The 144,179-nt window shown below is 31.2% G+C and overlaps 12 protein-coding genes across 14 annotated transcripts in view; 7 read left to right on the plus strand and 5 right to left on the minus strand.

Annotated features, from left to right (window-relative positions):
* Positions 1-2,651: 2,651 nt before the first annotated feature.
* Positions 2,652-15,338, plus strand: Bma-kcc-1 (uncharacterized protein; the record flags this gene model as incomplete). The annotated part of the gene is made up of 28 exons (XM_001898826.2): positions 2,652-2,740; positions 7,040-7,144; positions 7,585-7,670; positions 7,780-7,949; positions 8,089-8,232; positions 8,551-8,736; positions 8,919-8,973; positions 9,044-9,153; positions 9,231-9,316; positions 9,574-9,672; positions 9,802-9,914; positions 10,034-10,195; positions 10,318-10,447; positions 10,605-10,723; positions 11,013-11,109; positions 11,256-11,432; positions 11,815-11,934; positions 12,060-12,164; positions 12,305-12,479; positions 12,643-12,723; positions 12,909-13,047; positions 13,193-13,359; positions 13,578-13,697; positions 14,031-14,153; positions 14,224-14,420; positions 14,612-14,705; positions 14,926-15,034; positions 15,235-15,338. 28 exons carry the CDS (start codon positions 2,652-2,654, stop codon positions 15,336-15,338), a joined length of 3,462 nt encoding a protein of 1,153 aa, XP_001898861.2.
* Positions 15,339-16,214: 876 nt separating this feature from the next.
* Positions 16,215-21,430, minus strand: Bma-sel-5 (uncharacterized protein; the record flags this gene model as incomplete). Of its 2 annotated transcripts, none has more annotated exons than XM_001898825.2 (17): positions 16,215-16,318; positions 16,529-16,554; positions 16,844-16,928; positions 17,110-17,260; positions 17,355-17,469; positions 17,852-17,924; positions 18,204-18,264; positions 18,361-18,588; positions 18,832-18,935; positions 19,196-19,348; positions 19,433-19,547; positions 19,774-19,854; positions 19,957-20,102; positions 20,238-20,343; positions 20,720-20,841; positions 20,909-21,001; positions 21,361-21,430. In XM_001898825.2, 17 exons carry the CDS (start codon positions 21,428-21,430, stop codon positions 16,215-16,217), a joined length of 1,833 nt encoding a protein of 610 aa, XP_001898860.1. The 2 variants fall into 2 exon arrangements, with proteins under 2 accessions (XP_001898860.1, XP_042930071.1); XM_043074137.1 differs by having other exon boundaries at positions 16,523-16,554.
* Positions 21,431-23,819: 2,389 nt separating this feature from the next.
* On the plus strand, positions 23,820-24,996 carry Bm9197 (Uncharacterized protein; the record flags this gene model as incomplete). Its single annotated transcript, XM_043074138.1, has 4 exons — positions 23,820-23,883; positions 24,063-24,177; positions 24,465-24,633; positions 24,925-24,996. 4 exons carry the CDS (start codon positions 23,820-23,822, stop codon positions 24,994-24,996), a joined length of 420 nt encoding a protein of 139 aa, XP_042930072.1.
* Positions 24,997-25,912: 916 nt separating this feature from the next.
* Bma-maph-9 (Uncharacterized protein) lies at positions 25,913-29,461 on the plus strand (the record flags this gene model as incomplete). Its single annotated transcript, XM_043074139.1, has 11 exons — positions 25,913-26,015; positions 26,210-26,349; positions 26,466-26,611; positions 26,819-27,023; positions 27,112-27,206; positions 27,387-27,468; positions 27,566-27,643; positions 27,742-27,906; positions 28,399-28,544; positions 28,972-29,116; positions 29,231-29,461. The coding sequence occupies 11 exons, from the start codon at positions 25,913-25,915 to the stop codon at positions 29,459-29,461; spliced, it is 1,536 nt and encodes a 511-aa protein (XP_042930073.1).
* Positions 29,462-34,959: 5,498 nt separating this feature from the next.
* Positions 34,960-36,264, plus strand: Bm9195 (Uncharacterized protein; the record flags this gene model as incomplete). Its single annotated transcript, XM_001898822.1, has 3 exons — positions 34,960-34,992; positions 35,595-35,719; positions 36,156-36,264. The coding sequence occupies 3 exons, from the start codon at positions 34,960-34,962 to the stop codon at positions 36,262-36,264; spliced, it is 267 nt and encodes an 88-aa protein (XP_001898857.1).
* Positions 36,265-43,852: 7,588 nt separating this feature from the next.
* Positions 43,853-70,135, plus strand: Bma-itr-1 (Uncharacterized protein; the record flags this gene model as incomplete). The annotated part of the gene is made up of 64 exons (XM_043074140.1): positions 43,853-44,040; positions 44,375-44,445; positions 44,788-44,996; positions 45,349-45,507; positions 45,658-45,758; positions 46,079-46,190; positions 46,366-46,518; positions 46,620-46,773; positions 46,966-47,075; positions 47,378-47,487; positions 47,602-47,790; positions 47,949-48,090; positions 48,586-48,725; positions 49,181-49,384; positions 49,630-49,762; positions 49,857-49,972; positions 50,132-50,251; positions 50,450-50,599; positions 50,752-50,938; positions 51,041-51,155; positions 51,655-51,854; positions 51,920-52,022; positions 52,443-52,654; positions 53,296-53,492; positions 53,588-53,732; positions 54,363-54,455; positions 54,647-54,772; positions 54,869-55,018; positions 55,315-55,515; positions 55,709-55,848; positions 56,301-56,415; positions 57,184-57,330; positions 57,690-57,818; positions 58,057-58,183; positions 58,354-58,556; positions 58,747-58,895; positions 59,197-59,311; positions 60,452-60,545; positions 60,714-60,800; positions 61,489-61,586; positions 61,754-61,895; positions 62,085-62,111; positions 62,353-62,521; positions 62,823-62,913; positions 62,990-63,080; positions 63,189-63,295; positions 63,476-63,583; positions 63,709-63,819; positions 64,148-64,225; positions 64,466-64,582; positions 64,687-64,830; positions 65,427-65,552; positions 65,692-65,758; positions 65,832-65,957; positions 66,368-66,449; positions 66,610-66,733; positions 67,172-67,336; positions 67,556-67,703; positions 67,799-67,969; positions 68,184-68,302; positions 68,757-68,938; positions 69,125-69,269; positions 69,405-69,566; positions 70,079-70,135. The coding sequence occupies 64 exons, from the start codon at positions 43,853-43,855 to the stop codon at positions 70,133-70,135; spliced, it is 8,553 nt and encodes a 2,850-aa protein (XP_042930074.1).
* Positions 70,136-71,413: 1,278 nt separating this feature from the next.
* On the plus strand, positions 71,414-74,572 carry Bm4803 (Uncharacterized protein; the record flags this gene model as incomplete). 2 transcript variants are annotated; one of them, XM_001898820.1, is made up of 10 exons in its annotated part: positions 71,414-71,491; positions 71,734-71,826; positions 72,043-72,154; positions 72,274-72,478; positions 72,672-72,753; positions 72,860-73,027; positions 73,294-73,428; positions 73,746-73,883; positions 74,161-74,250; positions 74,486-74,572. In XM_001898820.1, 10 exons carry the CDS (start codon positions 71,414-71,416, stop codon positions 74,570-74,572), a joined length of 1,188 nt encoding a protein of 395 aa, XP_001898855.1. The 2 variants fall into 2 exon arrangements, with proteins under 2 accessions (XP_001898855.1, XP_042930075.1); XM_043074141.1 differs by lacking the exon at positions 71,414-71,491 and having other exon boundaries at positions 71,752-71,826.
* A 656-nt stretch (positions 74,573-75,228) lies between these two features.
* Bm1128 (Uncharacterized protein) lies at positions 75,229-75,475 on the plus strand (the record flags this gene model as incomplete). The annotated part of the gene is made up of 2 exons (XM_043074142.1): positions 75,229-75,336; positions 75,470-75,475. The coding sequence occupies 2 exons, from the start codon at positions 75,229-75,231 to the stop codon at positions 75,473-75,475; spliced, it is 114 nt and encodes a 37-aa protein (XP_042930076.1).
* A 1,840-nt stretch (positions 75,476-77,315) lies between these two features.
* Bm5053 (Uncharacterized protein) lies at positions 77,316-81,473 on the minus strand (the record flags this gene model as incomplete). Its single annotated transcript, XM_001898819.2, has 12 exons — positions 77,316-77,536; positions 77,747-77,899; positions 78,356-78,519; positions 78,691-78,759; positions 78,934-79,150; positions 79,313-79,392; positions 79,555-79,663; positions 79,925-80,030; positions 80,265-80,419; positions 80,614-80,739; positions 80,810-80,980; positions 81,257-81,473. The coding sequence occupies 12 exons, from the start codon at positions 81,471-81,473 to the stop codon at positions 77,316-77,318; spliced, it is 1,788 nt and encodes a 595-aa protein (XP_001898854.1).
* Positions 81,474-88,313: 6,840 nt separating this feature from the next.
* Positions 88,314-92,034, minus strand: Bm8520 (Uncharacterized protein; the record flags this gene model as incomplete). The annotated part of the gene is made up of 9 exons (XM_043074143.1): positions 88,314-88,502; positions 88,645-88,902; positions 89,084-89,222; positions 89,358-89,591; positions 89,889-90,103; positions 90,255-90,477; positions 90,786-91,061; positions 91,308-91,426; positions 91,795-92,034. The coding sequence occupies 9 exons, from the start codon at positions 92,032-92,034 to the stop codon at positions 88,314-88,316; spliced, it is 1,893 nt and encodes a 630-aa protein (XP_042930077.1).
* A 17,434-nt stretch (positions 92,035-109,468) lies between these two features.
* Positions 109,469-123,470, minus strand: Bma-igcm-1 (Uncharacterized protein; the record flags this gene model as incomplete). Its single annotated transcript, XM_043074144.1, has 20 exons — positions 109,469-109,613; positions 109,774-109,911; positions 109,987-110,142; positions 110,263-110,425; positions 110,811-111,036; positions 111,353-111,595; positions 111,947-112,158; positions 112,355-112,604; positions 112,857-113,076; positions 113,168-113,361; positions 113,752-114,021; positions 114,333-114,438; positions 114,563-114,705; positions 114,876-115,021; positions 115,148-115,283; positions 116,331-116,436; positions 116,550-116,754; positions 120,212-120,396; positions 120,826-120,979; positions 123,401-123,470. 20 exons carry the CDS (start codon positions 123,468-123,470, stop codon positions 109,469-109,471), a joined length of 3,468 nt encoding a protein of 1,155 aa, XP_042930078.1.
* Positions 123,471-138,815: 15,345 nt separating this feature from the next.
* Positions 138,816-144,179, minus strand: part of Bma-sad-1 (uncharacterized protein) — a gene marked incomplete at both ends in the record, with an annotated part of 13,873 nt that continues 8,509 nt past the window's right edge. Inside the window, 18 exons of the mRNA XM_001898814.2 lie at positions 138,816-138,927; positions 139,222-139,441; positions 139,907-140,030; positions 140,112-140,238; positions 140,396-140,544; positions 140,620-140,727; positions 140,973-141,102; positions 141,342-141,498; positions 141,596-141,707; positions 141,888-141,990; positions 142,088-142,243; positions 142,372-142,499; positions 142,622-142,700; positions 142,845-142,957; positions 143,038-143,124; positions 143,286-143,432; positions 143,597-143,665; positions 143,919-144,014. Coding sequence (XP_001898849.2) covers positions 138,816-138,927; positions 139,222-139,441; positions 139,907-140,030; positions 140,112-140,238; positions 140,396-140,544; positions 140,620-140,727; positions 140,973-141,102; positions 141,342-141,498; positions 141,596-141,707; positions 141,888-141,990; positions 142,088-142,243; positions 142,372-142,499; positions 142,622-142,700; positions 142,845-142,957; positions 143,038-143,124; positions 143,286-143,432; positions 143,597-143,665; positions 143,919-144,014 — 2,217 coding nt within the window. The remainder of the gene's footprint in view (positions 138,928-139,221; positions 139,442-139,906; positions 140,031-140,111; positions 140,239-140,395; positions 140,545-140,619; positions 140,728-140,972; positions 141,103-141,341; positions 141,499-141,595; positions 141,708-141,887; positions 141,991-142,087; positions 142,244-142,371; positions 142,500-142,621; positions 142,701-142,844; positions 142,958-143,037; positions 143,125-143,285; positions 143,433-143,596; positions 143,666-143,918; positions 144,015-144,179) is intronic.

Below are 144,179 nucleotides of genomic sequence, written 5' to 3' on the forward strand. Positions count from 1 at the left end.
GACTAGTATTTATATTGCCAAAATATCCATTGCTTTAGCTTTTACAATCATTGATACTAATAAATGACTTAAGTAGTTATTGTACAAGGCTTTTCTCTTTTTAAGTTCATGATTATGTTTTCAAAATTCTTCGTTGAAATTAATCATTTGTTTAAGTTCAATTTATACGCTTCTTCTTTGAACTATTATTGATATCTTTTGGTCTTCTACCTCAATTTTTTGACTGCATAATAGAAGATGTCTCTTTTCTACTTTTCATCGCATAAATCTAATCGGTTCAATTACTTGTTACAGTTTACGTTCAATGAGACAATGCGATAGTTTAAATGCTATATTCAAGTACAATTATTGTATTAGATCGTGCTATAAAAAATACCACAATCGAGTGCTATGAAAGAAAGCGGTAATGTAAAAAATTTCCTTTTCAAATTTTTAAATGTAGTTTTTTTTTTTTTGGGCACTTTTTTCAATTAAGAAATTTATTAACTTCTCGTAAATAAGTTAAAAATTCCTAACTCAAATTTATGAGCCACAGATGCGTTCATGATTTGACGGATCGCAAAACACTTATCAGTTTTGTAAAGGATTGTGTTGGAGCTTATTCACTATTTTAAATTGAACGAATGCAAGCTTGTCATTGTCTTCTTCATAAACTTCATCTCAGGTAGGTTTATAAGAAGTCAAATTCATGAATATCGTAGCGATTCCAATCTTAATGCTGGTATTTGAATCCGCCAGCATGACTTTAATGATTTTAATTTATTGAATATCCTCATCGAGGCAGACCATTTGAATTGAAAGTTTTCATATTTTATCACAGTATTAGCTATTTTAATTTTATTAATAACTGCTGAAATTCATTACTGATAAAGTGTGACCGAAGTGACCAATCAGTTATTTGTGTCACATCATATGTATCAGAGTGTATTGTTTATGGGTAAATAATCAATGAATGCTTGCATTGCTTTGAAAATTGGTAAAGCAAACAATGAAATAAATTTAGAAAGAAAAAAGAGAAATAAACTGCAGAAGAAAAGGGTGATAAAGAAAAAAGTCTTGATCATTCCCACAACATAGGCAACAGATAGAAGTACTTATTGCTAAGTTGATGGACGATGTTAGTTAATTTCTGGAAAGAGCTTCCCTCCCTTTCAAAAAAAAAAAGTTGGTGAAGTTATGTGTAGCGGTTTGATATGTTATGATTAGTGAATTAATCAATAATATATTAACTGGAATGTGAAAATTACCGTAGAAAAACGTGATGTTTATATTTTTTTTTTTTTGTATCGAAAACTTTTTTTGCAAGAATTGCATTTGCTCATTGATACTTTGCCAATAATTTGGTTCTTCATTTGGGCATAACTTCAAGCATTTTATGATTACCAATAAAAATTGTATACATTACGTGGCTTCTTTTGGCAATTACTAAGGAGTGAAGAACGAAACAAGAGTTTATAGCAGCATAAACACTTATAAATGATCAGTGAAAGAATTACTAAGTGATGAAATCCCCCCAAACTAACTTGTGGCTGAAAAACTTTGATTTAGAAAGGAAAAGCAATTTTATTTGCTTACTAAAAACGCCTTTTTGTATCATAGTAAACACGATAGCTATTAATATATATTTCAAAAAAATTTTCTGGCTTTTCTACCAGCAAAAACAATATGTTTACGGGACAATAAATTTGTTGGAATCCGCTGGTGATTTGATTATGCAAATGAAATACGACTAGTTTCTTTTATCGGTTTATAAATTTTGCATGATTTTGCAGAACAGGTGAAAAGAGAGGGAAAGAAAGAGGGAGGAAAGCGAATGATCAGTATTCCTGTGAAACATTGCAGTTAGTTTCAAGAACACATTAATCACTCCCCAACTGGTCTCCTATCCCCGGCGTTTTCAACCAGAATACAATTTAGTTCTTGTTTCCATCAAAAATTTTCAAAACTGAGATCAATTCATCATATACAGTTGAAGTTGCTGTATACACTGATTGTGGTATCTAATTTCACGTGCTACCGTTGTCTCATTAAATTAAGTTCGGTATGGTATCATTAAACCTGATCATCGTTATATCACAGTTATATTTTCATGATAGTTGGGATAATAAATAGTGAAATACTGAATCAGTATTTTCTATGAAACCAGTAGATGGCAAATTTTAGGCTTGCAATGAACTAATGTAAAAAATAAATGAACAAGAAATAGATAAATGGACATGATGAGGAGATTTATAAACTTAGAAAATCATCTCCTTCCTTATTTCTGTTGAGAATTTAAATCATTTCAGTCGGTTTGGTATTTAGTTAACATTTAGCCTAAATATAAAGCTATATTTTGGGTATAACTATTTCAGTTCAGTCATTTAATTAATTCATTTCCTCAACCCTTTTCTTACACTTCTAACTGCTATTTAGAAATTTAAAGTATGCCTTACAAGAGTGATTTTGTAATATAATTAAAATGTCTCGATTGTCTCACTTGGCGATATATTAAAGCCTATTAAAATGTGCCTCGAACTATATTGTTTCCTACTAAGTAATATTCTAGAAAGATAATTTCCTAACTTCTTTTGCTGATTAATAATTGATGAATATGTGTAGCAGTCGGTGTTGACGTTATATGTGATCAGTACATATTTGCTTAATTGTAGATGACAGAATTACCCCGATTACCGAGCAAGCCAAGATTGACTGTTTTCAATGTGGATGAATCTGAGATGAATGTATCACATGGCCAAAGGTATTACATATTTCATTCCCTTTCCTTCACAGGATGTACAGTTTTATTGAATAAAGTACTGTCACAGGGTGCAACATGCATGAGTGTACATGACACTTATGCTGATCAATGGTCGTCTAATCTCGAGTATTAAGTGTGTAAATAGTACATGTCATTCCGATGTTGGGTTCGTAACAAGTATATGTGAAAGTCGGAAGTCATTTTGTAGCATTTAGTTGCATCAAAACATTCTGGAAATCCTAAACTGCTTCATTCACTGAAAAATAAGTCTTGAGGTTGTCAGAAAAACAGTCAATATTAAACAAAAGAAGAGCTTACAAATATGCTTCTATAAATGCACTGTTATTTTTATTTTATTTTTTGTCTTGTATCATCTAGTTTTTCGGTAGCTTGAGAGCCAAATTCTAATTTAATTTTTCATTATAACACAAAATTTTGTGACTGGAAGGAAACTTCCATCCATTCCATTTGTTCGGATAGAACTTAAATCAATAAATATTAGTTAGGAAGAATATTATCTAACATGAAAGAACGTAATAAGTTAAAATATAACTAGTAGTGACAAATAAAAGTTAGGTTTGTTGCAGTTTTTGCAAACAAACAAAGAATTAAAGATGAACAATTAAAGGCGCTTGTTTCGCAGTGTTTGAAAAAGTATGAAATAGAACATGACATAATCTAAAGTAAACACATGATCTGTTTTGTTCCTGGAGTGTTTACTTGCTGATTTTCGAATAAGTCAGGAAAATGTTTGAAAAAACCATTTTTGAAGTGTTGTCTTCGTTTCTCAATGTTTAATTAGTTGCTGATATATTTATTTATTTTGTAACTTACGGTACTCTGTTATGAACAATGTCTAATTCGTCTCCTTCGAATGGACAATAATTACATACGTAGCAATTGGTGAAAATTTTCGCCCTCTCACTCTTTCGTAAAAATGATAGGACATGAGAATACACTACGAACATGTCATAGCAAGGTCAACATTTTTTGACTGGCCATCTTATCAGTGGTATAACCTTATAAAGGTCATAATTATAAAGTATAACCTTATAAAAGCTGATAAAGGTCGTATGCATCTTTGTTTTTAAAACCTTCTGCCAGGCGTTATGGAAGAAACCGTATTATTACAACAAAACCGTTTGATGAGATAAACTAAAGAAATTTTCCTGATTATTTCATCTTTTCGCTGATACCTTTTACTTATTTTAAATGCTTTTGTACATATTTTCAATGTCTTGATTAGGAGATTTTTGCAACTAAATCAACTGTAGTTTTTGATTGTTTTTCCTAAGCACTTTTCTATTTCATTTCAAGTTGTTAATTGGTCCGGTCTAATTCACATTTAAGTTTAATTCACATATAAAGAAAATTACAATTTAAACATCGTCGGGAAGCAATTCATATATCTCCATTAAAATGTAAAAAACTGGAGTATGCATATAATATTTCGATTGCAACTTATGAGCTATCAAGTGAACTTGAAGAAGAAATATTTATCATTTCCACAGTATCTGCTTTGCTTGTGTAACTGAATCATAATGTTGATTAAATTTTTGATAAGATGAGATGAAAAGGTATTTTTTAATTAATTTTATGTTTTTAATTACTTCTCTACTTTTAACATCGTCTATTTAGATACGAATATGGATGTATTCGAGAAAATCTCAAAAAAAAAAAAAAAAAAAAAAAAAAAAAAAAAAGAATGCTTAATCAACTTCTTTAATTAAAAGCAAGAGAAACCGGTCTAAATTGATCTTTTCGCCATAATCAAAATGTAAATATATTTTGCGTTTGTATGCTTGTTGGTGCTCTAAGAATTCTTTTTCTCTGATCAACCGAGTCACTTCCACGATGTAAGTTATTATTTATTACCAAATATTCTCATCAAAACATATATTTCACTTTGCGAAGTCTTTCAAGTTTCTTTTTACCATCACTATATTCCGTCATTTCAATTACTTGGTATTCGGAAAGTATTTCAAGGTTGAGAAAATTTTTGTCATTTTTTTTCTAGCAAATATTCCTTGTCAGTTTAAAACTTCAATTACCATTTAGCTGTTTTATTTTCATCATACATGTTACATTTTGAATGTCATCCGTTATCACTTTCAATTTAAAAAAACTGAGCAAAATTCATAATCTTATTTAATTCTCCGTGCTCACGCCGTTATTTAGAATTTAGAATGATAATATAAACATCTTTTTGATGACAAAATTTGCTTTTTAAGTTTCAGCAAATTTTATCGAAATTTCTTGTCCACTAAATTCATTTACAAGAATATCATTTGATATCATTGCAAAATCAAATAAATCAATTTTCCAAAATTTTTGCCGATCAAAATTATCAGTCATTCAGTGTAAAATCATTTAGAATACGTTCTTTGAGCGTTTAAGAAAGGAAATTACGACATGAAAGATGGGAGGAGAAGTCGGCATGAGTTGTTTTAACATGCGTATGTAAAATTCGTTTGCTGTGGTTATTTCACGACTATAAATGTATACTTCCTATCTTGGTCATGAAAGGCTGGAGGTGGTTGATTTCTGTCTGATTTTTGAACTTTCCAGATATTCCATTTTGGACGGCTGAGGCTTATAATTTTTTTATTACTTGTAATTTGTCGTCCACTAAGCATGATTTTGGAAATATTTTTTTCATTTTTAAATTTAGTGGTTTAATTCATTGGTACTTAATGGCAAACTTATAAATATTGTTTCTCAATCGTTTTCGTCATTTAATCATAAATAGTTAAAATTGTTAACAAACATTAATTTATTTCTTTCGGCTCCTTTTCCCATTTAATTGAATCATCCAGTTTTTAGGAAAAATTTTCCTTTGTATCCTCATATATACATATAATGCTTAAATAAATGCTGATTAACCAATATTACCAACTTACCAATACAAATAATGAAAAATTGCTCCTTTTTTATTTCTAATGATTTTAATAGTTAATATTGAGCTTATTTTCATTTAGCCTTAATGATGCATAAATTTTCGCAAAAAATTAATAATAAAAAGTTACAAGAACAGTTTCACATTCCATTAAATGACGAATAATTTTAAATTAGGTATAATGGATTGCATATTAAAATTCTCAAAATTCAACTTAAGTTGTTTCAAACTTTTGCTTAAAAGTAAACAAAAAAAAAAAGAAAAAATACGGATTTTCGGCAAGAAAGTTGATATACTAAGATGATGTGAATTTCTTTTTAATTGATTCATCCAAGTCGGTGAGTTTTCATTAATTTATTATCACATAAAATAGTGATAACTTGGATTACTACGGTTTTGTCGAGCCAATGATCGATTTAAAATCACTTCTTAAAAAACGGTATAATTTCAAAAGAACTCGTATTTTTTTTGTTCGTGTTAGTAATTTATTATTATCACTAGAATTTGACCAAAAATAAATGCATAAATGTTAACGATTTCAATGTTTTAGAAATTGTTAATGATCAAAAAAATCAAAAAGTGAAATTGTGCAGGATATTGAATAAACTATTCATTTACTTCTTTATTAAAAGTATTTGAATTGGCTTCAACAAACAAAGGATTATTTCATAGAAAAAAATTTTTTACGTATAAAATATTTTTGCATAGTTTAAATGAAAGAAGAAAAAATTTTGGCAAAATTTTGTACCATAGTATTGAATAGTAAAAAAAAAATAAAAAAAAATAAACCGGTTAAGAGAGGAGAATTGACGATGATATTGTAAGTGAAGGATCCTAGTGGCACCTCAGACGATATTTTCAACTATGATTTGGTGCAATGGAAATTGTCCATCATCCAATTAGCATTCTTCTTTTCTAGAATTTTTATTTATTCTTTTTATGAACTTACACATATTGCATTACTTGTTTTACGTGACACTTTCTTCTTTAGTTTTTTACGCCATATTGATAACTAATTAGAAGAAAATTTAATAGCTCTTGACTATGCTGTTTGTTGTTCGTTGTAACATCCAATTAGCATTACTTTACACTAATCAGAAATTATTCATTTCTTGTAAAAGCATGTAAGAAAAAAAAAAAAAAACTGTAGATTTCTCTACTGTGACAAATTTTTTAAAGCATTTTGCTTTTCAAATTTTAAAATAGATGAAGTTTTATGGCCAGTTTCTCCACTTATAGTAGGGAAATGAGCAGTGGTATAGGAAAATCAAATAAAGAAAGTGATCAATGAAAATCTAAAAAGTAAATTAAGAACAGCTAGTTTGACTGCAACTTGTAGCTAGTAATTTATTGCTGTACAAATAAGTAAATATTATCAGTAAAATTGTTTGTATATTTTTAAGGTGGGGGTCGTGGCGGAAAGGTATAAACTTGATGAAGAAAGAAATCTTAGCAGAAGAACAGTTGGCAGTGGATAATTCAAAAAATGATTCTGCCGTTGAAACAAGGTTTGTAACAATACCTTTTGCCTTTCACGTTAGCAAGTAGTTGCACGCTAGAGTGACAATTTATTGTTTATACCAAAAAATAGGAAATCTTGAAAATATCAGATGCTAATTTCTGAATCGTATTTTTTTTAAATCCAAAAATTAATATCTCTTTATTGTTTTCATAATCCATTCTGCGTCGAGCATTTCAAACCTTTAGATTTGAGTAAAAAGTGATCAAAAATGCACATAAATTTTCTTTACCTTTTCATACTGGTTAATGCCCACAATTTGCTTAAAATGCCCTTAAATGACTCGAAAAATTGAATTGTCATAATTTAAATGTTTAGTAAATGAAAAGAGAAAAAGCCTTCAAGGACAGGTGAAATGATGCGTTCAATTCACTAAATCATGCATAAATTTTATCTTTCTCAATTCAATTTCATATGTAGTTCTTGCAGCATAAATTCAACAGGTGGGTATGGAGAGACTCGATCGGATAGGAACAGTCGACAAGGAAGTATTATCATTGGACTCGATAAGGAAGGTTGTTTCTTCCCTTTTATCATTGCATTTCTTTTAATGTTTGTAATTAATGTGTTATAATCAAAATTTCAATGATAAGGATTAATTTTTGCATCTTAGTATCATTGTAGATGATTCTCGTCGTTTTTCGATGTTGTGGGACTCATTCAAAGCAAGGAAAAGCATTGGCGGAAATAACTTGGCTTTGTTTGAAGAGCCAAGTGAACCTTTTATTAGCTCCTACCTCAGGGGTTATACGACACCAGGCCCATTAGAACGTGAGAAAAGTAAGCACGCTAAGGTAAGCAATACTTATTGATAAATTCATTTCTAAAGAACTTTAATCATTATTTGATATAAATCCTATAGAAAAATTGAATGTTATTTGTAAATTAATGTTTAACAAATATGCATCAACGATTGCTATTTTGTATTTTCAGGCAGAACTTGGTGTCATGCTAGGTGTTTATCTACCAACAATTCAACATATCCTTGGTGTAACTATGTTTATACGTCTTTTCTGGATGGTGGGTATCGCTGGTATCGCTCAAACCTTCTTCCTACTGTTTATCTGCTGTCTTTGTGTTAGTTGCCACATTTTAAATCGTTTCAGTAAATTCGGTTAAATTTGATAACATTAGGTATCCCAGTTATTTCATCATACGCTCAATTTATTAAATTCTTTGGTATTTATTTTATAAGCGGTTCTCTCCTTCAATTTTATTGTATACATTTAGCTTTGAGCTATTAAATTTATTATGATCGTCATCGTCTCTGAATTTTCATCTCTTCTATTTTTCAACAGTTGAAGGCAATTTCTACATATTACACACCGAAGTACATATATTTATTGCTATTACTTATTTGAAAATTTTTTAAACCATTAAATGAATTATTTGCAGACCTTTTTGACAAGCATAAGCTTGTCAGCTATAGCAACAAATGGTGTCGTAGAAAGTGGCGGTGCATATTTCATGATTTCGCGAAATCTTGGACCTGAATTTGGCTCAGCTGTTGGCATATTGTTCTATTTGGCTAATACCGTTGCTACAGCGATGTATCTCGTTGGCGGTGTCGAAATATTACTGGTCCATATTCTCTTATAGAGATTATGCCACTAAAACTTTGATTTGTTTTTTTGTTTGATCCTTAGAAAAGCATAACTTCGGACAAATTCTCATGTTTGCGAGTGATTTTCGGATTTATTCCTGTGAAACTTTATGAATGTGTGTGACAAAAAATTATCTTTATAGTTGCAGTTTAATTTCAGCTTTACATATTTCCTGGTTTGACAATCGGTGGTACAGAAGTTCATTCAGACACAGGTAATTTTTTTGGCATAACGTTAAAGAATTTCTATCTAACAAATGTTGTGCTCACAAAATAAATTTCCAGGATTGATGGGTTGGATGTCGCATAACTTGCGATTTTACTCAACCATTTTGTTGCTGCTAGAATTTTTAATTGTTGCTATGGGGGTTAAATTCGTCCAGCTGTTTGCACCGGTGATTTTTTTTACATGTTGTTGAAATTAACTTAAAAAGTTTTCCAATTTTGATTTTTCTGTGCTGAATAATTATAGATATCACTGTTTTGTGTTATCCTATCAATCTTCGCTTGTTACGCTGGTGGGATCGAAAAAACGATCACGTCGTCTGATGCGCAACAGTAAGTTTTAGGAATTATTATAGAAGTGTCAACATGAATCAATCCTCTAAAAACTCATTTATTTGAATTGGAATAATTAATTAAATAATATCTTCACTAAAAGATATCATATGAATGGTTTGGAAATAATTTTTGTAAATTTAAACTCCTATCCGAATTTCATGTTCAGCAAGGAGTGATCAAATAATAGAATTTTAGTTGAAATAAATATTTTACATTTCATTCACTCTTCTTTTTCATTATGTTTGTGGATTTAGTGTATGCATGTTGGGTAAACACTTATTACAAGCACGGATCGTTTTACCTGATGACGCTCCGCTTTCTGATATTTGCAATTATTGTAATGCTTCTGTGCCGTTAGTTTCTTCAAATTTAATTTCCAATTTATTTTTTTTTACTAATTTCAATTATTAAAATTTTTTTATCACATTCTATTCGTTGAGTAGTTTTAATTCGTTCTGTTTTGAAAGATTTCTTTGTTACAGCGGACCTTTACTAAATTATTTTTGTCCAAATGGTGAATGCTCTGAAATGTTCGTTAAAAATGATTTACGTTGCATAAATGGTTTTCCAGGATTTGGAAGCAGTGCATTTGTCGGTAATCGTTCTGATAATTTTCAGATCAAAAACCATCAAGAAATATTAATGATTTTAAGCAAATAGGAAATTCTTGTGATTGTTGAGCAATATCAAGTCAGAAAAAACACTGAATTGCAGATAATTTGGGTCCAAATTATGTTGGCAAAAATGAATATCTAAGGGGAAAATTAGCTGACCGAAATGTAGAAGTATTCCAGGACGTTAAGACAACATTTTTCATGCTGCTTGCCATTTATTTTCCGGCAGTAACTGGAATTCTGACCGGTGCTAACATGAGCGGTTCGTATTAATAAAATAATTTTTGATTTAACATTTTAATACTAAGTAACATGTTTGATTGAGTTCAGCACTTTTAATGCTACAGCTGTTGGTATAAGTTACCAATGAATTTTTATTTACAGGAGATTTAAAGAATCCAAATTTCTCAATCCCAGCTGGTACTATTGCTGCTCAATTAACGACATCATTCATCTATTTCTCGCTTGCTTTGGTTTTTGGTGCCACAATTAATGGTGCTATATTGCGAGACAAGTTTGTTTGTTGTTATTTTTTGATCAAAAATTAACTTTCGTTAAATTCTTTCTCAAAAATTTATGTAGAGACTGAAGTTTTTAAGAAGCACTTTTTTGCCTTTGTTTAAAACAGTTTGATTAAAGAAGGCAGAGTTCAATCACAGAAATTTGTACAGATATGGACAGTCATTACGTGGTGGCATGATCGTTGCTAATTTAGCTTGGCCAACAGAATGGCTTTTATTAGTTGGTTCATTCCTGTCGACATTTGGTGCTGCTCTCCAGTGTCTCTGCAGTAAGTTCAAATGTTTTTCTGATTGAACGCAGAAACACATTTCGAGTTTCATTTTTAAGCTAACTTTTAATGTCTCTAAGTTTTTCATCAGAACTTTAGATATCACTGTAAGATGTTAAAATACCTTATTTAATACCATTATTTGTATAACGTTGAAACGTTTGGAATGGAAGATTTATTGAATTTAATAATGTTGCATAATTTAAATTTTGAAAAATGAACAGCAACAAATATTCTAGAAGAAAACTATAAGATCCTGGATGCTAAGTTTACATATGATTTTTTTGAGGTGCGCCACGTCTCCTACAGTCAATTGCTAAAGATGATGTGATACCAGTTTTGAAACCATTTGCAAAAGTTACGTCCAAAAATGAGCCATTTAAAGGGTATTTACAGTTTCACTTTTAAAATTATCTTACAACTCATGCTATTAAATAATAATCGCTTGTCATTTGCTATCATTTACAATTTCAATAATTGATATTGTCAATATGCTCTGAGGGAATAAATTTAGAATGGGATGTTTTAATAGATTGGTAATAACGATCATAATAGCGGAATTATCAATACTGATGGGTGCAATGGATCATATAGCCGCCGTGGTTGATTTCTTCTTCTTAATGTGCTATGCATTTGTGAATTTAATCTGTGCATTACACTCACTACTCGGTGCACCCAACTGGAGACCGCGATTCAAATTCTACCACTGGTTAGCGTAATAAATAGAGGGAAATTATTTTATCTCTGACAGTAAAAAATCCGATACAAAAAACTATTGTGTAAAGATCGGAGAACATAAATATATGAAATTTTCACAAAAACAGTAAAATTTCACATCGACATGAACTGGAACGATCAGTTTTTCTCAGCTGTTTCGTCAGATTTTAGTGACTGAATACGATCCTATTTAGTGTGAGACGTGCGACCGTGAGGTACTGCACTGACTCACCAAGCACTTATCTTGGTACCGTAATTTTTAAAAAATTCGAAGTTTAATTTGTTATATATCACAGAATTTTCTCATCTTCGTAGTATTTTTAATAAAAGTCCCTGTTAATTCTGGAAATTCGATTTCAATTACTCCTTTCCAGGTCTTTAGCATTACTTGGCGCAGGACTGTGTTTTTTCATCATGTTTAGTACCCATTGGGACTATGCAATTGTTTCATGTGTGCTTTGTCTTGTTATATACAAATATGTGGAATGGAAAGGGTAAATTATTATAGTTTCTTAATTTAAAGTTGTAAAAGAAGAGAAGAAGAATTGAGGAATCACGAGAGTCGAATATTGTTAAGCCTTATTATTCATATATATTTTAGCTTTCATTAATTTTTCAGCGCTAAGAAAGAATGGGGCGACGGAATCCGTGGCTTAGCCCTGACAACAGCGCAATATTCGCTGATGAAAATTAATGAGAAAGACCCACATCCAAAGAATTTCCGGTGTAGTTTTCCATAATTTTCAAACTTCATTACAAATTTAATATTTATAGAAAATATATTTCATGCTTTAGCCCGTTGTATCGTGGCAATTTCCTGTAATCCAATTCAGATAATTAATTATTATCTTGGTATAATTTCAGGCCACAGTTATTATTGCTTCTATCAATGCCTTGGTCCAAAGAACTTGTTGATATGCGCTATTTGAACCTGATCAATTTAGCATCACAGCTTAAAGCTAGTCGTGGCTTAACCATTGTTGTCGCATTTATACGTGGCAATCCTTTAGTTATCGATGATAGGAAAAAGGCAGAGGAGGTATGCTTTGTTTTATAACTTAGGCATTGAACCGTTCTGTGATTTTTGTTAATTCGATAGAAGAGTTTTAAACTTGAAAGTTTATAGAGAAATCTTTTTATTAATTTGAAGAAGGTGGAATCAAAGCTTTAATAAAGTCTCGTGATTATGAGTATTAAAACAGGTAAAAGCACGAATGGAATTCGATATGAATCAAATTAGACTTCGTGGCTTCGCAAAAACATTGGTGTATGGTGAAACACAAGTGAGTATAATTTTTCTCCGTAGTCTATGAACCATCCAGCGATTTAATACAAAACGGCTATACTTAAATCTTCTTGTGGAACCGTTAAATCACTTTTTTAAGTAACCATTAATGGCTATAACCATGGAATTATCTGTCACAAATTTCATAATGGTCATATAAAATAAACTAAAAATCTGATATAGATTGGAGGAAGTGTTTCAACATTAATTCAAAGTGTTGGAATGGGTGGATTACGACCAAATACGCTTCTATTAAGTTGGCCTGTTCACACTCATGGCTCTTTATGTGAAGCTATTGATTCAGAGTATCATACATTTACAGGTAAATTTGGTCAGTACAATGGGGATTTTAAGCACGTTCAAAATTATTATACAAATTTCTTATAACTCATAGAGATTTCAAAACTTTTATCTTTTTCGAAGATATGGGAAGACTTATAGAATTCTTAAAACTTCTAACTTTATAGATAAATTGCATGCTGGTGTTGCAACGGATATGTGCCTAGTTGTTGCTAAAGATATTGTTAATTTCCCAGTTTCTGCTATTCGTCTTTCTGGAACCATTGACGTGTACTGGATTGTACAAGATGGCGGTCTATGCATACTTGTCGCTTACTTGTTGACTCAAAGCAAAGTATAGTTGTTTCACAAATAAATTTATATTTGAATATATATTTGTTAGAAAATAATTTGTTAAATGAGGCTTTTTGAGGAACTCGAAGTTGACATATTAATTCGTTGGCTACTGTGAATTTTTTTAGAACTTTTTTCCCATAAATTTGGTAATCGATATGAGCATGTGATAATTTTAAAAATTATCGATCAGCAGCAGACGGTGATTTCTATTCAAAGGTATGGCGGGGGTGTAAACTTCGAGTGATAGCAATTGCACAGGAAATGGATAATAACACAAAACTGCAAGCAGATCTTCAGAAATATGTTTATCAGCTAAGGATTGATGCCAGAATAATGGTAAATCAAACGCATTTCAATATGAGATTTTTGTATTCAATCTATTTTATGATAAATGCCTAATTTATTTGGAATTAGTTTCAAATTTCTAGTTGAATCAAGTCTGACAAATTTTGTTTAACTTTTATTTACTCTGAGTATTTTCGAATTTCAGTCGATAAACTGAAGAATGAGAACAACAACTTTTACTTAATAGTTTTTATTTTTTATTTAGAGAAATTTCGAAATTTCAGAATGCATTTTCGAAGATTTTGATTTTAAAACACTTTAACATAAAGTCTGTCTTCACTAACCTGACTTTTGTCTCATGCTTATTTTATGCTATATTGTCAGGTCATAGAACTATCAGATCCTAAAATTTCAAAAAATGCGTTCGAAAGAACACTTCTTATGGAGGAAAGGACTCGATATATGCACGAAATGTATGAAATAAAAGAGAAATTAAATAAAATATCGGTAAGGAATATTATTATCTCTTGAAATTTAGGAATAAAACTTGATTTTAACCAGATTTTGAAATATTCAGCCTTCGATTTTGGCAGAAATGAAGCAAGATGGCAAGTTGAATGGTGATGATAACGATACAGACAGTGAGACAAAGGGGAAGAATGATGATAAAAATGATGATAATGAAGAAACGCCGGCATCGTCGAAAGAGAAAGTATCCTCAGCAAAGAAAGTAGCATCATCTCTGGAAAAAATGCCATCAAGCCATGATGAAAAGTAACTTCTCATGTTCTTGTTTCCAACTAAACAACTTTTAAAGTTACTAAATTTCTTCCAAGTTTTACTTTTCGACTTCTCAGTTATTCATCAGTTTCCACAGTTCTTCTATCACAACAGCAAATGTAACAGGCTGGAGCGTCCAATGAGTCATCTACTGTTTATTTTTTTGTATAAATCTTCTGCAATAGGCGAGTGACAATAGCAGAATCGAAAAATGAAATAGTTGGAGAAAATAACAAAGATGAACGCGACAAAAAATTCAGGATGCTGGACAAAAAAAAAGTATGTAATAAGCCAGATCAATAAATTAGTCTTCCAAATATGCCTGCTAAATTTTATGATTAAAATACCATTATTTCAACTCGTAAGTCTTACTAACCTAATTTGAATTTGAGTAATTAAACTAATTTTTGCAAATATTTCATTATCAAAGTTCATCACATCTAAATTGTGTCCTTATTTCACAGTGAAATTAAGTCAGTCAATTTTTAGAAAATTACAGGTACGTAAAATGCACACAGCAGTTCGACTAAATGAATTAATTCTTGCAAATTCAGCTGATAGTCAGCTAGTGCTGCTCAATTTACCAAAGCCTCCCGTTGCCAAAGAAGGTATCTAATTCAAAATGTCTAAAGCAAATAAACAAATATGAAGGCTAAATTTTACAGCTTTTCATATTATGTACATACCAAAGTGTAATTTTGAAAATAGCTTAACTGAAGAATTAAGTTAAGCGTCTTACTTATTTCATGTTCAAAATTTTCCTAATGTTGAATTTGAGTAATTAAACTAATTTTTGCAAATATTTCAGGCCTTGATGATTACATGCACTATCTTGAAGTATTGTCTGATAAAATTCCTCGTATTTTATTTATTCGAGGAACAGGCAAGGAAGTTATCACGACATATTCTTGATTTTTTCAGCTTTTTTTCTGTTATTATATACACTTAAAGAAAAAAGAGAAAAATCCGACCTTCCTTTCCTCTTGAAAGGCATAATAGGACACTAAAGACAAATTCTAATGATATATAAAAACTCTACCCATAATAAGATCCTAAACTGTCCAACAACAATAAACATGTAACTTTTGAAACTTCCTGCGACGAAATGTTGGGTTACTTTACATAAGCTTTTTATTTTCTGTGCAATGCTCATAACATCTTATGTAATTACTAATTAGCAGATAGTAACCCGAAAATGTATCTAACATCCAATTTTTGGTAATCATTTTGTAATAATTAGTCAAAAAACTATAATTTAGAGCAATCATAACCAAATCATTTTAGAATACTTGACGAGTAAAATATCGACTGCTGTAAGCCATGCATTCGCCTAAAACTTTATTATTCGTTACGATCCCCTCAAGAAAAGGATTTTCCTATAACGCATTCTTTTTATTCGTTCAGTTTGAAATTAAAATTAAAGAAAGACCTTAAATATCAAGGAATGTAGCAAATGTTAAAAGCAACTAAGTAGCCGAGAACTAAAGCGAACACAAGAAACAGTAGTTACAGTCGCAAATTCAGATGAAAACCCGCCCAGAACATTTATTTAATTTATTCTTCACGACGACAAAATACTGCTAGAAAGCAGAAAAGTAGTGTCTTGGAACTCCTGTTATTCTGAAATTCAATTTCCTAAATAACTTTTTTAAACATTTCTTCTCGCCTTCCTCTTTTTCCTCAAACTCGAAATTTTCAATTCAAATATTCTGGATGTTAATAACTGCTGAATAAAAATACATTCATTAACTCCGCAAGTCATTCTCAGAATGAACGATAAAAGAATATTCAAAGTTTATTATTATGATTTGAAGATGATGAAAGAATTTCATGACTAACAACAGCATTTTGAATTGCATTGCCATCTAATTGACTTTTTTCCTGTGCTGCATCTGCAAACTTTTGAATCAGATGTAATTTTCTACACAAACCTTCAACACATGGCAATCTGCTTAAGAACTTTATATAAATGTCAGCTCAACTATACTAATGCAATCTGTATGAGTTCAGGATTCATTTGCTGATGCTAACTTTCGAAGATGAAAAAAAAGGCAATCACATAACAAATTTAAGAGATGTGAAAATGAGATACTTACTTGTACCTTTTCTGGAAACTTGTTCAACAATCCTGAAATTGTCAACCCATTAATAATGGATTTCAAAATTGAAAATCGAATACATATTATTTGAAGATTAATTTCCCTCAAGTTGAGGCACGAGAAGAGAGATAAAAAAAAAGATGTTTCAAGGTGCTTTTAAATGATAAATATCAAATAGTATTTCATAAAAGGTTTGTACGTGCTGAAAGTGAGACACAACTGGTAGGGTAGACAGAACAATAAAAAAAAAAAAAACTCGCAAATATCAGCACCTTAGTTGAAAACTGACAAAGTTAAAAAGTGGTAAACAAAAAGAACCTCATTTGATAGTGATGAATTGGTGCTGCAGCAAATGGATCATTTTCATTAATTTCTAAATTTACATTATCTTCCACCGTTTTGCCTTTAAAATATAACAGATTGAAATAAGGAGCATGAAGTTTGCTCATATAACATTTGGTCGGAAAATACAAATGTATGATCTAATATGAATAGAAAACCAAAAATCATTTTAATTTGAGAAAACTATTCAAAACATTCTTCGACCATTGAGTAAGTAGGCCAAACATAAAGTAGGAGATTACTTGATGCAAAATGTTTTAAATGCCTTGGCAATTTGTCAAAACAATGTCCAAAGCTGTGATCATCCATCGCAGTATTCTGTGAAGTAGCTGAATCATTTCTTTGTGAGCTGAACGGCGCAATTAAGAATGGATTCCATGAAATGTCATCATTCTAAAAGCACATACCAATTTAATCAGTTCCTTTTTGTTTTCTGAAAATACTTCAGTTAGAACCGAAAGCCATAAAAATATTGTGTTAAACTGACTTCTACCGGTAAATTCACTGGAGAAGGAACAATTACAGTCACTGTCTCGAATGGTTCAACTGTAAATTCTGCAGCCACAACTCTGGTACTGCTATCGCCTGAAGCGCTGTATGGTCTAAAAGGATATCAGTTCGATGCTTCTCAATGACATGACGGATTAATGGTAAAGCAGATAACTGGTCAAGGAATGTATCTCTTAGCGGTGACGTGACACAACTGTAGACATGATTTATGTCAACGCAATGCTAGAAACTTCTAATATTATCAAATTTTATTTGATTCATCCACTGAAAAGTTTCCTAGTGGGGAGAAAGTACGGTTTCCACCACCGAGTATTGAATACTGACTTTCTGGCTCTCTGAATATTTTGAATCGCTCTATATATAAATACATCATTAAATGCCAAGCAATAATATTATCAAAGATATGAAAACAAAAAAAGTCAGAAAAAAATTGTCAGAAAAAAAAGGCGAAACACATATAAGTGTAAAAATAACCTGAATGCACTTGATTTCAGAGTTTCAATGCCATACTCTTCTGCAGTACCACAAGATGATTTTTGTGAAGATTCTTAATAAGCAAACAATTTTATAATAGCTTAGTCATTTCAATTTATAACTCAATAGACTGTTCTATATTTCACGGTCCCTTTTACTATAAGTGTCTTTTGCATCATAAAAAAAGTGAAGGATTACGAGATCAGGAATGACAAGTAGAAGAATAAGTCACAACCTACCATAAAGGAAGTGAAAACAAGACTGCAAGCACTAGTTTGATAAAATATCCCGCGACGAAACTTGATCTAAATCGACCATATTCACATAATTATAACTAATAAAATTTGAATACCTGCATGTGCAACACCGATTTCTGGATAAGATGAGCTGTTTTGTTGTTTACTGACTGATACCTGCAAAAAGTATTGGTGATGTGGTAAGAATGTGACAACTAAAAACACTGACTGATGATGCAGTGAAATTATAATTGTGGAATGAACACTACTTACATCCAGCAAACGTGAACTGGAATCGACCAAATTCAAGCGAACTACATTGGTATATGGTTTTGGCCTCAATCTTGGATTAATGGAAGTAGCTGTTTCCTTTGGTGTAACACAGCTATCAAAATTAGTGAACGTCGATGTACGTGCGCACGTACCCGCAACTGCTGTTGTACTAACTTCCTGTTGGAGCAGATGTTGGACGGCATCAATTAGACGCAGTGCTGGAACTTTCTGAAAAAGATTTCTAATACAAAGAAAATTAGTGCTGGTAAACAACCTTGGAAAAAGATTTTCAGCAGAATATAGCAACATAAAAACAATACGTGCTTTTAACCAGTACTTGAACTTTGTAGGCTTTCAATACGTGCATTATCACTATTACTTTCAGAAGAGTAATTCTATGTTTATAAATAAAATAACATTTTAACTGATATTAAATTCGTGGTAAATAGCCGTCACATCAAATTACCATACATTTAAGTTACCAATCGGGCAACGCTGTCCAACAGCTTCAAAAGCGAGCGTTGAAACTTGATAAATATCCGGACGGCGAACAAGATCCGGATCAAGAAGTACTTCTGAAACTACGCAGAATAAATTAATTGCTTACATCTCTTCAAATTTTTTGAGTTATTTCAAAGAAAATACACATAATTAATTGCTTTAATTTCTTGCTGGCCCACTATCAACGACATAAGTTATAATTTTCCTACAGCAGCATATGCAATGTAAATCATTCGAATATAGTTCTCACAGTTAAAAAATTTTATCAGCAGTTCAAAATTTTTCGTAATTTAACTGGAATTAAAATCTCATCAACAAAAGTAAAAGAACATACTTATAATGGCACGTAACTGCTCCGGATAATTGGGCTCAGTTGGAAAATTATAAGAACAATTTTGAATTGCAAGTGAGCTTTCACCAAACGGAAGACTGAAATAACAGAGCCTGTATAGCATAACACCAAGCGCCCATATATCAATCTTTGTACCTAAAATCCAAAGAATAATAAGTTTTCCCAAGGGAGTGCAATATTCTTGACTACATATAACCACAATAATTGAGCAAAACGAACCAATAGGCTTTCCGGAGTAAATATCTACCATTTCAGGAGCTCGATAGGCCAGTGTCGTATAGCGATGAATCTCTTCCTCAATAAACTGTAGTGACTGAGTATCTGATGACAAAACCTTCAAAATGAAGTAAAATAAGCAGCTTTTTTATATTTCATTATAAATATTTAATTGTTACAATGCTAACAATATATTAAATCACTAATAACTGAAAATCTAATCAGTGTTTATTAAACTATATGAAGCTCTAAGGTTTCCTACACAGATATATTTTGCTAAAAAATATTGAAAGACTATTATTCTAAGAACGAGAAAGAGATTAACAGTAAGGTATAGGAATAACCTTTGTCGTAGCACTTCCGAAGTCGCACAGAACATATACTGGTGCAGCAGGACACTGTTCATCTATCAGAACATTTTCAGCCTACAATTATGCAGTTGAAAAAAAAAAAAAAGAAGTTTCATTTATCACTTTCTATCCCGAAACACTCTGCACAAAATGAATTAACGATAATAAAAAATGTACCTTCAAATCACGATGAATCACTGGAGTTTGAGAATGATGCAAACGTGCAACTGCTTCACATACGTCGCAAAAAATTTTCAAAATTTCATTTGCCGAGAGACAGCGCCCCGCTAAATGTCGTTCATTCATCAGTTGCAACACGCCACCTGGAAAAAATAGTTAATTTCAAAGCTAATAGTTAGAAGTCTGTAAAGAAATTATGCAGTACGATCAATTTTTGGGAGGTGTTTAATGAATCTAATAAGTAAGACTGAAAAAACTTTCAAAGGAATCAGACAAACTTTTATAATAAGTAGTGAGAAGTGAACATTCGTATACACCACAACTATTCTTCAGTATCATATGATCTATATACGACACAATATTTTTGTGTCCAGCCAAACAACTCTAAATGTACTTATCATACATTTGCAAATGATTCCAAAACTTAAACATTTACCTATATATACAGTGATTTTTGAGATGCAAACGTATTAGAAACATAGTAGAAATATTTTAAGTGATGACTGTGCTAACTTTAACAGTGAATATTATTCATAGTTTATTTCGAAACACTGCTTCGTGATTACCTCAGACTTGAGTAATCAAAATTTTCTATTAATTATATCGCAGCAAAAAGCCATTATAAATAAAAACTAACACAAACACTAGTTGTTTGTGATAATAAAAAAGTTGCTTCCAATTGCGTTTGAAAGTTGGATAAGCTGTTATACGTACATTTTTAAAGCTGAAGCTTCACCAACTGGTAGCATAAACAACTCACCACAATGCGGCATTCTCTTCGACATGCCTCCAATTGCCGAACATCATCACTAATAAATTGTCTTTTAAGCGCATATTGACGCCCCTGCTTATCACTTGCCAAATATACAATCGCAAATCCACCTAATTATTAAAAAGCAGATATTGGAAACAACCAACAAAAATTCCACAGCAGAATTTTATATTTTACCTTCAGCAAGCCTTTTGTCCAATGTCACAGTGTGATTAGGTAGTTTTACAACTGATCCACGCCAATCTTTCCCATCGGAAGTCCCAGTATTTCCTACAAAAAGGGAGTTGATATTAAAACCATGAGTCAGAAGAGATTTAATGAATAAAAAATAAATGTTTCCGTACACCGCTAGATAAAACTATAATGATACTTTCCCATTTTCCTCCTATCAACTGAAAACCACAAATTCTAAGACTTAACAATTATATAAACTTCATTTGGCTATTACTATTGCATAAGTTTCAAGACCAAGCGCCCTACCTACTGCTGGTAGTTCAAAATCTGATCTGTTGGATTCCAATCGATTTCTCAACTCCAAGAAACGTAAGAAGACGAAAAATGAGCAGTGGTATGAAGTATTTTAAAAAGACTGACACAAAGTGCCTTTAAAAAAAAAAAACAATATAAACCTCGAAAACAGTTCTCGAGCTGTTGTGATTTCGCATTCCCGGCTCCTATCCCAAATAAATTCAGTGGCATCTTCAGTTCCTAGCAGAACGATAAGATCATCAAGAATTGCAAGAACCTTTTCTTTTTTTTTGATCCAATGACCAATTTCCTTCGATAATAATGAAAAGTGGATGCATTAATTAGATACATGGAGTTAACATTCAATAAAATGACATAAAATTAACAGGAAATTCGTGATTTCTGCAACTTGAACCTATTTATAACCGAATATATCAACTAAAATACACATGATGCTACTTCGCTTATCATTCAAATGAACCATTTAAAAAATTAGCTTCATCAAGCTTTTTAATAACCCATCATGTATTATTTCGTAAACTTTTGTTATCCTATTAGCAAAAATATTGCGCGAATTCCCTTTTTTTCTACCAGAATTTGTTAGTAATCTATCTTTGCAGTACTTTCAACGTGAACAGTGTCAGTGTTCAGAATTATCCAGACCATGTATCTTCAACTCTTTGCTTTGAAAATCTTTTAACACAGCTAACAGTTTGCACTGTAAACCCACCGTTCTCCACGTAAGCATTCTGTCAATACGTACATCTACGTGAACACCAAATGGCTAATGATAGAAAAAACTGCTCGGCTTGGTTATCGATCATTTGTTTTCGTGTCGAGACCGGATTATTTGGATTCTGGACGATGAAGAGATTGTTTATTCCGGATAGAGTATTTTGAGAAGCAGTGACGAAGGAATAGTTTTCCCGGTATATTCTTCGGTCCATTGGCATTATCAGTGCTCTGGAGTGCTTTGTCATAGATAATTTGCAATAATAATAAACTCTGTATGATTGTCGTTTCAGGAAATATTCGTGCCAAATCATTTTTTATAAACAAAAACTGCAACGATGGTAGATACTAGACGATTCATCCCTTCAGAGAGATTTCAAATAACCCATTGGTTACAACATATGGTAACATAAGATCACTCAGTGATTTCTCATTTTCTTTGTTCTAAATACTACATATTCCGAAGTTGCAAAATTATTCTCTTCCATATCTACTATGTACACTTTTATGGAAGAACAGTTCAAGTTTGTTTTGGGAATTTCGAGAAGCCAAAATTATATTGTACATTCGTTGGTAAATATATGTGCGTGTCCTATTTGAATTCAGTTACGTGACAATTTATTGATGATTAATTGTAGGATGTGTGTTATGAGGAGTGATAGAGAAGATGACGGTGATGAAAATGATATCACAGATTTGTTGAAAATTGAAAATCAGATGGAGAAAGGGACATACAAGAATAGATGTGAAATGATGAAAGTGACGAATGACAAGCAAACAGTAAACAGGATGTTAGTGGCTTTTTCGGAAGAACGCCAAGCGATATAGAGCGAGGACTCTGAAGTGTTAGTACAAAAGTAATTTAAACCCGTAAAGCAAACAGATTTAAAGTGGTGACTTAGTAGCTGTCTTGCTTGGTCAACTCACCTGCACGGTCATTATTACACAGTTTGACATATATACACGCATATGCACCGAACTACACCACTTATCTAATCATTTCCCTACATTGCTTATTTGCTGAGCCCTTATCTCCACTCCAATACTCTTTCGCATTTATTTAGGCTGAAAAGTTTGATACTTCCGCTTTATTCTTTAGGTAGGCGTTTTCTTACTTAACTTCAAGTTGAATGTCAAGTTATTTAATTTCGTGAACGACCTTCTGTAGGTGTTCTTTCGGAAAAATTAAGTTTGAAATTCCGAAAGAATAGATGTTCAGATTCCGAATTCTATACCTTGTAAGGTCAGCCTGCCTTTTTTATCCAATTTCTTAATTTCTTAAACATGTAGTTCAAAAAAAAAAAAAAAAAAAGCTTAGTCTTTTTTGGAGTCTAAATTTAGGTGTAGAAATAATCACTGTTCGCTTTAAATGATGAATTTTAGACTGTTTTATGATGAAACTTATAAGACGAAATTAATTTGTTGCAGATGAGCAATTTTCATTGGAGTAGTTTACAGGAACAGAAACATCTTCATGTGACGCATACTACCGCGCAAGTTTTTTGATTAGAATTAAAATGTACTAAGTTATCAACTGAGTACTTTAGCACTTTTTCGGTTTCTATTATCTTAAAACTAGACTAACTTGCGTTCTCTTAATCTACCAAACTGAAACTTTATTTAATAAAAATCAGCAAAAAAGTCAATTACTGTTACTGATATTCATCGGTAATCATGGTAACTGTCCATTGTAATCGCCACATTGATAAAATTAATTGTTCTTTGTTCAAGCACGAAGCAAGTTCGTTATCGCCTAGCCTAGTTCTTTAAAAATCTCATGATGTTAACTAATTAATTTATTCTTCATGAATAAGATTAAGGACGTAAGAAAATGGTTTCGGATCGAGAAAAGATGCATTGTGTGTGCTAAAAAATCTTTTTCAGAATTATGTCAAGAATACCAAGTGAAATCAAAAAGAATCTGAGCGGTTTAATGTATCATGAAAAAACGAGTACGTTTTAGTTTAGGTTTAACTTTAAAGACTGAATTAAGGCTTTCTCTGATGGAGTGAATGCATGAAGTTCTAATTCAGTCTAAATTGACGAATGGATTTCGAAAAATGAATCATGCGATGGACTTTCTGTTAATTTAACAAATTGAATGAAAACTATGGGAAAAATTCTATTTTAGATAATGGCGGTTACTTATGTTATTACAAAAACCTGGCTAGCGATAATCCAATCACATATCTGTGTAATATTGGATGCTGTCCAACTGGTTGCTGCACACTTCAGGAAGTTAAACAGTTCGTATTTAAGTTTTATGCCCAAAACAACTTTTCGAAATCATAGTAATTATTATAAACAACTTCCATCATAATTGCCAGTATAGTTTGATAAACAGAATAATTTTAAAATGACAGGTTTCACATGATACTTCGATGCTTTATTATTCATCCTCGGGCATACATAAGGTTCAATTTTTGAAACTGTAATCTTAAATATAGGATGCTTCCTAAATGTTCTCGATAATTTCTTTTTGAATTGCTTATAAACCGAAGTTTGAACCGTCAAGATAAAAACGTTATTGTAGGAGTGGAAGTTATGAATTGGTGATTATACTTTTGATAATACTCGTTTTTGCGATAATATTCACAGCAATTTCCATGCTTGTCGTTTATTACATTTATAATCATAAAAGCAGTGAACGTGGTTATGAATTTAGTGGAAGTTTTACAGAAGACAGTGTTATTGGATCTCAAGTAATATGTCGTTTTTAGATTTTATACTATTGTAGCATGAATGTACTTCCATTATTTCTATGAGTTGTTATAACTCGTTTTGAAATTATCTGTATTCATCTGGATTTTGAAGGCTTCACAGATTAAGGCAAATCTTTAATGTAAAAAGCGATTCACGTGTAAGTACTAGGCAAAAAAATTACAGTTCTAAAACCAAAAGAATGACACAAATCCTATGATTATATTAATTTTATTTATCTAAAAGTTTTATCATTTACTACGCCTTTTATTTAGATAAATGTGTCATTTTAGGTTAGTGGACCACCAACTTGTTTTGCTGAACGTCGATATCTCCCTCATATCAGTCCTGTGAAGTTATTTTGAAATACGGCAAATGATGTATTTGAAATCATTTATTAATATTTTTTGTATGTCAAGTGAAGTGATAATCCTGACTTATCTCTTAATTTATCATTTCATATATTGATATCATCTTCGGCTATAAATTTTGTTTACGCGTTTGACGGAGAATAAAATCTGCATATAATATCTTGTACTACCAAAACTTTCAATCCAAAGACGCGCTTGAATTTTCCTATTAGCTATTTATCCATTTCAGAAACATGAGGGTTTTAAAATTTTTGATATTCTGGATTCGTCAACTTTTTTAAGTTCTACGTCCTTTAGTAATTATTAAAAACTTAAAAAATAGTTTCTATACCTGAAGCGTCCATCGGTTGCTATGGTTATAGCACATGCTTCGAGAATATTACCAACTTCCTTATTTTTTCATTTTGTTATTGTTTCGGTGTTTTTAACTCATCTTCCAGACTTTTCCTTGTTCCTATAAGACTTTAAGAGTGACCAATTTCTGCATTCCACTAATAACCCAAAGACTTTCCAAACGAACTTCTAATCTTTGAAACACTACATAAAAACATTATAAATTTAGGAATTACCGAGCTCATTCCATCCACTCTCAGTGAATTTTTTGATCATGTTTGTTGTGTTGTTTGTTATTTGTTTGACCATGATTTTAGTGCCTTCTGAATTTTTTTTTTCTTTTTTTTTTGGTATTTTTTCAAATTCTAAAAATTATTTTCAGTTATACACCTTGGGTAAGTTTCGTTCTCTGGATTAGAACATTAAACAACTCTACAATGCCTAAATCTTTTCATTTAAAATAACATCATTTATGATTTATGAAATTTAAAAAAGTTACTACTGTTTACGTTAACTTTTCACACATATGAATAAAGTTTGATGTGAACAGGCTTTCAGTACTTGAAAAAATACTGGGATGAAGAATGGAGAATTACCACGGAGAAACGGTAACAGATGTAGTGATGAGCTTGACAAAATGCTGGAAATCCGGTCCAAAAAAGGAAATGTGACTCAGAAAGGTCATTGTTAGCAGTCTTGATTCCACATCACAAATCTCACAAATGGTAGATTCGTTGTGGATTTTTAGAATTTAACTCTAAGTTTTTTTTTTTTTTTTTAGAGTTTTACCTATACTTGTACAGTTTCTCATCATTGTTTTCTTCAACTGGTGAACTTGGCTTTCATTTAATAGTTTTGGCACTGCCTGTTTTAGTTGAGCTATCAAAACAAATGCAACTAACGAAGAGGCCAATAACAAGGCATGGTCGATATGGAGAGCCAATTATAGCAGCTCCAATCAGCGAAACATTTCCATTATCTCTCAAACCGAGCATAATAAATACGCGTTTTCCAGTCATTTTTTGAGTACATTTAAAAAAGACATTTTAAATTTACTAACTGTAAAAAATTGCGCTATTAAAATCTGAAAGATTATCATTTCTTTCTAGAAGTGAAAAAAAATGATTTAGAAAAGTGACATAGTGGTTGAGCGTTGGCAACGAGAAGGTGAGGAGGAAAAAGGAAGTGGTGGTGAGATGAAAGAGGAAGAGGAAGAACAGTTTAACTCTGACAGGGGTGATGCGAATAAAACTCAGAGCAAATCTGGGAAGGAAATGTTATTTTTCTTTTGATTTTTGAATTAAGAAGGAATATAGTTACGTGGCTTTGGCAAGCGCTAATTATATGGCTGGTACTAGTTATTAATCAATACAGCTAAACCAAATTGATCACTTGTGATTAATTTGAGATGTCACCGTCCGACATATTAACATAAACAGTCAGCACACGGACTTTTTTGCTTGAAATGGCTCGATGATTCTAGACTAAAAATAGAAACGATTAATGACAAATGTGGAAATGATGCTGTCACGATTGCACAGGAAATAAGATATCCGTCAGCGGTTAGCACAGCAGAGAGTAAAAATCATATTCGGCATTCAATCGTCTCAAATGGACAGAATTCTAGTCAATCGATAACGACAGTAAGATGGAAAAACTTATCTTCTGCTGTAGTACCGAATTCGTTGGTAAGATATCATTGAAATAATTTAAATAGAAGATCTAAGCTAAAGAAGTTTTGGTTAATCAGAAAGTCACAAATTCTTGAGTATTCAGGCTATTGAGAAGGCTGCGGAAAAACAAGTATCTCAGGATGACTTATGTGATACATTTCGAATGCAATCAATTTACACAATTTCAAGAAACAAAAGGTCATTTATTAACCAAAATAAGGTTGTAAGAGATATATAATAGGTAGAAAAAAGTTCACTAGTATTAACAAACTTCAACAGGCTGAGAAAACCAGTTGAAAAAAGTTCACTAATATTAACAAACTTCAACAGGCTGAGAAAACCAGTTGAAAAAAGTTCACTAATATTAACAAACTTCAGCAGGCTGAGAAAACCAGTTGAAAAACATTCGAGGACTACCACTCTCGGAGAAAGTTCATCTTCTGGAAAGGAAGCATACGAAGTAAAGCCATTTCTCAATACTTCGAAAGACAAAAAAATTGGAAGAATGGAGGGAAAGAGGTCCAGAATAATCAGTAATATTTGAAGATGAATTCCAGGAATGGTTTCGAAAAAAATTGATACAAGAAAGAGAGAAGCGACGAAAACAGAAAGAGAAAGAAGAGAATGAAAGAAAGGTATTATACAGTTCATAAATTTCCGTTATGATATAACTAAGTTGATTGTCACCAAATTTTTGGACTTCTTTTCAAATTTTTGAATAGTTAACTTATAGGCCAGAGAAGAGAGAAGGAAGGAAGCTGAGAGGAATTATGAAATTTGGAAACAAAAAAGTGATGAAGCAATTCGAGAAAAAAGAAAAACCAAAAAGGAAAAAGAGGAGGCTTTAGCAAAAGAAAAGATGGAGGAAATGAGGAGAAAGAAGGAGGAGGCAACTCAGGTGGGTTCAGAAAATTGCAGGAAGCGGAAGTCTTAGATTTGATTTACATAGTCTTCATCTTCTTGGAGATATCTTTGATTGACAACGAGTGGAATTGTAAAGTTATAAAGGAATAAATAACTCTTTGGAAATATGCACAAAATTGTTGGGAAAAGACAACAGACTGTAACATTGAAAAATGAATGTCAATCACAGGAGAAGGTTAGGTGACACATTTCGAAGACTTTTCATGAAATCCGTCAAAGTCGGTGTTTGTATGTTCAGCAATGACCACAGTTCTATTGCTCGTTCACCAGAAACTATCGCGTATAGAATTTGTTATATTTTAAAAAATAATAAGACGTGAGTTAAACCAAACGTGTGTGTGGCTAGTAGCATATAAATTAATATTAAGTATGTCATCTTGGTGATAACAAAGTCCTCTTGTGATATTATCAATTAGAAATGGATTAACTTTAGAAGTAAAAAGTAGCTTTTATTCTTTGAATTCAGATGTTTCAAGCATGGAAAAATGAACGATTGCAATGGCTTTCAAAGGAGCGAAAACAGCGCATGCAAAATAAAGAAAATGATGAACTGAAAAAAAAACATGAAATGGAAATAAGAAATAAACAGGCTCAGAAAGCATTTAACGCATGGTAAAGAGTTTGGAAATGTTTTCTCATCTCATGCTTCTTATTTTATCTTATCTCTATGGTTTGCACACTAGAAACTTATTTCGTGATACCGTCAGTTAAACTTATTCAGTAAAAAGATGGAGTAGAAATGATAACTGATAATGTTCATGTAATGAAAAATATAATGCCTATTGAAATCATCTCACGTTAAGGAATCAATAGCTTATATTCCCGGACATTGCAGTATTTTTATAATCACAACCGTCGATAAGTCCTTCAGCAAGAAACGTCTCTAGAGATGATCAAAGTAAGGCTTAGCCTTGAAGGGAAAGTTGAAAACACTCGGAAAAACGACATTTGTAAATATCTGCTTGCATCTTTCGATGTGCAATATTTCAATGAATGCAATTATTGCACAAGGAAATGTGAAAAATGAAAGCAGTTTGAGGTATGAAGAAAATAAAATTCGAAATGCGGAAGCGCAACGTAAGCTGTTGAAATCCAGGAAGACGGCAGAAATGCAAAGCAGAAATACGAAAGAATATAAGGAAGCATTAGCAAGAGAAGCTTACAATGTTTGGCTTCATATAAAGGTTTTTTTTTCGAGTTCTCTGAATTTTTGCTCAACTGTGGAATAAATAGTTATTAAGTTTAGCTTTAAATTAAAATTTATTTGAATGTGTTAAATGGATCAACAAATTTATCAGGAAAATGAACGTCTTTTCAACCAATCATTACAAGGCCGAATCATGAAATTGGATGAAATATCCCGTCGATCACATCTAATTCCATGGATTCCACCAAGTAATGTTATTCCACGACAATTCCTTTCAAGAGGTACCAGAAGGCATCAGTCTGTAAAGCGATCCATCAAATCCAATCAGACTTACAAAAAGTTTCCATCAGCAGTTCATCGTTCCAAATCAGCGCTGAGATAATTATCTTTTATATGTGAATTTGTTAGCTTGAAGTATGATTTCAGCCAAGGACTTAATTTCAGGTATTTATTTGGGTTCTGGAATTTTTGTCGTTTTTTTTTTGCTTTAAACAACAGATAAAATTTCAAGTAACTAAAGTTAATTAGGACCTTAATAACCACTGATTTATACAATGTTGCATATCTTTCACTGATCAATTGATTAAGCGGCCAAAGATTGTCGTGAATTAACCTCAAAGAATGATCCTTATTCAAGTTAATATTCTATTACCTAATATCAAACTCCATTTTTTTAACTCATTAAATTTCTTTTCCGAATGTAGTTATTTAGAATGTTTCTCATTCTCAAATTGTTACATAATCAAATCCCTCTTTTACATGATTTCCATTTAATTAAGCACACGCGCTTTTACTCTACTCAATTTGTATAAATGGATTATTTGTGCATGCATAAATGCATTGTCAAATCTGTTATTTTCAGAAAGAGAAGGAAATATAATTTTTGTAGCGTGGAAGAAAACCTTATTTTCGTTTGAAAAAGATCTTATCAAGCAACCTGTTTAAAACAAAGCTACTTGCTTCATACGAAAGACCCAGAAAAGAGGCCTAACCAATGTTCACCTTTAGGGTCTATCCGTATTGGCAGAATTCAACAGGCATTTTCTGCTAGATCAAACCACAATAAAGGAAACAAAGGCATGCGCTTGTCTCCAAAGCTGTATTCAGACTAATTTACGCATACTGGAACATCGGAATCACGTTTGTACTATGAATAGCGGATGTGTCGGGCTCATTCTACTCTAGTTGCTCATGAACTGTCACGACTCAGCATTGACATTGCTGTTCTGAGTGAAAGACATGAGAAAGATAGTCTCAAAGAATATCATGTTCACTCTATTCTAATCAGATAAACCTAGAATCAAACGCTCCCACTCAGCAGTTGGCTTCATGATCAAAAACTTAAGAGCATTCTGATCACACCATGTCTCCTTCTTACCATTGCATATTAAGCATCATTTGCCCTCCTCAACAGATACTTCCAACTCTTCAAGCTGATTCTGTAAGAAAAAACTAAATTTTATACCTGCAGAAAAAACCAATTCTCTTTGTCCTTTCAAAAAGGTTCCTGTAGATAATAAAACTGAGTGCCAAAGTAGGAAAGAACTTTAAGGCCTAGAAAGGAATACAAGGCAAACATGGTGTTGGAAACTTCAACGATAATAGACGCATACTGCTACGACACAGACATCATCTTTGAGCAGAAAAACAGCCAAAAAAATGATGTGGATGCACTCTCGATCCAAATATTAGCTGATCGCCAATTAAATCCTCCGTTCGGTAGAGAAGTGTTTGCGTTGCTGGTCATATCTCAATGATACCCAGTGAAGAATGTCAAACAGACTACCACCTAGTGAAATGCGAAGTTATTTCCTGCTTTCAGACAGAACTTAGAAGAGGTGACATTCTAAAAAAAGAGACAGTGAAAGATAATTTCCAGTCTAATCTTCAAACCAAACTCCATAGATCTGCAGATCTTTGGTTTTGTCTAATAAGAACTCCTAGTATATACTTATATATATATATATATATATATATATATAAGTATATGCAGTATGCTTCAACAAAACTTCGGGGCATCAAGAACAATTGGTGTATCAGCCTAGTACAAAAAGATTCCGAGACTATAGAGGCATCTATAAAGAGCTGGAAGTAGTGTATGGACCTACACATTAGGTGTACGATCCAACACATTCAATGTTCCCCATTCAGTTAAAAAGTCGGTAATTCAGTACATCACTCAACAATGAAGCAATGTCACACACATCAAATTTTGGGCTTTGTGACAAGTCAAGACCAAATAAAATTAGGACCTACAGACGATTCTGCTATTATGTCAGGGAAAAATTCAAAATTTCTGATCTTTCTTGAAATTTTGAGTGCTTCCTTACCGAACGATCACAAAAATATGAGCGCCGTTGTCTTTGCATGCCTTAGTTTTACAATAAGCATACACAAAATGTGTCATTAGTGATTTGTTTCCTTTGAAAATTTTAAGATTTATTTGCTGGGTGGAAATAAGTGTCGTAAAGCAAATAATTTAATCGGAAAAGCTTTCGAAATCTGCTATTTTTCTTTTTTTTTTTACTTATTTGAAGCAGGTGGTTCTATTCAGTGCTTGCAGATCTGAGTAAAATAAGTCAAAAAGTTCTCAAAAAATTTTATGTAAGTGTTATATTTCCCTGGCAATCAACAGTGATATCAGATGTGCCGTTCTATTTTTACGTAATTGAAAGAAAAGCAACCTACCTGATTATTTTATCCAATTCTTCAGTAAATCAAAATACTACTGATTTCTCTTTTCCTTTAGCAATAGAAATTTGGATAACTTTACTATGTCTTTCGAAGAAATTTATCTTTATTACCGCTTTATCTTCTAAATCCTTTCAAAGGAAAATTAGAAACTGTTTTAAAGTTATTACGGTTACTAGTACTTTGCAAATTTGTACATTTTAAATTTGAAAGTCTACTTGGATTCTTGTTATTTCAAATGTCTTTTTCAATGATATAGAGTTATTTTCCTTTATTTGAGCAATGCAGCTTTACTGCACTGGATTTCAAAGAAACTTGTCAATCATTATCATTCGTTAACAATGTTCTCTTAATTAAAAAACATTTGGGTGATTTTTTATAAATCTTTATCGTTCCAATTTAGTCGTTATTGGGAAATAGCTGCTTTAGAGACAAATTTTATTCAAAGAACTTTGAATGGCACCTTAGCACCTTACTTGCACGACAAAGTGGAACAGTCAATTAGAAATGTTTCCTTAACGATTTGCTGCACTCGATGTTGGCACAGAGAGTTTTAATTGTTGGTAAACCAGAAATATGTCAAATTAGCTATCATTTTCGCATTATTCTTATAACTTGGCTTTCTGTATTATGTATGCAAGGTATAGTTTAATAAATTCATTGCCGGAATACTAGATCTCAACCGCTTCACCTTTACAAAACGAAATCAGTATCAAGAAGAATATGACTTGATGAGCTTATCAATTGTCACTTCCAGTTTGTAAGTTTGTACGAGTGATTTTAAGTAATTTATCAACTGTTGCAAAATTTGTATTTGCAACTGCAATCAATGATGTTGCAATGCGGTAAACATTTAAACATCTACATTTGAAAATGAAGAGATAAATCAGTCTAAAAGATCAGAGATTTGCAGTGATCGGAAATGTTTTAAGCGTACAACGTCAACATTGCGCTGTCTTCTCAGCTTGTTTAAAATGTATGAATCATATCTTCCATGGTTTAATATCATCCAACTTCTATGATTCCATATTTTCTTTCATGAGATATTCAAGGTAAATTTCGTAACTAATCTATTCTTTTTACATTGTCTAAATGTCCAAAGAAAAAATCTGAATGAAAATACTTGAAATTCATGAAAGAAGAGTTCAAACTGCAATATAGCAATATTCTTTGGGATAAACTTAATTCTATAAGTTTAACCTATGTTTGGAATATAATTCCATAAAAATCGAATGATTTCAGACTGCAGTGACGAAAGGATATGAGAAATAATCAGGACTCATCTTTTCTCTTCACTGTCTATGAGTTAATCTGCATATACAGCTATAGCACATTATTCATATAAAAGTATGAGTTACTTGCTAGGCGAATTACACATAATTTTATCTTATCTCTACCTAAAAACTGCTTAAAAATCTGCTTCCATATATTTTTTTTAATCCAGAATAGTGATATTAAAGAAATGAATCACCGAAAGCAAAATTACCCCGTCAGGAAGATCGATGATCACAACCAATACCTATCTGTGCTGATAATAGCATGTCTATTGTTGTCAGTATGAATCATCTAACTCTTTCAATTCGTTTTATTGTTAGAATCAGACGGTTCCACAAGTAGAGAATGGAATATTCCCTAACACATTCCAAAAGTTCCGACCATTTTGATATCACAGCTGCACACATACCTATCACCTTAATTCATAGATGAATATGTATTTTTGTTTCTTCACACACCATCCATCTCCCTTCATTCTTCTTCGTCAGCACTCGTAAAACTCTAGTGAGGATTACTGTTTATACATCCGTTATTTGATATTGATAGACAGTGTGGGATATGATTTTTACCATGTTGCTATTCCATTATTGACTTTGGAAACTATAGTCGTCATTCATCGGGAGTCACAAGACACTGGCCGTTGCTATAGGTGTGGATGCATTTTGTGTCGCTTTAATCGATCGCCTTTCATCGATAGTTTCGTTCCAGTTAATTTTCATTGGCCTTTTTGTGTATGTGTGTGTTTTTTTTCAGGAAAAAAATGAAATATGTGTTTGTTTGTCAGCCTTTCTGTTAGACTCGGGAAGGTTTACTTAAAGTCTGTAAAATTTGCTCTGATTTGTATATATTTGAATTAAAAATAAATCTTTAACATGTTACGCTCATTCATTTCTTGACTCGTATTTTTTTTAAACACCTTATAATTTTGTCATTCAAAGGACGTCATTAAATAGTGACACAGTTCCAGAAGACATCAAACAAAGGCGATAAAGTTGACGAAGTGTTTTTTGGTTGCGAATGGGAGGGAAGAGCAGGAATACATTTTTTAAAAAAAAGTAGACTCTGTAGCATTAATAAGGCTTTTACGGGAAGCGAAAGGGAAAAAAGGAAAACATGTAACTTTGCTATCATGTGAAATGAATTGCTTGAACTTTTTCAAGTTGCAATGTTACAATGGGTCTGTCGATCAAAAAACATTCATTGATTAATCTATCTGCTGTGGGAAATTTCACTACGTAGTACTACATAAACGTCAGCATAATTGAGCACCTTGATAAAACTTGACATATACGTTGTCGTTTCTGACGTAGAAGTACAAACTGTACAATTAGCATCTTTGTTATCTAATTTACCTTCTTACTTTGCAACTATTTCTTTTCCTACTTTGTTCAGTTGCCAAAAACTAAGGTTATCTTACTGTGTTATTTTGTTTAATGGTAATGATAGTATTTTCCAACAATACTTAGTCGTCTTATTTTAATGGTCGTTTAAATGGAGAAACAATTTTTTGAATAGCAGTGTGGAAGCTCTTTTTTCATCAGTTTTTCAGTTGCTAGTGAAGAATCGAAGAATCTTAGCATAGTCATTAAGGTCATAAAAACACTGTCTTCGATATGAATTGAATTGCTAGCACAGAATAATCTATCACCGCCAGCCATTATTCACTTATCTTTTTCCGTCGTCATCCTGGGTTACTTACTTTTGTCCAGCAATGAATGATGGCCCTTCACTGCTTTGAAATCCAGTTGTGAAGTATAGATGTTTACTTTGTTGAATAATAAACAAATTCTAGCTGACTTATTTCCTATTAGTTGTCGGAAATATGCCGCTTACTTTTCTTTCCATAATTTTTATATAAATTAAACGGTTTTTATAATTAATTTGCAGAGTGAATTGGATTATCAGTGAAAAGAAATGTCAGCGCCACCATTCTATCAGTCACCGCAGGTTAATTGATTTCAAAAACTCTATTTCGTCAACTTATGGAAATAATATTATTTCTATGAACTTCTTTAAAACAAATCAAAAATCGATTGATGAAAGAAACACAATAACATTCAAATTAAAAAATCTCCGATTCGCTCATGGCATATTTTCCAAAAAAGATTTTTTGACTATGAATAGATTAGATGATTACGATTTACAAAATTATTTTAAAATGAGCATACAAAAAGTGATTAAGCTTTTCGCAATAATTGATCGAATTTTCAACCTTTTCTATTAATTTTTTTTTCTTAGCTGTTAATGTATTTTCTTCCATAAAAATGCAAAGCAGTTTTATTCTAAGCATTTTTACATTAGTTTGTTTATATGTCCCTATGTTTCATCTTCACACATTACTCAATATTTCCAATACCAAAGAAAACACAATAACGTGAAGCATGCATGATATTATTATCGGTACTTATTGGTAATACACTGTAATGAAATAATATAATACAATGTGATGAAAAAAAAAAAAATTGGAATAAAACAAAAATTGATCAACTGAAATGATAAGATGATTATTAAACTGTGTAATTATTGTATCAATATTATCCTTTCTTTAGTATCCACCACAGCAGAATTATAGTGGACATGGCTATAGTTATCCACCACAACCGCAGCAATCGTATTATCCGAATCAACCACAGCCATCCCTTGGTTATGGTTATGGTCAGCAACCAACGATTATGTTTGTTTATTGAATTTCTTCAATTTCCACAAAAAAAAAAAAAAAAAATTTAGAAAGCACTGCTGTTCATTATTTTTTACACAGTCAAATTTATACATAACTTGTGTACACTTGTATGCATAATCGAGGTTGATTTCGAAGTGTGATAAGACATATTTCTGAAATTAAATGGGAAGTGCATGTTGGCTGGTTAAAGTTTAACAAAAATCTAACCTAAAAGTATTTTGGTATGTGTTGATTTGATATCATTTTTATTGTTCTATCCTATTATTTTCATTTCTCCTAAAATTTCATTTCTGCCAAAAAACATATTGCAATCGTTCCATCCATTTCCATCGTACTACTTCAAAATGCTTAATACACTTTTATTTCTTTCATTTAGTTCAACAAATGAAATTTTAAAGATTGAAGTGTGTGTAACTGTTTCATTATTCAGACAAACAACTGCACCACCTCGAAGTTCAGGCTACGACTCGAGTAAATGCTGTTTATGGGCATTGCTAGCTTGTTGTTGTGGTTGCTGTTTGGCAGAATGCTGTGACTAAATAACTGATTAAGCGTTGATATAGTTTAATGCTTTGAAGCATACTGTTGTATTTGCTTGCTGCAGTAACATAGTATAATGTTATCAGTAGCATTTATTTATTTATTATAGGCATTTTAGGACTAAGGTTTATATTTTATATCTTTTTTTTTAAAAAAAAACTCTAGGCTAACAAATTTGAAGACATTTTTTTCCGTAAATGAAATTCCTGGTCGTCCGATTCATGATTGTTTCCACAAGCACACGTATCTGTTATTAGTAATTTTTTTTTTTGTATAACAATTCCAATTTTATAAAGATAATAAAATCGTTTTTTGAAATCCACTGAAAAAGATTTCATAAGGGTTTGTTTTGTTTGTAAAATTTTGTTCCGTTCCTTTCTTGCTAAAATAATCACCGCTTTTCCAAATTTTTTGAATTAATACTATCAATGTGTAAAATATGAGAACTGTACAACCGTGGTAATGTTTTTTGCTGTTGACCAGACAAAAATAATTTATCTATTTTAAAGGACGAAATATAAAAATGTAAATTCTGTTTTTTATGGCCTGAAAATTTTAAATTAGGTTATTTCTGATTATATTATGAGACATATATAAGGCCTTGAACTTTTTTACATTGATTATTCAGTTTTATTGATTTTGAATAATTGATTGAATGATGCCTCATTGAGTCACTGATCACGATAGCTGATGGACAATAAACATTGGTTCCTAAAAATGAATGTAATAAAAATTAAATTCCAATTTGTGCGATACGGAAATAAATGCTGAAACATGAATTATACCATAAATTGAAGACAAAGAATCGCATTTTTAAATTCCCCGTAAATTTATTATTGATTTGAGAGAGAAAAGAAATACTGGAGGAAGAATTCTTGCCCAAAGTCTATAGCTGATTCAGCGCCGTCTAAATCAATGGAGCTTCATTTGTAAACTAAATAATTTACATAGAGACCACTCCTTTTCTAATGCATAGCTTCTGAAAGTATTAGTATATATGAAAACAGTCACTGACGTGTCATTGTACAGTTGTTATTATCAATCAATCAGTAGAATTGTTTCGTTTTAAAATTTCTAAAATCATAAACGTGTCTTCATTTTGAAGATTCGATAAAGATGGAATAATTTGGTAGACAAAACAGCTTTGTTTTCAACTTGAGAAATAGGTTTCCCGAATTATTGATACCCTTGTTTCCTCAACAATTTAATAACCCTAAAGTTACCATGAAATATCATTTCCTGATGTTGAAATTTTTCATAGTTTAGAATTTTATATCTATTCTATGTTAGAAATGTTAGAAAATTAAATCAGTACTTCTAACGGGTAATGCTAGCATGGTGATAACACTTCCCAGGAAGCAGCATATTTCATCGTTAAACAGTGATAGTTCGCATGCAAGAGGAATAGCATCACCACCTGTTCTTCCCTTCCTCTCCACTTCCCAGTCGCATATTTCATTCATTTTTGTTCATTCCAACTTTTTGTAAGCAGTCATCTCTGAACATTGTTTTCTGAGAAGTTCGCTATTTTCGTACGCTTTCTTGGTAGTTCAGAAGCAGACTTCTGTTCGTGCATATTTTATGTATTCTGGTAAGTCGATAATTCAGCCTTGTAATTGCTCAGCTAAAAAACTAAAACTTTTGAAACTCAACCATAATTTCATTTAAATTCAGAATTAGTCTCTAGTCATTTCCAGCTTTTCCTACTTTAATTTAATTGTTCATGGCCTCCAATTTCGCATTTCAAATTTTAGTAAAAGTTTTTAACTATATAAAAGTTAACTTTCAGTTGAATTATTAATCTAGTAGAAGATGAAGAAATCCGCCATTTAGTAACTTTTAACATTTTACTTCATCATTATCAATAGAATCACCACATTAATCTTTTTGGAATCATGTTTTATATATGTTATTAGTCGGTGAAGCAGTAATTTTACATCTAAGCTGAGAAATAACAACTGATTTTACTAAAACAAATAACTTTTAGTGGATTCCATTTCTAGTACGTACTATTACTTCTAAGAAATGGATAATGATAAGAAATTAATCAGTTACCAATATCCATCGCTTCTTTTCTCTTATATCAGTAACTGTATGTGCGGTTACGAAATTACTTCCGTATATATATAAAATTGCAATCACTATTGTTTGGTCTACCACTTTTAAAGAAAGTACTAAAGTAGTAAAGTTTGTTCGAGACTGTCATTTTGCTAAGCATTAGTCACTAGAATTAATTTCCAAATTTTTTTAGTAGTCACAATCTCACGATCAAAATCGTATAGAAAAAAGTTTAAAAATTGCAAAAATTCAAGATAATGTATCGGTAACAAAAACCATTGTTATATATCTCTTTCCTTAACCATCAAAACAAAATCTACTCCCTATATAATCATGGTCTTGAAAAAAGCGATATTCATAAAGTACTGAGTGTCGTGAAAGATTTGAAAAAAAAAAAATCATTTTAGGAGACGTTTATTGATTTCTGGGAGATTCGCTTAACATAGACATTAATATGTGGGATAATACAGGAATATAGTAAATCGTTTATCAAGAGAAGCTATAATACAATAAACTTGCTAGAGAAGAACTGAAGTAGCGAAATCCCTTTTTGTGGTCGAACTGCCTCGTGATTGAACTCTGCTGGTTTAACACACTACTGTTAATATGAGTAGCCTCCTTATGTAGCAAGCAGTATACATAAACAAAATACATGATTTACAATAATCGGTCTAATAAAGAGCTGTTGACCTGGTTTAGAAACAAATCTAATTACTAGTTAGTGGTGGCACAACAGTGAGATCAACTAAATGAGGAGCTGATACCGTGTGTAAACAATATATAGAAGATTTACAATCTAAACATAAGTTTACTTTTTGGAAACAAAAAGTTTAGGGTATAAACATTGTATTGCAAAGAGTTCATAGAATATATTTCTTACTCATATTTTCTACTCTCATATAATATTTTAGATTTTTGCGATATTGAAATCCACGGTTTCCAACAGAATGAGTCCAAAATCTTAGTTACTACTTTTACCAAATATAATTAGTGTATTATTATTTATCAATTATTATCAATAATATTATTGTTTATTATTATTATTAAATTTTTTCATTTGCAGCTTCTAAAGGTTAGCATAAAAAAAATTAATGACCACTCCTATTTCTGATGCGCATGTATTACTTCAAATGAAATCTACTTTGATATTCAACTAACAGCCAAGCATAATTCTTCTGTTTAAATGGAAACTGATAACCATCAACTAATGTTAAAGTTCAAACACGTACTTTTTAAGCTACGATTACACCAAGTGACCGGTTTGATATAGAATTCCGGGAATTAAAATATTTCTTTCAATTTGGAATTTATAATAATTAGAGTTTGTTAATGAACTAAGTCTCTTTTCCTTAGTAGCACTATAAATGAGGAAAAAACCTAAAACCACTCATGAAGGGAATGAAAGCTGTATTTTTTGATTTACAGCAATTCAAATTCAATTTTGCTCGTTCATAAGCAAGTCCATACTAACTTTATATGTGGGATGCAATTTAACCATGACTATACAAAACGTATTTGTTTTCACAAGTTTTCTTGTATCATCTATCGCGAGAGGATTCCAGGCTATATACGTAGTTTCAAATACTGGTTTCTCGGAATAGTGCATGTTAAAAAAAGGATAAGTTTGGACTGTTCATTTAGTATTGCGTAGAGTACTTATCCTAAACTGCCTTTTGGAAAGCAAAAAATTAAGAGCAAAAATTTTTTTCTTTTTGAAAGACTGAAGTAAAATTGGTGAGAGGATGAAAAAATATTTTCCTAGTTAAAAAAATGCAGTTAAGTAAACATAGTTAAGTGAACAAACAATAAATGTGGTCAATAGCATCTGTAGGGAGAGAGCTGTACAAACTTGCATATATCATGTGTATCGTCTGCCTCCCGTCATTATCCAACCAATTTCACCTGCCAGCATTCACCTTTCTCAATCATCTATCCTTCATACAAGAGAGCATTAGACACAGTACTATACTGCTATATCAGAAGAGCACTGCATAATATGATTTAACATAAATTTTGCAAAGATTCCAATTAATTTTGCATTCAGTCACTTTCATTCATTAGAATTATTTGACCGTTTCTCTTATAATTTCTTCCATTTTTGGGCACTGGTAAAGATATTGTTTAAGTTATCTCAAGCATACAAACTCAGTTAGTTACAACGTATTATTAAACATATCAATAATTTTTATTTCGGCAAAACAAAATTTACTACTTTATTTTTGAAATATTTGTGAGAAATTTTTAATACCGATGTACCAAATATCCATCATACTTGTTATTCTATATTTCAATAACAAATGACGTAGATACGTATTAGATATTTTTTAATCTTATGAGGAAATCATGCAGTTATCTACTTACAGAATCAAAAATAAATTACAACAGTATTTCTTTACAAGACAAAAAAATAACTTTAAAGAAAATAGACTCGCAAATATTAATCCTATTGATAAATCTCAAACTACGGAAATTTGTCCAAATCAAAACAAATTGAATTAGCTGTCCCGGAAGCGTCTAAGTATTAAAAGCAATGCAGTAAGAGCAAGACAAATTTGACTATTTGAAAAATTAGGTATGTGGTTGTTTTTGTTTTCACATGAAGTCATCCGAAAATTCCGAAAATTATCGAGAGATTTGATAAATTATTTTAGTAAAATGAAGTAAAAAGTGAAAATGATTTAAAATGATATGTCGCGATTGTATTTGCAGTTTCTTTTCAACAAACTATGAAAGTGAGTGGGCCACTTCGCGATGAAAAGCAAAGAAACTTTACAAAGTGAACAGTACATAGTATCATCGAAGAAATCTTTCCAAATTTCATTATATATCCTTTTTATCTACTTGATATCATTTTTACTTCCGATTTTCAAAAGATTTCTAATGAAACGATTGCTATTATGCAATTTGGTGAACTGATATTAAACCTCAATTTAAAACTGGTTGACCAGTTCAGCAGGGTTAATTAATTTCATATCCGAATATTATTGATTTCATAATATGCTACTTGTTGAAACAGTTCGTTGTTTATTTTACTGTAAAAAAGGAAATTTTAAAACATTAAAAAGTGATAGAAATAGGTTTATCAATTTACTTACCAATTGTAATAAAGCCGGTATTTTGAAACAGAAAGTGATAACTTCATCCCTTCATCAAGCATAATCAACAGGAATAATCGTTGATGAAATATCCTTAATAATATTATTAAAAAATTTCTTCTTCCTTCACCTACTCTTTTAAACAAATTAACTCACTGCTAATAATACTAAAGTAATCACTGTCAAAGTTGAGACTTGGTTTCCACACGCAAACTTTGTGAATAAGAATATTACTGGACGGTAACACAATAAACTAATCATTTCATAATCAACATCCGTCAAGCATGTACAAAGGTTAGCGCACCTAAGGTGCGTGATCACTTATGAATATGATAAACAGTATGAGAATAGATACCGCAGATAACAAATCCTCCAGTAACATCCAAACAGAAGCATTCATTTTCACGTGGATGAACTTATAATGCACCTACAAATATAAATATATGCGCGCAGGTGTACATGGACGAGAGTTGACAATAGGAACAAGCTCAAGTTCTGTATCCATCTGGTTGTTGGCAAGAAAATCGTTCTCACAAAATTGTCTGCAGAGATGTTGACATGTATTGGTAGAAGCTAAAAATATAGATGAAATGAATGAGTTGGTTAAATCGTACAAGAAAACCAATAAGATGGAAGTCAGGAAGGATATCCACAAGTAGCGTCAATAATCAAATACATAAAACCTTGTTTAGCTTAATCCTCATTCTTCATCTCTTTAAACTTATATCATTTGTATAACTAATTAGTTATTTTAAAAGTATTTTTTTAATTCCTATTCCAAATATTTAATGTTTATTCCAGTATGTTTTGGAATCCTCATATTCCAGTATGCATATTTATTTTTTCGATATTTTTAATTCTTAGTTTCAAAAACTAATCCCTTTAACATTCTTTATATGTCTCATTCTAAACAACAAACTGTTAGACTTATATTTGCCATACGAAATTTAGTGAAAATTTTCATTGATTTAACAATCAAAAATACATTATGTTAAGATTTGTTGTTGAAAATTTAATTTGATATAGTAAATTTAATTTTTTTAATTTGATTTCACAAGCCTCCTTCATTTATAACATTTTTGCGTTATTTTCCATTATAAATTGTTGGGCATTTGTTTTACCTTTATTATTAGCAAAAGTGGTATTGTTATTTGTTTTGGAATAATGACAGTTGTTGCACTGACTAGTTATTCAGATACAGTGCATCAGTGATCATGAAAAAGATTTATGTTGTTTGCTATCTCATAGCATTTCGTTTAGTTTATTAATAGTTATAAAAATAGATTTAGCTGGCTAATACCCTTTTCATACATTTTCACTTATTTAATGCTTTTAACGGTACAATTCACCGAGTTGCACTTCTGCTTTATGATCAGCAATTATGATGAGTATGGTAGCACTTTTCTAGGCAAAACATTTAGGACAAAAATAATTCTTGTAATAATATATTATTTTGAATTGTTTTGATTTCTATTTATATGTAAAACTAAGCGTAAAAATTATTGGATATCATTTATATCAGTTTTTGAACCCCTATTCTTGTATAGCAATTTTTACTGATTAATGGTTGACAGAACTGATGACTGGGGAAAAATAATTGTGACAAAGAGGATTAAAATTGATTTTGTGCATCATGGTATACATATAATTTCGATTGTTCTTTGGTAGAAGTGAAAAAAAAAAAAAACTAGTTTAGGGCAAACCGACTTCATTAAAACTTTTTTAAAACTTTGCAGTTCAATTTGTAGAAATCTATATGTATGTTCGTTTGTCAGTCTTCTAAACAAATATATGAAACTTTTAAATATCTAATGAAATGTTGACTATTATTTTTGAAAATGTTCTAATTTTCGATGCCGAAACAATATATTTTTTTTGAATTCATGGTCCATTATATACTATAGAATAAAGAAAACTCTTTTAAGATCTTCGGCTAAATATAATAAAAACGGGAAAAATTACTAGCTGATTAAATCTATTTACATAGTCTGAGTCAATAAAACTCTTCTAATAATATAGTACCGTTCTTTTTTAGACAAATTTTTCATGAAACATAAAAAACCAATAAATGAATCGACATTTTACAAACATTTATGTTTTTATGGAAACAAGCGTCTATCATCTGATGCGTAAGTAGTGAGCACTATACTTAACCAAGAGAAAATAAGTTTCCAATCATTGAAGTAAAGTTAACATGGTATAACATGCTGGCCTCTCTTGAAAAAAAAAAAAATTCACGTGTTAAATTTATACTCACTAATTGCTGTTCTATACTTTGATTGTTTTGATATCACTTTTTTGATTTTATGTTGCTAAGATTATTTAAGAGTTGAGTTCGAAATTAATTAAAAGTTAGGATAAATTATAAATCAGTTTTATAACTAGTTTACTTCATTTCAGGCAATTAATACGCGTACAGTTATAGTCTGTTAGGATGCTGCGAAATCAGCATCGCCTATACAACAACAAATTATCGATAGCGATGAGTCTCGACACCTTCCATAATACCTCTCTTCATATCGGTGACGTAATATCACTGTATGCAGAAGATTATTCCCGACCAGTGGAAGATCGTTTGGAAGAACGTTTATTTCCTAGAACTGGATTTTTATCAACACTTGGGTATGCATATCATGTATTTATTGTTTTCACCTAAGTACTTGTGACTGTAACGTGAAAGAAAAAAAATGATATTGCTATTTTGATTAGACATTTTAAAATTAAGTGTAATCTACTCACAAAATAGTAAGTTTCAAAGTCGTGATGAAAGTTGTAAGTGTAAATTGAATAGTTTACTTTGACGATGCATCGAATACATGCTATGGGATGCCACAGTTACCATACTGCTAATGTCATGTTTTCTTAAAGACCTGATTCCATCTTTGTTTTTTTTTTTTTTTTTTTTTTTTTTTGGTCTCCTTTTTTTACGTTCTTAATCTCATGGATTATCTTACAGTCTTGTTGATGATAGATGCATTGTTGAGATTGGTAATGGTACTCCTGATTCACCGCCAAAGAAATTCCGAGGTATTTGATAATGATTTAATAAATGGTTGTAGAATATTATGGTAAATAATGCTCTGCATTAATTTTAAAAGTGATTTGAAATTACATTTTATTGCTCATAATTTTGTAAAAACAACATAAACCATTTTCATTTAATATTTAATTAAGAATTTTATATATCACAATATTGTGTTAGGTGTTAAGATATCATGGATGGTTTTTCTTACAATCATAGATTAAAAAGAAATTACATTAAAAAAATGAATTTGAAATATCTAATGTATTTAAAAATGATTCAAGCTATGTTGAAATATTCTAAGGTTTGAAGTTGATTGCTCACGATTCAAAAGTTTACATTTTCAGACTGTTTGTTTCGAGTTTGCCCGATTAATCGATATGCAGCGCAGAAGCAGTTTTGGACAGAGCAAAAAAAATTTCAAGTTGGTGAATCACTTTTTGAAGAAGATATGTTGAAAAAACTGAAGCATGCAGCAGATAAAGAAAAAGAACAAAATGACATGGAATATAAAAAAATGCTCGGCGCAAATGTACAATACGGTGGTACTATACAGGTATCTATTTACCGGAAATCATTTTTTTTTTTTTTTTTTCATCTTTTCCTTTATGCTTGAAATATTTTTATTGTTTAAAATTCCGAATTTTTAATGTCATATTCAAGTGATTTAAGTTTTAATTTCTTCGAGTATATATATATTGTGATCAGATCGTCTGTTACTTAAATGTTGCTGTAGGAGTGGGAGAAATTATTGAATCGTGAAATTAAGGTTAGAAATTCAGACTAAATCATTCTTTATTGAACTGTGATATTTGATAATGAAAAATGATTTCACTACTTCCTTACATACTGAATCAATCGTATGAGTTTTAAAAAAAGAAAATCTACCAGTAAAATCTATTTTACAGTTGTTGCATGTTAAATCAGATAAATATCTAACAGTATTGAAAAATTCACCTGCTAAATTGGAGCGTAATGCGATGAAAGTGTATTTGGATAAAAATGGTCATGAGGGTTCATGGTTCTATGTCGAACCTGTATACAAGCATTCTTTCTTTGGTGATAATGTTTGTTTTCATTATTTTTCTTAAAATGATAATTTCATTGATTTCTAATGATAATTTCAAGTTTTTTTTTTTCACTGATTACAAACATTTGAATTACAATGAACAAAAAGAAATATGACTTTTAATAAATTTGCTCTGATTTTATTTTAGGTGAATGGTGGAGATAGGATCAGTTTGGTGCCATATTCATATTGTCCAATTCCGAATACAACAGGACATGTTAAACCTCAACTACATTTATCACACTTAAGGTAGTAGCACTTTTTACAGATAAAAACAGCTCTATTACAATAGTAATAGTTCCTTATGACTTCTGTAATCATTAAATCCATTTCATATTAATTTCGTTTTTGCGCTCTTAAAAAATTACAAACTTTTCAATTTTAACTTTCTTCTGCCAACTTTTAATGCATTTATTTCCCAGTAATTTTCCATAAACAATTTCGAGTGATTCTTGAAAAATAATATGATTATATGCTGAATATGTCCTATTCTTTAAGTCATCTCAATGACATATTCATGTGAATTTGGTAATGCTAGATATTTTTTTCCCTCTAATTCTTTCTTTCAGTTTACCAGATCATCCAATTGGATTCGAAGTTAATTGTTCAAATGAGCTTACTGAATGGCAGGTCCTGATGTTCTTACAGTTTGACGAGAATCAAGAAAATATTGTAAAATCTGTAAGTTTTCTTATCTGAAACACTAAATTTAGGAAATTTCTATTGCTGAGTAGCAAGTTTTGATGTGTTCAACTACACATTTTGAAGAATTGAGCAAATCACACAAACACATTGTATCATCATGTCGCTATTGAACAGCAATTATACAAAAGTGAGAAGCAATATTATTCCACAGGGAGACGTCGTGCGACTTTTTCATGCCGAGCAACAAACATTCCTAACATTAGACACTGTACCGAAAACGAATAAAGATGCAGTATTTTTGCGTTTAACAAATCGTCCATCTGCTGCCGATGCGACTTCTTCGCGAGCTTTATGGGAAATTCAGGTTGCTTTTAAATTTATAATTTTGAATATATGAATTTGATAGGTTGTTCTTTATTTCGTACTTTTTCGTATTACTCCAGTAACAAATTTTTTTTTTTTCAGGTTGTACAGTTCGATTCATATCGTGGTGCAGCAGCATCTTGGCTAAGAGAATTTCGTTTCAAGCATTTAGCTACTGATATGTATTTAAGTGTAGAGCGAATGCGATTAAATAAGACAGAAAATACACCAACTAATACAGTATCATCCCTTCCTGGTATAACATTAGGAAACTTGTAATAAATCAAGTTATTTCATATCTAGAAAGATGATGTTTATCCATACTCGCTCTATCTGATAAGACACTTCGTGAATATATCACTGAAAAGATAAAACATGATTTAGTAAACTTTATTTTTCAAGTCTTTTCAAGAAGAAATCATTAAAACTCATGTATAAGCAAATATAGAAGCAGAATACTGTGATGATGGACAGTATTATTTGGTACCAAAACATTCGGAAAAACCGGAAACTGATGAATCTTTGCTATTTGTATTGGATCCTTGCACGTTTACAAAGGTAAAATAATCTACAAATCAGTTTTTATATGCAAATAATTGTTTAATTACTTCCACTTATTCAATAGTCATTCAAATTTAACCTAATATATTGTCAAGGAGAGAACGCGATAACTTTAAGAAGATGGAAAATTTTAAATATCATAAAAATTGTCCTAGAACAATAACTATGATAGCCGTATTTTTAAATTTCAGACAAATTCCCATGATCTTTTTATCTGGGAAGTTAATGTTTGGCAACAGAGATACTCTCATATTCAAATTCAGATTATATTCGGAAATTACGTGATTTATTTTTGACAGATGGATGCTAGAATCTCCCAAAGGACCTATGTACGCCTTTGGCACGTATGTACGAACACTTGGATTCATACCACTGATCCTACCGAGAAACAGAACTTGTATCACTTCAGGTCAGAAACATTCCTTCTGAAATAAAATATTTCTTTGAAAATAAGCTGTACAAGAACATTTGGATGCAACTGTGTTTTTTCATTTCTATTAATACATTCAGCTAATAATTTCAGCAGCAATGAGAAGGGATGGGTAAAAGTAGTTAGTGAAAATTTCAAAATCGATAAAGAAACATTTGCACTGCTTCCTGTTCGTCCGGATGAAGTTCGAGATCTAGATTTTGCCAATGATGCATGCAAAGCATTGAATGGTTTCGTCAAATTGATTAGAAGTGGGATGATCATCTCTAAAGAACCAATGAAGTAATTCCTAAAACTTTTTGTTAAGATTTGAGATTAACGCCCTCTTTTGCGAATATCCTTACAAACAGAAATTTTTGAGAGTCAGAACTGCTGTTGCAAGTATAGGATTTTGCAAACAGTTCCCAAGTTTTTTTTATTATCACTTAGAATTGTTTCAGTGTAACGATACAGTTATTAACGGAATGCATATTTTTTGTGACAAATCAGTCTAATCATGTGACTGATCCGATCAAAATTGTAGATTTCAAGCCACCAAGAGATCGACAAAAATTACTTCGAGAGCAAGGTGTCCTTGACCAAGTAATATTTTATAATCGGTATACGATGATGTCAGAATATGCCCTATAGCTTTTTATTTTTTTAGAAATGAAATCTGGAATTAATTTGTGTGATGCATTGGACATTAGAATTCTACGTACCTAAAAATGTTGCAAATTTGCATTACTTTGTTGAAATAAAATGCAGTTTTTTCTCAGAAATATTAAAAAAAGTCCAGAAAATTAATGAAGAAAAGAAATAGAAATGTTAAACTTTTAGAATTCTGATTACGTCAATATGTCTCTCAATCATAATATCAGGTTTAAATTTAGCTGGACCTTTACATACATTAGTTTAATTATTTAAAGGCAGTAAAATTATCTCATTCGATACAATACTTTCCCTAAATTAACTTATTTTTTCCTGGAGAACTATTTTGAATTCAATGCACAATAAAAAACCATTCATATTATTAAAAAAATGTTTTCAAATTACACTTCAATAAAATTTAATTGTCCAATAAACAATCTATTTCAGGTTTTCGCACTGTTACGAGCACCATTTTTGCCACGGAATGGGATTGACCCGGAACCTTTGCTATGTTCACCACGTAAACTGAGTGAAAAGGGAAATGAGATCTTCAAACAAATTTTTCATCTTTGCTATTCACTGCTTAGGTATTAGCTTTTTCCACTTATTGAGAAATTTTTAGAGAGTAACAAAATGCGACACATCAGAAAAATCATATTGTAAGAGTGCTTTTTTTCAATTTACATAATAGAAAGCAGTAAGCTGCTCACTTGTCTTCATATTGTGTGACTTTCCGAACTGAAATTTATAAACTTTTGCTAGTGGAATGTCCTTTTGCCTGCAGTAACAACATCAAAATTCCTGGCTGTGATATATATTTTTCGAATTCATCTGTTTTAAAAGACCAGTACGTTGAGCAATCTTATTCAGATTATTAGTTCCAGATGCATGAAACTGATAGGGTCCGAATGTTTTGTGTGTCAGTCGCACTTATATACATGACATTGAATACTTAATATCACTCTTTACATATACATACATAGTTTTACTTATTTATGCTTATGTTATAGGGTAAACAATGTGGAATATATACTCTTTTTAGGTATTCACAAGTTGGCTATCGGAAAAACCAAGAATATCTGGCAGAAAAATTTGGTCAAATACAAGAGCAGATTGGATTTGACTTACTTGCAGAAGATACGATGACAGCTGTTCTCCACAATAATCCGAAACTGTTAGAAAAATATGTTAAAAATCCACATGTAGAACGTTTTGTGGAACTCGTTCGCAATAACAAAGACGGTAGGTACGTTGCGCTATTTTTTTCTTTTTTTTTGAGAGTTATAAGTTTAATTAAGATTAATTTATCTCAGCTCACTAGTTATTCAGCAGATTTCGTTTTTGGATTAAATCACGATTTTAGTTGGTTCGTACATAATTAGTCTTCCTTAAATTTTTTTATCTCACAACTCATATTTGGTTAGTACACCTTCTGTCAACGTAATTATTTCTTGAATATTGTCGAATAAATTGTTTTATTGGTCTGTTTAGATTCTTGGTTTATTTGGCTGATCTTTGTGTTTGTCGCGGTGAAGCAAATAAAAAAATTCAAGAATTGATCTGCAATTGTGTGCTAAATGAAGTGAATCGCGACATCTTCATTAGGACGATCATTTATGACAAAGTCGGCTAAAAATCATATTTTTTCATAGATAGAAGTCTAATAATCTGTAATCTAAATAAAAAATCACAGCATAATCCTACTGTGATAATTCCAGAGCTCTAACGAAGTATGGATTTGTTGGTCGAATTCCTATTGCAAACAGCTGGTATCTGTAGCAATGGATGCTGCTAAAGGTCAAACTGAGGATATTGAAGTGCTTGATTATTACAAGTATGTATTAAATATTACAAATATGATAGTTGCTAATGAATTGCTCTGCATGGCCTAATTATGGTGTAACAAAAATTCCATATTTTTAAACTTGAAAGAAAAAAGAAAGTACTGCCAAAGTTATTTGATCAATTCAGACATCAGGATATAACTTTTTAGACACCAGCTGGATCTTCTAGCGCAAATGTGTCACGATCAACAATATCTTGCAATTGATCCTCCACCTGAAAGACGCCTTCTGAATTTGAGTTTAGAACTACCAGCTGATTTAGTCCTTAGGTTTGGATTATTTTTCGTCTTTTCTTTTCTTTTTTTTTTTGAAAGCATAAATCAAGTATGAATATAGAAATTCTCTTCTTTTGTTGAGTGAATTACAGAAAAAAAAAAAAAGAGATGAAGCAAGAACTTACCGAATCACACGTATTTCTGGATATTTTTTTTTTAGTTTCAATTTCTTTTTAGAATTTGATGTTCCAGATGCATTTCGGACACAAGATTACCGCAAGATTTGCGTGCTTCATTTGCACGTCTCATGCTTCATCTTCATGTCATACGTGGTTCTCCGCTTAATGCCGTGCATCATGCTCGACTATGGCGTGAAATCCCGTTAAATAGCACAGTTTCTGGGTATAACATTTAATGAAACTATCTCTCCCGAAAAAATAAAATTTTCATAAAAAATTCTACGAGAAGTTTTAGTAGTATAATGAAAAATCAGCACTAGCTTTTTTTGTATAATATTATATAAATCGTTATTTGATGTTGTAAATGCTGTAAAGGAACTCAAGTCGATGTGTAAATGGTTACGTTGACAGCGGTTACGTGCGTAGTGGAGGAGAAGTTTTTGATAAAGTGTTAAAAACTGTCGATGTGTATCTTGAGGAATTACGCAAAACGACACGAGAAGGTGAACCTGTCTTGGATCCAAGTCTATCAAAGCTAAAGCAGAATCGATTAACCTTTGAGGTAGTGCCTGTAATCTCTGCTTTGAAATATTCGTCGAGAAATTAAAATTTGTAATATTTGCTGTTAATTTGATCTGTTAATTAGTAATTTGATCGTTTTCAGATCGTGACACTTGCTCGAGCCTTGGCTCATTTTGAATTCTACAGTTTTGCAGATTTACTTCGTCTTGCTCAAAATTTGTTAGCTATTGCTGATAGCAGTCCAAAAAAACCTGAAGGTACTTTATAAAAGCTGGTAGTTATATAGAAATATCGTGAAGTTCAAAATCTTTTACAGTTACTGCGTAAACATAAAGAAAGTAAAAATAAGGTGATGAAATTTTGAAATTTAACTTCTTTTTCGACCGTTTTAATTTTACTCTGTAATTTATATGAGATGCTTTAGTTTTTTAGGAGATTTCTAGAAAATGCATTTATGATAATACAATTCTCTTCGTCTTTCACTTAGTTGTAATCTATGTTGTTCTCCCATATTGTCACATTACACTAATTACACTCAAAATCAACAGTTTAACAAAAATAATTCAAAAAAACCGAACGAACTTCGATAATTTCGCTGTTATTTGATAACATGATAATGAAATGATACTTGATTTGTTAACTACAAAGTGAAACTACCATTAAAGCTTTCTTTATATGCCGTAATTTTCATTTTAATGTTTCATACCACGTCGAAAAAAGTTAAGTTGTGAGATGCTCACGGTGCTTATATTCCAGATAAAATGGCGTTTGACAAGACAGGTTTGTTTCGTCATGTGACATATTCAGTAATTGGTGCGAATGCATTGCAGAAAGGAGCCAAACAGTATCTTCAGCATATGAAGACAGAATCCGCGTGTAATGAAAATACTCTTCAAGTTAAAGAAAGCAAACAAATGGTTTTGCAAACAAAACTTATAATTGTTGAAATTTTAAATGTAAGTCCTTCAGTTGGCTGTTAGGAATGATCTGTACTGCTTGATGAAAACTTTTAAGCTTTTAGTTTATTATGGATATACGTCGGGACTATCGTATAACAGTCGCACTTTCTTGGTTTAAAAAACATTTCCCATGTGACGAACTCGGAGAACTTCTTTCCAAAACAGGCAGTCATTTTTTTTGTTGTACTTTTCATCACATATTTTAAATGATTTTCAAAAGACTTCTGCAATCTATTTGTGTTTCAAAATTTCTGTAGACTATTTTTGTTTGTAAGGATTTATATTTTGAAATATGAAGAATTTGGGATGAAGTTTTACTAATTTCTACGTTTTTTTTCATATAAAAGAACCGTCAAGTAATCCAAAAATCTGGACAGATTAATTTATTCAGCAAAATTCAAGAAAAACTATGCTAAGAGAACCTATATTAATCAAATATGAATTGTAAGACAAAGAAGTTAAAGGTTTTTCTGAAATTTTTACGAAAATGATTTTTTATAAAAAAAAAAATATATTCAAATTACAGTAAAAATTTTTTCGAAAACTTTTACTGTAATTTGAATATATTTTTAAATGAAATTTCAGATTTGTCAGAACACGAAGCATCAGAGTTATATAAAGAGGTATTTCAAAATTGTGAAGAGAACCTTGATTTTGATGGTAGGAATGGTCAACTTCTTCTGCGAATACTTCTGCAAATGACAATAAGTGACTTTTCGAAGCTAACTAGTACAGCTCTTATTGTAATGTTTCGCCATTTCACGCAGTACCAAGAGTTTGTGGAAGATCTCAAGCAGGCAAATTTTTGTTTGAAACATAACTAGTTTTGATTATAATCCAGTTTTGTAGATTTGTTTGAAGCATCATGAAATCTTTTACAAGTTTACTTTTAGCTTCTATGCATTGTCACACTGATAACATATGTTTTTATCTTACTGAATGATAACGATTTCAAATGACTCGTGTTAAGAAGAAAACTTGTTCGAGTAAAATAAATTTACTATCTGTATTTTTGTTAAGTAGCTGTTGTTCTTAGAAAAATGAGATGTGTCACTGTTTTATCGCCATTCGAACCGGAATTTCTACAAGAGTTTTAAACGAATTTTCTGAAAGGATTAAAAAGAAGATGAAATTTATTATTAAACCTTACTATTCCATGATGGTGGTACTGGTGAAATTTGCTGAGTACTTAAAATCTTCGGCTTATGATACTGAGTGCACACGTTAGGTACTGCATATTTCATTGCATTCTCTCATGCATATCTTTGAATCGCAATCTTTTGTTTCCATAATAATATAATATTGAACAGAAGATTTTGTTCTATCCGAAATGGAATTACGAATGAACTAATTGGAATGAAACTAAAGATCTTATTTCTAAATCCTTAAATTTAGGAAACCATAAATAATTAATATTGACCGAAAAGAAATTTTGCAGGTTCAGTTATTAGTATCGAATGATGATGTGGAAAATTATCAGCAAATTGATCGTGATTTATTCATTTTGAAAATACTTACGGAAAAAAGCGAGCTATGGGTACAAGCTGATAAAACGCGACCTGAAAGTAGTAGTAAACTTAGTTTTGAAGAACATGGTTCAAGTCTTGATGACTCATCAAAGTTGCTCCTTTCAATGTTCGTTTCCTTTCAATTTGCCTGGGAAAAGTTTTAGATAATTTAGAAGATCCGAAAAAAAGTTAAATTATTTATTCAATTGTTATAATTTACAGACGAGCGACTAGTCAACAGTTAGAAGATAGTGGTTTGAATGCTACTTGTGCTTTTCACAACAATGAAAGCTTTCTTTCGCTGGTGGAAAAGATTGAACAACATTATTATTTTGCGAGAGATGAGTGCATTAAATTGCTGTGCAAGGTGAACTGAAATCAGCTTCAGTATAATTTAGAATTTTAAAGAATCTGTAAAAACGTTGCAGATAATTAATTCTTTTTGTCATTTTTTTCTTTTTTTTTTTTAGAATAAAATAGAAAGCACTCACTTATCAGTTCAGCGTTTTAGTGAATCTGATAAAATGTTTTGATAAATGATTTCATTGGCTTGCTCTAAAATCCTTAAATAAGTTCGATGGAGCTATTGTATAAAGGCTACATTGGAGTACTGGAAAGGAGATTTAGATATAATCATTTAAGGAACCTGGATTTAATTTAAAACAGTAGTGAAAATGAACAAAAAACCTGCACCAAGACTTCCGAGATTTTGATATTTCTGGTTAGATTGTGTTAGTGAAATGCAGTAGTTCAATTTTAATTTAACTGTTTCTATTCATATTTTTTTCCATAGGAAATGGTAATGACATGTATTATGCAGTTTAAAATCTGAGTTGAAATTTATTTTTCTGAATTCACGTACTATATTTACAAGACACTTATTGAAGTCAAGGAAGTTTGAGAATATGAGTGTACTCTCTCCATTTGTTTATTTGGAATTTGAATTTTGGTTAGTAAAAAGTACAACTTAAAGAGTGTTTGAGATTATTACTTTTAGCTCCTTCTTGGTGATGATCGAACGGAAGCAGCTTCAGCTTTATATGAACTGTTTGATCGTGCACCACTTGTTTGTTATCCTCTAGTAAGGCAGGTATGTACGCGATGATGGAATTTTTAACAATTATTGAAGATTTAGTAAAGTCCTAAATGATTGATAACATTACGGGAATGATTTAATATTTTCCTGATATATGTAAACATTTTTTGTGTATCGCATCTTTGGTGTATTTCATAATAATATAGTTCAAGAAATAAACAAATGATTAGCGCTTACGAACTTAGATTCTGTATCGTGTAAAACAACTCTGTTACAAAAACGACAAGCCAAATAAGATGAATCAGCAACTGTTGCGGAATATGCGTGTGCATGAGTATGTTCTGGGATTTTTGTCCGTTCCATATGATGAAGTTAGTTTCTAAAACTTCTCTATCAAATGAAGGAAATTTTCGATTTGCAATAATTTATTATACTGTTTTTAAAATTTAGTGTTATTGCAATTGTAGAAAAATGATGCGGAAATGCCAAAACTTGTCACACTAAGCCATGAATTCTTGCGAAGTTTTTGTCGCAATAATATTGAGAATCAGTTTCGTTTGTATAAACATGTTTCTATCGAACAAGATGCTAAAGAAGGATGTTTAAGGGTGGATACGGTAACATTTAATGTGATAATTTTAGATCCATCTGATTTATCACTAATAGATCTCACTATTTTCGTAAAAGTTGTTTTGATGATTGATATAATTTTTGCTGTGAGTATAAAAATAAAACGTAGTATCGTTTAAGTGATTTCTCTTGCTCAATCTAGATTTCAAAAGACTGATCCGAAAACCTTTGGTGAAAATGTAAATGACGTATTTTATTATAGCAGCTGTAAGATGTATTTCACGACATATTAAAATAGAAATTTCTTAGCATTTCACTGTTTCATGAATTTGGCGATCTTCAGATGGAGGAAGTTGCAACATTGACAGCAATTTTCAAAAATAATCGTATACTGTGTCAAAATGTATCTGAGGAAGTTATCGCTCATATTGTAAATATGATTGAGCACAAAGCCCGCAGTTCCGTATACATAGAATTCTTACAAACTGTTGTTATGGTACAAGCGAAAGAAATCAAGTCGGCACAGGAAAAAGTAGCTCAAGAAGTAACTTTTAGGAATTCTTTCATTCATATTATTAATTATGGTTAGGTAAACATAGTTCAGTTTTGTAAGCGTGGCATATGTCACATTGCAAAACTTTTTACTTCTTAGATAAAGTTTTATTCCCAATATAAGTTGCATATGTGGCGGTAGTCGTAGCATCGAAGATCGAAGTGAGAGAATGTTTTCATTTTAGATCTGTTCATCTTCTGATGATGTACGAGTGTATTATGCAGATAGTGCAAGTTTCGAGCAGTTAAAACAGCTAATGCATAACACTGGTCCTGAAGACTTAACTTCTGATCATCCGCTACGTTATCACATCGATCTGGTACGGTACGTATATAATTTCATACAGCTTACATTAAAATAGAAATTTCTTAGCATTTCACTGTTTCATGAATTTGGCGATCTTCAGATGGAGGAAGTTGCAACATTGACAGCAATTTTCAAAAATAATCGTATACTGTGTCAAAATGTATCTGAGGAAGTTATCGCTCATATTGTAAATATGATTAAGCAGAAAGCCCGCAGTTCCGTATACATAGAATTCTTACAAACTGTTGTTATGGTACAAGAGAAAGAATGAAATCAAGTCGGCACAGGAAAAAGTAGCTTTATTGCAACAATATAGTAAGGAAAAGTCTTCCAGTAAATCGATTCAAGTGAATCCAGACGGACACTTTACCACTGTCGTTTTCTGTCACACGGGAAAATTAAAAAAAAATAATGGTAAAGTAAATGTTTTTAAAAGCGTTGTTGTTAAGCATTTTGTAACCGATGTTTAGGCTCCTCGCTTTATGTACACGTGGAAGAAACAGTACGACAGAACTGAAATGCGCTTCCCAGCTCTCCATGGATCATATAGTACGAGTTTTAACGATCCCTTACTGTTTAATACAGGTTCGTTCTCATTTATAATTTAGTTAATTTCTCTGCAGTTCTGAATTTTTGTACCATGTTTGCCAGCTTATAACTGATGGATTAAAGACATCAGTGGGAAGGAATTCATCAACTGCGCCATCCTTCATTATGGATCAGTCTCAGTGAAAGCTTGAGACAGGAGCAAACAAGATGACCTAAACATAACTCGTTAGCTTGCTATTGAATATTAGTGATATGAGAATATCTAAGGATTTATCTGTTGTAACCGTAATCTGGAATTCGACTATTGGGACTGGTACTTATTGCTACTGTGGTAGGTGAACAAAAATAGGAAAGAATAGGAAAAAATGGATATTTGTTAAACGGTCATTAAACATGCTAAACAACAAAGATAATTGGGAGCTTATGAGTATATTAGGAAGGACAACAAGCTCATCAAATATGTGGAGGAATGAGCACAAACAAAATTATACGACAACTTATTTTAATTAAAAAAAAAAAAAAACACACACACACAAAATATGCAAAATTACTACCTTTTGATTATTGTGAAATGCAACTTTTGTAATATTTTTTCTGTTAAAATTGTGCGCTGTCTGCGTGTTAAGTTTGGTCAAATAAATTTAATAATTTCAAAGAGAGAAGTAGTATTTTTTATTCGTTGAGCATGGAAACATTTAGTCTCTTCAAGTATGGATTCAATAATGAATAATTTATTGATGCACTTGTTTTAACTATCCTTGTCATAAGAAACAAACAATTGAGATCGAAACGATACTGTTATAGGTGAAAGATGCATACCTGCAATTTATGTTACACTGTTATATAGATGCGGATGCGGAAATGAAAGATGTTGACAATGTTGATTTCATCGAAAGAATTATGAAAAATATTTTTAGTGATATACAGATGTATATTGCCAGTTTATCACAGGTTTTTGTATTGTTCCATTTTTTATCTTGAAATAACATTTCAAGTTTCAAAGCTATATAATGTTATAGTCTTATTTGGAATAACGTTTCAAGTCTTCTGGGTACGATCACAACATTATTATATGAAATTTAGAGATTTGTACTAGTAAAATTTTGAATCAAGTTTTGAAAGTTGTAATTGAATCCTATTGTTACCTGTCGTCCGAAAATATCTAGGCTAATATGAAAGAAAACCTGAAATTTGAAAGAAGGCTCATCAGTAATTTCATGAAATGGTTACTGCTAAACTTAATCTTGTATCCAGTTTCCACTGTATTTTAAAATTTTATTCATATAAATAGCAAGAATTGGTATTTTTAGATGAAAATGGAGAAGCTTACTTTGTTGCCAAATTCGGCATTCGAGAAATACGTTTGCTACACGGCTACTGAAGTACTGGTTAAACTATTCGAAAGGCCTTCAGCTTATCAACTGATAGTGGAAATTTCGGTACATTTTTCATTCAAATCTTTCGAATGCTATTAATTTTATTAGATCTTGTTGAAGCAATTTGCCTGATGAGTAAGGTAGGATAAAGTAATCTTGAACCAAAAATTATTGAACTAATCTGAATAGTCAAAGATATTTTATTTTTTTTTTAAATTATTTTTGTATGATTGCTCATTTCTAGAATTGTGCACGAATTTTTTAAATATTTTTTTTTCTTCTTTATTTTTAAAAATTTTAGCAGCAGCATCAATTTTTCTCCAGAATGATTCAAAGTCTTTGTCGGCTGCAAGAAGAATTAGTAAGAAAATGTTTTACAAAGAATTGGTATCGCGTTGCAGAATGCGTTAGACGACTTAGTAGACGTGGTTAGCTTTTAACTTTTAGTTATTAACATTTCTCATATATCACATCTAGCAAAAGTAACTCGTTGTCTATAGCTGTAAGAAGAAAACTAGACTAGTATGCATCTGTGAGATAGTTATAAGTGTATCGGAAATTAATGTTTCAACTATATGGTGATGAAGTTCTGTTTTAGCAGAAGAAAATGGGGTTATATTATCGATTAATGGTTATATGCAACCTGGATATACTGAAGCAACTGTTAAACAGCGTTGGCAATCAGCTTTTAATTCAGCTCGTTTTATCAATCAAACGAATAAATGTGCCAAGACTCGTCTACACGTCCCACGTTATGTACAAGTTGCCGAAAGTTTTAGTAGTGTTGTTTCGTGTTATCAGGTTTGTCCTACCCTTTCATTTACTTAAAGCAACTCGTGATTCTGGTTACAAATTTATCCTTTAAATCGATTCACCGATTATGTTACCTTTAAGCTTAGTTGATATTATCTATTAATGATGCCTCGTACTTCAACTCATATTTTCATTACACTGTGTTTTTCATTTTTTCTATAAAATTCTTTGCTTATAGGCGATGGTTAATGAATTTAAGGTGTTTGCACTGCCATTGCAAACAGCAGAAACATCGGTACTTGTGGATGTGTTACATGCTCCCGAAAGATTATTTATTTCTGGTTCTGATTTATATCAGAAATGTGAAAATGGTGTAGTCATTGCGAAGTAATATCACATTTTCGATCATTTTCGCTTATGTGTATATTAAGTGAACGTCTAGAATGTACTTTAAGCAACATAAACTACTGTTTATAGTTGCAGATACACTAACCTGTTTTTCATTTAATTCTACCAAATACTTCTCTTTTGGCATCATTGATTCGAAATTAGACAAACTTACAAATGGCATCTATAGTTTCAGTCTTACTGAGTTGCACAACTGCAAAAAAGCAGGTCAAATATCCTATTCTTTATTATATGAGCACACTTTGAGTTTTTGCTAATCGTTAAAGCTAATTCATCGCAGATTGATACAGCACTGTAAATCGCTTTTACAACATGGACAAGAAGCTCTGTGTGTACGAGTACTACAGACATTGTGTCAAATGGCTTCAAACACTAAATACAACTTTATCAATCAGGTATAACCTCTATTTCTAAGTAATTAAGCAAATGGCCATAGAACAGATTAGTAAGTTATAGTTCTATAACGTACGCAATTATACAAAACTTTTACTAAACGAATATTTGGGATGTGCCACTCCGTTATTTTCTGATTTCCTTTAATCCAGTTTCATTACTTAGTAATTGTTATTGAATCAGTGTTATATTGTTAACATTGCGATCACATGAAGCAAATTATTCAATTCATAAAACTATCATTAGAATATAATTAGTTGACCATATAATTTAATCAAAATATTTATTTTTAACTGACTAGTAAATTCGATTTCACTTCATTTTGACTTTTACCGTATAGTGATTATCTAAAGAAAACATAATTTAACCTTAGTGAGTCGAAATTTATTCCTAACATTATGCTATGCTTTCTTTTGAACTGAATGACGATTAGCAACATAATCATAAAAACTGCCACAGAAGGAAGTGTATGCCTGTTTGTTTCATAGCAGATCTTCATAATTAATTTAACATACATTCAGTTTCGTATCTTCTTTAATTTGAAAATATATACATGAAATTGATATATTATACTATACTTTACGATTTATTTGCGGTGCAAACAGAGAAAGAAGCTGAATGTTAACATGTTTAAGTGTTTAGAACAATTTGACCGAGTAAGAATTATTAAAATCTTCATGGGTATGTATCGAAAATACTAATTTCGTGTTTTGTATGGTTTTAGCTGAATAACTTAAAATCAATGATTTTATATTATTTGATGTGTTTATTTTTATATTGACACAACAAGTCATATTCATTTTTCTTCTCTTTTTTTTTTTCAGTAAATTTATAGAAAATATTTGTTTTGTTTGATTATAAGCAATTTGAGTCCAAATTTCTATGCAAAAACTATAGTAATTAGAGACAGCTTTATGTAAAAGAAGCGTTCTTAAATGAGTTTAACTTTCAGTTTATGCAAAGGCATAGTTTTAGTAAATTTCATTAAATATATTAGCATTTTACTATGCATGGAAGACTTTTGTTTCTTTGATTTAATGGAAAAAAATTCTATTACGATATTGTATTATTGCTTATAGCTTTTTCTATATTGTACTAGAGTTTTCAAATGAGTATTACCGTTCAATAAATTAAATTTTCAGGCAAGAGAGGTGCGAATTAATTTGCTTAAGCAGTATTTTGGTGATGATGCCAAACGTAACACATGTAGGCAAACTACAAAATTGGAAAGCAACGGTACTGCGTATATACAGTGTTTTTTTTTTATTTGTGCTCTAATTTTTCTAATCAACAACAGGATATAGATTGTTTTAGGTGAACAAGTTACAAAACTCATAAATTAGATCAATTTTGAACTAAACACAATTTATTTTTTATATTTCTATATTCGTCATACGCTTTCAGGGTATGCATTTGGAAATGATTTAAAACCAATAAAGGAACTATCATTGTATGACGTGCAGTGTAAATTGAACAGTGCTGGTGCTAGTGGTTTGTATTCTGATCTTTTAAAATTTATGAATGAGCTGATTATTGCTAAGCTATAAAATGTGCTGCACTTCGAACTCAACTTTTTCGAGACACAGTACTTAGGTTACTTGATCTGCAATCATCTGTAAACTTTGTTTATTGTGAATTGACAGAAAGATTGTTTATTGTTTCCAGCATCGATCTGACCTGGAAAAAGGTGGTGTTAAAAATAGATACCGAAGGATAAGTGCAGACAAAGCACACAAAGATGATTTTGATGCACTTAAGTCATTTTAGTTTTAAGTTTTGTGTCGTTTTTCTTCTAACATTTATAATGTCATGATCAACTATTACTGATCCAAGTTTTTTCGTTTTGTTTTTGTGAATTTTTATTACATATTGATGGTTTCTCGTTTTATTGACTGCAGCTATCGCAGATAAGATTCAAAGAGATGAGTGTTAGAACACTGTTGTACGTGGACCGAAGTATATCGAAGTCATTTATCAGAGATAAATAATAGTTGGTTATCCAACAGCTCATATTCCCAAACTTATCTCATCTAGATAATTACAACTGATAATGAAAATTACTGAAATGTAAAAAAATTTGAACTTATTTGTTTTTTCTGCAGAATAATTACTCCAGCCTTCTTTTTTTTAAAAAAAATTTTTTTTTAAACCCTTTATGATTAAGCACAAATAATTTCAGATTTAGTAATTGATTTGATCATGGAAGAACCGAGTTATGAAGTTTTTTTAATGACAGTTCAACTTTCAAAAGCACTTCTTTATGAGGGAAATTATGAGGTCTACTTTTTCGTTTGAATGTCTTCCCATTTATAATCATCGATCTCTCACCTTATTCTCTATTTCATATCATTTCTGAATGTATCGAGTTTATCGAGAGATTGCTTTTTTAAAGTTTCGTAGATTTTTCTGAGAAATGTGGATGAAATAGAAACGATAAGTTTTAGGTGCAGATGTCATTTTATAATCGATTAAAAGAAAAGGATACGTCGGAGCCATTTTTCAACGCTCTTAAAACAAAATTACAAGTTGCACAGAATAAGCTAAGAAGTGATATGATGGTTTGCAACGACTCGCGTCAACGGCACTGTTTGTTCTTACAAATATCTCTTTTTATTTCACGAACTATATTATAGAAAAATTCTGAAAAAAAGAAATTGTACTGCTACTAGAAATGATCATCATTCCACACAAGACTAAATTTTGATTAATTCTAATAAAGTTTAATTTTTTTCTGTATTGTTATAATGTTTGGGAATTAAATTCATACTCTTACAGCGATATCTAATTCAATCAGTGGACGTTGTGAGTTTTCTTGTTTACTGTGTTTACTTTTAAAATTTTATATTTAGCTTTTATGTGACTTGAAAAAGATCAAGAAATCATTTTTTCAAAAGAGGATGGTTCGGCCGATAACAATAAATATGACAGTTATATGATTCCAAAATTTTTTTTGTTCTCAGGCTTTGAATTTCATAAAATTTTATTTCTATTCATAGTATATACCGATTTATTTCATTATGTCTCAGTGCCATTTCATTATTAGCATCTCTGATAAATTCTCCACTGCCGGAAGATTCAGCATACATTCCGAATGAACTGAAATCAATTGATGTTAACTCGATCGAGTTAGCTGTATCGTTATCAACTATTCCCGATGGTTGTCTTCTTGGTTTATTTGATCCCGATATTAACTTAAATTTTTGGGATGATAAGTGGGTTCATTTTAAAAATTATTTGCACATTTTAGTAGCAAGCTACTAAATAGCTCAAATGAAACTTCAGCAGTCACGAGGGTAAAGGGTAGTTTATTGTAAGCAGCAAATAGTCTTCCTGTGAATTTCACTTACTGTAGATTGGCATGCTGAGGTACTTTAAGATTGGTAGCAATTGGCTTAGAATTTGTGATTCTAACATGACATATTGATTGCATTTTACTAGAAAACGTAAAATATGTTATTAAACCATAATGTTTTCATAATTTCCAATAATCTTTCTTTAATTCAGCTGTTCCAGAAAGACGGTTCTTCCACAAGAAGTTGCCCTTATAGAACCAGTATTGCGTTTTCTACAACTTTTATGTGAAAACCATAATTTAGTGTTGCAAGTTAGTGATCATTAATTTATTTTATAAAAGTTCTGTAAAGTACAGTGGTAATTTTTTAATAGACAGTTTGTTCTAGAATTTTCTGCGATATCAAGGCAGTCGTCAGAATTATAATTTGGTTGACGAAACACTTATGTTTCTTGATGTTATTTGCGGTAGCACCAAAGGTTTTTTTCCTTTCTTGCTTATTTTTTTACATATTTTTTTTTTTTTAAATCTAAAACAGCGTCTACAAACAATTTTAAAATTCTACATGAGTTTACGTGGAAATTCAGGTTGTTTGGGCGTATTTGGTGAAATAGACGAACACAATTTCTCACTCATTACTCAAACTTTGGTGACACTGACAGAATTTTGTCAAGGTCCTTGTTATGAAAATCAGGTAACGAATTCTCATTCTATATTCCTTATTCTGAAAAAAATTTGGAAATATCAAATAGAGATTGGGATTATCACTGTCATATTAGGATTCTGTTTTTGGTTTCCTTAAATTTCTTTTCTTTTGTAAACACCTATATTCAGCAAGGAAAGCATCTGAAGTGAAGGGTATCGTATTTTCCAGAATACAGTCGGCAATCATGAGTCTGGACTTAATATGATAATATCGTTGGTGCTGAATGAAATAAAACCACTTTGTTTAACGCACATGGATTTGGCATTGGAAATAAAGGTCAATTTCAAAGCAAAAGAGATCAACAAAAGAAAATGTCAAAGAAAAAACTGGCAGTTGAATTAAATAAAATTTAGCAACTCTTTGCACTTTTATAATGATTTTGAAAATTTGGTAAATTTTAGAGCGCTGCATCAAAACTATTATTGGCTGTCATGGAATCACGATGTGATGCTGATAATGCAGAACGCGTACTCATAAACATGGATCACATGGCTAGTGGAGCGAAACAATTGGTAAGATGATGTTAATCTTTCATTGCTGATCAAATAAATATAATTATTTTATCCAAAACTTTTTCTACTGATATTTGAACTTATTAGAGTAAATGAACTGAAGTTTTATTTTGATACTGTGACGGAAGGGTTGAAGGAAAAAGTATTGACATAATTTGTAGAATATATTTTTGACTGAAGCTCGAAATTTGTGACAGAAAGCACTGCTTGTATGAATTCTTCTATATTCCTTGTTTTTACTTGTCATTATTTCAGATTTCATCAATTTTTGGCCTTACTGCTTAAGCTTTTTTTATTTCGGCATATTACTTAAAAATCTTACTTTAAGGTTCAAGCAATCAAAATGGCATATGAGATGTCGGAAATGAAGGAGTTTGCAGTGCCAAAAATAAGAAAGAATTTTGAAGTTCGCTGAATTTTATTTCTTTTATAAGCTAAGGAATCCTTATACGCGAACATCGGGAGGAAGGAAAGCAATGTATATCAAGACCGTATGAAATAATTAGCCATCCGGATTGATATTTCGAAAAATAAAACTGATATTTCGTCTGTATTTAACGGCACTAATCGTAAGATCATTAAGAAATGGCTTACTAATGAGTAAAACAAATAATAAATATAGTAAATGGTTTAAAAAATTTTTCAGACAAATTATTCATCAAAAAAATCGAAGTCTAGAATAGGTAGGCCAGATATTGCTATTCAAGATAATATCGTTATTTCATATCCATCTACTCATGTAACTCTTGTCGATCCACAAGAGGTATTTATTTTCCTTAACTTTTTCTTGCTTCGTAAAGATTTCACTTTTCCTTTCTATTTGATACTTGTTTTCGTAATTCATTACTGACTCATTGATTTTATTAGGTAGGACACAATATCTTCATTCTTGCCACACAACTTGCGCGATACAATGGAACACTTCGCGAAGCTTTAGATCCAGAAAATAATAAGGATTCGATGACTTCAAAAGCTTTGCGTTACTACAAGCAGTATACTGCACAGATTGAGGTTTGAAATTGAGAATTGGTTTGATGACGAAGTTAACAAATGATAACTAGGCCATATATTGCTATTCAAGATCATATCATTACTTACGCATCTACTCACGTATTCTTGTCGATGCACAAAGTGTTTTTTTATTTCCTTTATTTTTTTTTCTTGTTTCTTGCTAATCTTTACAATTTCAAATTTATTTGAATGTTTTAGAGGTATCCGGGGTAATACTTTCTCGAAACGTTAAATGTTTTATTCAGTGATGTAGAACGCATAACCAATGAAGAATAAATCAAATGCCATATAAATGAGTGTTAGATGAACAGTGAAAAACCTTCCTAAAATCATAATTTATTTATATAGTAATAATAGTGTAGCTGTAGATAACATTTCGAAATTACATTTCATCATCGTAGGGAAAAAAAGTTTTGATGACTTCTAATTTCGTGATTGAATGAAATGAAATGTGAAAATAATTATCTCATTGTTTGTGACAATAAAGATTTGTGACAATATTTGTGACAATAAAGATTTAATATGATTGAATTATTGGCAACAAAATTATAGTTTTACTTCTATATTCGAAAGCTTAAAAATAAAAAATATTTTAGATAGTTCGTAGCGATCGTAAAATGGAACGAGTAATATTCCCAATTCATGCTATTTGTGAATATCTTACACCAGAATCGAAGTTAAATATTTTGCTAGAAACCGAGCAGGATGCTCAAGGATCCAAGGCTATTTATGAATTATTTGTTTTTCATGTTATCTTAGTATTTCTTATTGGAATTGTAATTGTAAATAAATACCGTAAAGTAAATGCCAAAATAAGCTGCATTAAGTAACTTTATTCCAGAATGATAATGTATTTTTTAGGTAACAGAATTTTTCAGTCAATGGCCAGAACTTTTCGAAGAGATGAAGTGGCAAAAAAAACTTCAAGGTAGTGTGATAAAGTTCCCGATACATATTTGAACAAACGCATGTCTATTATTGGATCTGGCTAGTAATTTCAGATCGGAAGTACTTCAGTAATTGCACAAAACGACTGATACTATGGACTCGGATATCATTCTTTTTTGCTATTCTTATCAATATAATTATTGCAATATTTTATCCTTTTTCAGGAAGTAATAGACAAGGTATAATTTATTACATTCATGTAATCTTTTCAATCGTCTTTTTTTAAATTTTTTTGTAAAGATTTTAATTGCTTGTTTTAAAATTGATGATCAAATTTTTGAAGGCATTAAAGCTTGCATATTCATTCATTCATTGGTTCATTCCCTTGATGAATCGGTTGAAATTAAATTAGTGTTAAGAAATGATTTAATCTTAACCAAACTTCAGTATTATTTCTAGAATTTCATAAGAAATGAAAGGTATTCCATAAATTCACTTTCTAAATTTTGCTTAAAATTTTGTCGTTTTTGTTTAAATTTTTTTTTAAATTTATTGAGATCGCCACATTCTATGACCTTGCCACTTTAGAGAAATGAACGAAACACTTCGTTTATTACTTTTTTTTACATAAACAATTTTTTGTTTCCAGAATTAATATCTCCGAGTAATCCATTCCTGTATATATTCCCTACGGTATCATTATTATTTTTGCGAATGCAGTGGAGTGAAAAGTAAGCATTAAATATTTGAACATGTTCAGGAAAGTATTTATTGTAAAACCTTAAGTTTTATTGTGCAAATTTGCGGAATTAAAAAATATTGGTAAAAACAAAATTTTTCATAAAAACAATTTGATTTTAATTTAGCTATAAAAATGATAAACATTTATAGAGCTTTGCTTGGAAGAACCAATGAGATTTATTGGGCGTTTGCTGCCATTATGTCAAGTTTTACAATTTTATTTATTACGGTAATTGGAGTAGTGTTGACGTTGCGTGTTGTTGGTTTACTTCAGGTTGGTTAATACTGGATTTCTCTTGAAGTTTTGAACACTTTAAGATTATTTTCTAAAATCGATATAGCGCACTTAGTAAGATTATGAAATTGTACTTAGAATTTTTACATAATTTCCTGAAACAGGGCAAAGATTCTCCTATTCGTTCAACTAGATTTCATAGCGCTTGTTTCTAATTAATTGGGTAGAAATTCTTGCAATTTAATTGAGAATTGATTAAAGTATTCAATTTTTCCAATTACATATTTTCTATATTGAAAATGGATTAATTTTATAATCTATACAAGATTATAAAATTAATCAAAATAAAATAAAATTAATCCATCATTTTTCATAATTCCCATTTAAAGTGTATTTATCGTTTTCAAATTCAAGAAAAATAAGAAAAGTGAAGTGTAGAAAAAAAATTATCAGAATAAAATGAAAAGCAAATTTCAGTTGATTAATAAAGGAGTCCATATAGTGAGCTATATAGGAAATCGTGGTTTAATTGATAAAACATGGCCTGAGCGACTTCAAGATAATGGTATTTGGTACCACCTGGCATATTTGCTGATATGTATTCAAGGCCTCATTGTGCATCCGCTTTTTTATGCTTTACTTGTAAGTGTTTTTTAATTTCTTATATTTTCAGTGCTCAGTCATTCTAGTTTTTTATATAAATCTACACAAATTCATCTCTTTTTCTGTATTTTGAAATAATGACTTAATTTCAGTTTTGAAAAACAAAAGCTATCTCAATTTCTTACTCATTTTTAATTTAAGTTACTTTCCAAATTGTTGGAAACATCCTTTCGAAAGTTACAAACCTAACTTTTTCAGCTGTTTGATATTGTGGCAAGTGAAGAGACTTTGCGAAATGTAATTCGATCTGTAACACGAAACTGGCGATCAGTTATAATGACTGGTTTACTAGCCGTCATACTTGTTTATCTATTTTCAATCATTGGATATTTGTATTTTCAGAAAGGTACCATTTTACTGATCACAGGTAACAATAATTTCGACGAAACAATAATAAGAGAATGAATAAACCTTTGTATTTTTTACATTTAACTTTTTCAGATTTTCAATTGGAAGTTGATAGATTGGATGATAATGAAAACGATAATATTGCCTATGAAAATTTTCCTTCCATGCAGTGTATTCGTCCGTCGTCCTTCATTTTCAGGCACTATATCAATGAAAACAAGTGCTTAGCGGAAAACTTAGCGACTAATCAGCCTATTGACGATAGTGAGTCCATACCTTTTGATATTATCATTTAATTTACAGTTACTTTACCCATGAAAAAATGCTTTCAAGACTTCCTTTCTATCGAAATTTTATATTCACTATAATTCCTATTTTAAAGATATAGCTTTTGCCAATATATTTCAAAATTATGAAATTTATTAATACTGAAAATAAACAGACTTATTACTGAATTGAGTTTTACTGACTTTTTCAGAAGAGGAATTAAAAGTTTGGTCATGTCAAACCTTGCGTATGTGTATCCTAACAACATTAAATTGGGGTCTTCGGAACGGAGGCGGTATTGGCGACGTACTTCGGAATGTAGCACCAAATGTATGTTTGATACATACTCTAAACATTGAAGTACTTTTAAATGAAACGGATCGCATTATGCAAGTCTTAAGGTATAAAAGTCGTCATCATATTTATAACGCGAATAGTAATAACTAGATAATGCAACTAGTTATTGGATGTAGTGACCACAGTACTTTCATTGTCATACCTAGGCTCAAGGCTAGAACCTAAACGACAAAATACACGATGCAATAATGAGACATGTAATAGATCCTTCAAATGGCTTATTTTAACCATTTCCAAATTTCAAAAAATTTAGATTTGGTTTATATTGCAAGTAGCACTGCTTATAGGAACCATTTCAGTTTATATTTTTGTTGTTTTGATATTAAGTTATGCGAGTTGTTAGTAGAGAGAGTAGTAGAAGAAACAATTGAAATTTTCTACATCAAAAAAAGCAAGAGATAAAAGGAATTAAAAATTACCTATCAAGGAAGAATCATTTTTATCTCGGATCGTTTATGATTTGACATTCTTTATCGTAATTATTATTATCGTGCTGAATTTGGTATTTGGTGTTATCATCGATACATTTGGTGATTTGAGAGCCGAAAGAAATGAAAAAGTTAACCAATTAAGAAATAATTGTTTCATTTGTGGTCTTGGAAGAGAAAGGTTTATTTTCATCATTCCATGAGATTTAAACATCTTTTCTTGTTTCCCATAATAATTTAAAATTTGTAGCTAGAAAACAAACGGAAAGTTGAAAGAAAGGAACAAATAAAAGGAAGATAGGTTCATCATAAGTTCAAATAACGGGATCATTTCTTTATACTTCTAGTATCATTCAAATTAATCCAGGTTTGACAATAAAATTATAACTTTCGAGGAGCACCGAAAAAACGAGCACAATCTTTATCATTATCTATATTTTATTGTATGGTTACAAATAAAGGATGAGACAGAATTCACCGGTCCCGAAAGCTATGTTGCAAATTGTATTAAGGTAAATTTTTGAACGGTAATATTTAAATCCTTAATTGTTCCGAGATCTTTCTACCTTGATTTTCTCGTAGTAACTTTTTTTTTTTTATTTATGTTTATGTAATGTATTCCAATTCGAAGATATCATATTATTTAGGATCATAGAAGTGATTGGTTTCCTCGAATGCAAGCAATGTCATTAGCTGAGGATAATCAAGAAGCGGAGCAGAAGGATGACATTAATGAGATTTTTGATTCACTGAATAGATTGTTGAACACTGTAGAAGAACAAGGACGACAGCTTGAAGAATTGAAACAGGTGATGAATGTTTCACGAAAGATCACGGAACGTTAAAAATTATAACAGAAATACTGTTATGAATATGATACTTTAAAATGTTTTGAATGCATGTTACGATTTCATGTGGGAATCGTTTTATAAAGTTTCCTTTCGTTGCTTCGTTGATAAAAGTACGACGATATTGCATTATGACAAGTGTATTTATTTTTTAATCTCAATAGCAACGACATTTTTTACTGCAAAAGTTATCAACCAGAAAAAAAAAAATGAAATGCTAGGAGTTAAAGTTTTCGGAATAAAAACTTGAGACTTACATTTGAAAGGAACTATCTCAAAATCTCAAAAACTTGAGATTTGATATTTGTCTTATATGACTGATGTTGTCTTAATTATGTTTATTTTTCAATACAAAAGTAAAGTTCTACCTCATCTAAATCCTCTTCGAGATTATCTTTTTCATGGTGATAAACTCATTAATGTTTATTTATTAAAAAGAAAAAAATTTCACCTTAACATGCTTAAAATTGCAGCTGCTGTACAAGCAAAATGCTTTACAATTGGTAACGCCACTATTACTCAATAAATGAACAAGTATTTATGAGATTAAAAATTTTCGAGTATATACAGGTGATTATGTTTTCCGAAACATTCATTTGCCAGCTGTGATATTTTCTTGTTCATCTGCCTTTTTTTTTTCCTTTGCAACATCATTGTTTGAATCTCTTTTATTGCTTAAATTATTCATAGTTCAGTACATCTTCATTATATTACGATAAATAAACTTCACGTTGCTTATCAAGTACTTATTAATTGATGGACGATTTATGGCACGGTATCCGTATAAGCAATTAATTAATGGCTATACAATCAATTGATTCAGGGGAATTAGTTTCATCGAGAATTATGAGAAATTATTAGCCGTAGCAAAAATTTACGATTTGTTTACGATTTACGTTTCCATATATAATTCTTTGTGCCATCTCAGTAATGCTAAGTAATGAGGATTGCATATGGGATATATTCGTTTGTTCTATTCTCTTCCTTTCGTCTACAAACTATTTCCCGTTTTAATATATGCATTTCCAAGATTCTTTTCTTTTTAGGATTACATATAAAATAAACACAGAAATGTCATGTACTGCTTAGATAATTCGGATAGTAAGTGGTCGGATACTGTTACGAATATTGCATAGTCGAAGTTGAAGTAATTGAATTCTAAGTAAACGTGTACATCAGTAACAAATATATAAATATGTGGAGGATTTCCTCCATGAAACGATTCAGTTTACAGCAAGAAATACGAGTTATTTTGAATTCATAAAAATGTTACTTTTGGTACTGCTATAAAAACAAAGCATAACGGTGTTGTTCGTCACAAATGTTAGCGAAATTCCTTTTTTTTGTTATTTACCAGATACTATTACGAATGAATTTTGCACAACTAAAGTGATTGGATTTTATGTATTTGTCATGTGTGACTTTTCTTTTTTGCTAAATTGGAATCGCAAATTAAGTCATCAGCCTTGGCATTGTGTACTCTGACTTTTGTTGCAGCTATGTTCCTTATAGTCTCTGTTGCTCTCTCAGATTTAGTTCAACATGAGAGGCGAGCAGTGATGACATTTGATATATTCTTAACTGGCAGGAAGGGAGATTTTTTTCTACTTGTTGATAACAAGGTGTTGTGATTACACATATAATATGAATGAAGTAGAGTAGCAAGTTTGACATTTTAACTTTCAACCGATTCTGCTATGGTTGAAGTGGTTAGGAATTCCAGGATTGTCTTTTGATCGTGAAGTAAATTGGAGCCTATTTGTAGTTCTTCTTGGTTTAAAGCATAATAGTTTTTGTGTTGAATAACGATGTCACTGCCTGGGACATTCAAGAAACTTTTCGCTGTAGCTGGCGGAGCAACAGCAGCTTTTTTAGCTGTGACATATGTAAGTCGATTATTGCACTTTAATTGAAAAAAAGTGTTGAGCGTTATGAAGACTTTTCACAAAAACTTCCTCTTTACAGGTACAGCCACCAGTGAATTGCTTAAGTGTGTATTTTACTCATATGAAATATTCGTTACTGTTGTTTCTGAGCATACAATAACTCTCCTCTACACATTCATTTATGTTCATTTTCAGTATACTACACATTGCTAATCTATATCAGGTTTATACTTTTTTTTTAGACTGGGGAGCTTTACAAAATGAATTACCAGATTGATGAGACAGATGTCTTTGCTATTCAGAGGGTCAATGCAGCTTACGCAGAACTTCAAAAGGTATTTATAATGTTTGTTTTTTACACATTCTGGAACGGTGATCATTTTACAAGAAAAAAAAAAAACATTTATTGACTTAATATGGACTGTCAAATGCAGTTTGATGAAAAATGCTATTGTTTTAATACTCATACAGGTAATTATAATCTTTAGGATCCGAGGATAGTTTTCCATTAATTTTTAAAGTTTCTAATACTGCTTAAAGTGGACTTTTAGGATAGGAATTGTAATTCGCTGCTAAAGAAATACCTGACACCTACAATTCTAAAAAAATTGGAAAATAAAAAGACGAAACTGGGTGTTTCGCTTTACGACATAATTCGTTCTGGTATGTTTCCTTATATTTTTTTAACTGCGAACAAACCATCTATTTTCCTTTTCGATAATAGCAGCTCTTTGTATTTACACTTCAAACTGTGAAGTGATGCATGTCTCATCGTTCTTTAGGTTTGCACAACCATGGCTTGGCGATTGGTGTTTATGCAGCGGATCCTGAATCTTACCAGAAATTCGCTGTTCTCTTCGATAAAATTCTAGAAGATTACCATGCATTCAAACCAGGAGATAAACAACCGGCAGTTGATTTTGGCGAAGAAAGATTGGGCGAACTCTCACTTCTTGATCCTGCTGGGAAATATGTTAAGTCAGTAAGGTTAGTTTTCTTTTCCGATTTCGTAACTGAGAAATGATTCCAAAAACTAATCGAACTCTTTTTTATGCTTTTGTCTCTCAAGGTTTCACACAAATCTGAAATATTTCTATTTAAACATTCTGTAATTTTTGAAATTTGGTTTTAATCGGAAGTGTAGCACATTTAAAGAAAGGGATGAAAAATTTTTTTAAAGGATTCGTTGTGCTCGTTCCATTGCTGGTTATCCGTTCAACCCACTTTTGAGTGCAGATGATTATATAATTTTAGAACAGAAGGTTGGTTCCACTTCTGGATTTTTTATTTCTAGCCCTAACCCAGAAGTATGTGATCGACTGTCTTGTTCATGAAGTTTTTGGTTGCTTCATTGTTCATAGGTTTAAGGTGAAAAATGCATTGCTGCAAATCGAAGAACCTGAACTACGTGGGATCTATTATTCACTGGATGGAATACCGAAAAAAACGAAGGATCATCTTTACAGTAAACAGCTCCTATTTAACAACAATAATTCTTTATTGAAACATGCCAATGCCTATAATGCTTGGCCAGAGGTACTGATTTCATTTTTTATTGTTGTCTAAAGCACTATTTACTTTTTGAAATGTCTTATAGGAAGTGATGTCTTGTCTTTTTTGTCATTAGTGCAGTAAAATCATTTAGTGTGGGGCGTGTGTCGTAATAACACAACTCAGGTCGAATTCAATTATGTTGAAATACTTTAACGGTGTCACCATTTGTTTTAATTAATCAATGGTTAGGTTTCTACTAAATTCTGAAATAGAATATATGTGTTTTATTTCTTTCTTATTTGTTTTAGGGACGTGGAATCTTCTACAACAGCGATAAATCTTTTTTGGTTTGGGTTAACGAAGAAGACCATGTTAGTATGATTTCTGTTGAAGAAGGAAGTGATATTGGCAAGGCTTTTGCTCGTTTAATACGAGGTTTGAAGGTGATTTTAATTTTCTAGAAAGGAAAGGGAAAGTGGAGAAGTTCAATTTAAAGTAGTATAATTCACATTGCCAATATTTTTTTTATAAAATTCTAGAAGTTGGTTTGAGTGGTAATTATTTGAGTGGTAATTTCATTCAACTGAGAGTAATTATAAGTGCATGGTGACTAGGAGAGTATAGTCTTTAATATCTGTTGATATTTATAATTGCTGAAAGAACCTCTCACTGCAAAAATTAAAGAGAGATTAATCGTTTACCGTCTTCTCGAAAATTTGAAGCATTTGCAAATGTTCATGTGAGTGTAAATAATTTCAAGGCATTGGAACAAAAGCTAACATTCGCTGAAGATAATCGACTTGGCTGGTTAACATCAAATCCTAGCAATCTTGGTTCTGCAGTTAGTGCTTCAGTACAAATATGTTTGCCGAAATTGAGCAAAAAATCCGACTTAATGGTAAATTTCTACTTTTCTTGTATACGAGGCAATTCGCTTTTTCTTGCGATTTTGCGCTGGAAATTTTGCAGTTGCAAACCAAATGCTTTCTTCCAGTTTGCCGGATTTCTTAATAACCACTTTTAAGTCTTGAATGAGGATAAAATTAAAGTGGTTTCACAATCTTAATTCTCAACTACGTTGTTATTGTTTGAGGCTTGATGGAAATAACTCTTGGAGTTTTTATTTCATGTATAAAGTAAAAATATGGAATCCATTTTCAATTCTTCTGTTGTAGGAAATATGTGAAAAGCTGAATTTGCGCGTTGTTTCAGTAGACATTACTTCGTCTGAAGTGCCGAATAAATACTATCTTATATCAAACAAGGTCTTTTTTTCACTTTACTATCTTTGTGAAATACACATTCTTTATTCTCTTTATTTCTCAATGCCGGAAGTTGTTCGTTTTACTACTGAAGCAGCTTTAAACGACCGGTAGTGCCGTTGGACATTCATTTCAGGACCAACTATGTAATAGATAAACATAGTATGTCGAAACATTTAATGAGCTAAGCAGAATGTATTGTTTTCTTAAATGTTTTTTGTTGCAGTAAAAATTTTAGAAAACCCTTGGAGTAACGCAGTATGAAGCAGTTAAACAAATGTACGATGGTATAAAAGAATTGATTCGAATGGAGGAGCATTCATAAAAGCTATTTAATTGTTCCACCATTTTGTCTTCTGCAAATATAATTTAGATTTTCTTTTGTAAATACACCTTTATTCAGATTAATGTATTATCATCGTGTTTTAAGTTGATTATATTAAAATCGTTTTAAGCGAGACTGAATTGGAGTGCACAATCTTGAGAATCTGAAAGTTATGACTTCAAAATGAGATTTTCTCGTCTTGTTAGTGATGAATGAAATTGTCTACTTACAAGTAATGGTACCGACTTTCTCTGTAGTAGATCCGTTATAATATCTGTGACATTTGTAGTAATGATTTTTATTTGGAGTAAATAGTTATAACAGCATTTCTCACGATGCTAAACAGAGATGAATTTATGTGGACCTTCGAAATCACTGCCAATGTTTTTCGAATATTCTGACTATTGTCGAGGTTTTGGAGTAGAGAAATTCAAATAGGGACCAAAAGAGAACGATTATGTTGAACATTTCTTTCCAACCAAGAACTGTGCAACAGTTTCTTGAGGTCCCACTCATGTGGTTGAAAAATTTGCAGAGAGAGAGTCATAATTATGACTAAATCGTCTTTGTTTTTAATACTACAAAGTGTTGGTATTTCAGGTTTTAATAAAATTTTACATGGTGGAATTGTAGTATACTATTTGTTACAATAGGAGATGCGATGTAAAGCAGGAAATAAACACAGTGCGCAAAAACAAAAACAGAGGAAGCACATCTATGCTGTAGATTTAATGGAAATGAGAGCTTCGAAAAATGAAAATAAGGTTAGCAAATACACTGTCTCATTTTTATATTACATCTACGAACGGGTGTTATGGAGTAGAGATTTTATATTTTAAATGTCGGTGTTTTATTAGTTTACTGCATATGTATTATTTTATTTCAGATTATTTGCAGGCATAAATTGTTTCCTCATGATGGCATTACTTTTAACATCATTTCAAAATTAAGGATGTTCAAATATTTGTCATGAAGTTTCAAATATTGCATAAATGTTAATAAATGATCAAAACTTTTATTTTATTTAAGTTATATCCTTGACTTCATGAATTCGTGAAATTGGTTTTTTTATATAAGTTCTATAATGAAAGTTGGTTCATTTGTGCACAAAATATGTTTTAGATAGTGAATTTTTTGTGCTTATTCGTAAAATATTGCAAGATAATTTAGTACATATCAAAATGAATTCTTAAATTCACATATTTTACATGTTGTTTAGAAATGAATTTGTAATCTATATGCGATGCATTTTAATGTGCTGTGTCCAAATGTCAAGTTCACAAATTATTTCGAACACATAGATGTTTTTTTCGTGATTTATTGAGTGTCATGCATTCATTTTTGTCACGTATATATTCGGCCAGCAATTTGTTTATAGCTCCTCAAGTTCTACAAAGTTTATGGTAAATCTGAAATATGCTAATAGGTTTTTGCCGTTTTGGAATCCAAGGAAAAATTAGTTTTTCAATTTGTGATCGCTATTTTTCAATTTTCAAATAATAGTAACTGTATTCTTTGTTAATGCTAAATTTGATAATGAAAGTTTAGTAGATATATTGTTTCCATCAAACATTGCCATATATTTGTTACCTAGACTGCATGAACGTTTCTAATGAGTACATTTGATGACATACTATGGTTAACTTGTAATATCAGAAACATTTCTGTGCATTCTACCACATGTATACAAACGCAAAAAGGCAATGTCTACTATTACTCGAAGGTTAGAGTATTCCATCTTTGAATTATGATTAGCACTGCAAGCACTACTCATCCTTTATGTAATAGATAATGATAAGTAGTCCTAAAAAGATATTTTTAGAGAGATGCGAAATGAAACTGTTTTATTTGATGAATTTAACAATTTGCGTTCATTACCACTTAATGACTCAGCTATTTAAGAAAAGTAAGCTTATTTCATTGTTATATTTCAGTTTAGAACTGCATTTGATCATTTCTCTGCAATTAGGATTAGCTTTTCAATTCTCAAGGAAAATTTTAATTCCTTTTGTTTATTTTTTAAGAAGAAAGTCATTTATTCTAAGATAAAATGGATTCCATAGATGAAAAAACGAATTTGAAGTTAGAAAACGAATTGAAAAATGATTCTTACTCATTACTCCTTTTAGTATAAGTGTGATCTCATAATGTGATAACTTGAATTTCAAAAATGTTAAGGAAGCATATGAACATCGTTTATTTTTATTAAGTTCAATCACAATTATTTTTTAGCAGATATATGATAAAATTAGCACAAAAAAATGATTAGGTCAGACACGTTTTTTTATTTTACTTCATTATCACTTCCTAAATACCTATATTTACTTTCATCTTTGTTACTTTACATATAAGATATGTCAAAATTTAGATTTGAATCTTTTTTAGAAATATTTGCAACAAAAAATGGATCCGATAATTTTACAGAACTTCATGAAGACTTTCTTATTTAAAATACTGATGGAACAAAACTGAATGCGAAATTTATTATTTACTTACGTGAAATAGAATTGTTCTTTACGTGTTTTGATTAAGGCACAACATAAAAATATTAAAAGAAATCCCTTAAACAAAAATAAAAATAAACTGATCAAACGCTGCCAGTATTATAGGCGTAAGAAATGAAAAACGCTGAATCCTGTCACAAAAAATTTCATTTCCTGATGGGCATTTAAACAATAACGAAACTTAAAGACGGACTAGAGCAACAGCTGAACAGAATTTAAAATAACTATTCTTGACGGAATCAAAATACGTCTGATTGGCTGCAGGTAACTGCTGTCATGTCGCGATGCTTTCTTTCATTAAATCGCTGATCAGTCATTGGCATTATTTGTTGCCTTTGTTTAGCTCGAGACATGAACAGTAATTCAATTTCTTCAATGTTGTAGCCCTTTGTCTCAGGTATGACAAAGTAGAAAAAGGTAAGAGCGATGCACGTTATGCCACCATAAATGAAAAATGCACCTAAAATGGCACTTGTTAAATGATGTCACTTTATTTTGCTAAATTTTCATGTATTTTAATTTAACCAAATTTAGTGAAAACATGATTTTTTACAACTTTTATACAGCACTTAAATTCCATCCTCCAAATCTATCAAATAATATATGAAAAATCAAAATTTCCTATTAACATCAAAAATTTTCGAATTGAAACAAATAAGAAACAACTAACCATATTTAGTAGCAGTTTGCGTAAGGGATAAAAATGTCAAAGAAATAATCAAGTTAAATGTCCAATTGAAGCATGTTGACAATGCACAGCATGTACCTCGTGCCCAAAGTGGATAAAACTCTGCATTCAATACCCAAGGCATTGGAGCATAACCTGAAATGAAATTTCAGCATAAATCGCCTGCCATTTCATCACTGAAGAATTAAATGTCTTTTGAAGTAGAGAAGAAATAAGGTTACACGTATTCAGGTATGCAAGGTTTGCACTAAATATCAAATATCTTCGTAAATATTAAACTAAATATCAAATATCTTCGTAAATATTTTCAATGATTTTACAAACTTTAGATTCAAATTCTTAAAAAATGAATTATGTCCTTTCAAATAATTTAAAATGAATGGGCACTCATAAGATTCATTTTTAACCGAACATGCCAGATGATTACAATATGATGATTAAGTATATTTATGATTGATTCGAAATGTCCAGATAAGCTCTTGATGTCTCAGAATCACTCAAAGCATTTATCTATATTTTTGTTACTGACATTTGGTTCAAAAAACAACTTTTTCTTCTTTTATGAGTTTTGGAATTCACAGAAAAGTATACCAATAGAAAAGAATGCCAGGTAGACTACCATAACAGCGATTGGTATAAATGCATATTTTGACGGACAGAATGAATTTGCCCATTTGGTCGTTGTTGTGTTACTGTTTTCGCATGGCCCAGTTAGCGATCGCTCGGGAGATTTGCGTGAATACGGTAAACAGTAGCTGCAATGAATTTGCACTAATTTTAAGGTCGAAATTGTCGATAAACTTATATATTGCTGCTTGATTTTTTGGACAACCTTAGAATGATAAATTAAAATTGTATTAAAGAATATGTTGAGGTTTATAGTTAAATTTTAATTGGGCCAAGAAAAATAAAAATTAAAAAAAGACCCTTTAGGTGAGTCGAGACTTGGTTGACAAAAACCGCATTTTTCATCAGTAACACAATGATCGCAGTTACTGCAAATTATTATTATTTGAAAGAAACAAGTTAAAACTGAAATTATTTAAATGATTTTGTACTACAATAGAATGTTTGAGAAGTTTAGAACTTGAAAGATTTTTACTTTTATTGTTATAGTATACTGGAATTCAAAATATTATTTATCATTAAATTTAATTTTTGAAAAAAACCTTAACACTTGACACTGCATATAATGATCCACGGAAGTGTCGACAGAAATGCTTTTTGGATCTAGCGAAGCCGGTGAATCAAGGTTTATTAATAGAAAAGCAGCTCCCATAGCAAATAATGCAAATATCACGCCAGTCATTGATATGAACAAGAGTAGCCGACGTCCAATACGTTCTATTAGATACATTGGCACAAATGTGGCCAAAAAATTGACGCCTGAAATAGTTAGTTTTAAAGATTTAAAATATACTTTGTGGACCCGTTGTGAAACTATTTTTATATTTGTTCAATATTTTTATATTTGTTCAAAACAGTATTATTTTCTTAACAAATACTACATACATTTTAATGCAGTTTATTTCTGTTATAACTACTTACTTGAAATGCCAGCCGAAATCCAGATAGCTGTATGTGGATCCTGAATACCAGCTGATTGAATTATCGTACCCGTATAATACCTTAAGTTGTTTTTGTTTATATTTACAAAAATAATGACTATAATTTTGATTTTTTGCCTTGTAAAACGATCATTTTAGCAAGTCATTATTTCAATATAACTATAAATTCAACCGTTTCGAAATATCGAATTTTGAGCCGCAAACTCAGTATGTAAAACTAACATAATGGTGTTAATTCCAGAAAGCTGTTGAAAGGCTTGCAAAGAACATCCAATAATAAGCGCTTTCCGAACATGTGGTGTCGTTAATATTCGTCCAAGCAACATCGACTCTACAATTCTTTTATTTTAATTTGTTAGAGAACTTAGTAAGTGACGTCACTATGCTACTAACATGTTGTAATTTCAACTCATATGAATCAATCAGAATTAATAAGACTAATAATATCTCTAAGCTGATTAATAATGAAATAGGTAGTGATGCGGGTATGACACCAAATCAGTAATACAGTTATGCAAAAGAATAGCTGATAAATAAGAAATATTTCTAAGCAGAAATTCAAATAAATTAAATTTATAAGTAAACAATGTACCACCGACGGCTTCCTTGGCTTTCTTTTCACTTTCCAGTGATTCCGCATTTTCAGAAACTTCGTAGGCTATCCAGTCCTCATATCCATTATAGATTTTGCTCAAAACCTACACTCGTTCTTTTTCAACATAGTTCAGTGATTACAAATATTGATAAGAGTAAGACCTGAGTGTCGAGAAAAGCAATTGGGATATTTTGATGCCAGGAGAATTTTAACCTAATTCTTTAAAAAATATTTAAAATGAAAACTAATCTGAATATGCCTTAACCAAGATAATTTAAAAGAAAAATTTTTAGAAGCAAGATATATATATATATCGGGAAAATTCGAAGAAAATAACCTTGCAGGCTTCTTCTTTCTGTTCCATTTTATATAACCATCGGGGACTCTCTGGCAGAAACAAAAAGCCTATGAATTGTATTATACCTGGCAAAGCAGCAAATGCGAATATTAAACGCCAACCAATATTCACTGGGTCAATGTATGAGAATCCACCTTAATTATAAATTTTAAAGCAATCTTTTTTATCAAACTTCAAGGAATACTTCGTTTTTAGAATAGAGCTTCAAATGAACATACACTAGCTGTTTCTTTTTTTAATGATAAATTAGAGTACATCATTTTGACAACATATTCATACTGAATGTTTCTATCAGAAATTCCAAAATTTCAAAAGGAATTAAGCAAACCAGCGATAAGATTGGAAGCCATTAAGCCAAAAGTGATCATTAGCTGAAAACCAGTCAGTAGAATGCCACGGATATGTAGAGGAGATGCTTCACCAACATAAATTGGTACTATCATTGATGCAAATCCTAAAAAATAGTGTTATCCACTAAGTACCAATAATTCAGTTACGCAAGTAAAAATTCAAAAATAAGTTACCAATAGCAAAACCGAGCAAAAATCTTCCAATAAGCAACGTTATTTTTTCTGGAGCTAATGCACAAATAGCTGCACCAATCACAAATACAACACTGGAAGACAAGATAATTTTTTTTCTTCCGAAATGATCAGATGCTGGACCAGCAAATAATGAACCGATCGCAGCAGTACCTGAAATAATCTTGGCTAATATTCTAGTATTACAAATATCAAAACTTTTCATGTAACTTATATCATCGAAACTAAAATGATATTTAGCGTTAGGTGTTAAGAAGTGTCGAGGTGCCAAGGTTAATTTTCCATGATATCTAGTCTTACGATTAACCTTTCTAAAATTCTCAATATATTCTGTTGATAGATTTAAGTTTAATTCAGTCAATTTGAGGAATGAACAATAGATGATGTTACAGTAGTAATTTAAAATGAGAATAAGAAGAAATAAAATACCTGGTGTTATACTGACGATTAGTTCCTTCCAAAGTGTGCTCATTGGCCTCATACCAACATTATGTTCCACATAAAGCATCGTACTTGAAACAATACCGGTATCATAGCCGAATAAAAAACCACCAATTACAGCCATAAATGCTAGTAAATAAACGAAAATGCCAAGTTTTGGCCGTGTGGTTGGTTTACGACTAGAAGAATTTTGAGCTGCGCTCATTTTTATCTGCAAAATTAAAATTAACGGATCTGAGATATCACAAAATACTCCAAAAATAATGGATAAGACGAAAATGTCTATAATCTGACCAAGCCAGTTTCCATTGTTCCTATATTTTAATAATAATCGTTTTATGATTCACTACAATAATTTGCAAAAATGCATGAATGCGGTTTTTTTCTAATTTATGGTCATATTATAGAACATAATTTGTTAACTTGCATCACTAATCTAGAGCCAGTCCTTTTAAAGTGAACTTTGTTTCGAACTTTTAATTGTTGTAAATTACAACTATGCTGTTGAAATTGGACAAATTCACGAAAAGTGTAACAGAAATTGTTGAATAGAGCCATTGGAAAAAAAATCTATGCACAGCCAAGAAATGCTTAATCACATGCTTACTGAATCTAGAATGTTTTATTGGTTATTATTATATCGTAATTTTGAAATTTGTACTACTAAACTCGTCGGTAAGTAAACTCGAAGTGATTGCTTAGGATTTCACTTACTCCAAGATAGCATTTTTAAAATTTAATAAAATTCTACACGTGTGAAATAGACGGCTTCTTTGAAGAAAAAGGAAAACAAATTAAAAGTAAGATTTGCTTTTGTCTTTTTCTTCAACGAAGCCTTTTAACTTCTGTCTCTATAAATTATTGAGAAGTATCTTGCTGCGGTTATATTATCATATCTAACTTGAATTGCATGTTAAGTTCTTTTATTTTTGCAACTTCAGTTAATTGGTGTTTAATTTTTCTTGATAGTTTCTATTACGCAGTTAAAATATGATGGATAAAATGAAACAGTATTTAAGGTTTCGTTGATATGATTTCGACACAACATAAGCAATACAGAGAGGAAAAAAAAGTTATCTTGATAGACTGGAAAAATTAACGCTGTTGGAAATGCATATCGTAATGTTATTATTTTTCACTAAAGAACTATTTCAACAAGCAATTAGGCCGTTACAAAATTACTTCAGAAAGGCACAAGATCTAAGATTCATTTCAAACTCGGTTGAAATGATAATTATAATTAATAAAAGAAAAATGGAAAAAGTTGTGGCATACAGTTTAAAACAGATTTTTTTCATGCCAATCCTTGAAATCCAAAGTAATTGTTTGGACTTTTTTTTGAGTAAAAATGTTGTAGCAAATTTGCTTGAAAACAATGAAACAGTTTGTCTATTGGGTAGAAATCTTTTATGAATCAACTTAACAATGCTTTCTTTATAAATGCTTTTCTAATAAATCAAAAAAAGTACCGTAGTTCAGGCGATTAATAGCTTAAATTTGAAATTTGAACCATCCTATGTGATAGAATAATCATTGAAGGAGAACAAGGTACTGTAGCATATTTCATAACCGTAGTAGGAAAGATGTGGGAGTGAGCTTTTGCTAAATTTGTTATCCAGATTGAAATGAAAACAAAAATCAGGAAGAATGCGATATTTATTGCAAGTCCCGTATCTTCCTTGGCTGCCACCCTGTAGAATTATGATCAAATACAATGTTTCTGATCCTATTTATCATAAAATAAACCAAGATTGGACCGCCCCTTTTTACTAATTACGGCAACGGAACGATAGCATAGTGATGTAAGACGTGATAGCAGGACAGAAAATCTATTTGCATTCCCCGAATTCATATGAAACGGGTTATTTTCTCTATGCCCTTTAAGTGAACAAACAGAACATCAAACATCTCATGTTATCGATTTTCACTGAATATAAAAAAGAAATCTGTTCAATGTTTTATCAACACCAGTAATTTATGGGTAGCATTTGAAGAAAAGATCAATCAAAATGAATATCAAAATATTTCTTGAAGTAGTAAAAAACTTCATTCCCTAACAACTTTACACAAAAGCAGAACATCAACATATGTCACATGACTAAAATGTTAGAATCTTGGCATACATATGAAAACTTCGTCGTTTCTGAACACGGAAATCGATTTTGATTTTCTATAATAAGTGCAAATAATTACAGTAGAAGAAGGAAGAGGAAGGAATTGACCTACTCTTTAGTCTTTTAGTCGAGGACAAAACCTTTGATACTTCAAAACCTCGCCATGAAATTCATTCGATCTTTGATCAGGTTGTGGCTGTGATATCAGCAATATGTTTTACTATAGAAATAACGGGACAGCCAAATGATTATAGCTCATAATATTTGATTTAATTACTTAACACCTATAATGTAGATATTAAATAATTACATTACACAAGTAAGTATTAATTGCTTAGACAGAATTCCTTATTATCCACAAATGCCAAGTGTTGCTTTTGTAATACGCTAAATGGCTACAGTATGCAAATTGTTAAAAAAAACAATTTCATTTAGTGTTCTACATATTTCCTGTCGATCAACTCCATTTGTTCACTACTTTCTTCTTATTAGTTATGCTAGTTGTTTTCTGAAATTCTATTTTTGAGAATTATTCTTTATTTTTACTGCATTTATCCTTATTGTTATAAATTCACCTTTATATTCAAAAAAAAAAGGAAAAAAATGTTTTCATACTTACTGTAAATTTTTACACTCATTGTAAATGAAGGGACAATGTCTTTTTTTGTGTTTTTAATTATGTGGAGGTAAATTTGGAAAGGTTTAAGGGAAAACAAAACTTTCAAAGTCTGGTATTACCAAAAAGTGACAGGAATGAATTTCTATTTATGAAAAAAGTGGGAAAATGAAAAAGTAGTAAAAGCATTACAAGTTTTAATATCATTTGCATTATAACTAATTCAAATTAAATTAAGAGCATAACTTTAGGAGAGATTATATTGAAATAAAAGTTTAAATATCAAGGAGAGAATATGGTATTTCATTAGACATTACAATTTTTCTTCAGTAAAAATATTCTAATTTGAATTTTAAACGAAATTCTGTTTAGTTTATGATAAACTCTATTTAAATGAAACTCTATTTCTTGATGGTTTTCTTAATATTTCAATACTTTCCCCATTGTATGAAGTTAAACTATCATGCAACTAACTGCTGCTAAACTTAAATTAGCTTATAAGGATGGATCTTCCAGTATATTTTTTGATTGTCACATATCACTGACGTTTTAGTAACAGTATGGTTCTCATTCCTCAATCGCAAAATTTAAATCATTCTTTTATCAGATGTATCTGTTTATTTATTTTACTTTAATTTTTTTTTTTTTTGGTTCGATGTAGCCTTGAAATGGACCTCACTTTTAGATTCATTTTCAAGCAATATTGAATTCAAAAAATATTTGACATCAATTGTAATATTACATCTCGAATTGCACTCTTCAAAAGAAAATTTCCATGTAAGTGAAAAGCTTTGACAAAATCTGAAAAAACAGTTGTGTTACTTTTCATAATTACTAGAATTTTTGAAATTTGACAATCCCGAAAAATGAATCTGACAGTTCATATCAGAGTTAAAAGTTTTAAAGTTTACTTGAAATTCCTAGTACATAATTTTTCGACAGACAATAATAAGTATGGAGTTCCAGGAAAAATCTTACAGCTTCAAAAAAATTATTTTAAATAATTAGTAGGAAAATAGTACGGAGAGCATTTCAAATCGATCAGTCTTTAATTACTATGGATCTACGCCATAAAGTTGGTAGTCATCAGATTTCTTATTTACCATCTGATCTTTTTAATCTAGAATGAATCAACCAGCTATGTTTAACCAGAAATGTTTTTTTTTTTCTTTTTCTTATTAAACTTGCTTATTTACTTTTTATAATAAAATCATATTTGTTGTTTGAATGGAATTCAAAATAAAGCAATCAGTTTATGTATTCATTTTTATAGGCTGATTTAATGTTTTGAGACTAGTACATTTAGATATATTGTTGTAATCTCATATTTTACCATTAATGGAACTATGAGATGTAAGTGCTATTTGTCTGAATTATTGAATCATAATTAGTTTATGGCTTTGGCAGTGAAATAACTAAAAACCGAATGTTCTTCATTTTGGAATAAGAAAGTTCAAAATTTAAACCACCAAATTACTCCATCAGAACAATAAAGCTACTTCGGTGATTAAGTCATCTTTACAAGATTAAAATGTTTGTCCTGTTCATTGAAAGAAACTTTCTTTGAAACATTTTATTTCACTTCGTTTTAAAAATTCCCAGTTGATTTCACTCTACGGTAAAGGCTGATGGCATCAATATTTATTTGTTCTTTACAGCTATCAACAACGATGGCAATACCAAACAGCAAAAATATTTGTGTAAGCCCTTTTCATAATATCCTGCAAACTCTTTCCTTTTCTCTTTTATTCTCTTTTGATATGATTGGCCTTCCAAAATAACAATGAACAAAATGTATCGTATGACCAGATTATATCAATTATTGCTTCATAGAAAAAATTATGATTCTGTAAGACAATGATTTCTGATTTGATAAAATAGTCTTTATAAACTGTGTAATCTTAAAAGTACTGAAGCGAAGTACGAGTAAAAATAAAGTGCTAAAATTTTATAGCTAGAACGAACATTTCTAAAAATAATAGTGAATTTATTTCATTTGGTAAACATATTGGTGCTCAAACTTCAGTTCTCCATTTTCTCTTTAGAAAAGAAAAAAGACACTGTATTTTTATTTACTACCAGAAATTCATGCTTATTTCTTGCTAAAAAATGTGAACAAATCTTAGCGTATGTGGAGACTGTGATCCTATTGAAAAAGATAATACTGTAGAAGTGGAATCTGAACAAAGGGGAAGACGGTATGAGATGGAAGAAGTTAAACCTATGGTAAATGGGATAGGCAAAGAACTTAAGTCTAATCTCGTAGGATTACGTAAGAAATAAGTGGAACTTGTGAAATCCAATAAACCATGCAATTTCTCTATCCAATTCGAAATTTCAGGTTCCTTCAGTTCATAAATGAAAAACTTCCATAAAATAAAATCCGAGGAAAGTCATCGCCGCATGTAAGTTGAATCAGAAAACCTCGAACAATTGTAAAGAGACTGTTGCATTACCTGCGGCCAGGGATAAATAATCCAAAATGAATCATTGATAGCATAAACAGTACTTCGATTAAATGAAAACATCGGATTCGGTACTAGACTTTTTATAAATGCATAGTACATTCGACGTTCATCATTATTAGTTTGGTAAATGCTATGTTGAACGAGATTCCGCTGATCAACCAGTATGAAATATTCAAAACCAGCAAACACTTCACAAAATCATTTTTTTGACCTACTAGCAAATCCGAAACGGTGATAATTTACTGATTAACCTGATAACAAATACTAACTATTAAAAGTTAAGGAAGAATATCCCAAAAACTTGATAAAAAACTCGGAATTCTGTTGTATTTCCAAATGTTCAAGAAAACAGATGTCTGGAACTATTTTGCTTGAAATACCGAACTATTTTTATACAATCATAAATCAAGATTTGAAAATCTTTCGCCCATCATCTGTAAACCAGTGTTTATATATTTCTCAGCCAAAATATCTATTTAAAAAATATTGATTTCTTCTGATTGTACGAAAACTGCTCTCTGGCCCATTTTTAATTATTACAAGAATATTAACATTCCAACTCCCAATGCTTTCTCAAAAAATTGAGAACATAATTTAGCAAAAATATTTACTATAAACAATTTAAAATTTCAGCATTAAAATACTCTTAATTTTTAAATATGTCATGAAACTGAAAATCTATGTAGGATGAACTGTGCATCAGTTTTTTAAAAATACCTTTTTTTTTCTTTTTTTTCGTTAAAAATTGTAAAATTGCATCCTAGCTGAAATTTAGAATTAAATATCAATACGCATCAGTTCGTCACTTGATTACTGGTTGAAATAAGTAAACCATTTGTCGCTCAAAAAACGAAATGTTTTGGAATCTCTTTTGATGGGAATACAAGACGTGAGAAAATGTGTGCAACTGTTCGAACTTTCTTTATTTATTTAATCCAAGTGTCTTTACTTGTAATATTCTATCAACTCCCAGGAGTTCGAACTCTTTGAGGAGGACCTCTTGAAACAAAAATAACATCAGTGATGTGATGCACACTTGAGAAACCCAAAAAATGCAATGTTGATGCCAAAAAAAAAAAAAAAAAAACACTGCTCTTTGACACTCAGTGCTATACTGTAGCGATAACTGGACCACCTTCTTTGAATCAGTTTTGTAATATAGCATTTCTATAACAAGCCCTGCAATGTTCCACACATCGTAAATATTGTATAAATTCCATGTCCAACATTCCTCTTTTGGACCAACACTTCCGCATATAAACCCAAACAATGGAATTCCATGAATAAACAATGAGAAAGCGGGTTCTGAAACGATGTAAAAAGCAAATAACTTATTGGAAATTAAACCATTCACACATACAGAACAGTGGTAACTGCTTATGAACAGATTCCAGATGAATTATCCTCACCCTCAATGATTTTTCATTTTCCAAGAAAAATAATTATTTATCATAAACTCTCAAAAAGAAACTACCCATATCTACCCATAAGCTGAACAGATACAACTGAAAATAGAATACTACTTCTTTTAAACTAAATTGAAAAACGAGAAATTTTTCACCTCTCAAAAACTTTATCAGCCACTCTTAAAGCACTACGAGCATTTCAACTAAAACTTGTTGAACAACAAAGATACTAAGGCAATGAGTAACCTTGAAGAGCACTCGCTCTACCAGGACGATGATAACAATCAATTTATTGTTAATAAGATGTTCTAAATTATATTCGTCGATAACAGCAAAGGAAATTATTACAATTACATCATGGTCATCTTGAACTAAATTTCTGAATGGCAGATGGAATACGTCAATGTTTAACAGATGTGATTCTGGAACAATAAGTAACCATTATCTATTTCCTCTGTCATCTGATGCCTCTTCAAGCTTTGTTTTAATGCGAGTAAATTGGTGCTTCAACGATGAGTTAGAATCGAAATCCTCTTGAGAAAATAAAACAGGAATAAACCCTCTCGCCTTCAACAAACGTATATTTAGCAATGGTGGTCCCATCAGAGTGCTCTTATCGTCATCAGTACACTGTAATTACAGGATATACTGAAAGTGGTAATGGTCAATAAAAAACGAAAGCCAAGTGTGGCTTAGTAGAAATGAAAGAGTATTTAAACTCTAATGAAAAAAATAAATAAATAATAAATAGTTAACAGAAATGGATACTTACTGGCAAAGTTCGATCCTTCCAGGAGAGATAAATTACAGCCAAACGAGGTGCCTTCGTTTCCTCAAAATGGCTCAATGGAACAAAACGATCTCCTTTAACGTCTAGCTTGATGACTGCATTAACAAAAATCCCATCCTCAGTAAGAGCTGGCGGAAATGCATGTGAATTCAATGGAACCAATTTATGCAATAATGAATGAAAATACCGGACATTCCCTTCCTCATTCTTCCCGTAACGCAATTTGAAAGCCATATCATTCTGAAATGTTGGGCAATAATCAGAGGGACATTTTCGAAAAATCTCAAGACAAATATCTGGATAAAATAAATTCCTTCGTAATTTTTGATTTCTTTTGAAAAAGTCTTTAACATATTACATATACGACTTACATAAGATATAGAGAAACTATAAATCTAACAGGAAATGTTTCAAAACATACCAAAGTTGTTGATGGAAACTGCATAAGATCCAAAATATCTACTGAGGGTCCTTGATAGGCTTTATTTAATGTTCCTTTCAAGAAATACTGCATTTGAGCAATAGTTGTTACAACCATTAGCTTTCGAAAACCACTCAGTCTGAAGATTTACACTATCAATAACAAAGATACCGATTTGTATTGGTTTCAGTAATAGAGCACCTCGAAAATTAAAATTATTAAAAAAAAACTCGAAAATTAAAAAAACTCTGCAGTAAAAGGAAATTTCTCGAACCCTCCTAAGATGTTTGCGACGAATGTCGGTTGTAAGACAGTTTGAGCCAATTCTGGTGATAGTCTGTCGCATGTTGCTAAAGCATAGACTGCACTAAGCCATGTCTTGGGTGAGTCAATCTTTGAAGAAGTTAACTTTTCGCATAGAAATACACTGGCTTCTTGAATTAAATCACCTTTGCCAGCTATTGCACACCAATGCACAGCGTATGATAATTCGTCAAGAGCAGCATTCCTAATAAAACAGCAATCAGAGTAAAAAAAAATATTAGCACCCTTACTAAAACTAATCTTTCTTTAAATGATATGAAGTATCTCCAGATTAGAAAAAGCACAGCCAGATAAAAAAAACATTCGTAAGATCAATAAAGATAATATGGCAGTGCCAATGACAATAACAACTATAACGATGGAAACGAAAATAAAAGAAAGAAGCTAGAGTGCTGATGATAACGACTAGCGATAATGATAACAGTAATAACATAGAAAATTACACTGATAATTTTAAATTGCCCATGGGTTTAAAACTAACATCTGATTATTATTGATCCATGCAGCAATAGCATTCCATGTCCGAAGGTTACCAATATGCAATTTCGTCATCGAATTAACAATCGTATTAATCTGCGACCACTTGGTGAAACGACTAATATTGGCAAAAGTGTCGTCAGCTATAATTTGTCGAAGTCTATTATCCATGAATCGTAATTTTGCAGCTGATTGTGCCAACAGCAACAGCTTGTCAACCTGAAAAAGATGACCGTCTTATCACATCTGACTATAAACAATTGCCACATCGAGAAAACCTTTGATAAAGCATTAATGAATATTGATCAAAAAGTGATAGACAGCTACACTATCTTGTAAAGCACAAGTAATATTTAAATGAAATACTGACTGTTAAGCCCTTCTTCTTTTGTTCGAAAGTATCGCAGATAAGACGCAAAACATGAGGCGGTCGACTTGAGCTGTTTGCCAAACTTGACATCATGCCAATGAGTTCATTAGAAGACATCGAAGATACACAACTTTTTGCTTTTTCAATAAATATGTTGAACCAACTATCGCTTTTATTCCAACATACAATCACGGAAACAATATCTTTTGGCTGCGTGATTTCACTAAAATATTTTTCCTTTTTCAAGAAAGCAATCGTCATGCCAACGGAAGTGGTGCACACACTGAATCTTTTAAGACTTAATTACGTAATATGCTATCAATATTACCGAATATCCTCCGTCTACTTCATGGCGAATAGCAGGAGATAAAACAAACTGAAACTGAAATTACTGAGATCGTGACAAGTTAGTGAAAAAATGTAACCTAATATATTGTTAGTATTAATGGAAATTCTAGATTAATCACTGTTTAAAGAATACATTTTATAGCAAAAAAAAAAAATTCAACTGAATAGGAAAATGACACAAACCTTGCTTTCAGCTGTAACCATTCTCTCACTTGATAGAATAAATCCTCGGGTAGGCGGATTTTTTTGCTACTCACTAAAGCAGCTAAACGGACTAGTGGTGATACCGGGACAGAGAATACATCGGTAGAAAACTGTTGTCTTAATACATCAACCAATGTTTCAAAGAGGGATTCATCAGTAAGTTCGAGAATAACTAATGCGCACATAGTCTCGAGCGTCGAGTTCATGTTCAGTTTACTGTTTTTTAATGATCTATTCATTTCAGCTAACAGTCCTCTCAAAAATATTAACGAGTGAAATAGAGGTACGTAACAATATATAAAGTAAAATGCCACATGTCCGTACATTCTCTTACTATCTTGTAGTAACTTGAGAATTATATTTCAGAGTTCCAGTAAACGCCATTATTATTCTAGTTCTTTCGACTAAATACATGAGTGAAATATAAATGATTAAACTGAATAAACTAATGTCAATCTATTACTAGCTAGGACATATTTTTAAACTGACTAGCTAACTTACTTCTTCAGATATGCTGCCGCTTTCTGAATACTAACACTTTCATTAGCAAGTTCAGCAAAACGCGTCAAAATTTTTACAGAAATTTCACTACTGATTGAGCCTTCTAACTTCGCGCAAACCTAAAACTCCAATTTATGTTGAGAATGGTGGGAATTGAATGCATTACAAATTACTGACTCATCACAGAAAATACTCAAATATAGTGGGGGACTTAAGAAAAAGACAACTTTTGCCACAGTATACGAAGCATAAAGTTTATTGACAAACGAGCAAGGACTCGACACCTAAAACTATTACTTCTATTACGAAAAAATGGATCTGTCTGCTACATGTCAAACATAATAGAAGTCAAGTACTTTCCTGAGTGAGATTTTAAGCAACAAATTTAAGGCATATGCACTCGCATTACGAGTTACTTCGAACAAAAAGTTTCAAAAGATGATCACAGAAAATATAGATTAACGAGTAATAGAAACCGTAAAACGACCTTTCTGAGACCTTCAACACTCGTAACTGTATTGATTTCAGCTTCTTTGACGCTGCTTTCCTGAGTGAGATTTGTAATCAGCAAATCCAAGGCACATGCACTCGCATTAGGAGCTACTTCAGTTGAGTAGAAACGCTTCTTCATTATATTTTTCAATCTAATCTTTTGCCATTGTGCACCCGAAATTTGCACATTTAACGCACGTCGAAGAAATAGCAATGAAAACCGAAATAAAGCCATCTCGACTCGCTTTACTTGCTTCTTTCACGTTATGTCCATTACAACTAATTCAAGATTCATTTCCGATTCTGAAACGATAAATTAACAACAGCACTTTTCCTCCTGACAAATCTGGTCCTAAAAATTTCCATTCTACAGGAGATGCATCCTTAAAACCCAAATGACCTGTATAGCGTAAATTTCTTTTGCCTCTTTTCCTCTAATAACTAAATTTGTCCTGACCAATGGAAAAATCTTTTCATCCTGAGTTGTCTGGCAATTCAAGCTCAGCTTAAATCCCATTTCCTCATTATTTAATCACACGAAACAATGTCTCACCAATAAAAGTCAGAAACTTCGCACTGGAAACCTTCTCAAACCAACTCTCTGTTACTGATGGTTTTTTTTTTTTTGCACTGTATGAGGAGAAAGGATTAGGTGATGTGGATTTATAAAGGAGAAAGGGTGTTGTAGGTATGCTCGAGGAAGAATTCTGGCATTTGTGTTTTCCGTTCCCACCCAGCCAAACTATCATTCCCAATTATTTGTGATCAACCAAGAATCACAGTTCACGTCTCAAGGCATACCAGGCCTTTCATTCCCTGCGGCATGCAACAGAAATGCAACACATCATTTAGGTGTGGGGATATTGCCACGATTTCGTCTGGGTTGCGGAGCATATGAGTGGGTTGCATATGAGATCAAGCAGTGGAGGTAAAGTATCAGTTCCTTTTCTATCTTCATTTCCTATTATCCTTTAACCTCTGTCTTTGTAATCATCTCTTTCGCTTCTATTTATTTGTCAAAATCCTACTATCAGAGTTGCATGACCCCGGCAAAAAATATCTGTACATGATTTCTGCTAACGAATCATCCTCAACATGAGAACCCAGAAATTCCTGTCTAACACTCCCACGGAAGATCTCAGCCGAAATTGCGGAAATCATAGTCTTTTGCTTTTTAGAAAATATTTCTTTAATCATACAACAGTGCCTTCTGCCACCCTCACCTGTTCCTTATGCTTCTTCATAATTAATCCAATAATTCCGCATCAATACTCCGTCCCACTGTGTACCCCCTCATCCCTCCATAAACAACCAACCCACTCATATGCTCCGCAACCCAGACGAAATCGTGGCAATATCCCCACACCTAGATGATGTGTTGCACTTTTTCTGTTGCATGCCGCAGGGAATGAAAGGCCTGGTATGCCTTGAGACGTGAACTGTGATTCTTGTTTGGTCACAAATAATTGGGAATGATAGTTTGGCTGGGTGGGAACGGAAAACACAAATGCCAGAATTCTTCCTCGAGCATAACTACAACACCCTTTCTCCTTTATAAATCCACATCACCTAATCCTTTCTCCTCATACAGGGCAAAAAAAAAAAAAAAACCATCAATAACAGAGACATAGGACTATGAAGGGTTCTCATGAACTCCCCCGCTAAATTCTTCTCATATTCCTTTGCTTTTAAAATGAGGAGCTCTTCAGCTAGTTACTGAATTTAAATTTAAAATGCTTGCTAAGTAGTTTTGATGATCATCGAACCAAGTCCAGCCTACAACGAAATTTCAGGAATTGAGTACGTCAAATTACTGCAAATTTTGATATAATCCTAAATTAAGTAAAAACTGATACATTTCTACTCATTTCATTAGTGCAAATAGGCTGGCGTGTCAAGAAATTAATGTTAAGGACCTCGCCTTTCATATCAAGCAATCAAAAGTTTTTTAAACTGCGGCACCACCGCAAATTATCTAAGTATGGAAAATATCGGTCAAATGTGACTAAATGATCACAGTCCTTTTTTTAGTGAAATATTTATTTTCAAAAAGAATAAACACATCTAATCCTGTGGAAGCATTACGATGAAAACCTTTGACGCATACTAAATATACATATATATATATATATATAAATGCATAATTTAGCGTATATTGAGTTATTAAACATTATGATTGATTTATTGCTTATACTTTAATGTTTCATGCTTTATTCATAATTTTGTACGCCTTCAAGAAGTGATGAAATGGAGAGTTACGAAAGGATTTTTTCTTGTTTTGAAATACTCGAACACTAATAGCAATCATGACCTTTTTCCTTTCATTTTTTTAATTTATTTTTATACCTTATTTTTTGTTTTCCCTTTGGTTCTTTTGTTCTCTTCCTAATCCCTTTATTGGTTCTTTTATTTCATAGCCCATTACTTTCTCGATGACTTGCAAGAGATTAGAGTTGTGAACACGACATTTCCCATTTCTAGACGCTTATATATGATCTGTCTGGCATGGAACAGTATGTCATCATGTGCAGAGCAAGATTACGGCTTACAAATATGCGGTTAAATCAGCGCAATTGAATATTATTATTTCATTGTACTATGTAGAATTTGAGTAAAAATTCCAACAACTTTTGATTGTACAAAGTTAAGATTAGAAAGGAACATGGAAAGCTAGCTGTCGTCAGACTTTACGCTTACTTCCTATAGTTCTTCCCACTAGGTCACAGATTATTTTTTCCTATAACTGGCATACCTTGCTTTGTTACACAAATATCCACATCTTGCAAAAGCTCATAAATGATAGTCCTATTTCCTACGTGACAGTGCATCGCTAAGGATAGAATATTCAACTGAAAGTTAATGACTTTCAAATGTACATGGCAAATATCATATCAAATTTGTAATAAGCATCCTAAAGGAAAAAATACTTCCTTGACTGTTTCGGCTTTCACCTGAACCAATAAAAAACCCAGTTTTCAGTTAGTCATCGTTGCTGAATAAATGCCTCTTTTATAGTGAGACATTATCATGCATCAAATTTTTTATATTCTCATGAGATATTATCTCACTTGGTGAATTAGTTGTACTTTCAAGAACTTTTCGTACTTTCAATATTATATTGCATAAGTTGAAAATCATTATCACTAGCTAATATTACATTCACATTGTATACAAAGTAAAGCCATCCGTATATTTTGGGTTGAGTAAAATATTTTGCATGCCTTTCGACTAGTAGAAACTGTTTAAAATTAAACAATAAATGAAGATCTCAAAAGTGAATAATGAAGTAAGAAGTAATGGAACCACAATAAGCAGCAAAAATGGATGATAAGACGGTAATGGAAGGAAAATTAGAAGCAAAAACAGTCTTATCAAAAAATATCAGAACAGATGGATTATTTGTTAAAAGTCTCCTAAACTTTAAATCACTTTTACACATCAATAAAACTTTACAAAATAATGAATTTCGATATGATACAGTGTCTTTTTTTGCAAAGTTCATAAACTTTGAAAAAAAAAAAACTTGATTTCTTTTTTAAAAAAAACCCATCCATATTTATATAACGATAAAAAGGACTACAAAAAAGAAACAATTACTTAACAAAAGGCATTGTTTTCAGAACATTGTGCAGTAAGCTGCATTACATTTTTTTACCTAAGTAAAAATACCTTGACGAATTCATTCACCAGCAAAGGCTTCTATGCCAACAATACAGAAAATAATCTTTTCTTCCAGGATAGCTTGGATCACAATGTCAGTGGAGTTTTCATGTGAATTGAAGTTTTAAGTTTATCAAATACTTCTCAATTTTACATCGAACTTCTAACAGGTTAAATTTCACATATTCTGAAGCTAATAAAATTAACTTCTCATTTCAACACATATTCGAAATTTGAGAAAAGGAAGTAATCAATTTGAGGATTTTGCAGCAATTTCATTGTCGTATATTCCAGTGGTTATGATACAGTCAAAAAACACTTGTGCAAAGAAATTTTTGTGGCCGTCATAAAATCAGATTTTAACTTGCTCACTTTGAATTCAGTTGCACTATGTGGAAAAGGAAATACGTAGCTTCTGAAAACTCGGGAAGATTCACTGGCTATTTGAACCATAAAGTTTTGAAGCTCTAAAACAAGTTTGTAATTTCTTGATTTCATTTTCTGATTTTTAGAAATTCTTTTTATGGTTAGTAAATTTTTTAATTTAAAAATTTAAAGATTTTTAATTATTTTGAACTATTCAATCTTTCTGAATTTAAATGATCTTAAATTTGCAATAATCTCAAACTCAAATCTTAAGTTTCTAGAATTCTTAAAATATTTCAAATTTTCCTAAAAGCTTTTTCTAATTTTTTTCTTTCAAAATGTTTATTTTACTTTACATGCTTCAGCTTAAAATCCTTCATATTTCATTTTTTTTTCGAATTAAAAATTTTAATTCTCTTCATCATTTCTTGAAAATAATTCAGATTTATACCAATTGTCGTGAAAGATTTAAATTTTTCTTTATTATTTTAGGAGACGTTTATTGATTTCTGGGAGATTCGCTTAACATAGACATTAATATGTGGGATAATACAGGAATATAGTAAATCGTTTATCAAGAGAAGCTATAATACAATAAACTTGCTAGAGAAGAACTGAAGTAGCGAAATCCCTTTTTGTGGTCGAACTGCCTCGTGATTGAACTCTGCTGGTTTAACACACTACTGTTAATATGAGTAGCCTCCTTATGTAGCAAGCAGTATACATAAACAAAATACATGATTTACAATAATCGGTCTAATAAAGAGCTGTTGACCTGGTTTAGAAACAAATCTAATTACTAGTTAGTGGTGGCACAACAGTGAGATCAACTAAATGAGGAGCTGATACCGTGTGTAAACAATATATAGAAGATTTACAATCTAAACATAAGTTTACTTTTTGGAAACAAAAAGTTTAGGGTATAAACATTGTATTGCAAAGAGTTCATAGAATATATTTCTTACTCATATTTTCTACTCTCATATAATATTTTAGATTTTTGCGATATTGAAATCCACGGTTTCCAACAGAATGAGTCCAAAATCTTAGTTACTACTTTTACCAAATATAATTAGTGTATTATTATTTATCAATTATTATCAATAATATTATTGTTTATTATTATTATTAAATTTTTTCATTTGCAGCTTCTAAAGGTTAGCATAAAAAAAATTAATGACCACTCCTATTTCTGATGCGCATGTATTACTTCAAATGAAATCTACTTTGATATTCAACTAACAGCCAAGCATAATTCTTCTGTTTAAATGGAAACTGATAACCATCAACTAATGTTAAAGTTCAAACACGTACTTTTTAAGCTACGATTACACCAAGTGACCGGTTTGATATAGAATTCCGGGAATTAAAATATTTCTTTCAATTTGGAATTTATAATAATTAGAGTTTGTTAATGAACTAAGTCTCTTTTCCTTAGTAGCACTATAAATGAGGAAAAAACCTAAAACCACTCATGAAGGGAATGAAAGCTGTATTTTTTGATTTACAGCAATTCAAATTCAATTTTGCTCGTTCATAAGCAAGTCCATACTAACTTTATATGTGGGATGCAATTTAACCATGACTATACAAAACGTATTTGTTTTCACAAGTTTTCTTGTATCATCTATCGCGAGAGGATTCCAGGCTATATACGTAGTTTCAAATACTGGTTTCTCGGAATAGTGCATGTTAAAAAAAGGATAAGTTTGGACTGTTCATTTAGTATTGCGTAGAGTACTTATCCTAAACTGCCTTTTGGAAAGCAAAAAATTAAGAGCAAAAATTTTTTTCTTTTTGAAAGACTGAAGTAAAATTGGTGAGAGGATGAAAAAATATTTTCCTAGTTAAAAAAATGCAGTTAAGTAAACATAGTTAAGTGAACAAACAATAAATGTGGTCAATAGCATCTGTAGGGAGAGAGCTGTACAAACTTGCATATATCATGTGTATCGTCTGCCTCCCGTCATTATCCAACCAATTTCACCTGCCAGCATTCACCTTTCTCAATCATCTATCCTTCATACAAGAGAGCATTAGACACAGTACTATACTGCTATATCAGAAGAGCACTGCATAATATGATTTAACATAAATTTTGCAAAGATTCCAATTAATTTTGCATTCAGTCACTTTCATTCATTAGAATTATTTGACCGTTTCTCTTATAATTTCTTCCATTTTTGGGCACTGGTAAAGATATTGTTTAAGTTATCTCAAGCATACAAACTCAGTTAGTTACAACGTATTATTAAACATATCAATAATTTTTATTTCGGCAAAACAAAATTTACTACTTTATTTTTGAAATATTTGTGAGAAATTTTTAATACCGATGTACCAAATATCCATCATACTTGTTATTCTATATTTCAATAACAAATGACGTAGATACGTATTAGATATTTTTTAATCTTATGAGGAAATCATGCAGTTATCTACTTACAGAATCAAAAATAAATTACAACAGTATTTCTTTACAAGACAAAAAAATAACTTTAAAGAAAATAGACTCGCAAATATTAATCCTATTGATAAATCTCAAACTACGGAAATTTGTCCAAATCAAAACAAATTGAATTAGCTGTCCCGGAAGCGTCTAAGTATTAAAAGCAATGCAGTAAGAGCAAGACAAATTTGACTATTTGAAAAATTAGGTATGTGGTTGCTTTTGTTTTCACATGAAGTCATCCGAAAATTCCGAAAATTATCGAGAGATTTGATAAATTATTTTAGTAAAATGAAGTAAAAAGTGAAAATGATTTAAAATGATATGTCGCGATTGTATTTGCAGTTTCTTTTCAACAAACTATGAAAGTGAGTGGGCCACTTCGCGATGAAAAGCAAAGAAACTTTACAAAGTGAACAGTACATAGTATCATCGAAGAAATCTTTCCAAATTTCATTATATATCCTTTTTATCTACTTGATATCATTTTTACTTCCGATTTTCAAAAGATTTCTAATGAAACGATTGCTATTATGCAATTTGGTGAACTGATATTAAACCTCAATTTAAAACTGGTTGACCAGTTCAGCAGGGTTAATTAATTTCATATCCGAATATTATTGATTTCATAATATGCTACTTGTTGAAACAGTTCGTTGTTCATTTTACTGTAAAAAAGGAAATTTTAAAACATTAAAAAGTGATAGAAATAGGTTTATCAATTTACTTACCAATTGTAATAAAGCCGGTATTTTGAAACAGAAAGTGATAACTTCATCCCTTCATCAAGCATAATCAACAGGAATAATCGTTGATGAAATATCCTTAATAATATTATTAAAAAATTTCTTCTTCCTTCACCTACTCTTTTAAACAAATTAACTCACTGCTAATAATACTAAAGTAATCACTGTCAAAGTTGAGACTTGGTTTCCACACGCAAACTTTGTGAATAAGAATATTACTGGACGGTAACACAATAAACTAATCAATATATAGAAGATTTACAATCTAAACATAAGTTTAAAGTTTAAAGATTATTTTGCATAGAATACATTTCTTATTCACATTTTCTAATGTTTTAGAGTTCCGCGATATAAAAAAACTGCAACACCAATTCATAGATTTTAAGGGTTTAATTTTTTATATTATTTCGATATTGCAATTTTTTTTGTTTACTTTTCATTATTTTATTCTTTTTTACTTTTGAAACTTTTTTTTATTTTTCATTTTTAGAATTGTTTAAATTTTTGCATTGTCAAAATGTATGATTTTTTAGGCATTGAAATTTGAAATTTATTTATTAAAACATACTGCATGCATTTTTTTGGCTTTACCTTGTTTTATTGTTAACTTTATTGCAGTACTTTAGATGCTGCTACTTATCTTTTGTGAACTTTATTTCTCCCGTGCATTTTTGATTCCATCTGCTTACTCCATATTTTTCGTTAATCTTACTTATTATTATTAAATAATCTTGTTTTATCTTTTTTTTATTTTTAAGAACTTGTTTTGTCTTTCAAAAATTGCAAATTCTGTTCATCTCAACAACGGTAATTCTATTTGTTGTTAGTGCATGCTTTTCTTATAGTTTCACTAACTGCATGCTTTTCGTTAGTTCTACCAACTGAATGTTTTTTTGTAAATCTAACTTATTGTTATTGAACAATATTTCGGATGAGGAATCTTTTTTTGTTAACTTTGTATTTGTACGGACTTTTGATTTCCTTTACCTACTGCCTGCTTCATATTAATCTTTTTTATTTACTGCATGTTCTTATTAATCTTTTAAATTAATCTCTGCATGCTTCTCCTCAGCCTTTGAATCTTTTTTCTTGATTTTATTTTCGCACTTAATTTTTTTTCCCTGCCAACTTCACTCACCCAAATAGCAGTGCTTGTTTTTGATAAGCGCTTTTTTAGTAATTTTACTGATTGAATTTTTCCTTTTTTATTAATCTTGTTTATTATGGATAGTACTTCGAATACTTGAAGTTTTAAGCCTTCTTTTTTTAATTTTATTTTTTATGTAATTTTGCTTACTTTACATTTACTACTTGTTTGTTAATTCTGCTCATTTCAACAACAGTGTTTTTAGTTGTTATTAATGTATGCCTGCTTTGTTAATCTTACTTATTATTAATGAATTATATTTTTAATCACTAGGAGCTTTAAATCATTCTTTCTTAATTTATTTTTTGTATTCATTTCTGGCTACGTTTACTTGCCGCATTCTTTTCATTAACTTTGCTCAACACTAAAAAATTGTGCTTGTTTTTGAATGCATGCCTTTTCCGTAGTTTTACTAGTTGCATGCTTTTTTGTTGTCCCTACTATTCATTTTATTTGTAGCTTTTAAATCCTTTTTTGTTTACTTTGTTTATGCATACACTTTTAGTTCCTTTTATTTGTTGTATATTTCTTATTAACTTTATTGACTATAATAACAGTAATTCGTACTAGTTGATGCATGTTTTTTCGTAGTTTTATTAACTGCGCGCTCTTCCGTAGTTTTGCTAATTGCATGCATTTTCGTTTATTTTACTTACTGCATAATTTCGGTTAGCTTTACTCATTTGAATAGCAGTAATTTCTAATTGTTTTGATGCATGCTTTTATGTTATTCCTTTTTTATTACTATAATTAAATTTAGCTTTGTCTGGTGCTTGTAGTTTAGAGTCGAACTTAAACTTTCATATGGTCAAGAGCCTTCCTTGTTTGTTATTGTAGTTGGCATAAATGATTGCGTTGAATAATAGGTCTGTTGTAAGGATTTTATTTGTTAATAACCACAATGTATAGGTATTAATCTATAGCAGTAATATTGATAATTTATCTACAATATTAATAATTTATCTACGCAGAGTATCTACAAATGAGATGAAGAAAATGGGTAAATGAATAAATTGGTCGGGAAATGAGCTGAATTGTGAGTGAGGAAGAGCAGCAGAATTGTAGCTTACTGGTAAGGAAAAAACTGATAAAACTGAGAAGTTGATTGAGACAAAAGGTTTAGACCCTTATATAGTGGGTCTGACTTGCAGCAACAGCATGATTATTGAGTATCAGATGATCTTTACTCTTTATATAGTAAGAGATGGGTTTTAATACTGTAGTTTCTTAAAGAATGACTATTAGCTTAGAAAACCTTTACAATATTTCGACATTGTAAGCAAATTTGATTTGCAACAAAGAAGTAGTTTTTAACATATTAAACAATGCACATACTCTTTGTTATCAGACAAGCAGATAAGCTCAACTACAGTGAGAAAATGAGAATTGAAATAATGATTGCTTACATCATGTATAATTTGAAACAGTTTTACATTTCTAATGCTTAATTAAAATGAATTTTAATATTATGGATTAATACAATTTTGTCTGATATATTTTGTAAGTTATTTGGAGGTTTGCATGACTGTTTCGAATTCCGCGACACGAGTAGTAAAATTGATGATAATATACTTTTGTAATAAACTGTTCGTAAGTTTGTGATTCATCTAATGCATAAATTATACTATTTGCTTTTTGCCTGCAAATATGATTAATTCAGGAATTATCTTGGGCTGTGACTAAACAGTATCGTTTGAACTGCAAATATTTCACAATTTTCTCTTCTTGGTGGTGTTTTTCTCTCAATTTGTTCTCAAACTTTTAGAAATTTTCTCACTCTGAGATCTCTAACTCTTAGACTCATCGATGTATTATTAAATATAGTTTTCATTTTTTAATGTTTGGAAAGAGCTTTATTGGTTTCCTTGACTGATATTATAATATTGTCAACGTAAAAATTTTTTCTAACTTCATCAACAAGTTTGCTACCATAATTTTCCAGATGATAATTAAAAGTAGCCGATAATAAAAAGGTGACGATATTACTCCAAATGAAACTATATCTGCTACTATAATGTTCAGTATTATCCTCTGTTATCTGCTTCCAAATATTCTTTAACCAAACCAGTTTCTTTATACGGAAGTAATTCTAACTTTAAGAAAGACTTTTCAATAGGTGTTACTATAAAAATATCCATCATTCAGAAACGAAGTAGCACTCCTACTAATTCGGAAAGAGTTAAAGGTCCACGACATAAAACTTCATTTAAGCTTTTAAATGTGATGAGGCATCGTGGACGATTCTAAGTTTGATTGTTGTCTTGTTGGAGTTATAACTTGAGGTGAAAGAAACAATGAATGTCGTCTTTTCTGGATATATCCCTTCAATAATATTCGATTGCAACTGGTCGAGAATTGTTTCATCATACTTAAGTAGTTGTTCATCGTTCAATAACTAGAAATTTTAGACGACCTAAACACAAACCAAAATTATTGCTTAACTTTGCCCGGTCACTTGATATCTTCCATTAAATTTGGTGATGCTTTCCTGAAATCGTTTTAAAGCTTCTTCGTTATCATGCTGATTAGGCTGTTCTTGTTTCCCTATAAATTCTAGTTTCCAGAATCAGTCGATCTTTGGAGTGTCAACAATAATAGAATAATTGTGGTTTGATCCTCTTTTCTTTTCTGAATGGCATGATATTTGGTATATGCTACCACTTCGTTAGGTTCATGAAACCTCTCGTTGAAGCAATTATTGTACTTATCTCTATATCCACTTCCAGCTATCACTGAACCGACTATTAAAGAAAACCCTAAGTTTATAGTTTTCAAAAGTAATAAACTTAAAGAAATGGTCTACTCCAATAATTAGATCCGGTTGTTTCCAGTCTTCATTTTTCTCCTTTAGTGAAAATGTCTGTTACATTGCATTGGTTTATGGAAACTATTCTCATTTTATTTGTTAAATTGTCGACTACTGTAGCTGTGATAGGTAAAAACTCTGATTCTTATTTTTATTCCAATTCGCAATTTGGCACACAAGAATGCTTGAGGGTTCCTATTACCAAATTCCATGAATTTCACTTTCTCGTATTCAATCTCTTGTAGACTTAATCGACTTGCTAGTTTTTTTGATATACAAGTTGCTTAAAATTCCGGCTGCTGAAGTACCGATTCCACCTTTACTTCTTCGTGGGCATTTCGCTCCTCCAACTTTCTCGCCGCCTCCTCCAAGCGGATCATGAGCGAGATTTTAAATTGAAAAGGCTACATTTTACAGCCTTATCTTTAATTTGAGGACTTTATGCAATCTTTCATGAAGCAATCGATTTATGACAGTAAAGACAACTGAATGATTCGGTAAAGGCAGATAAGTGCACATAACCTCAGTTTATTTCAATCTCTTTTGCGCTCTTTAATTCAATCTAGCTTAATTAAAAATTTTAGCGCTTTGAATCTATATTGTCGAAAAATACAAGAACAATAGCAAACTAAATCTCAGATACCATCTTCCTTCTCAATTTCCATGCTTTTTCCTTTCCTCTCCAATAGACCACTATTGAAGTTCGTCGAATTTTGTTTAATCAATTATTTCAAAAATTTTAAAACTTTATAAATTAAATAGCCTTGACAGATCTTTAAATACATGACAATAGTTTACTCATTACATTCAATCGAATCTAATAAAAAAGATAAAAAAAAAAAAAAAAGGAAACAAAAATCTTTCCATTTTACTTTCAATCCAAATGAATAGTCCTCGAAACTGTTATCTTTCAAAAAAAAAAAAAAAAAACGAAAAAAAAAAAAAAAAACGAAACAAATGAATATTTCACACTGTTTCTTATCAAATTGCTTTTTTATCATTTTTACTAACTATTATAAATTTTCGAATTATAGGAAAAACGTTTTTTGCAGGACCGCTTGAAATTTTTGAAGACATATTGTTGCTTGACTGAAAAGAATAACCAGTATTTGGGATAGATTTATTTTTACAAATACAAGTATTTCATTTCCACACTAATCTTCCTGCTACTACGAGGATAAGTAGTCGAACAACTAAAAAAATTTTGCAGATTAGCTGCTGAATTTGATGCATTATTTATGTGGAACATAATTTTATTTGGACATATTTCCAATAGTGATTATACTTAAAGATATTGTATAATTTCATTTAATATACAAACATATTACATTTAAGTTTTTTAGATGATCTTAATTTTGTTTTAGTTTATGTTCTGTGATAACCTACTTCGTTTGGCTCCACGTACAAGCAAAGCAGGTGTGGCTTATGATTAAATATCAAGAAAGTAAAATATAGTATGCAAAAAACACTATTGGGTAAGTTTTATGATTAGTGTAAACTATTAATAATTTCGCTCTTAAAAATGGTTTTTAATAATAAAAAAGAAAATCTTGCGTAGAAGCTTTGGAAATTTAACGAGCGATCAAATTTAATGACAAGCCATCAAAACTGCAAAATTTGAATGGTGGAAACAAATGACCACTTTTCAAAATGATTTTTGCAACACGCATCGATGGGTTCGGTGTCATTCAAAGTTGAAGAAAAAGAAAGTGTAATCAATTCTAGATAGCTTTAGATGACGTTGTGGTACATTCCGGAAAGTGTAGCACTGATCCGGACGCAATCCAATGAATTTTAAATCATTTAGATTATGTTTTTTCTTTGTGCTAGTTTATTCCACAAAAATAGTGCTTAAAAATATTTTCAAGTTCAAATATTTTGAAGTTTTCAAAAATTATTATTATTATTAATTATTTGAAAAAAGATTGCGCAAATCGTAGCAGTTGTTGACTTTTTAAGGCTGTTCAAGCGAAATGTTGTACCAGATAGTTAGTTCATTAAGATCACTGAACATCTTTACCATGACCGCCTTTATCGCCAAGTACTCTGTGATTGTTTTACTCTTCTTGTATATATATATATATATATATATATATATATATATATATATAATCGCTATAATCGTCTACGGGTATCTATTGCCTGTATTTCTTCCTCAATATCATTGAGTGCTTATAGTTGGATATTATCCTGCGATGACAGTACCGTAAATATGATACGAAAAAACTTTGATACTTACAATTCCCGGTAAGACTGAGAATTTTCTCCATTTTTGTAACAAATTATATAAATTATCATTGGGGATTTTTGTAGATGCTAATTTTGTTCCCGTTTATTAAATTTATAGAGTCACTACTACTCTTGCTAATAATTTGATGTATAATTTGTTTGTTACAAAATTTTATGTATAGGTCTATTGTTTGGATTATCATTAGTGTTGTTGCTGTCGCTATCATTTTACTCAGATTTTTAGTTAACTATTATATCTTCAAAAGCTTTAATCCTCCCTGAGGTTAAATTGAATCTTTCTAAGTTTGAAAATGGAAAAATTAAGTCATTGTGATAATAAGGTAGAATTTATATTGTCTGTACTATTTCGCTCTTACAAATAATACCTTGACAACAGTAATAGGTGCTGGAAGTGGTGTACAAAATACAGCTTGGCCATTTTCGTGCTGTCTTTCGTTGTTCTCTTCGTTTTTTCGTTTTCTTTTGTTCTTATTTTCAATGATTTAGATCTCCATTATTGTTCTTACTGATTTATTTATGACAGGACTTCGCCGAGCTTACCATTCTTCTATTCCATTTTATACAAGTTAGGCTTACAAAAATGAATTGTAATATTAACCTATTTCAACTTTCTGTTTTCATTATTTCATTGCTTTTAGTTGAAAGGATTGTCTTTTCTCATGATTTGACAGAATTGAAGAGCAATTCATAAGTTTGAAGTGTAAGATGAAGATATCTCGAAGTTTTATTTCTAAAGAACTTATTTGGGGCAATATTGTACTGATGCTGAATAGCTTAGGCAAACGCACTTTGTTTAACTTAACTATCTGGATCACCCCCATTATAGGTTAATATATGCCTGAAAAAGGACGGCATGTGGTCCATGTATGAATAAAATGATTATCATATTCAATGGAAACATAACTGAATGAAAGATAAATAAAAGGGTTACAGTTCTCTAGTTTATTCCTGAGTGTTTATTTCCAAAAATAAAAGTTTCTTCAAAAACTTGTCTTTCTCTTCTTCATTAATTGTCTTAACTTTAGTTTTTTATACCATAATTAAATGACAGCTTCCTAATTACCCGATTACTGAATTATGAAATGTTTTATGGAAAATTTCTATTGGTAGTGATAAATAACAAATTCATTTCGAAGAAGAAATGTTAAAATATTTCAAGGTTGATGTTTGATGTTCAGAGAAGTCGTCACTATTGATGGATTAATATGCAACGCAAAAGCCTTTATCAGCCTAAATCTCTGATTATCCATGCAGATATTGCTCAAAAATGTTTTAGATACCAATGGTGATCATCTCATTCTGTTTGCAAAGGTATATGTATTAATAATTTCAGTGTCCTTTCATGCCTCTTTGTTTCGGATATTTAAAATCAAAATAGATATTTCAAAATTTACATTGAAGTATAGGACGAATTTTGTTAAATTTAGAACTATAAAAAAACTCGGGATATTTGTGATCAGCTTGAATGTTTATTAAAAAGGCTTGAAATAGACCGATTGAAATAGATTTATATTTAACATTTTATGATGGATATTTCCACTTCTTTACGTTCAGTTTTCAAAATCTTTTCTAAACAAGGAATGTACAGAAGAATTAAAAGTTTCACTGATTGTAATTCTATACCTAAAAAAAAAAATTTTAATTAAATTTCATATTCTTAATCACTAATATATAAATTGCTTTATCAGAGTCAATCACTGTTTAACAAGAAATGATATTGCTTTCCTAAGATATATTTCCTCGAATATTGTAGAGTCCTTCTTCTGCATTTACGACATCGAATATTTTCAATGTATCTATAATGGTAAGTTGATTGGTGTACGAAAACGGTTTTTGACCGATAATTTAATTAGTTTCTGAATCGAGGTAATCATTTCAAGATTTCAAACAACAATTTAGTAGGAATTCAAAAAAAATCACGACAGGAGATTTCTCCAATTAGACCAGAGTTGAAGTAGCCAGGATTATTATTTTATAAAACACAAGCATACAGTACTACTCATGAAAATTCCTGGTTGTTAGAAGAAACTCCACAATCGTTCTTTCGATTTAAAGCTTCGAGATTTCTTCATTTTACATTTCAAACTTATCAATTGTTCTTCAACTTTATCAAATTTTAGAATCTTTTAAGTCTTTCGAGTAAAAGCAATGAAGTAATAAAGGCAGGAAGTTGAATTACTTCCCGAATAAATTAGTATTTCAGTTCATTTTTATAAGACCAAGTTGTATAAAAACGGAAACACTTTCCAGAACCAACTTGACGAGCTCTTCCAGTATGCAATTTAAAGCATTCACTTTCAAACTGGCAGACGGTCTAATTTGTTTTGTCCCGGATGATTAAAACCAACTGATTAAATATAAAAATTGATTAATATCATCCACTAGAGAAAGGCATTTAACAAATACTTTATTTCGTAAAAACCATATCAGAAATAAAACACGGATGATTTTTAAAGTGATATGTTATGATCTAATAAATAATGACTCATCTAATTTTAGATATTGTTTATCGTATATTCTATAATACATTTAATAAATGCATGCTATCTGTTATCTTAAGGGAGTACAACAAGAAGTATACATCTAAAATTTTAAAGAACTGGAATTAACATTACTCTGATCATCTCTCATTACATTTACTTACGAAAGAGGGAAGCAGTTTAACAGAACTTATACCAGTTTTTAAAAGTAGATAAAGATTAAGCTAATGGAATATCAGCATTTAATAAAACCATAATTCCCGAACGTATGTATGTTCAATTCGTATAATGTAAGTGTGAAGACGGCTTTCAATCTCTGAATTTTTTTAGTTTTACAGATCACCTATTATGCGCCTCATGGAAGTGCATCGATGACTGGAAGTAGGGTGTTCAATAGAGCATGCATTTTTGACAAATAGAAAAAAGCAGTGTTTAGAAGGATTGCTAGCTGCTTAATTGCTTAAATTCCAAGGAACGATTTAGATCAATCCAAGTGTGACTAACAGGAATCGATTGCACCGATCCCCAAATTGTCAACCATTCGGTGACAATTAACGTTTGCATTGTTGGACATGTAAGAAACAGTGCATATATTTTAATTGCAGTTTCTTTTCAAAAATATGCACGAAAAGTCCTGGAAAAAAAAACAACCGGTTTGAAAAACGAAACAATTTGATGTTAGGCAACAAAGCTAACTGATTCTGCCAATGATATGATCAAAAAACTGGCCATTGTTAAATAACAGACTTTTAACTTACCTAGTTCTAATCTCTAAATTTCTTTTATGAGAAAAGATAAGTGATCTATGGTCTTGACAAATGTTATTCAGCCGAATTGTAATTATAACTGTAGATTTCTCAGGATAGAAGAATGGTAAGCTCGGCGAAGTCCTGTCATAAATAAATCAGTAAGAACAATAATGGAGATCTAAATCATTGAAAATAAGAACAAAAGAAAACGAAAAAACGAAGAGAACAACGAAAGACAGCACGAAAATGGCCAAGCTGTATTTTGTACACCACTTCCAGCACCTATTACTGTTGTCAAGGTATTATTTGTAAGAGCGAAATAGTACAGACAATATAAATTCTACCTTATTATCACAATGACTTAATTTTTCCATTTTCAAACTTAGAAAGATTCAATTTAACCTCAGGGAGGATTAAAGCTTTTGAAGATATAATAGTTAACTAAAAATCTGAGTAAAATGATAGCGACAGCAACAACACTAATGATAATCCAAACAATAGACCTATACATAAAATTTTGTAACAAACAAATTATACATCAAATTATTAGCAAGAGTAGTAGTGACTCTATAAATTTAATAAACGGGAACAAAATTAGCATCTACAAAAATCCCCAATGATAATTTATATAATTTGTTACAAAAATGGAGAAAATTCTCAGTCTTACCGGGAATTGTAAGTATCAAAGTTTTTTCGTATCATATTTACGGTACTGTCATCGCAGGATAATATCCAACTATAAGCACTCAATGATATTGAGGAAGAAATACAGGCAATAGATACCCGTAGACGATTATAGCGATTATATATATATATATATATACAAGAAGAGTAAAACAATCACAGAGTACTTGGCGATAAAGGCGGTCATGGTAAAGATGTTCAGTGATCTTAATGAACTAACTATCTGGTACAACATTTCGCTTGAACAGCCTTAAAAAGTCAACAACTGCTACGATTTGCGCAATCTTTTTTCAAATAATTAATAATAATATTGATAATTAATGCATCCAGTGTTACACAATAATTTCTCGCATGATTCGCCTTGTACCGTTTGTTGTATAAGATGTTTCATCGCTATCGTGATCATCATGTATTATTGTTGAAGGACCATCTACACTATTTCGGTGGTCGTTTAACTCCTGATCGTTTGATGGAAATCTGAAATTATATATCTAAAAATAAAAAATTATTTTAGAGAAAGCATTTGATATAGATTCAGTAGAGCTGAAGAAATCAAAATGCTCTAAACTTCAATAATACCGAAGTCAAGTTATAAAAAGGGCACAAAATTTTAAGATTTGATGAAAACATAACCTACCCATCTATAAAACCATCATATTTGCTGTCTTGGAAAGGAGAGATTTGATACTGTGCACTGCATTCTTGAAGATACGGATCATTGCTGTATTTAAATGGTTCTATATTGGTATTCCACTGGTCTGCAACCGTACCAGTTCTAAAACAGCTTCTGTGAGATAACACCATATTAGTCGTTTTTGAGTTCTAAGAAGTACATAATATCTAAATTTACGCGGAAAATCCTTGAGTGTTCTGAGACGACTGCCCATTTGATTTGTTAGTATTGGGAGTTGAACCAAGAGTGAAAATACCGCTATCGGTTTGAGATCCATGAACTAAAGTATTTTTAGTATTTGACTGCGACAATGGTGCATTAGCATCATTCCTTCTGAAAAAATTTCGTCTTACGAGAGTTTAACAACTCTGAAGGATAAATAAACTTATTAATTTTCAGAGCATGTGGGCTGAAAATCAAAATATTTCAAAGTTTTTAGCCTACAAATCATACCTTTCGATACTGGTGAAATTCTTCACTTTTTTATTCTTAAGGTTAAGTGTTCGTCGCATCTGACAGCAGATGATTATGAAGCAAAGTGTAAACAACAGGGAAAGTACTACAGCACCCAGCGGTATCGCGTACATCCATCCAGATGCCAGAAGAGTTGACGAGACTGTAAATTGTACACAGTTAAAACATTTGTTACAGGTTTCATTAGGACTGCTGCTTCAGACGTACATCAAAGTTATCCATCAAGGCCCAGAAGCTATGTCTCTTCCTATCAAAGACATCATTAGCAACTAGTTGAGGTCCAACTGCTGCGGATTCGAACGCGAGATACGCGCACAATGTGGCACTATACAACCACTTCGCCACACATACACCACTGACATCCTCAAAGCTAAATTTAAGTGAAACGAAGTGATCAGTTTATGATATTCTCTGTCATCATACGTTCCTATTATTTTCAGAATTCGGAAAGGAAGAACAGTTAGGTGTCCCAAGTCAACGACGGCTGAGTAGGAAAATTAGACCGAATAACTTGATAAAAAGCTAACCGATGATTTCTGAGGCAGCCGAACAATTAGCAATATTTAGCTTATGGCACAAGCGAGCTTTCAAATAATCCGCGGATGGTACATCATAGATGGGAGTCTGATCAAAACAGTCCAAAGCATGCCAGTTTGCGCTTAATTCTTCGCCACCACTTCTTTCAATGTCCTGCTCATTTTTACTTGACGCAAATAGTAGCAGAACACAAAACTCGTCATTTAACTGTTTCGTCTGAAAAAAAAAAAATCAACTATATTTTGAGAAAAATAAATAATTGGTTGCAATTGCAAAAAATAAATGAAATAATTTTATCATGTCAACGTAACTCTCAGTTGTTGATGTTGCAAATTATCTCTTGACACATAATATTAAGTAAGAAAATCTTCATCTGACTAGTTCTTTCACTTTCTGTTTTCGAAACTATACGTAAAAATCGGATTAAACAGAAATGATTTAAAACACGAAAGTTATCAGAATAGAATAGACTATTAATTTTAATTAACACTTTTTGGTTTTTAAGTTTCATGAAAATTCCGGAAATTACTGCCTCAAAATCAATTTTCTGCTGAGCGCTATTGTAATAGAGAGTCAATGGTCGAGGTATTGCTGCACATTCTCGTACATCCGATGTTGTTGCTGTTGTGACCGGAGTCCAGTCACTGCTACCTACTAAATTTCGAGCACGAACTCGAAACCAGTACGTACTCAATGGATTCAGATAGCTAATGTTGTAAACCACGTAAGCAATGGAGGAGAAAGCTTGCCTTGAGTGATGATTAGTTTCTTCTTCCTGAAATAATTTAACCTGATCTTTTTGCAACATAATTGTGTTTGCTAACCATTAACAGTTTCCTAATTCAGAAATCTGCTATAGCAATTCATGGGGAGTGGAATCATTATCTTCTTATATAATATACAGTAATTATATCTTACTAAAAGAATACATGGATCTTATTGTTCGCATAATTTAGTTTCGCGCTTGAGATCTTTTCGAGTTTCCTTATCAATTTAGTTTAATTTTTTTAATATGCAACACTGCAACATTCCATCCTAAAATCACAGCTGCGCTTTGTTGCTAAGAATAAAAGCAATCAACAACAATGCTGTTTTTCATTAAAAAATTTTCAAAAGATATGTTTACTTCATATAAAGTACTATAGGATGCGTTACGACCATCAATGTAAATCGCTACGGGTTCCACTGAATCAGGGATCCCTTTTGCTGGATTCACTTTACGATATTCGAGCTGGAAGTTTTGTTCTTCACCACCGTCAAAACTTGGCCGCCATCCAACAAACAGTGAAGTTGACAATGAAGATATCAACTGGAGGTCACGTGGAGCCTGTGGCTTGCCTATAGCACAATTCACTTATATTATTAAATTACACGTTCCAGGCACAGAATTAGTAATTAATATGACTGTTCTGCTATGCATTGTTATTTAGTACCTCAAGATGGAAAGAAGAAATACATTTAGACTATGTGTCACTCTTGAAACAGTAATTGACATGGTAAAAACTAATGATTTCATTCAAAAAATTGAGCTTACTTTTTGCCTGTAATTTGATAACCAACTCCTGCTTTTGTCCATTACCATTGCTGGTTCGACAAATATATGGCCCATGATCGTAGATTACCGAATCAGTGATTTCTAGAATCGATTGAAACTCATCTATTTTATCATTTAGACGAATGTTACGCACAACATATCGGGATTGCCCATCACGTACTTCACTTCCATTCCGGATCCACGTAAATTCCGGATCAGGACGTGCTGATACATGGCACACAATCCGTGCCTAAATAAACTTACAAATGCAAGTATTTTACAGCTCAGCATTTCAACATTAATTGTACTATGATATTGAACTTCAAAATCATATTTCTATATCTTGTACTGAATATTTATTCAGTCTGTCAAATCCAGGATTCAGACCAAATTATAACCTATCTTTTAAAACGATCATATTGTACCTGCTAAAGCATCAAAATAGAGAATTTTAAATTGCAGTTTTTTGAAATATGATTCGTGTGCAGAACTGTAGACTTACAGTAGATCCAATATCAGCAGCAGCCAAAGCATCGCTTGGATATCGTTCGTTAAGTATAACTGGTCCATGTATTACGCTAAGTGCCATCGAACTGGTTACAAATTTCTGTAAGCCGTTACTGAATTCGCATGAGTAATTGCCCTTATCGTTCCATGCTAACGGCTGCAGGAAATTCAAGAAAACAGTCATTGTGATGGAGCAAAAATCACTTTTCGAGCAGCTAAAAAAAGGGCGTTTAACAGTTGCTTTAAATTAAGTTAAATTAGTAATAAAAATAAATTGTAAGTCAAAAATTAATGTGATTTACTGACTCGCTTGGATGTTGTTCTGAATTGATCAACCAATGAGAATTGCTATCTTCTTTAATTACTTGTCCATCTTTGAGCCAATGGAACTGTGGAACTGGATAACCTTGAGCTTCGCATCTCAAAGTGACGGAAATTTCACCAGTGTTGAAAATTAAACTTTCTGGCAGCGGATGAGTTATTTTTGATGGTTCAACCACCTAAATCGCTTCACTTTTATGAATAGAACACGCATTGTCAGTAGTGTCCACTACCGTCCAATTAATGCTTGTGTGTTAAGCAATGCATTTTCTAAGTGTTAAAAAGTTTTGTTTAATATGCAAAAGGAGCTGTAACCATAAAACCACAAAATCGATATTTATATGGTAATCAAGAGAGAAGATATAAATCTGCAAAAGATCGCTTGTTTCACAACAATCTGGTTAGTATTTATGCCCTGAATTTCAGTACAAAATATTTGGTAAGTCAAAAGTTTTTCGCATCAATTTTTGTCATTGCTTTTGATTTGTTTTGACCTCGCTTGTCTACAGAATCCACAAATCAATAAGATTTTGAAGCACTGAAATCTCATTATATCGAATCACACTAACCTGTATCGTTAAAACGCCTTCCACTCCATCACCGATTCTGTTAAATGGAATACATCGATAAACACCATTATCAGCTAATGTAGCACGTTCAACGGTGTAAATTGGAGTTTTTCGTTCTTCATAACTACCAGAGGAGGATGGTGTCAACCAACGGTATTCCGCTTCCGGACTGCCAATGTCAACCGCTGTACACCTTAATGTTGTTTCGCCCCCAACTGCAACTACGGTACTGGAAGCCGCTATTAATGCTTTTCCTGGTCGGCGCAATACCTGTAATTTTTAAGGACTTACCATCACATAAACAATAGAATGAAATAAGATCAAAGATTAATTTGTTTTTCGAAACTTTCGAAGTTATGATTTTTAAGAAAAATACCCAAAAGCCTACATATTCAATTTTAATTTCTTGAAATTTGCCATCCAAGGAAAGCAGTAACCTGCTGAAACTCTTCGAAAGTAGAAATTAAATTCGAGAAAAATTAAAAGTCAAATCCACTCAATCTTGCAGGAATCTGTTGAGCTTCCCATACCAATTATCTTACTCTTGTAATTATTTTTTAATAGCCAAATGAGAAAATTACATCAACAACAGTAAATGCTCGACCGGTCCGTGTTATTGATCCTGATTTCGCATTGTGAACCGTTAATGTGTTGATTGCTGTACACGTGTAATTGCCGGATTGTGTTCTAAACATGAGATTGATATAAATTCTGCTCAAAATTGAGTAACTTTACAAAAAGTAATTATTCAATGGGTTTTTCCTTGTTTTTCCCTAAGCATTCTCATTTCAAAAGAGGAATTAATGCAAGCCTTTCTATAGAATTAATTTTGAAGATCGATCCCTCATGGACAATGTCATGTGGTCCAGACCAAATAATTGAACTAGCTGGTGGATTAGCATCAACTGCGCACTCCAATGTTACTGCATCGCCTTCTGCGGGATTTATCCGTTCCTTTAAAAAAAGAAACAATAGTTTTGGTTTAATGTAACAAATAAACAAGCCAGCAACTATCAAAACCTTAATTAACAGGTTGCATTAAAGAAATAGTTTTATATTCGTACTGCAAGAAGTCTTGCACATTCCTGACAATTTCTATGTAGGAAATATTTATAACCATTCACTTTAACTTGAACGACCGGTCCATACTGAACATTCAGTGTTAACTGATCAACACCACTTTCGATTGAATTTGTTGCTATGCACCGAAAATCACCGTCATGCTTTCGTTTGACTGAGAATTGCCAGTTTGTTCCGGCAAAACGTTCACCTAAAGTTAAGACCTGATTTTGGCACCATTTCATGCCATCAATAGCAGAAACCAGTGATATTTGAGAATGATTGCTTCATAATCGATAATGAACAAAAACGAACAACAAAAACAAATTCAATTTACCACTAGCGACATGATACCATTCGAACTGTGATGGAGCAGGATTACTATTTGCTGAACATGTCAATTCTATACGTTCTCCTTCTTCCACATTGTAATCATGCACTGGACCAGCGCGAACTTGTGGTCCATATAACACCTTAAAAGTAAATCATCAAATCATCGTATTCGTGTTCTAATAAATTAGAAAGCATAACTAATCTGTTCAAAAAATTTTTCTTAACAAAGTGATATGCAAAAATACTTCTTAAAAAAAAATCTGCGAAATTTTTTAAAAAATCGATGGATCATGAAATGCGCTGAGAATTCTCTGCCATAATTATAATTATTTGTCGTAAAATTGAATCATCTTTGATTCAATCTATTTAGTAGCTGCCTATTAGTGTAACTAAATCAAAAATAATTTATTAATTTATTATAAGAATTAGTTTATATAAATCTAAGCTAATTTCTAACTAAATTAAAGTTAACTACGTTAGCAACTTAACCTTTAGATAGGCTTAAGTCTATTACGAAATACTTTTCAGTCTTACTAAACTTTGGAAATGCATAAATAACTTAATAAAAGTGAAAGTCTGGAAACTGATCCCTCTTCCTTATATTTGTGTTTGTTGTTTCATGTTAATCATGCATTGGACATCATTGATTAACGGTCAGGACGATGATATCATTTCAGGGTCGTTTGATTGCACAAATGAAAAGTAAATGGGAGCAGTGTGTTACATAATATGTTATTGACCTTAAGGATACGTCGACATTGCAACTACTAATAGTTTGATCAGATATTACAATCAATGCATCATATGCACAAAGGTTCATCCACCAAATATTTACGAGGAGTGTTTCAGAACTACAAAATACAAGTTCCGATACTGGGCAAGGGAGTTTATGAGACACAGGTATTACCACTATTACTACTCTTACTAGCAAGCTGTTTCGAAAAAATGAATAAAAATAGGATCAAATATCTCAACGTCAGCTGTAAAAGTTGTTAAGAATATGCGGTTGAGATGCCACCCACATCTCTACCGCAAACAGTTCAGAACGGATATTACTAATAGTAAAGGACCGTACCATATAACTCTGAATGCATTACATTGAAAGTTGAATTGTTTAAATGGATGAAGTGAATTTACTTCTTTTTAAAGATATTTATAACTTTTCAAATTAGAAAAAAATAACTTACATTTAAGCGAGTTGTGCTGGCGTCTTTATGCTCACCCTTCGGCAATGCTTCATTCCAAACCTGACAATTCAAAAAAGCTTCATTATCCTCTGCATTTACTCGCCACCTACAAATAAATTTTTATCCATCAAATCTGATACAAAGGCATGAAGATCGCTTATAATAGAAAAATATTCAGTACCATTATAAAAATCTTTAATTATTAACGGTTTGACATACTGAAGAATGGATACGGATGGTCGATCGAGCGAACCAGACGATCTCACGTGGTACCATTCTTCCGGTACCATAGATCTATTACTGAAAACCCACACAAATGAAGGCGATGGATTACCACCCGTTGTTTGGCATTCAATCGTTACCAATTCACCTTCCTGGACTGCTGCGGATGGTTGCCGAGTGATTACTGGCTTTTCCGGTTCCACTAAAATGATTCTAGATAAATTACTTCAATGAAAGAGCATTTTCATATAATAATCTATGTTGTATTTTGGTTAATTGGTTGTTGAGTAAATTCACAACTGCCAAATTTATTCAATAATCAACTTATAATAAAACTTTAACTGCTGATTAAGTGAAGGTTCCATATTGAAATTACTTTTGTTTCACAAGCAGTTTAAATTAATACTGTTACTATTATCATATGCAAAAATCATTCGGCATCATTTTTCGAAAAGGAAAAGCTTGATCTTATAAAAGGAAATCGATTTGTCCTAGCTCTCCAGGCGTTCTTTTCAAAAAAATATAACAATTTTGTGCTATCTATGCTGGCGAAAATTCAATAATAAACACCTGTCTTACCTCAGTCACAATATATGCTCTTTTCCGCTCCCTACGGTAATTATAACCTTAAAATATCCAGTTAAAACACCTTTATCCTTCAAAACAAGAAGTGATTGTGGAGGTAAGCTGAAAAGTTATGTCTGAAAAGGTAAAGGCTCCCTACAAGACAATACGTGTTACATAAATAACTTTTGGAATAAATGAGGTGCAGTTAACAGCTGGAAGTTCAAATTATCCAATAAAAATTTCTTCTTCTCATAGAACATATTCGGCATTCTTCAAATTTTTTCTTAACTAATAAAATATTATCAACTTGTTTCTTATGACTGAAGAATATAATAAATTAGTTCTTAACCCACCCTTTCCAAATCTTTCGTAAATCGGACGAAAACTAGTTTTTCCACTTTCTCTTCTTCAGAATTCATCTTTTGATAATGCTAAGTCTCTGATTGGCATACGGCTTATTTAATGTAGTATCACCCTTCCTGCATTTCATTTTAAGGCAGTTCGTGAAAAATCGTTTTTATCCTTCTCTTCCTAACAACTGAAGACGATTATTCGTAGAAAATGAACCATCTTTCAGCATCCCCTTCTAGTTCCCTATATAATTATTGTATTATGAGCATACCTATTTTTGCATTAATTATAACGCACTCAAATGACCGTATTTGAAAAGACACACGACACAGATATAAGGTGACAACCTTTAAGAACTCCTATGCCATCTTCAAAAGGAAACAAGGACAAAGAGAAAGATCACAATAAGTATCAGTAGTTAACAATTTCAATTCTACATTAATTCCCATTTTACAAATTATGCTCATGCTTCATAAATTTCCAACTCTGTATACAATATGTCTCATGTCCCATCTGTATAAGCAAAGTGGCTGTAAAAGTTGCGATGATAGTGGCGATAATTGAATAGTGATTCTTACTTTTTCTCAACGATAATAATCTTCTTTATCTAGTATAAAATATCATTGTCTCCATCAATGTCATAATAAAAACTTTTAGAAAACTATTCCATTATATCAGAATTCAGAGAATCTAACATCTATTTATTGAACTGTACAAATTCATGGAACATCAAGTACATATCTTTTCTCATTAATCCTAATAGATTGGTCAAAGATAAACTGCTTGAACTTATCCTATTATCGGTACATTTATAAAATTCAACGAAATATTTTCAATCCAAAATGATAATAAAGTGGTGCGATTTGGTGGTCCCTATTAAAATGAAATAAATAAAATATAAAGATAATTTTTAGTCAATAGCTAGTCTTTATGTTGACAAAATGGATATACAGTGAGTAATTCGGATGACCGAGATGCTCTGAGCCGCGCTACTAGCAAACAAACATTGCGGCTCGACATTCGTCTTTAAGGGGTTGTAAACATACTGACCTCAATTGATTACATGCTTATTTGCGATTGCTTTCTGAAGTTTTGCCATGTCTAAAATTCCACCTTCTAAAGTTTAATTCTTCCAAAACCATACCTTCATGGAACTACGAAATCATAGTGATTTCATGTTATATCTACTTTTTTCTTCAAAATTTTTAAAAAGAATGGAATGCAAGTTCTACAAAGCTTAAGTTCTATAACTATTTTCAGCGGTGTTGTGTTTTTCATTTTATTCGTCCCTCAAAAGAACTTTTACACATCACAGATAGAACAATTATATCAAACACCCTTCCAGCAGTAGATTTTAGCTTCATTTTCAAAAGTGTTATGCTACAATTTGAATGTCTAGACGCATCAGCAGCAGCAATCCATAGATGAATTTAAGTAATACATTACCAAACATCCCGACCCAAATGTAAGTTAGATTTAACTATTTCAACTTTGGCTGCAAACATACTAAATTTCATTATTACTATTATATTAGCAAGTTTTATCAGCAAACTTCGAAATATTTTGTTATCTAATCTTTGACAAAAAAAAAAACAACACTGAATAAAAAAGTGAATAATGATAATCAAGATTATTATCTAATGCAATTTTCTTCTGCAAACGAGATTTCTATCTTTTTGTGAATGACACAAAAGAGCCGAGTCTCTTCTATTAAATGATTTATGGCATGGGGTTGGATTAAATATCCTTTGTTTTACTATCTGATTCATTCTTCTGGAAAAAACAATGAGCAAAATAAATTTTCATGATTTAAAATATATATCAGGTAACTGAGGCTTCTAAAAGTTGTAAAAAAAGTTTTGAAAGACATATTCCACACATCTATTTTTGTATATTTAATTGTGCATAGTGATTCTAGCATGTACTACCGGAAATAATATACAAACATAATCTTAATGAAACTTATTCAGTTATAAGATCAATCGTATTTTACTGTCAGTTGAAACTCTTTGATGGTTAATTCATTTTACCGTTCATATTATGCGAATTCTAAGAATTGATGCAATAAAGAGAGAAAGCGTCGATTGTCCCCAGAATATGGCAATTGATGACAAGAAGAGTTGCAGACACATTGAAGAATGGAAGATAGGATTGGAAAGACGGAGCAGTTCATACCTCAAAATTTAATTCACAGTCAGTTTCGCTTCACTGAATGTATCTGTCATTCATAATACATAAAAAGTATTTTACTACGCTATATGACTCACCGAAAAGTAATGCATGTAATATACACGAATGCATATTTGCTTGTTTGGCAGCTATGCGCTTGTTTAATGTTAGTCTGTCAATAGGCTTTAATCTAAATATTAGTGCAAGGGGGTGGGGGCCGTACATATTTAGGCTTTAGCCTAAATATTATCCTTGTAAAACCTTTCACAAATTTTAAATTATTACCATCATCGCCTAACATTTCACTGATATTTTCATTTAAAGCATTACACTCACAAATCACAATGAATTTGACACTAAATTTAGTATCAAATAAAACTTTTAGAGTGTAATTTAACATGAATCAGTCAAAAAACTTCAATCCGACTACCACTCAATATTTACCTACTGCTTGAAAAGTTGAAGAAAATTCCAAACAAACGGAAAAACGTTAATTTTCGTACTATAATTATGTTCCAGTCTTGATTATGAGGATTGGAAAAAGTCTCAAATTATCATGTACGTAAACAAACCAACGACAACAACATTTGCTTGTACGGTATACTGTGCTCCAGATTCCTTGTCTAGAAGAGTGCAAAAGAATTTCCCATTATCTCGACGAAAAACAACATGGCGAATTTTTAAATTATATGCGCCATTTGTTTGTAATAATTCGTAGTGTTGTTTTGAAAATGACACACCATTACGTGTAAGATGCCTAAATTATTTTTTCATAATTTTTCTTTTTTTCAATTCAAAATTTGCAATCTCTTTTCCCCTACCTTCATTTTTTTTTTCTTTTTTTCTTGAAACTACAGAAGAAATAAATACATTTCTTTTTGAAGCAAAATGCTTTGATACGAAATGTGCCCTAATAAATTTTGCAGTCTCCTCTCAGTGTCCCGAAATAATTTTCAAATCGTTTCCTCAACCATACAAACCACCATGTTACAGTTTATTTACAATGGAAGGAAAAATTTATTCAAACAAAAAAAAGTATTTTCTTCCTGATTCATCCGACGTAATGAACTAAAAATTGCAGTATTTCTACGAAACAATTGATATGGTTTGAAAAATATAGAAATTATTTCAAATTTTGGGGCAGAGTAAAAACTGCCAAAATATTTCATTTACAGTTAAAACCAACCTGGGTAAATCACCTGCTACAACTGTCCAGCTTGGCTCATATCGAGTACGATTACGGAATTCAGGAGCAAAGCTGCACTGCATTTCTGGGCCTTCTTGTCCTTCTCTAACATAGTAAGGTTCTGCTTTCGGTCTTGTCAAGAACACAGCATCTTCTACAAAAAAAAAAAATCAAAATTTACAGATAATAAATGATTAATTAAAAAATGTTGTTATATCATTTTCTCCATTTTCTTACAAGTAAAGATCAAAAATTTCTCCTTCTAAGCAATGAAAAATATGCAAAAACAAAAGACAAAAACATTTAGCAGTTATTAAAACTACGCTATTAAAATCCCTCTCTCATCAAACATATTGCACTTATCTAATGCAGAGAGAAAGAAATATGCTCATGTCATACCTTGACGATTCAATAATAGCAAAGGTATTTGGATGTGCAATAAGTTTATTGGTGATTAGCGATCTTATGGAAATTATAATTTCGGCAAATAATGGGTGATGCATAAAGAAACAGTTGGAGGTCACTGTTGGACTAAGTAACAATACTGTGATAATAGTGCGTGTTATGATTTGTCATTGAACACAACATTTTATGACAATGTTTACATACTGTTCTATAAGAAAGATTTCATAATCTAAAACAGCAAATAACGTTATTTTATTGAACAAATATGAGTACATTTTTTGAAACAACACTTTAAATTTTGATTAGAAATAATCCAATTTAGATTTATAATGACTGGGGATAATTTACGGAAGCATATCAAACTATTCCCCACTATCACAGTGTATTTGATATCAGAAAAGGTAAAATGAATGGATAGAATAGATCGCATATGAATAATGGCATGGTTGTTATTAAAAATAAAAAAGCAAAAATGGAACGTAAAGAAGGAGTTCAGTTACCCGATGTAAACTACATATAAACACACAGTCAAGCTTGAGGTTTCTAAATTTGTTTTCTTTTGTTTTTTTTTTCGACCTGATTCCACTATTTCTCACCATGACCTATGTAACTAAATTGATAGAAAGTTACCCGTTCTTATCACAATTCAAAAAAAAAAAAAGAGGTAAAAAAATGGAATAATATCATTATGAAAAGTTTGTAGTTTCATTTTGTAAAATTTACATAGGCAAAATCACCTACTTAACCTTAAGCGGTTCTAATCTGCCTATTATTAGAATTTCACCCTGGATAATAAAATGCATAAATTGGTTTTGTGACAGGTGCACAGCAAATGTAATATTAAAAGCTTATAATAACTTTAATACATACCCATTAAATGTACTGAGTGATATTAAAGGCAGTAATTGAAGAAAGAATTATTAAATCGCCTCACTAAAGCACTTTCCATGCTATTAATATATGCTGATTCAAATAGTTGGTGAGTTGGAAAGAAGTACTTAATATTTGATCAATTCAGAAAAATGACAATTATTTTAAATGTATGGCACAAGATGCATTTTAAAAAACAATCATGACACATGTCATACTCGTAACACCCAAGCTTTATTCGAAAATTGGAAATTTAAAAAATTGAGAGTCTGACGACTCCTAGTGATCGCTCTTATGCTAAATGCTCTCTTGTCATAAGGATGTAAAAAGATATACAGTAAATAAAAAAATGGATCGAATTTCAAAAATTTTTGTCATCTATCAATTCAATTTTGATTTTTTTTCTCTTTATTTCAATCAGCTTGCAAATAAAGATAAACAAACATTACCTCATAGGAAAAACGAAACATTGGATTAAAATTCTCAAATATGGGAATTTTGTAAAAGTTGGGATTCAAATTTGTTAATGTGATAACACATTAACATTGCAAGCCAACAATTAACACATTAAAGTTGGCTTGCAATCACTGTCGAATTCTTTGAAACTGAGTTAAACGTAGACGAAATTGAATTTATTCAGTGGGAATAAAGAATGGACAAAGAATTCACATCATATAAATAACAAAACTAAGTCAGAAACGTTTTTAATTCAAAGATTGGAAAGCAGTAGCCTCAGTTAAGATTATCTCAAAATCATTTTCAATGAAAATTTCGAAAATTTCAAATAGATTGAGAAAAATGAGATAAAATTTGTGACAAAAAAGTGTAACAAAGAATTAAAAAAAATAAGTTTGGACAAATATTAGGGAACAAACAAGGCTGAACACAATTTTTAGTTTTTTTTTGAGATAGAAAAAAACGAGAACATATGAATGTTCAAGAGATTCATATAACACAGAGATTTATGAAAAATTTTTTCGCAGTGTAAATGCTCATATTTATATTTAACCTTAAAATACCATTTATTTGTCTAAATAGTATAAAATAAAATGAAACTAAGAAATCGGGAAATTATTTTACTTTATCAATCATCGAATTCAAAAAAGGGTTGAAAACACCGAACAGATACATGGCACATGGGAAAATACCCAGAAGCTGTAACGGCAAGATGAATAGATTGATAAAAGATGGACTTATATTCAATCTTAAAATACCATTTATTTCTACTTAAATTATTAAACTGCTGGTTAAATTGGAATACCACAGAAACTTTGATAGGGACAAAAAAAAAAAAAGAAACCTTTCGCGCAACTAGCAATCTGTGTCCAGAATAAAATGAAAACCAAATAAGGTCTTTCCCTTGGTATCATTATGGATGAAATAGGTTTCAAAAATAATATAGATCAAATTGATTTTCGGAGCAATAGCGTTTTCTGCGGAAATCTCCTGAAAATAATTGGATGAAAAGATACGAAAATTCCAGTCCAACTACAAGTAGCGATCTGTACATGCCTCAATTCAACGTCTATGTTTTTATAGGCTTTCTCGCTGCAGTAAATGTTGTTCGAACTAAAAAATGTTTATATTAAGTATTTCAAATCTTAAAGTCTATCGCATTCGTTTTCAATGCTAATGACGTAAAACTATTTAATTTATCTTATAAGGTTTACTTGGACAAATTCATTCAGTATCTGAACTTGAGAATACTTGAATTTCAAATTAAAATTACGGAAAATTTCCACTGATATAATTTATCTTCTGAAAATTAACCGAGAGTGAGATTTGAAGTTGCTATATCAGGCTGGTCAACTCCCAGGGGAGTGAATTAAAGCAAAAATGCTTGTAATTTAATATGCTATGCTTCAAAGAAATTTCAATGTTTCTCATAAATTTGAGCTTTTAAATTTATTTTGCAGAGTATTCCAGATCTACACAGATATGATATGCGCATAGTTACAAGACATTTCACTTTTATTGCAAATATGTGAAAGTATTATGTAGGAAACACTTTGTTTCGTCTTTGGGGAAAAGTGCAAGAATTAAGGAGAAATTTTGAAGAAAATTGGATTTTTTTTCTATCGAGTTGGAGCGTTAATCAAACTAAATGGACCAGCTAAACTTATATTTACCGAAATTTCCGCTTCGTGCACTCGATTTTTTACTTGGCTAAAGAAATGTCTAGATTTGATACAGGTGTAAATACAAGAACTTTGAATTTCAGCAATTCGATAATGCATATGCAAATGAACATTGATGTACATAAGATAGTTACCATTAATTTTTTCAGTATCAAGAAAACAATCATTTCAAGTTTTCTGTATAGTTTGGATTTACAATTCTGTGAAGTTTGAATTCGCTAACTTTCAGCTATCATTTATAATTCTTTTTAAAATTGTTTCAACTGTGAATATCAGTCTTTCAAAATCTCTTCGGAATGAGATTTTCTTTTTAAGTTACAAAGTCTGAAAGTTCGAACAGATCTCATCTTATATGGTTTTCCCAATCTTGAAAAACGTTTTTTTTTTTTTTTTTTTTTTTAAGTTTAATCTACTACCAGGTAAGGAAGACTTCAGTTACCATAACTTCAGTTCGTATGGGGATAAGATCTTGGGATGAAGCTATTAAATTGAACATAAATTGAGGATAAAAAAACTGACAAAAGAAAGAGAGAAGGAGGAAGAATGAGTTGAAATAGAAATAGGATTGGTGATTGTCTATCAAACCTACAACTGTTACAAATTGATATATACGCAACCGATCTACGGTTTCTTTTTAAACAGTTGAAATGAAATGAGTTATATTGTAGTACTGGTGGCAGCAATAGCATTAGTGGTCGAGGTAAGCGGTGATCTGAGTTGTTGTAGTAACCAACCATCGTAGCAGTTGTTAGTACAACGTTTAGCAGGCATGCTATGTTTATACGATGCTCGTATCCTTTCAAATACTTCAAAATATATCCTTGTATTAATTTATCATCTTTAATGAGTGTACACACATGACTCTATGGAACCATTATTATCATAATTCCAAATGTCATCCCAGCAGCCCTCCTACAAATCACTCATTATTTAACATCGAATTTTAAAATAGGCAGCAATTTTTGTTCACAATTAAAAACGAATTTCCCTCCTTACTGCTTTCACACTTTGCACAAAAAAAAAAAAAGGTTAATTGTTTTGGCACTGCATTAAAAAAAAGTTTTTTTGTGGACAGGAAACTGCGATGTAAAAAAAAAAAAAAAACATATTTCATCTCTTGAAGGAGACTAGTAATCACGGAAGATGATTTCGACATTAATCAGTGTTAATAAGAAGTGCTACGCAATATATAATACCTTAATGATAATGATTTGAGATTCAAGGCAATAAAAGAAAAAGATTTTCATTCTCCTTAGTAATGCATAAAAGGTTACCTTAATGCAACTATGAAGCTTCCTATAATTGAAAGCAAAAGAAATAGACACACTATGCTTAAACTTATAAAATCAAAAATACAAAAAAGGCGGGATTTGAAATTTTAATCGAAGCAACATATGTTACTACTAATTAACCACGAGATGTACATCGATTCCCACGCCACGCATATCTTTCGATATATCATCAGTGGCAGCTGACACAATCATATTACATTGTGGACAACTACTACACAACAAATACTACATAGGCCTTGGATATCAAATATTATCACTGTCTACTTAATATGAAACAACTTGTTAAACTCCCAAATATTCAAATAACTTTAGCATGTTCATTAATCAATCAATTTTGTGGCAAGGTAAGGCTTTTTGATTTATGGCTATTCACGGTAATTAAGGAGTTATTTCGTGGGAAAACAAACATGTTTCATTTTATCGAAAATTAGGTAATTAAGAACTAAAATTTCTTTGGTGTCTTCGATATTGACTGAGGTACATGATGTACATTTTATGGAGTCAAGTATCTACCATTCCGCAAGCATATCAGCAATTCCACAATACCTTTCTTATCATCAGAAGCAATCATTCATAGAAAAAAGAAAGAAAAATTACGTGAATCATCCATAAAAATCAAACGATAACTGAAACTGGCTATGCCAAATAATGTCTGCTTGACTAGGAGAATGTTTTAGACATTTTAAAGAAATGCTATTCAAAATCTATTCCATTAATGAGAAAAATAATAACAAAAGAGGTGGGATATTGTCAAGCAAAGAAATAGTCTGTCATTATCATTTGTTACAGTGGACAGCAAATACATTAAATATTGTGAAAGGACAAGCGGGGAAATGGGAGGTGGGAGGGAGGAGGTTAGAGGTGGAGAATTAGGAGAAAGAAGAAACACGAGACCTCACCAGGGAGTACAACAACAACCTGTTCCCTTTCTATTTGATACCTACCTCCTGTGGCGCTTTCAAAAAGCTCAAATTAAGAATTATGGACTCCAGGCAAAAAAATAGCCAATAATGATGCGAAACGAACACTGGAAAAGTGTTAGGTTTTAAAAAATGGGGGACTGAAAATAAATTGAGAAAAAACTTTCTGTTGAAATATTCCACTACTAAGGAAGTTAAACTACCGAATCAATAATATACGATCGCGAGAAGAATTTAATACATAGTCTCATGGACTGGAAACACAACGATCACTATAAAAAAAAGCCTTAATTGCACTAATACTTGAGGCTGAAGTATTTCTTAACATGGTTATCTAATTTTGGCGAAATAATTAGCTTATTCGACACCCTACAATTTAACTATTTCGATGATTCCTGTTACACTACATTTGGTTAATTGGTTTAAATGCGCTCCTTGTGGTGTAATTGTTGAGTTTGTAAATATTACCATAATGTCAACAATTTGATTGTATCCTATCTCTAGATATACAGAAAATATTCAATGAGTATCAAATATCGGTGAAGACAAGAGAACACAAATCAATATATTTCTATCTAATGCATACAACTGTTTTATATAGTAATGACCACAAAAGAAGCCTGTCGAAAGTACCAGTTAACCTTAAGAATTCTAGATTTATCAAAATCTCAAGAAGACAGAATTTATTAAATTCATCTAAATTAGAAAGTAACACAATGTAACGAAGTGCGATGAAAGGATACCTTCTTTTGGAAGTGATTTGATTTGAAGAAATGGTTTTTTTATATAATAAAATGTAAATTGATTTTATACATGATTTTATAATAATAAATGTAAATTTAAGTAACCTACTTCAGCTGGATATAAAGGAAGATAGGATAGGAAATATTCTACCTACAGTGAGACCTTTTAACTTATCTGTTCCTGAGCTGCAAAAAAGTGCATTTACAGTTTGGGTAGTAAAAACATTTCTTATTAGAAATAATTTGTAACAGATAAGTTTCTCACATTAGTTCTTTACATTAAAGGTAACCGAGTATGTGAAAACATTAATGCTGAAAATGACACTCATTAAACCATTTATTTGATAACTACTGTTGATGTTTCACTACTTTTTGATCTATTGGGACGAATATGAAAAGGACCAAAAATGCTAAGAAACAGTAAAATAGACGGTGTTGTTTCACAATTAATCATTAATCACGATCATCAGAACTACTTTCTTAATAAATTTAAAATTTGAGAGAAGAAATAAAAATTGGTATTTAAAGAGAGTGCATATTTGTGTTTTATGTATTGCAAGCAATATGATATGTTAATAAATCTCCAGGGATTATACATTTACCAAATTCAAGAAATCAGTAATCAGCAAATGCATCAAGTAATCGTGATTACTGGATGCAAAAATAAGAGAAACTGAAAGACATGAAGACAAGAAGATTTCAGCAACAAATTAGCAACAGAAGACAAAAACAAATTCCTAAGAAAAAGGTTTTTAATAAGAGATAAAAAACCGCACTCAGTAACTGCCAGTTGCTGAAGATTACTATTGATAAATGACCACTGCTATTACTGCAAATGCATTCAATCAGTTTAAACTATCTAAATGACAACTAACTATTACAATTCTTACAACAGCTACAACTGTAACAATAACATTATTTACTTTTTTCTTATTTCTTACTTTCACCATATTATCCCAAGCGAAAACAATTAATATCATGCAAACTAGTTGAGAACGGCTTGGTAAGGTTTTTCGGATTTTTTCTATAAAAAGGTTTTGAACAAGTTCTGAGCTATGTCCAGCATTCAATCGTGACATTATCCAAAGATTCGCTGTGTTGAATGACCAAATATTTTTGGTGACGTCAAAAAAGTTGCCGCAAAACCCACGAAAAAAAAATTGTCAAAAAAAACTTTTACCGAAATTATTAAATAATTCCGCGAATATTCTCACATGATATATCCTTTCAAATGAATAGTTCATTGCGATTTCAATAACTCACATCAAAAAAGAAAAAAAATGGCGACGAAAACCAAAATTATAGGAATATTAGAATTTTTTTCTATTTGAAAGTTTCTTATTTGATGAGTGAAACAAATCTCTGAAATAATAATGCTTAAAATAAAAAGAAAAGGAAGCATGTCAGTGATGCTATTTATTGAAAAAGTTCCAATAAATAGAAATAGAAAGCTACTGATACGGCTGCTGGAATAGAAAGGAACAGCGCAAAAAGAAAAATTCCATCGACCTTGAAACGGCTTCTGCAATGAGAGGGGGAAAGAAGAGGACGATAGCCTCTATGCCACCAGCACTATCTCATGAATAATTAAATTCTTCCACAAAAATGAAAATAAATTAAGTAATTGTAAAAATATGAGAAATCAGCAAATAATAAGTAATTAACTGTCTAAATGATCTCAGCTGTTTTACATGCTTTTTTAAACTGACGAATGAGATAGAAGAAGCAGCGATATTTAAAGTTCTAATCCATTCTGGAACAGGACATTAATGCTAGAAGAAAGATCCACTTCCACGAGACATCCACAGAAGGGAGACCATCTAATCCAAATTAAACTACTAATCAATTTAGAAGTTTTACCTTTATTCAACCTCTTAGTAGATGGTCACCGAACTATTCTTTGCACCAAGGTCTTAGCGATAATACATCCACGGCAACACTCCGACAGCAGAAACGTCAACAGTCAATAAAAAGTGTCATTTAAAATTTGTCAGTGATCTTCGTCATGTCGCTGCTGTTTTTCCCTACATTTATTGAGCACAAAGAAAAAAAAAATGTTTCAGTTGCAATTTGCATACGATTTTTTGGATGTAATTATTAAGACGCAATTATGTTTGTATCAAATTATCTCATAATAATTGTGCTTTTTTAAATTTCCACTTCATTTTTTTTTCTGGAAAAATAGTTGTGGATTGCAATTTTCCATTTCAAATCTTTGCACTAGTAATATACTACTGGAAATTAAAAATATTATTAACATAAAAATAAATTTGTTCGAGAATTGCTAATTCTTAATTTTCAATACGGAAAAATGATGAAATTGAAAATATTTTTTACTTTAAATGAGGGTCAAGTGGTTCAGCACAAGAGTTACGACTGCTGAAAAATGAAGTCAGTATGTCAGTATCCCTTTTTTCTAATTTGAAAAAATGAGCAGTATGGAAAGAAAGAGATTGTTACAAATATTTCAGCATTAAATGAAATTGGCAAAGAAAAACCTTTAAGCAAATTAAAGAAAAGTGATGAAAAAAAACAAAGTTAGTGGAAAATAGCAATAAGATAGAACAAAAACAATGAATAAAAAGAGAATACCGATTTGTTCGAAATTTGGCGACTAATAATCGACGTTTCATTAATTGTGCCATTCCAATATCCTTTTTGATTTATATTTTTCTGGATAAAAAGATCCGCTCGGATTCTCCAGTGCAATTAGCTTTATCCACATTAAGCATATGGGATTAGTGACCTCATTTCAGTTTTTTGTCAACTGATTGATTAAACCATGAAAGTAAAATTAGAGAACAGATTCAAATTCGCTTCAACTTATTGGTTAGAATATTTTGCTTATGGAATATTCAAAATTAAAGAATAAAGATACTTTTACTCCTCACTATGTTGTACAGTAAAATTTTATTCTTGGGTAAAAAATTAAATTAAAGTGAGTTGATTTATGGGCTTTTTCGATTTTGACATAAGTGATAGGTAAAGAGTGAAGGATGAGCGACTGAACTGCTTCAAGCAGAATTTTCAAATTGAAAATATGTTGATAATAGTAAATGTTGAACTCAGAGTAATAATGATATATGTAAATATGAAAGTGATCTAATTGACATGATGATGGATCTAGCTTAAATAGCTTATAGAAAAAGTCGATTTCTTCAAGGTCATTAAAATATGCTTACGATTGTTTCTTTCTCACCGTATTATTATTATTATTTTCATTATTAACTGTGCCCATTTGTTTTCGGCCATAATTTATTCATCTTCATGGGAACTTATTTACAAATACACGATAAAAATTCAAATTTAGTTGTTCTACTGAACAGCAAATATTCAAATCTGTTGTTGAGACAAATTTTTGCTAAAAAACTAGTTTAAAGTAGCTCTGATACACATCTTTTTTCTAATAAATTAAAATGATCAAAAAAAAAAAATAGCTGAAGGTGCAGCCGAAAGAATTCATATTAATTTTTCACGTCAGCATTTGATTCTGACTTCAACCTATCTTATTTTGCCAGTCAGAATTCGTTTCTTAATCTTCATTGGCATAGTTCCTTACACTGCTCATGCAAAAACTGCACATTAACGCATTATATATACAACGATAATTAAATATATTAGTTACATTTATAGGGAAAAAAATCAAGGAAAAAATTTCAGAAATGTCATTTATAAAAATAATAACATAAAACTTTTTATTGTAAGTGAAAAATGGACAGCTGAAAAATCACACTGCAAAAATAATTTTTCCAATTGCCAATTATTTTTAAGATAAAGGAAAGAAATTTACACGCTAATATAATGCGGTACTAATGAATGCGCAAGACATTAGATCGAAAAAGAAAGATTGCCAGCTGAGTCGATAGCAAATGCATTAATGATACCCGCAGCTGAACAGACCAATGAAGCTATAATTGTTTATTTTTCTTTTTTGTTTTGTTTTTTAAGTAAGGAAGACAAAGACACTATGAGTGCTTTACATTTAAAATTTAAATAGGCCGAGTCTTTGCAAAAATTGTAACTTCAGCAGAATACGAATAATAAGATTGTGATAAACATGAAAAAGGGAAAAGTGGCCAAAGGTGAAAAGAATTCAGGAACAAAAAGAGTTGGATGATGCATAATGGTACGTACAGAAGGTCATAGGGCAGGAAATAAATTGCTGCATTTTTATGAGAAGCAGTAGAATGACACATGTGGTGGACAACAGCGTAATGGAATTGAATGGTGTAGGTAGGTGGGTTTACGCTGCTACTACAGCCCTGTGTACATGGTAAACAGCTAGGCATGAGAAGAAAAAGGAGGGCAACTTCAAACTACTACCACCCCGACTCTTACAGGAAACGCCAGCAATGAATTCCAAGCGGCAACACACATTGTGAACATCGAAATGAACTCAAATGAAAAAGGCACATGATGTCAGTTGCGCTCAAGGATCGAGGAATAGATGTCGTTTATGGACATTAAACTGCTATTCACATCTAATATCAGTAAATCTTGGACATGCTCCTTTTAGAATGAAACAAAATATACGTCAAACTTCTCTAATGTATTTTAAAATATCATCGAACAATAAATAAAGTTGTCTTTATTATGTTAGATCAAGTAATGCGTTTAAGTGATTTTGAAAAGTTCACTCCAAAAAATTAAAATTTTCTCATTAATCATAGTTTGTTGCGTAATCTTCCTTTCTGTGCCACAATTTCGCTTTCACAACCTTAGGGTAGTCATTTGTAAACAGGTGCTCAATATCAGTCAACTGACACGTTAAACTGAGTAAAGTACTTAAAAGTAACGTTTTTTTCTTTCTTTTTTTGTTTTTTTTTTTTCAAATTTCTAGCAGTATGAATTTTAGTTAATTCAATGGTTATTTTTTTTTTTTTTTGGAATTGTCATCAATAACTACAATGTATCATGCTGATAATTCTGCATTGTTTTCGTGAGCCTTAAAATCTCATTTTAAAGATTCTCACATATTTCTTCAATCATCAATACCTTATTGATGTCTGCAATCAGAATTATCACTATGCTCACTTATATCACTTCTTAACAATTAGTATTGCAGATCAATCATTTGCTCATTCAATCAAAAAAAAAAAAACGGTAAATGAAAAGGGTAACGAAAAAATTTGGGGTTAGGAAAAAACGAAAATTAAAAAAGATTTGAACATTTCACAACAATGAAGAGCGGAATTCTTGCTTCTGACTTTTTTTTCAACAAAAATATTAGGATAAACATCTCATCTCAAGATCATCTCAAGAATAAATACTGTTATCACAATGGAAGAAGGATGCAACAGATTAGATATGGTGAAAAAAGGAACTGTATGAAGTTTTTCTTTTGTTTTTCGAAATTCGAACAGTGTTACGTATCAGTACTATAAAACCTGACAGTATCTCTTCAATCAGCAGTGAATATCATATGTTTTTGTTGTCCTGATATCTCTCGTGATTGATTTCACGTCTAAATTGAAGTGATCATTTTTTTTAAAAAAATAATGTACCAAATCCTTTCCTTTCCACACTTTCGCAATATGTTATACATTGAAACGTTTATTTCTCAACTGAAATTGCAGAGAAATTTTTTTTTTTCTTTGTCAAACTACTGTTTGATTACAAACATACCAATCAGAATTATGCATTACCAAAATTGCATTGAAAACACTGAAAAATTCTTACAGTATCCGTCTGTCCGAAATTGCTCTGTTCGTATCTTTTGACTAAGACAAGAAGTGATACATGTATTAATGAAAGCAGATACTTTCAGTTCTATATCGATATTGAATTTTACTTGTCAAAGTGTAATGTTTTAGATGAAAATGACATATCTAGAATACAAATCGAAAATATTTTTATGCTTTTAAAAAATTGTCACTGAAGTTAAAGGTGTCCTACCATCACTATAAGTTAAGAAATTCAACTTTGTTGTTTCATTCCAAAAACTCAACCGCTAAGGTTTTTAAAGAATATGTAGCAACTTCACAAATGAAATTGGAGTGGCAAAATTAGCAACTGTGATCAGTTTTAGTTCTGTCGTCCAACATTATTTGCAAATAGACCTACATTCTGATAAAAAAAACAGAAACAGACTAATTATTAAATTGCGAAGGATCAATATGTGGTTTTCAACACACGGGCAACTAGCAAAAGTAAAAATTATTGCCTACTAAGATTGCAGCAGTGAACAATTAGCGGTAGTGAAACCTGGGAAATGGTAGTAAGTCTTAGTAATCATTTAAATACAACAGGTAATATTCGAAAATCAAATTGTTTTTACTTTTTTTTTTCAACTGAAATACTGCAACATCAGTATTATTTAACACCTAGGCATTTTATTTACTAATGAAGTTGCTTAGTTTTTCCAATTTTATCAAACATGAAAATGACGAGAGTTATTTGTTAATTCTTATGATAATGCGTTTCTAAACAAAATCTTTTGCCCAGTATGAATGATTTCATTCGAAAATGAAATAGATTTTTCGAATAACTCGAAATGAATTAATATTACACAATTGAAGACTTTTTTATTGCGTTTAACTGATAATAAATGCTTCTTTTCAAAAAAGTATTTGTAAAAGCTCAGTCGACCAAAGTTCAGCGGACCATTCATACTTCTGGTCCTAAGCTTAATGTTAACCCGCCTCTCTTGCAGAAGTATTTTTGCAAGTTGTCATATATTACAACAAAGATGTTTATGACTTAGTCTTGAACATTGTGCTAAAAAAATGTTATCTTTTAAAAGTTAATTCGAAAAATTTTTTTAAATTAAAATTTATGAATATTTGCAAAACCTCTAAAGCCAAACAACACAAACTTTTAAGAATCTTTAACTTGAGACGAAATTTTGAGAAGACAGGTAAAAGTGTAAATAGATGCAGAAGGAGACAAGAAACTAGTTTTCTAATAAATAACATGATTTTTTTTAATTATACAGCTGATGGATATGTTAAAAACTCTTTAATCTATAAAAACTCACTACTCCAAAATCATTTTATGACCAGCCATAGTTAATTGATTTGCAAAAAAAGGACTTTATCGCTTGAGATAGATTGACTTCCATGCCTTCATTATGTTAATCACACTTTGATTAACTTGGTATAGATATGTAATGAAAATTTAGTAAAATTTAAATGTTCTGATCTAAAATGTTCCAATAAGGCAAGAAAATAGTTTGTTAATCCAAACTATTGATGTTCTAGTCAAAAAGTGAATTTCGAAACTAAAACATTTTAGAACTAAGAACGACTGAAAAGTCATTGATCAAAGTTTTTCTTTTTTTGAAATATTTCAGAACATGACTTTTCTAATAGTTCTGTGGTTCATAAAAAATTGAAATGAAAAGCAAAAAGAGATTTATAACGGAATAAAGTTGGTAGTGAATAACTGCAACAGCAGAAGAATACGATGATGGAATGAATAATTGGTTGAATTACGTTGTACCGTGAAAAGATTTTAATTTTTATTCGACTTCAGTGTCTGGCGAGAGTTATAGTCACTAACGTCCTTAATTATCATTTCAAGCTTACTATCTTTGATCATTAGATAGAAATATAATTTGCCAACTGCTAACTTAATTTTTATGCACTGATTTGAATTAAAAAATTTAAATTAGGATTGGAGTGCGTTACAATTACTATTTCTTTGTAGACGGACAGACATTATGATTATTTGCATTAGAAATTAGATTTACAATATAAGAGATTTTAACAACTCAAAGTGTTAGGAACACATTTTTGAAACTTCTCGTAAACTGTAATATGACTAAAAGATCATCTATTTCAACTTCAGAAGTGATATTGAATACTTATCTAGAATACTGATCATCGCTGGTTACAAGGACAAGAAGAAATTTGTCGAAATTAAAATCTGCTGTTGAAAAAGGTGAAGATTCAACTAATTTTTCAGTTTCACATTCTATTCAAAACCAAGCAAGAAATTTTTGTCTGGAAATGCTGCTGTTTCAGCAAGAAAGAGATAAAATTTTAATAAGAAAGATGACAAGGATTGATGCTAATAGTACGAACTATGGAATATGCAAACTGTGAATTTAAATTTTTAGATCTTTCATTACATTTGTTATCTTTTAGGCGATCTGTACTACTTATTTCTGTGTAGAAGGGACATTCACTGGTTTCATTTTACACTCTTTTCAGTTTTTGTTTGAAATTGACACTTCATTTATTTGAAACAAGAAATAGTGAAGAATGTAAACAATGCCAGAATTCCCCTATAATATCACTTACTTTAGGGATATAGCATCTCGAACCTTTGTGGGTCTTCCCGTTTAAACATTTTATGTCCTTTTTTTTTTATTCACAATATTTATAGCTCATCAAAAAATTCCTCACACACATTTTAAATTAGAAGTCGAGAGAGAGAAAAAAAACTTTCAGTAAAGCAATGTTTAAGTTTGAAACAATCAAAAAATATAGAAAGAAGGAACAGAATGATTCGTTTACTTAAAATTATCTAAAAATGAAGAAATAGCTGCGATCGACAGGTTTTTTTTATCATGCAGTAATCTAAAGTTTACTACAGAATTAAACATAAATTTATGATTTGCTACAACTTTCAACTAGAAAACAAGGGATGGATATGAGATAATAAAATGTGGTAATGTTGTCATGGTAGCATATATATGTGTATATATGCTTAAGACTGTTGCAGTACTTACAATAAGATGTAATGAAGTAATTATTATTGTGTTAATTATATTACATTAATAATTAACACAACGGTAATAATTTTTGCATTTCTTGTCTCACATTTTCTGCTATGATATTCGTTAAAAAAAATGTCCAGAAATGTGCGTTGCTTTTTGACATAAAAAAAAATTATAAATAATAGTTCGGGATTTCACTCTCAAACTAATAAATCAGATCATCTTTAAGGAACTTTTTTTATTTTGATTTAGTAATGTTTCAAATAGTTGTGTTTTAATAAAATTCGATGGAACAAATTTCAATCCTCTTTCAGATAAACAACATGAGTTAGTATATTTTCATTGCATAATCCGGTTAGTTTTTTTGGCTTCTGAATTAAAGCAAAGAAAAGTTGACTTTCTTTTTTTGAATTAACTATTTTATTCTGTTTTTGCGAAATATTCTGCTGAAGACCAGTAAAAAATTCAAGCAACAGAACCGGAATTATTCTCTTGAGGAATACATTCAGTTTCAGAATATAGGAAAAAAAGACATTTCCTCAAGGGATAATTAACAAAATGATATATTCCAATAAATGAAAGGATTATCAGGGACGCTTCATTTCGATTTAAGTCAAAATCTTTGAAATTGTCATGTCTAAATTATTCATAATCACATTAGCTATACTTTTTTAACCACTCGTAATTTTGCTAAAAGTACGATGCAATTATTGCTGAAACGATAAATTTCACCTCTGTGGAGCTTTCAAAATAAGCAATTTTTGGAACCATTTAAACTGAAGTGATAATTGGAAAACCAGTTCGAAGCTTTGTTCTATTAGAGTTGTGTTTTTGCTGTGATGAAAGAACAGACCATCAAAACCTTAGTAGTACTGTTTACAAATATGATACCTACCTAACAAAATTTAGGTACTGCAGAAGGTACTGCCACTCCAACAATCAATCATCTTCATAGAAATTTTAGTAAAACCGAATTGATTTTGCCAGAGCTCTTTCTTTCATATATTCAGACATTATGAATGAGAACTGACATTTGTATTGCAAAATCCTTTCAGCTATTGTCCTCCATTTTATCAAAGTTCTTTAAATGACCTATCATTTATTCTTTCAATGCAAGATTTTATTGTTTCAGGTACTTAAAAAACGGTGACTCATTTATAAATGAATACTACTTAGGGACAAAAGGATTCATAAAATGAAGAAGTTAAGTTAATATCGATCCATAGGATCTTTATACAAAGTAAATTCCAAAAAGTTATGCAAACTTCCAAGTTAGCAATAACAACTAATGTTTCATGTAAATTGATTTTAAAAAAATTCAAGAAAGTAAATAAGAAACATTTACCATTTCCACGAAAATGAGATGATCATATCTGAGAAAATGTTCGCTTTGTGAATTGGAAGAAATGAGAACAAAAATTTGTTAAGATCATAAAATTAAGTAACAGTTTGATGACGCGAAGACAAATTGAACCATATCTTGACAAATTAAGAACTTTCATCCGAATTCTTTTTCAAATTCTGACAAAAGAATATCCGACATATTTTTTACGCATTGCTTTTATTGTTTTCTCTTTATTTCATTAATTATTAGTGTAAGTATTAAGTACAAGAGCATAAGACAAGTTTTAACAACATTTGAAATATCGACAAACTTTCATTACCATTTTTTTTTTTTTTTTTTTTTGTGCTCAATAATTCTCTTATCAGTTCTCAAGAAGTAAACCATCTAATCTTCCCTGTTTGCCGAACTTCTACGAATTGAACTAATGTGTTATTATCCATTAACAATAACGGACATCTGCAGTGACGTGTAATTTAGACAATCATCTCAAAACAAAAGCAAAAAAAAAAAAAAATTTATGGCTTTAACTTCTTGGGATGGTCGAAGGGTTTCGCTCAAAACCCGAGAAAATAACACCAACATCTGGAAAGTGACTACTCTGTTCTGGAGAACTAGTCTTTGAAATTAACTTATCGTATCTAAAGAAAATACTAATAGATGAAGACAAGTAGATAAGTAGAAATACAATGTTCCACATTCCAATTTGCATGGATTTATGACGATTACTGCAGAATGGTAAGCTTGAACAATGATTTGCGAATGGTTTGTGAGACTAGGATTAAGCGAACAAACAGTAAAATGGTAAAAAAGTTGGACAAGAAAACTTGATTTGAATCCCGCCCTCTTATCCTTTTTTCATGCAGGAATACGGAATATTCCGTCAAATGTTCAATTTGCTTTATCGTGTTTAGGCCAGATTTCCAAGTGTAGTACACCATTACTGACAGTGTTTATACTCATTCAGACACTGACTAGTCGATTTCTCGAAGAGCTTATGATTTCTATCTTTTGGCTATTTACCTTAATTTATCAATGAGTTATACTATCATTAATCTTAAATAAGAACAGAATGGTAAAATCACTTATCATGTTAATGTGAAATATATGTGAAAATATTAATCATGTTTCCTAGGGAATTAGGGCAAACAAAACAATTTTTCTTCTTTTAATTTAAGAAATAGCAGAAGACGAATTTCAAACTAGACAACAGATTTGTAATTGAAATGAGGAAATGCTTCTACTTAGAAATAATTCATCCACTGATCAACGGTAATACCACAGAAACAGTTCTGACAACAATCATATAGTGTGCAAATAAGAATTTTGAAATGATCGCAATAAGTTACTACATAAATTATTACTAAAAATTATTCGAACAAACCATATCGATAATCTGAGATGATTGTTTTCTTTCAAACATTCTCTTTTAGGATTTTTACAGGAAATCTCTTATTCCTAAACAACTTTAATAACAATTTATTCGCTAAAAAGGATCTATACTCATTAATTTCGTAATTCCATTAAGACAACGTTCATTTTCAAATGTATGCTGGTAACAAACATGTATTTGCATCAGCAAATGAGCATAGAAGAGAATAAAATAAACACATGCATATCAAAGATTGTCAGACTTGAGAACAGGGATTTGTGAAGTTCGTTGCCGATATGACGATGTCAACGGCTGTTTGGGTGTGCCGGGTTGAGATCGGTTTTCGATACTACACGCACTAGAACAAAAGTAACATGAGCCAGACAAATTTGTTGCTCGATTTGCTTCCGATACATTATTCGCTAATATTTATTAATTAGAAAAATTATAAATTCGGAGAAGTTTGCAAACCAGATAACCTTACATTGAAAGCGATGAGCAAAACGGACAGAAGTAAACAATCAAGCCTGTGCATATATTTTTTTGCTATATATGTGTATGCGTGTATGTACGTATATGTGTGTATGCATATATATATATATATATAACATGTCAATAGACATGTCTGTGTTTTTCATAAGTGTACGCTCACCTTGCAGGTGAACGCTCATCAACAGAAGCACTGCATGCGAGCATATTCCGAGTTGATGTATTATGTTCGCTTACATTTCCTATATATGTAACTCCAGTGCCGGACGATCCTTTACGTGTTTTTCCACCAACGGATCCCAATCCTGTTATCATATGGGTTCCACTTTCACTTATTATCAACGACGGATTTCGCCTATGTGGCACTGGTGATTTCAGATAAGCTAAAATAAGATTAAGAATAGTCTTTTGCAAGCCACTTACAAATGCTGTTCTTTGTCCATCTTCATATGAATAACAAAAAAAAAAAAAGATACGAAGGAGAAAGATTAAGTGTCTGTAATTTGCGTATTGCAGAGAGTGTTCAAAAATTTGAAGTACATCAGTGCAATCAGGATAACAAGTTTACGGACGTGCTAGTGTTTTTACTATTTATATATCAAAATAATAATCGTTTTCAACAGCAGTGATAAATTAGCTGCGCATGCATTGAAATAGTTACCTACCTGAAGTACTTATAAGTAAGCAAAATAAGCGACGCAATTTTCTTTGGCTTATTTTTGTTATGCATGCTAACTAGAAGTGAATGATAGCACTTATAATGTCATCAAAATGTAATCAAGATGAAAAAGTAAAACATCCATTAGAAACAAATTCTATAAAGAATTAGAAATCAACTAAGTAAGTACCTGCCAAGACATTTCTTCGAGATCTCTGATAAGTTAAATCGTTGCTAGATGGTAGTGCATGTCGTACATCACTTGCTGAGCGTAAAGTATACTTATCAAACGTGGAATTTGTCTCAACTCTTTCCTAAATTAATCAATATTAGACTTTAAATAATACTAAAGGTTACCCATAAAATAAGAGCAAAGAGTAATGAAGAAGTTGTACCGTAGTCTGACTTCGAACGTGTGGGATCGCTGTAGCTGTATTAGAATCTGAATCAGAACAGGCACTACTAACACTCGAATCGGAAAGCCTCCTGGGACGCACCATTAATGCTATGCTTCTGTCAGACCTGAAGAATTATAACAAGCAGTAATGAATTAATGACATAGTAGTGCACTAATTCTATAAAAACATGTTATTGACAGCCAGTACATATTCTTTGCGTATTCTTATCATTATTTTATTTAGCATAAATCTGAAAATGTTAAGAATACAGGTGCAATAACCTTTGTTGAGATGCTTGCAAAATAGCTGTGAGATGGTCAACAAGTCTCCTGAATCGTCTAACTGGACCAGCAAGGAGTGCAAATTGGACAACATACATAGGAGTTTCGTCATCTGACGCTGTTCTGTGGGCGGCTTGGACAATATCTACCTAAGAAACAGTAATATTAAAAGTAATAAACACTTCTCTCCAATATATGCATTTTTTTCAATCAAATCAATTTACCTGCATTTTGACACCACGCGAAAAAACACCACCACCAACAGTCGGTCCACGCTTGTATTCAACACGAAATGAATTCTGACCAACAACAGAATGGCTAAGTTCGTGGATCTAAAACAAATATTAGTGCATATCGAATAGCAATTATGAAATAAGGTTTGATTACCAAATATATGAGTTCTGTTTCAGAATAAATATCTTTGTATCACTTGACGAAAAAAAAAAATTCCTGTACGTGTACTGCAGTGGTGAAATTCTTTCTTCACAAGGAAGCAATTATTAATGTTTAAATACAAAGCAATTACTACTTGGAAAAAATCTTTTTTTCGAAAATATCAAATTTTTGTTGTATTAACCGTTAGAAAAGCGCGTATAAGTTCAGCTTTTATGGTATTCACTGTCTTCCCATGAGCAGGTATTTGCACATCATTCCGCTCAACACTTACACTTGATGCAAGGGATCCAAACCATGACTTCTTCACCAAACTAAATGGATAGATGAAAGTTAACATTCATATTAAAAACTATTCGAAGTAAGGAAGCGATGATAGGAAAAACTTTAACCAGAAGACTAAATTTAATCAAGATTTATTAAAACAAGAAAAAAAAATTTCAAGATCACTAATTATTAAATTTCGTTATTTTATGTGTTCTGCAATATTTTAAGTCTAGGAAAGCAATCATAACAACTGTATATCTTATAGTAGTAAGTTAAAATCATTTACTCGGAGGATTCTAACATTTGATTTTCTTCAGAATCACTCTCTCCAGTTCCGCTACTTCCACTACTCAGTTTTCTACGATGAAACCGTGGTGTTCCCAACAGGGAATTTTTGATATTCGATAACCGTCGCCATGGTCTCGACGTACTAATTGTGCTACCTGTAGAAAATACAAGTATTAATTTGTGCTACCTGTAGAGAATAAAATGCAATTTATGGGGACGAATTAATGCCCATAATAAAAACTGTGCTCATACTCAGACTGTTTGTGGATGCATTTGTAGAACCAACACTCGAGCTTGAACTCATCTTTGTTTCAGACGTCATATTTGAGACAGCTTTTGAATGTTGAAGATTCCTTTGAAGATGCTGTAAATAATTCTTATTCATTAAAAATACCAATTAATATTAAGGAGTATTTGCTATATGAACCAAGCACAGAAATCCGTTTCTGACAAGAATTAAGTCGATTGAAATACATGCATTTCTTCAAGTTCATGATGTCCAATAGACAGCTAAAACTAACAGCAACTTTAGTAAATGTTAAACCTTATCATCGATACTGGTACGCACTCGTCTTGCTGCAACAGCTAATGCTTCTGGATCAACTGGTTGGGTATAATAGTGATAGTTGCTAGCACGCGCGGAAATTCTAAATTCCACCATTTATGACAACTTTTCAAGTTTATTCTCCTAGATTTCCAGGATTTAGTTTAGAATTTGGAATAAATTTTTTGATTAAAACAAGCCTTCCATGTTCTTCGACCTGTAAAGCAGCATTACAGATTTGTCGTGAAGATGGCGTTAAAGGACCAATACTACCACCGATCGACTCACGTGGTGATGAGCGAGTCGAACCATTTGGAGATCCACCAAGTGAGCAGTGTCGACCTCGGTTGTATCGCCTTAAATCTTTTCTCTCATATAAAAAAAAAAGGAAAACACATGAAGTTAAGAAAATAAACGTGAAGTTTTAAAAACCGAAGAACGTCGATTTAAACGAAATGGAGAATTCAGCAACTAATCCTACTACCCGTATGTTTTTCGAGGATTGATTGGAGATCCTTCACTGATTGAACCAAATGGATATCTGGAGAGTCTAGAAGAATCAGTACGTTTCCGCGGTGGATCATGACTAAGATTGGAGCTACGAAGAATAACCTGAAAAATTGCATAATTTTTGCACTATATGAATCTTTAAGATTGCTAAATTATCAAACCACTGCTAATTGCTAAACAAATATTTTTCTGCAAATATGATTTCAAATTTGCAAAAAAAGCACCTCAGTTTCATCTTCGTGTGCGGGTCTACGCCTTTTTCGATCTAGCAGCAAGAAATAAACCATTTTCTCTGTGTTATGTCTGCAATAGCGTAATTTACTCAGCAGATTTAAACATATAAGTTATAATATCAAGGATTATTGACGTATAATATCAATAAATCAAGGATTCTTCACGTACTAAAGATAAATAATAATGAAAAAAAAGAATATATTGAGTAGATACCTTGGAGACAATAGTTCTCGGATCAATTTTTCCTTATCCTTGAAGCACCCCAAATTAGTCATATGTCGAAAAACATCCGAATCAATATTTTCTTCGCTAGGAATTATATACGTCTGAAAGAAATCTTTTTGATACGACTACACTTAATGAAGTTCCTTACCATGAAAAACATATTCAAAACATCAAAAATTACCTGTACAACTTGTGCCATCGGTAGTTCAAGTTCCATTTCAGCTTTCGAACTATCAGCAACCCATGGATGTTTGAATACTTCGCTTAACTACAAGTTAAATATTATCTATTGATATGAATTGGTTTTATTAAATAGAACATGGTTTATTTTAATTTACACAGTAAAAATTGAATAGTCTTCTTTTAAAGTAATTTTGGAAAATTTTTATTGCTATTAAAAAGTAAAATCGGTGAAAAACAGTATCTCACAGAAAGCCGCTTTTGTGGATCAACTTCGATCATAGTCCTGAGAAGATTCTGGCAATCAGCTGGAACGAAATGAGGGATATGGAAAACTCCTTTCTTAACTTTTTCTAGCAAGTTACGCAGATTATCATCGTCAAAAGGCAAAGCACCCTATAAAATGGTTGAATTAAAGATATTACATATACTTAGATGAACATTTATTTAAGCTATTGCAAATAATGCAAATAATTTATTTTACAAATAAGCGAGAAATAAGTTATAAATACACGACTGCTCATCAAAACAAAGATGATATTACAAATAAAAAAACTCACAACTAATAAAGCATACAAAATAACACCGCAAGACCAAACATCAGCCTTCCGACCATCGTATTTTTCTCCCTAAAAATAAGAAAATTTTGAATCGTCGGAAACCGACTGATTTTTGTTAATGAATATTAAGAAATTAAACTACAAAAATCAAATTTTCTATTAATAAGGAATATCTCAAATATTATTAAAGTTCATTAGGAATGAAAAGTGCGACTTTTAGATTTCAAAAAAATAACATGAGGAATAAATGATGAAAATTATACACTCATTTTTAAAATTAATGAAACTTATTTGAACCCACCATAAAACTGTTTTTACATACCCGTATAACTTCCGGACAAGCATAATGTGGAGACCCGCAACTGGTCTCAAGCATTGAACCTTCAACTTGCAAGGATGCCATCCCAAAATCAGCAACCTGAAATATCTCTTTTTTTTTCCATTGTACTAGAAATGGGTTAAACTCCTTCACGCTAGATGTACTACTCACATGATGTAAGGAAGAAAAGAGAGATATTCAAAAGATCTATACATTTCAATATCTCAATCACAAACTTTAACTTGTATTAGTATATTGTCAATA

The sequence above is a fragment of the Brugia malayi genome (assembly GCF_000002995.4).
Source record: "Brugia malayi strain FR3 genome assembly, contig: Bm_v4_ChrX_scaffold_001, whole genome shotgun sequence".
Lineage (NCBI taxonomy): Eukaryota > Metazoa > Nematoda > Chromadorea > Rhabditida > Onchocercidae > Brugia > Brugia malayi.